Here is a 116,001-nt window from a genome sequence, read left to right as displayed (position 1 = left end):
AATCCCAGTACTCCTCCTTGGGGGTCTTATTGGAAACTGAACAGCTCTGTCCTTAAACATGAGGCGATGTCTAAAATGGTTCATTCATTAGTCCAACGCTTCTGGCATAAATCTTTGGTAGAAAGAACATTTTGTAACAAATGGGAACTCTTAAAATTTGAATTGTCAAAATCACCGAGGTAGAATCCTGCTAACCAAGGCTGAGGGACTCTCCCATCTTGCCAAACAAGACATCTCCCTTCAGAGAGGCTGACATGGGATTTAAAAATCTGCTGTAAAAAGGAATAAAGGCATAAAACCCATCAGCAAAATGTAGACAAAGTAAAAATTACCACCACTAATGAATGACTGAGTTTAGTTTCAGCTCTGGCGTTGAATCTGTTGAGCACATGACATCATGTTGAGCTGAAACTCGCACTGCCAGCTGTGTTACATCAGCACATCAATGTTAGTTTACCTTCTGGATTACCAACCAGTCGGCTGCAGCACAAACTCATGCAAGAGCAGCTCTCCACACAAACAATAAGTAAATCATGGTTAAAGTCTAATTTTTTTCCCACTCTACATGTGTCATTGATGGAGCCCAATCAAAAGTAATAAAGTAATCATAAAAATGTGTTTAATGTTACTTTTATTGATAAAAGCAAACACAGGGTAAATACATTTTGACAGATCATAAAACATTGCAGCACCCCAAAGTGCAAAGAATAAGGACAATACATATCAATGTTGTCAGGTTAGAATGTGGCTTGATGCAATCTGTAGCTAAACTAAAATGTGTACAAAAAAAACATTTCATATGGAAAAAGAGAAGCCAGAAGATCAGCAGCTGGTCAGACTCAAATGTTCCCACAAAAGAAAAAAAAGTTTTAACTTAATTCAAAGGAGGATAAAAAGGGAACCACATGTAGACCAAATATTCTTATGTGCACTGTAGAAGAATCCATATCCATCCCTACGCTCATTCACATTCATCTACATTTTCTGAAAACAAAAATCTCTTGCTGGATGCATTTTTATATGGAAATAAATAAATAAATAAATAAATGTAAAACTGAATTACAGAAGAGTGAATAGGATCAGTTTCATTATCCTCTCGTAGTGTCAGACGATCACATTGATGTAGATGGAGATAACTCAGAACAATATCTGTAACTGATTAACTTTAATACAGTGATCCCTTGTTTTTCACAGGGGTTGTGTTCTGAAAACAACCTGCGATAAGCGAAATCCACGAAGTAGAGTTACCTTTATGTTTTACAATTATTGCACAGCATAATTAAATACTCTACATTGAAACCAAAGAACAAAACCTGCTTTCAGATCAGTGGATGTGTGTGTGCATCAATTGGGCCTTGATGTGATCCGGAGTCATGTCATTAAAGCTTCTCCTCCAACCTGCCCCGCGAGATTCACAGCTGTATCCATGGCAGAGTGACGGATCTCGTCAAGCGAGCTTCCAGTCAGGTTTTACGCTGCCTCTGGCCACAGTTTTTTCCAGCAGGCATTCAAAGTTTTCAGCTTTCATCTCCTGAATGGCCAATCTGTATTACTTCTATTTAAATACTGCAATGTTATTGGCACACAGGTAGAGAAGAAGCTCGGAGACCGTTTAGCCAATCAGGACACAGAACACAATGCACTGAAAAAAACTGCCCCAAAAAAATCCGAGAAGCAGTGAGACCGCAAAAGGTGAGCCGCGTTATAGCAAGAGATCACTGATCACTCTGCAGTGAGGCGGACTTTGGCCTGCAGAACCACCAGCCATCTGCAGCGTCTGCACAGACTAATGCACTGCGTGGCGCAGTTTCACAAGAAAAAGCTGAACAGCACACAAATCCAAAAGTATATTGTGCACACTTCTAATCAGGATTACATACAAGTACTTGTTTCTTAACAGAGGGGCAAAAGGGTTGGGGGGAAGCGCAGTGGTGAATAATACTGATTTGTATAAAATAGTTGGTTCACAGCTTCACTGAGTCTGCAGAGCCTGGGCAATGTTCAGGCCAGAAGGGGGGCATAGCCCAGCCCCCCTCCTAGCCCTGGTGGTTCTGCAGCAGGGAGTACAGCTCCTTCAGGTGGCTCACTATATTGTCCTTTATATCTGGGATTGAAATCTGCAGGCGCACGCTGCTGCTGTCAAAAGAAAGGTTGTCATCTCCGGAAAACATCTCGCTTATCATCCGAGCCACCACAGGAATGACCTGAAAGGATGAAGAACAAGGAGTGTGAGAGGAAAACGGAGGACCGTCTAATGAGTCCAGTCTGCACGAGCAAAAGACAAATTTACCGTTACATTCATCATGATTTTTCGCTTTTGATTCATTCTGTACTTTTTTTTAAACCAATCAGCAGTGAGAAACTTTTAAAGGGGCAGTTTTATGCATCATCAACTTTTTTTTTTAGCTTTACATCATGTTATAATTCCTCCATTAAAAACACACCTGCAGTGTTTCCTTGATTATTTCATGCATGTCTGAGAAATCCTTTAATCTCCCATGGCAACCATTCAGCCGTGCAAAACGCCTGGAGCGCCGCCTTCAAGATGCAGCTCAGAGAGGGACAGTATTGCAGAAAAATGCTGCAAAATTTCGTAGTGTGACGTGTTGAAATTAGCCTACCGAGGTAGAATCCTGCTAACCAAGGCTGAGGGACTTGGTTAGCAGGTTACTTGGTTATGTGTGTGTGTGTGTGTGTGTGTGTATATATATATATATATATATATATATATATATATATATATATATATATATATATATATATATATATATATATAAACAGTAATTATGGATTCTTATGAAAAAGGTGGCCTCAACTTTTTAGACTTTGGCACCTTAAATAATACATTTAAAATAAATTGGCTAAAACAATTAATCAGGAATCCATTTTCAATTTGGAACTTCATACCAAACTTTGTCTTTTCTCAATTAGGAGGTCTAAATTTCCTTTTATTTTGCAAATACAGTGTTGAAAAGCTCCCCTCGAATCTATCCAGTTTTCACAAACAGATGCTTCTTGCCTGGTCATTGATTTACAAGCATAATTTCTCTCCACACAGGCATTACATTTGGAACAATAAAGACATTTTGCATACACACAAATCTTTATTTTACTCCAATTGGTTCACTCACAACATAGTTTTAGTTCATCAGTGGCTCAACTGTGATGGATCTTTAATGACTTATCAAGATTTTATTACAAAATATGGCACTATAATTCCTAGTAATGAATTTAATGCTGTAATAAATACAATCCCTGCTGGAGCAGTTGCCTTATTTAAAAGTTTAATGGGGAAAAAAAATCCCAACAGTTTCCTTTCGATCCAACCAAAGTTTAAATTGGTCAAATCTGTTTCTTCTCAGCTCGCAATAGCAAGCGACACATACGCTCATTATTTCAGAAAGATGCATAAACTCCATATGCAATATCTTATTGGAACACCGTAATTGATAACCTTAACTGGAAGAGGGTTTGGATTTTTACCAACTAAATATATGACAACTAAAAGTAAAAGAAGTATCCTTTTAAAATTATTCACAGAATTTATCCATCCAAAACATTTCTACAATATTTTAATCCCTGTGTCAGACATCTCAGTCCAGAAATGTGTCACCCACATTCCAGAATAAATTGTAATTCTGCATATTTGAGCCTGATTGGACCTGCTTCTCTGTACGCATGTTTCATGAGTGTGTTGGTTTGTAAGTAAGAGTGCTCAGAAACAGAGACAAAAGTCCTTTGTTATCAAATTATTTTTAAATGTTTGTCAGTTTTCAGTTTGTTTAACTTCATATTTTAGGAAACTGGCAGGAACAATGGTATTTTTCACTGCAAAGAAAAACAAACAGAAGGAGGCAAACCAGGCTGTTTCGTTTCCATCCTGAGAGATTCATGGTCCTGTTGCCTCTGTGATGCTAATGACTGAGTTTCAGGATGGGGGTGATGGAAAGCACTGAAGAGGAGACTGGGGGAAGATACTCAGGGAAACACAAAAGTGAGAAGGGAAAAACAAGGGCAGGTGGAAATAATTCTAACACTACAGAAACTCTAAGACTCATAATAAACTAGAAAGAGACTCCATGCAGAAAGACCCCAGCCTTGTTTCCGAACTGAGCAGAAACAAGGCTGATCTAATAACAACAAGGAGAAATCAGGAACCTTATGATGGAGGACTATGGTGAACTAATTGCCGTGGTAAAGAAACCAGTTAAGGATGATTTGCATTTTATGACATGATGAAATATTCTGCTGGAAGTGGTTATCAGAAGATGGGTACACAAGGGACAGAGATGGTGGGAAACAATACTCTGGCTGCTCAGAGGACCACAAACTTTTTCAACCCATGCCGTGATCTTCTGTGTCAAAAGCACCACTGAGATCCAGGAAAACAAAAACAGATTTATAATGGGAGTAAATATTTTGACCAGCAGCCCCTTTTAATGATCTTCACTAAATATGTCGGGTTAGGTATGGCCCAAAATAGATGCAGCAGATGGACCAAGAAGAATTTGTGAGCCTGTGTGTTCAGACCCCAGCAGGTGAAGTGCTAATTTAAGTGGAGTCTTCAATTTAATTTAGAAAAAGAGAAAAAGTTCGATGCATTCATCTGCTTTATGTGTGATGGGATCTGGATTCAATTGGGTGAATATTGACTAAACTGCATAAAAATGCGGCTAAATAGTCTATGTTACAGTGTTGTGTTCAAGACCACCTAACCCGAGACCGAGACAAGACCAAGACTTTTAGGGTCCGAGACCAAGTCAAGACCAAGACCGAGGGAAGTTGAGACCAAGTCAAGACCAAGACCAGAGGCCCGAGCTACATGACACAATAAAATGTAAAATATGATCAAAATTCCTTTTCAAAATAATCTGAAAGATCCATATTCCCATAAGAACACCTAGATATTAAATACTTAATACATTTTACCAATATTAAATATTCCATTTCTGTGCTACAATGTGTGATGGTCTCGTGCCAACCCTAAAAACATAACACCCTGGGCATTTGCCCATATTGCTCATGTAAGAAACCACCACTGTCTGCACCATTAAACATAGCAATTGAGGCAATGCCCTGATGGTAAATAACGCTCAACTATGAACACTGACCAAGGAGCAACAAGCAAGAAGTAACCAAGCAGAAGGCGCTCATCGTGACTGTTTTCACTCTCTATCCCAGTACATGAAGCCAGGCAGTCTGACACCATGGCAGACATTACAGCTGCCACTTTGAACAAAAACAATCAAAGAACAATGTGCATGCTCTGCGTGCTCTTTCATTCTTGTGTTTTAGTTATTTGTTAATTTAAATATCAACGTACATAATTAAATAAAATTGCAGTGTACACAGAGCATTACAAGAACAAAGAACCGGTGTTCTGTCAGGTCAGATCGTCATACGCTTAGCACGAACTCATGGTGTTCTGTCAGATCAGCATACGTTGTCAGATAGTCGTATGCTTAGCTTAGACATGCATACGCTGTCATTACCATATGATTTTATTTAATCAGCAACATAGAATCATGACGTAGATCATCATACACTTGGCTATTAACAGTTGTATGGCATCCAGCTGCAGCCAGACCTGCTTTAAATACACTTTGAAACCACGACAAAGCATGTATATCTACCTAGTTATCATATTATGTCATATTATAAACAATTTAATGACTTATTTTCGTCATAACTTGTTGCGTATGCTGAACTGACAACTCCACTGACCGTCGGACTTCTTAATGCGCATGCGCTGGCATGGTACTCACTGCATGTATGCTATTCTGACAGCGTATGGCTATCTGATAGAACACCGGCTATATCTGTCAGACACATCATTACCATAAGATTTCATTTAATCAGCAACATAGAATCATCACGTAGATCGTCATACACTTTGTTAACAGTTGTATGGCATCCTGACTTAGCGGTTAAGTGAGTTTTACATGGGTGTGTGTTGCAGCTGACTCCAGCTGCAGCCAGACCCTGCTTTAAATACACTTTGAAACCATGACAACACATGTATATCTATATAGTTATCATTGAAAACAATTTAATGACTTATTTTCGTCATAACTTGCTGTGTATGGTGAACTGACAACTCCTCTGACAGTCGGACTTCTTAATGCGCATGCGCAGGCATGGTACTCACTGCATGTTTGCTATTCTGACAGTGTATGGTAATCTGATAGAACAACGGCTCTCAGTGAGTGACACTCCAGTCCTATCTAATAAGTAAAGAGCCGTGGAGAAGAATCGACTGTTTCTGAATGTCACCTCACTATATTGCAGACTTTTGGACATAGCATTGTCCCATATATGCGACAAGTCAGTCAACATCTCTGCACAATAATTCAGGCAGTGAGTGACTTTTTTTCATCACAAATGCTTATGTGTCTCTGTACAGCTAGCTTTGCTAACATCACATCAACGGATCTTACCTTCTTTGAGCTACTTTTCTAAGTGACGAAAAAAGTTAGACGTTGTCCCCACCGTCTGTGAAAGCGAAGCGATGTTGAGTTAGCTGTGGCCATCGGATTTCTTACTATTTTTGCAGCGGTATTATATTACTGACATTAGACAAACATTTTCTGCTGCTGAGAGAAAACCACTGCGCATGTCCTGGAGTGGAAGGTGGGGAGGGGAGAGGGAGGGAGGAGTAACAGAAACGTAGTTGCTTGGATTTTAATTGGTGCGTTTTGCATCCACTGAAAACAAAGATGTTAACAAATAAACTGGACAGTATGCTGTACCTTTAGTGATATTTTCACAGTTGCTGTCTCGACTGGTCTTGAAATAAAATGCTGAGTCCTCAGAGCCCGACCGAGACAAGACCGAGACCAAATGAAGACCATCAAAAAATGGTCTTAAGACCGGTCTCGAGACCAAGACCAACTTAGAGTACCACAACACTGCTATGTTATATGATTATAATTTGACAGGTAAAAATAGTCCGGGTCGGACCAGACGGTGGCTCGGGCTTTTAATGAGTTTGCTTTTAATGAGTTTGCAGCACACAGAGAAAACCTAAAGAGAATGTGTGATCAAGTTGTGTTGATCTACTTATTGTAGTTTAAATAGAGGAATAGCAGCTGACTGTTGAGGGAGGAAAGAAATTAAAGTTCAGATTCGCTAGACAGAAACAAGCGCAGTGCGCTGGACAATAAATGCCCCACCGTTACGCTCCAATTAATCACACATGAGATGACAAACCCCAATATATAGTTACGCTGCTTACGCTAATGGTGTTTTAAAAACAAAACCAGTAAAAACTTAACTGAAGTAATATGTCAGATTCCCTCATCTCGATACTGAGAGCAGTCAGCTGGTTTCGTGTCCAGACTGTGATAAAGCGCAGCTGACCACTTGGTGCGCGGACAGTTTCAACTTTACGCACAGAGAACATCGTGGAGATCATTATTAATCATACTAAGAACAATATCTGCTGTCAGAGAATCATCTCTGATCAGGACGCTTTAACGGACCAGAGGCTTTGGAGCGTCTAGTGCAGCTGATCCGCTCCTGCGGGGTTTTTCTCCCGCAGGCCGAGGGAAGTGATGCAGGATCAGGAAACGATCAGAGTTCTGCCGTCTTCTAATCACGCCATTTCGTGAAATGTTACCTGATTTCAAAAACGGTCTCGCAGAGAAATACTAAATGTTTCATTTGATGACTACAAATTGGAAATAAAATGACTTCTTTTTCTTTGACGGAGAACGAAAAAGCTCTAGCGCAACCTCTGCTCCAAACTACGAACATTGTCGGCCCCCTTCGTTTTTTTTTTGTTTTTTTGTTTTTTTGCGGAGGATCAGTAAATAACTTATTGGTGTTTTAACATCACCACCAAGTATGAAGTGCTTTAGCCTTTGAGTTGCACCACAGCGCAGCACAATTGAAACATCCAGGAGATCAATATCAGCTCGTTTTTCAGAGTATTAGCATAATGGAGGCTGGTACTGGGCCTGATATAAATCTATTTATCATCACATGGACTTATGGATATTTTCTTTTCATATATTTATTATTGTTTTTCTTCTTTAGGTTGGCTTAGAATGATTCCAAATAATGTATAGGAATGACCAGGTGCTGTTACAGGTCAATCATCAGGAGGGGGCACCTGGGGGGCCAATCAGATGTCAGGGAGTGCACTGGCCCAGAATATTCATACCGTAAGACAAAATTAACTGAAATAAATGAAAAGAAAATCTGGTACCTTGAATGAAGGCTTGACTGAAACGGTCACCAGCAGATGTCAGCATACTGTCAGCTATGTTCTCCATTTCTCATCACCAGACATTTTTCTCCAGTAAATCTGGTCTTTTTTCACATGCATATAGATTGAGTAAACAGTGTCGTCAGTGGGTTGTGCAGCATGCACTCCTGTCACATCAGAGCCTGTGAGCAAAAGAAAGCCTTTATCTTTTTGCAAGATAACTGATGACCGATTAAATTAATAAGTAACACGCCTACTGAAATAATGCAGTAGCAGTGAAACGTAAGATAGTTGTACATTTGCAGGCATTTCACTTTCAGATGTTTGTGAGCTTCTGTTTTGTTTCAGGCTATAAATCAATCTTTATCTGACACAAACATCATAAAAATCACCCATCAGTGTATGTAATTATTGCCATAACACCTCTGGTGGTGAACAAGCTAAAAACAGTGCTGTAAGTTTATAAACAAATAACCATGATGTCTCAAATATTTGCATATTTTTTTGCTACACAGCCAGATATTTGATCTGATAAGTTCAAATTCTTTTTCTTATACTACCTGCAGAAATGTAAGAGTAAGCAGGGCAAGGTGCCTCGTTTAATAAACGAGCTTTCAGATTTTGTAGCGGTACTGGATCATGTTTATGATTGTAAAGTGTTTCTCTATTTTATGTATTTGTAGCTTCATCATATACTTAGTGTTGTACTTTACAACAACAGATGTACATGTTTTTTTTTTATAAGGATTTTATGTGATAAACCAACACAGAGTAGCACATATTTGTGTGGCTGAAAAATAAAGCTGCATATCAACCCAAACACAGTACTGCGAAACATGATAGTGGGACTATCATGCTGTGGTAATGCTTTTGTTCAACAGGGACAGGAACAGCTTGCTATAATAGGTGGGAAGAGAGCCGGAGCTAAACCCAAAATAATCTTTGGAGAAAACTTGAGACTGGTGTTGAGTTTTACCTTCCAACAGAGCAATTATCCTACATGTACAATCCAATGGTTTAAACCAAAGAATATTGATGGTCTAGTCAAAGCTCAGACCTAAATTCAATTTAGAATCTATGACAGGACTTAACTGGGTTTCCTTTGTGAAAACCATGGACCTATTCCCCTCAAAATGATGAATTACTTTGTGTTGAACACTTAAAACCCCTAATTATCAACACTTTTCTTTGAGAATCTGTGCCCCCCGCCCCCCCCAAAAAATATAATATATATATATTGACAGGCAAAACTGCATTTTTTCCTCAAAGATATTGTGCTTTATTCAAAGCATAAAAATTCAGAAATATGCAGCTAAAATCCACAGTGACAAACTACACTGGCAGGCTCTTAATAAAAATAATCAACTTTAAGCCAAACACTTTGCGGACAACCAAATTTATGTGAAGCAATAAATGACAAACTATTGAAAGACTATAGTCAGACTTCATGTGCAGGATAGTAGCCGCACAACACAGTGACAGCAAATGCAGGGAAACAGCTCTGCACCACATTGACCCTTGGAATAAAATGTGCAAAAGTAACACACTGTAGCTGAACCGCCACACAATCCTCTGTGCAATAAATTTGGTTTTATGGTTTCATTTCTATTTTTATCCTGCGTCTCATCATCATGGAATGCAAAAATATCTTATTTCCTTATTACATTTTTTACACTACAGCCTGTCGCAGGTTTTAATAAAACCCTGCTGGATCTTTGTATTAATCTCATGTACTATGAGCTTGTAATCTGTGGATAGACTTGAAAACTAATGCAAAAAATGTCCATCCAATCTGACTGAGCTTGAGCTATTTTCCAAAAAAGACAGACATGTGATAAAGGACTTAAGCTGTAAAAGGCAGTAAAAGGTTCATTTTACCAAGTATTAACAAGGAGATGTTCAATTTGAATGCATGCTGCACTTTTCAGTCCAGCTTTGCATAAAAATACCCACTTGTTTGTAGGCATACAGAGTCCAATCAAAGGGACTCTATGTAGCTTTTACAAAAATATGTTTTTTACATATTTGTTAAAAGTGTCACCATGTTGTGAGGCAGATAATCTCTGAAAATATCAAGCTCCTTCACTTCTTCCCTGAGCTATTTTTGCCGTCTGAAGAAATCCACCTTTCCGACCAAGAACAACCAATAAGAGTCAGAAGGAGGGTCTCAGCACTGCCAATCATCCCTGCGTACCTGCTACAAATGGCGAATAAACAGCTTACTGTTTATCCTCTTTCATCAGGGACTATGCTAGCTAGTTAGCACAGCAGGCTCTGTTGTGGTGAACCAGATATAGCATAGCAGAGCAAAAAGGGGAGGGTGTGAGCAGCAGGTACACAAGCATGATCGACAGTGGTAAGATTCTCCTTCTGGCTCTAACTGGTTGGTTGGTTCTGACAGAGCAGCATATTTGTTCAGATGACAGCAGGTCGATAAGGAGAAAGAAGAGGAACTCCATTTTTATCCCGGGTTATCTGTCCCATATTTTTCTGTCACAACATAGTGACAAGTTTAACAAATATGTAAAAAAAAAAAAAAAATAAATATATATATATAAAAAAAAATTTCCCCTCTCACCCTCCGTGGGTGGTCTCTTTCATCCTCTGAGCTCGGGTCCTCTACCAGAGGCCTGGGAGCTTGAGGGTTCTGCGCAGTATCTTGGCTGTGCCTAGAACTGCACATTTCTGGACTGAGATGTCTGATGTTGTTCCTGGGATCTGTTTGAGCCACTGCTCCAATTTGGGGGTGACTGCCCCGAGGGCCCCGATGACCACAGGCACCACTGTGGTCTTCACCTTCCAGGCCTTCTCCAGTTCCTCTCTGAGGCCCTGGTATTTCTCCAGTTTCTCATGCTCCTTTTTCCTGATGTTGTGGTCACTTGGTATTGCTACATCCACCACAACGGCTTTCCTCTGTTCTTTATCCACCACCACAATGTCCGGTTGGTTCGACATTACCATCTTGTCTGTCTGGATCTGGAAGTCCCACAGGATCTTAGCTCGGTCATTCTCCACCACCTTTGGGGGTGTCCCCCATTTTGACCTCGGGGCTTCCAGTCCATATTCTGCACAGATGTTCCTGTACACTATGCCCGCCACTTGGTTATGTCGTTCCATGTACGCTTTCCCTGCCAGCATCTTGCACCCTGCTGTTATGTGCTGGACTGTCTCAGAGGCCTCCTTGCACAACCTACACCTTGGGTCTTGTCTGGTGTGGTAGATCTGAGCTTCTATTGCTCTGGTGTTTAGGGCCTGTTCCTGGGCGGCCAGGATGAGGGCCTCCGTGCTGTCCTTGAGTCCAGCTTTCTCCAGCCATTGGTAGGATTTCCTGATATCAGCCACTTCAGTTATTTGTCGGTGGTACATCCCATGTAGGGGCTTGTCTTCCCATGATGGTTCCTCCATATATATATATATATATATATATATATATATATATATATATATATATATATATATATATATATATTATATATATATATATATATATATTTTTTATATATATAAAATATTTTATATTTTATATATATATATATATATTTTATAAAAGTTTTATAAAACTTATAAAAGTTTTATAAAAGTTTATAAAAGTTATACTGCAGCTTTAAATATTGTTGACATTGTGATACTCATATTCAGATTTGGTCTGAAAGTTGCTGTTTTATTACAACACTCCCATATTTAAATAAAATGTCATGAAATGTTTATTGACTTTGTCAAACTGCTTCAAAAGACTATGGGAAAATAATATGTGACATTTACAAAAAAAAAACCATCAAGAGGTAAAAGTCCAGTAGAGGAATCAGTAGAAACTAAAGTGCCCATGTCTTCTGCCCTGAAACCAGGCGCACTAACAATTCCTGCAGAGCATTACTTGCATTTTATTCCAAACAGCACAAATGATTCCCACGAAACATTGAGAAACTGGATGGACCAGTGGGGTTTGTCTGCGGGACAGCTATGTTCAGGTGCGACGGAGAAACTTGAAAGACAAACTGTGACTGTACAGACCAAAGAGGACTCCATGGATACTTGAACAAACCTTGCTGTTGTGTCATACAAAGCCTGGCATATGAGGACTTCACCACTCGTCCAGTTCTTAGAGTAAATATGCTCGAAAGCTGTTTACTTTATTATGTAATAAAATAACCAAACAGAATGAAAAATCATGTGGATATCCAGTCCTTGTAAAGACTGCACAAGTCACTGTTGTTTTCAGTTTTGTTTTTGTGGTACAGTCAAACTGTCATTTAAATCATTGTTCAGTTTTTAGTAATTTTTTAAATTATTGCTTTTAATAGTTTCAAGTTATTTCAGTGACCATTGTTTTTTTGTTTTTGAGGTGCCAACTATTTTGTCCATATGTCAACAAAACTACGAACATTTAAAAGCAAACCAGCAGAATAAATGAAACGGAGAAGAGCAGAAAATTGGTTGGATCGTTCTTGAAAATAATTGGTTTTGCTTCCTCAACTGTAACTCCTCGCCAGCACACTCAGATGTTTGGGAACAGTACAGTTATATCTTTCCAAACATTTTAACGCAACTTGTGTTTTAAACCATAACTGCTTAGAAACAATGGGATATGAATGCTGCTTTTCGGGGACTTCCTGGTTTCTAGTGGCTTTCTGAAATCGGCTGTGGGATCCCTCATGGCTCTCTACTGGGCCAGTTCTATCTTTGCTTTGCATAATCTCTGCATATCATATGTTCTTATCTGATTAGTGGTAATTTTATTGTGTTGGAACCAATGCTGTCAAGTCGTGCTAAAAAGGCAATTATTAAAATTTTTGTTGTTTATTCACATCTGCTACTTTTTGTACATCAAAATATTCCAACATTTCTTCCATCATTTTCCTTCTGTTTTGAATTGCCTTGTTGCTGAAAATGTGCTATATAAATAAAATTACCTTACCTTGCCTTACCTTACCTTCTGTTTTGAATGTATTTAGTTGTAGGTATTGGCAACAGCAAAGACCAAAAAAAAAAACAAAAAAAAAAAAAGCAAAACAAAACCACAACATTTATTTTTGTCACAAATTAAAAATGTTGCAAAAGAAAAACAAAGAAATTGAAAAGTAAACATTGTGTGTGTGATGTGTGGGTGACTTATATTCTGGACAGGGTTCTGGTTCGTCACAAAGCCAACACAGAGACGCCCACTCATGCTTGCCTGAGGTGAACTTTGTTCAGGTTTTGGTGGCATTATGTTGTGCGGTATGGGCGTGCTGCTCTTCAGCAGGGAGCTATAATACTGGAATAAAACCCGTTAGAGAGCGTAAATGTCTTCACTGTTGTGAAACTCGGCTTCAAACACAACTGTGAGCCCAAGCACACAGCCACAGCCATAACAGGATGGCTTGGAGTAAATGTGTGAATGGCCCAGTCAAAGTTCAGAAGTCAATCTAATTGAGAACCTGTGGCAAGGCTTAACCATGTAAGCTAACAGGCCCTGCCTTTGTAGTCTGACAGAGTTTGTGCAAATTTTTGCAAATATGTTTTATCAGATGCGAGAGATTGGTAGAATCCAGACGCCACACTTTTCAGATTCTTATTCACAACAAGCCAGCCGTTGTTGCTCCCCTGCAGCACTAATTAGTCTATGATATCAAATCTAAATAAAACGCAACGCAGGGCACAATAAGTAGGGCAAAAATGATAAACATCGCACCCATCAGTGAGCCTGAGTTATAAAGTTCAGTTGTTTACTTGACTGGAGTTACTTTACGACATGAATGGCAGTATTACTCTACACTCAAGATAAGAGTGAACGTTGCAGATCATTTCCTTCTATCTTGTTGAGAAGCAAAAACAAGTTCATATTTCAAGTTTTTATTTCAAGTCGAATGGTGTGCCGTTTCCGCGGACATACCTATGTGAGGTTAAATAAATCCACATTTCTCCTCCTGTCTGGTTCTGCCAGGCTCTGCTTTGAACTGAATATTTTTCACTGACTCACTTCGCCGCAATCAAAGCTGCGCAGCGCAACGGAGAGCGGCTTTAAAGCGGGCCATTCATTCCGCAGGTGAGGTTTGTGCTGGAATGCGGCTGAAAAGGAGAGCCAGGGCCTCACCTGTCGCTGCCTGGAAGGCTACAGAAACAGGGAGGCGCTCCGAAAAAGGGACAGGAGGCGGAGTTTGCTCCATTTTATCTGACTGTCCTGAAAAGTTTGCTAGAAACAGGCATACCTGAGGCAGAGTCATTCCTGCTGCACCTGCTGACAGCTTTGACTTTGCTTTAGCTCGGATTTACTTCAACATGACCAAGTGATCCCACCAGAGGGTTGGTTAAAAAAAACAACAAAAAAAAAACAGTTCTTTCTGCCTGCGCATTAAGTCAGTCGACGTCAACAATGAAGAAGGGGCTGCATTTTTTGGGTCGGAAGAACCAATCTCTTTATGACACCAACATTAAAATTCCGGACAGGGGTGAGTAAAAAAGGAAACAAGTTTAACTCTCATGATCCACTTACTGCAGGCTGAAACGACCCTTGGACTTGATGTTGACATGGAGCAGTTTCTGTTCACTAAAGTCACATTTTATAGCAGCTTATAAAAAGTCTTGAACGACAGCTGTCACTATTTTGTGTACAAATATTTTATCAGTAATTTTAAAGTTAAATTCATAAAATCAGGCTGAAATTGCTTTTCAGCTTCAAACCTGACCTCAGTTGTTTATCAGAATTCAATAATTCAAGATTATGGACCTCATGGCTCAAATGACTTTTATGTTTTTTTAAACAATTGTCATACATTTTGAAATAACAAAAGTGAAAGAAGTACTGAATTTCATAAGTTTGTTACTGTGGTTTAAATATCTACTGCTAAATACTTTGTCGGTGAACATAATTACAAAAACATACACCACAGATAAGTGTGTGCGTGTGTGTGCGCGTGTGTGTGTTGAACCCTATGAATCCAAAAGTGTCGTTTGTGATCCATTTTTATAAATCAGATTCATTTACCGCTATCTTTAAATAAGTACTTTCTAAAATAATAAATAAATACAATATTTTTATTGAAATAAGTTGCTGTATATGTTTTATCTTCGTTAATTCATGCAAAATAAATTAATGGAGGAAATTTTAAAATAGCTATAAAGATGGAGTAATGAATAATTTAAAACATGTCTTTTTTGCTAATTAACTTGACCACATCAACTAACATTATAACTGCGTTTCAGAAAATGTTGCATATACTTTTTGATAAAAATATGTTTCTAGTTTCCTTAACAAATATAGTTGCTTCAAGTGAATGTGTTGCTAAATTAGTTTTGCACATTCATTTATTAAACAAAATGCAAGTTCCATGGAAGAAATAACTAATCTATCTACCATCATACAGAAATTTGTAGACCTCTATCAAAGTTGGTAATTTTCTAAAAAAAATAAATAAATAAAGCTGTTTCAATTAAACATGTTACTAAATATGGAAAACCCAGAGGAAAATGTGTAACAGTTTTAAAAATGGTGAAACGTATTGAGAAAATCAGGTGATGTTTGAAAAAAAGAGTTCTGTTAAAAGAAATAAAGAAAAATCAAGTAAATTTTTTTGAAACCGAAGATCTCATTATTATTCCTATTATTACGTTTTCATTACAATGACCGTAAATGTAAATGTTAAAGAAAAAAAATGATAAAAATCTTTTGGATGACTTCTAATCATAAGCTCAATATCCCCCACTGACCGGACATACAATTAAATAACTGAAATCTCGACTGGGACATAACTCAGTTTATTTTTCCAGATTATCCCTGCCGCCCCATCAGTTCCCGACGCCCTGGGAAACTAGCCACAATCACTTACACAAAAAAGCGCTAATGCATCCTGTACTGGGTTGTAGCTTTGACATATTCTTTTAAAAGTTACCATAGATGAAATCTGTGGACGAAATAAGGACTTTTATCTGGAATAATAAACAGCAAAACAAATTTGTCAATATTAAATAGGCAGTAGTAAAATATTTCAGTGGATTTCCATCTCCAGTTTTCCTCATGCTTGCTTCTAACATTTGCTGACAATTAATTGAATCCATAAATGCCGCTGCCTTGTAAAATGTGTCCTTTGTTTCTGCCTGCAACCACCTCTTCCTTCCTTTGCATTGCGTAGCTAAAACTTAACATTTTCATGCTAAACATACCTGTGCTTGATGTAACTTAAGGGCTTACTTGTGACTCCTATAGCTTTTCTTCATTGTGTGTATTACTTAAGTGCAAACTTCCAAAATCTTAGGTAAGAATTACAGGGAAGGTTTTCGTCATAAATCTCTTGGATTAAAGTAACATCGGTGGAGGAGTGGTAGCTCAACACAATAGATGTTTCTTGACTCTTACTTCATGCCTTCTGGAGGCCTGGAGTGGTTATGATTTAACGTCTTCAACCAAGAAGTTTTATCGGAAACTTTGCTTGACCTTTCAAACTCACTTTGAAGTTTAATAAAATCTAATGTTTTCAGCCAACAGACACTTCCTGCCCTGTAACACAGCATAAGCCTGCATGAGGGTCAGTAGCTAATCTAGCTTTCAGAGATCACTGCTAAAATAAAAAATAAAAAATTAAACAATGATTTTTATTGAAACAATAAACTTGCTAAACTTGTCCTCAATAACTTTCAACCCACTTAAAAACTGGTTAAGCTACATTTGACCTTATGAACATCAGTTCTGCTAAGGATATGTTGAAACAGATGTTTAAAACTTTTGCATGAAACAAGGAAGATTTTAATTTGCGCCACTAACATCGCTAACTTGGACTTGAGCACGATCAATAATGAAATGAACAGTTTCTAAGAAAGACAACTGAGTACATGCTCACAGTTTCCTGCCAGCTGAAATCCAAGCCGGTGCGCATAAAATGTTGTTGGATCAAGTGTAAGTCTCTCAATTCAGCCTCTGAGAACAGGAAGCGCAGCATGAATTGCTATGCAAAAGGTGCAACACGAGCGAGAGAACATTTGTCTATTTAAATCAGGATGGGGCACAATAGGGAAACTAATCATTTGGTTAGACTGGTTTAACACTGCAGTGTTTTCATTCCACAGCCGTCCTCACATTCTTCTCTGACTTTATCATATTCTTTGGTCTGAAACAGAAGAAAAATCATCAGCATGTTGTGCTTATTGTGTCCCAGAGCAGAGAGGGAAATGTGAGAAGAGACGTGGTTCTTCTCTGTGCCTGTTATGTCTTTAGTTGGTCGTTGTTTGGTGAAAGTGTTCCAGCACAAAGAGCCGAAGGGACGTACAGACTAAATGCCTTTCAGTGACAAGGATCTGTCGTCGGTCACTTATTGGGCAAACAATGTGACAAGGAAACATTTCAGCGTTTTTGTCTGCAGCACACTCACTGTTTACATTTTATATTCTTGATGAATGCTCTGTGTGAGAACCAACACACCTGAAGACATTTTCTTTTTTGTTCTTGGTTTTACGTTTCGCCGCTGCCGTTGCTCAAACCCTAGCCAAAGTGCTGCAGTGTTTGCTGTGAAAACACTGGTGAGGTAACAGCACTTAAGCAAAACAACTTAGTGATGCAAATCAGCTTCTTTGACATCAGTTTTCCTCACGTCTGACCACAAGCTGTGTCCCTTTCCATACGTTGTTGCTGAACTTTCACTTAGCCATAGCGGCAACATGTAATTTAAAGCAACAATCGGAGCTTTTCCTGTGTGTCGCTTATTATGTTGTCATAGTCAAACGATACCTCAGATAGTCGAGTTGACTAATAGCCACTTATGGGTCACTTTGGTGCACGTTGTTTCTCCTCACCGTCACATGTGTGGTTCTTCTGCTACTCCCTCTTTCTCTTCTTTATGAGCAAATTATTTAGATTGAAGGTTTGAGCGATAGCAATTGTCATATGAACATTTCTTTGGATAGTTCCTAAAGTATAGCAATCTGACGCCCCCAAAAATCTGTGTATGTCTCATCAGACAGTGTTCAGCTGGTGCTGGAGGAGACGGAGTCTGCAATCTACGAATCTGGGACTGCCAACGTGAGGGCCAGACCCACCGTCAAGCATCATACTGTGAGTATTTAGGAAAGCTTCATTTCTTTGCATTGATGTTCTGTTTCTGAATCTAAAAAAGCCTCAAACATCTGGTCAGTGTTTAGGTACATTTAGCTGGCCTTTGGAAACTTTATGGCAAGACTGACAACAGTGGATTTGAATCATTTTGGCAGATTTGGCAAGTTTTTAAACATTTCTTTCATGATCCCATCAGTTTACCTTAAGATTTGTTCAGCGACGATTTTTCAGTGGAGCTGCAGACTGACTGTCCTTGTTGATAACTGCAAGTAGATGCGATAAGGATCACTCCTTATCTTACTATGGAAGACATTATTCAGAATTGGTACTGAAATACATTGCAGGTGGATGTTAAAGCTGCAATATTAAAGATACCAGTGGCATATTTTTATTCCACAAACAAATTTACACCGACAACAAAAACAGCTTGGTGCAAACTTTTGGATTCCACAAAATTTTTTGAAACTACACGAAGGAAAAAAAAAAAAAGACATGCTTACATGCTTATCTGTTTTGAGTAGATTTGAACTGATTACATCACAAGAGACTTAAGAGCTGCTCTGATTCAATGACATTAGGAAGTAAAATGTTAGTTTTGAGAGATATTGACAGTTTCTCTGTCGTTGGATCTGATTTGCAAAGATTTCAGCAGTAAATGTTCGAGTCTGACCGTAATAATCCTCAAGTCACGACGGACGACGAAGAAAGCGCCGAAGCTGAAGCAAACAGGAACTGAAGCAGACAAATGTAATTACATTCCTGTTTGCATGGTTCCATCTGGTTTAGTGTGTGCATATGTCACGTCGCAAGATGAGTAAATGTTTTTTTGATTCTGCTCACTTTCAATATTTGTGTGGTTTGCAAGATGTTGCACTGCTTCAACTTAGCAAAGCAACTTCTGTCTGTTTGACTGACAGGCTATTAGTGAGTCTATAAATACATTCATAGACATTAATTGGTTATTTTACACCTTGTGTGATGACAGGGGTATGTGGATGTTTGTCTTATCAAGGGAAGAGTTGCTCTCCATTAAATAATGACTACAGCAAAATAAACACAAAAACTGACAGTGACATTTTGTTCTGTTAGTAACAAAGTATATATTTGGCTGATTTAAGACCGACTAGTAGCTTCAATTATGATTTGGAATAAAATTAATATTTAATAATTGAGTTAAACAAAAAGGTAGATGAACTCATGAAATTTATTCAATTTGTCTCATATTCCGTTACATCGATATAAAGTTACTAATTGGTTGTCAGATTGTACCTTAAAACACTGAGTAGTTAATAACATTGTGCAATGCAAAAAACAAAAAGCTAAAGAGTTGTCTGACTTGGCAACAATATAACGTAACTACAGGATCTCTAAGGGTTTCTTTTGTTTATTGTTATCGTTTAACCATCCCATCATGTTGTAGCGCAGGTCCGGCCCACCACTTATGCACAAGAGTGCATATTTTTAGCAATCTTAGAGACGTTAATCTCAATTTATGTGTACGTTAGCACCGCGTACGACTGACCTGACGGGCCTCCTATTATCTCGTCATGGAGCAAATGAAGAGCTTGTCTGCACTCGGTTCACACACCTCGCCCTTTTGTTTGGGAGTGTTTCTCAGGCATGTGAACGCGGCACACCCTGCGGCGCAGGGGCAGGTCAGCTCTGAGCGCTGTGACAGCTGAAAGTGACTCATAGAGCACCGAGCGAGGAGACTAAATCAAACTGGATCGGACACACCCGCCGGTGACCAGGCACGCTTTATGCTCCCTAAAGATCGCCTGTGTGAGAGGGATTATTAGCAAAGGGAGAGTAATGCAGGGTGTGATATTAGGAAGATGCAAAACGTCTCTGACAGCATTGATAGATGGATTAATTTTCACATGCAGGGGACCAGACGGCTTGTGCACCAGTGAGCTGGTGCATAAAAACTGTATAAAATTGTCAACTTTTGGATTTTATTATGTTTAAAATAGAAAAGCAACAAATATTCCCACTAAAGCATAATTTAAAGTTGATTAATAATGTTATTTATTAAATGTATTTTAAAAAATACAGAACAAAAAAAATCTAAACTGAATTGTAATTTCAAAGCGCTTACTCTATAGAATAGGACACGTTTTTGCTCTTTCACTTTTCAAGACGAGTGAAACAAGCTGATATTAATCTGTTGCTTAATCTTTCTGCTCAGACTTCTAACAGACATGCTGCTTATAGCTTTTCAATTGTAAATGTAAAACACTCCTACCTTAGTGAGAGTAAGTAGCTCACTAATTTAGCGTTTTTAATGGATAAAAATGACAGACTGCTTTACAAAAAGAAAGCATGTGAGTCAAAATCTAATGAATAAGACAATTAAATGACACTGATAATCAAAAGCTAAGACAGTAATTCATAATAGGACTTTAAATAAAATATATCTGAATAAAAATGTCTAGTTACTTTTTAAATGTTTCGAGAGTCTCAAGGTAAAGACAAAGGGAAGCTCATTCCACAGCTGAGCTGCAATCGTCTGAAAGAAACGATCTCATCGAGTGTTGCTGCCGCTTCTGGGAACTAGGAGAAGATTTTTTTTACTTGAGGACCAGAGAGCTCAAGTTGGAGTATTTAACTTTAATGATTGTGTAATATACTGTAAAGACCAGCATCACTCATATCCCCCTGACATTACTGTCATAAACCTGTTTCTGACAGAAAATGAAGTGGGTGTCTCTCATAAAATAATAAAGCCATCTAAAAGATGTTTCAATTTTGAAAGATACGGCATGTCTTTTTTATTTACACTTCACTTAGCATGTAAAAAAATGTATAACCCTCTCAGTAATCAGGGAAAGCATGTATTTGCATTCCAGCAATCAAATCCATCTTGTATTTGCTGACCAGATTTTTGCATGTTTCCTCTGGTATTTTAATATTTTATCCTCCCGCTCCAAATGTTTGAGGTTGCAAGTTTTCCTTTCCATCACTTTAATCTTTAACTCTCAGATTCAAACTGGGACTCTTTTTAAGCCGATCTAAAGCCTGCAGTTTGAGGAAACATGTTGCGCAAATGAATAATAAAAAAAAATAAATACTTTGAACCTAAATCTGCCAGGTTTGGAAATAATTTTAGGTTTTACCCTAAGAAGGAGATGGACCATGAAAACGCCCTGAAAGTTAGAGAGGGCTTTAAAATATATTCTAAAATAAGTGGGGAGTCTATTCAAACACATTCAGATAGTAATTATGTCATCTGCTCGAGCTTTTGAGCTAATGAAAGAGCATTACAGTGATCAAGAAGAAAGAAAATTTAAGCTTGAATAACGACCTCAATTCCTGCTACGACATCAACCTTCTGGGTTGCATAATTTATTAATTTTTTTCAAATGAAAGAACATGTTTCGAACCAGTCTTCTTGAGTGAAACAGAGAAAAAAGTGTGTTCGCCCTCTTTCAGCCTGCTGAACAGCAGTCCACAGCAACAGGTGGGGCCGAGGGCAATCAGCATGTTACTCTTGTTTCACATTTAATGACATATTGATTATTATAGGTAGATTGTTGTTTTCCAACACTATTTGGAAAGCTGAATTTAGTGGCAGGACTTGGTATTTTAGGACGGACACTTAAGTGCTCATGTTTTTCCAATTGAAAAAAATGTCCAAAGCTCTAAATCTGTCATTCTTGTTTGTTAGGGAATTCTCATCATTCTTGTCATTCTTGTTTGTTGCCATATTTCAATCATCTGACAATGAAGCCGCAACATATGGGAGATTATTGTCAATGCAACTATCCATTTCTGTCTTTAAGCAGTTGAACAGTGTAAGAAAAAACAAAAAAATGTTTGCAGTTTTGAAACTTTAGCCGTTTAAGACCTCGGTATGATAACCAACCCAAACCTATTCACATATAATCCATACAAGCAAAACTTCATATAACATGTTTTAGCAACAAGAGACGATTTTGCAATCTGCAAAGAGATGACTTTCACCGAGAGACTCAGTAAAAAAAACAAAAAAAAAAGCATGCCAAGAGATGCTGGAGTGATTTGCAGCTTTAGATCTTGAGGATCTCTATTGTGTCAACACAGTCTGAGCTTGTTTTTGTTGTTTTTGGTTCCATGATGTGAGCATCGCCCCTCTCTGTGTCAGTTTTTTCACCTAACTCATAGAAACAGACACAAACAAACACACACGCATCTGTGAGTTTCCTAACTCAAGGCATTCTTTGACAACAGGCAGTGTTATGAATTATAGGTGGATCCTCTGATTCAGCCAAAGTTCCTCATAGGCAAAGAATGTGAAACTATGGCGTTCCACCTATGATTACATTATGACAATCCTGAAAGACAAGGCCATGCATTTTTGCACTTGGGAGTGCAGTATTCCACGCATAAAACGCAAAACAGAAATTTGTTGGATGCCATGCAATGTGTGAAAGCTCATAAAAAAATCACATGGTTGACAATTTTATGATGTTTATGCCAATAATGCATCGTACTTTCAATGTTGCAACACTCAGGCCACGTAATAGTTAAAAACTGGTTTGTTCACCTTTAACAATGAAGACTTGCCAACAAAACAAGTAAAGAAAAATTTGCCTGCAGCACAGAATGTACGGTTTCTACACTTATGACTTCGGTTCTTGTGCTGTGTCTGCTTCTTACAACAGGAAGTTCAATGATTTTATGATTTGATTTTCTGTTTTGCAGTTCTCGTTTGAAACCTTCCAAGGACTTGCTGTCCCAACTCCGAAAGTCCCTGAACTTCCCCCTGCCAATGGCCCAATAGTCAATGGGACAGGTGAGCATCTAAATAATACCTTCTATGTACTTAAGGTTTAAACTACCAAAGTAAATGGTGCCCTGTTTTAGTCATTGTTCTAGCAGGTCAATTTGTGGCCCCTCTAGACTCAGCTGACGGATCACAGGGATAAGAATAAAGGAAACATCCATGTCATGTAAATGTTTGTCCAGGCTGTTGCTCAATACCTCTCCTGAAAAAGTCCAAATGGCCATAAAAGATGGAGAGCAAATTTACACAAAGGGAGTGTTTTTCTACCTTTTAGATTACTTTCCGGTTTAGAAAGAAATGTTAATTAAAATTTACATTTGCAGCATGCCAATGTGAAATGTGTCTCAGATTTTCATATTTTTGCAAATATCCCATTTTTTTTCTTTTTAAACCTTACAAAGTTGTGCAAATCCACAAAAATAAATGTTTTATTGATAGACCAACATAAAGTAATTGTTTTACAAATAAATATCTGTCTCCAGCTCTCATTACTTCATAGGAACATTTATTTTATTTTATTTTTTGCAATTGAGATTCAGCTCTTTTTAGGTACGTCTGCCGGCCTTTCGGATCTAAAGACTAAAATCATTGTGAATTCTTTTGAAAAATAGTCTGACACATGGTCTAAACCATTTATTATAGTTTTGGCTGAATATTTAGGGTCATAATACTGCTGGATAGTCAACATTCACTGTAGTCTCAACCGTGCTTCTACAAGGTTTTCTTCCAGGATTGCCTTGTACTTAGTTCTATGCATTTCCCATCCCATAAAGAGCACTAATCAGATGACTTATGCCTTGGCAGGTTTGAAATTGTACTATGCAGTTCCCTTTTTTTAGTGGATTGACTGAACAGTGCTTGATTGTGTGTTCAAAGTTTAGGATATTGTTTTATACGTAGCCTCATTTTAAGTTTCATCTTCAAGGTGCTGATTGTTTATGTTTGTTAGCAAGCCTCTGAGACCTTCACAAAACAGCTATATTTATACCGAGATTAAATTAAACTATTTGTTGATTGAGATGATTTCTGAAGGCAACTGGTTTCATAGTATTTTACTTATGGGAATCAGAGTTAAGAATGCTAAATACAGATAAAAGTACATGTAAATCCATATTCTCATCAACAGACCTGGGTCCGTCCCACAGGGCTCAGAACTAGGCCCTGTTCTCTTCATGATCTAACAACTTAGAAATGTTGGCCTAATATGTAGCATTCTCCATGACCTCGTTCCTCCCTCTCTGTTGGACTTAGTTCATTTCAACGCAGCTGTGAACTCAATTAGATAGAGGAGACTGTATTTAGTCAAGACAGTTTTTCCATATTTTGAGGCTTCACATAAGTGAAATTTTACACCGCCATCTTTACCTACATACCTTCAAACACAATGGAAAGAAATTGCTTTGAGAATCAAAGCCTGCTAAATATTCTCCTTCCAGAGTTAATCGCTCTGTGTTCTTTGCTCTTCTTATCTCTTGTCTTTTACAGGTGCTGGAGATCATTCATCCAATGGATCTGTTGTATCCGTGCCAGGCCACATGGAAGAGAAGATCTTTGTTCCTCCTCCTCCTCCTTCAACGGCCCCTCCACCCCCTCCCGTGAATTTCATCCCTCCTCCACCAGACTTCATGGGTGACCTAAACAGCTTAGATCCTGTGGCCCTCCAGCCTCCATCCATGCCTGCTCCAAAACCACCGTCTATTGTGGAGGAGGATTTGTCCCTTTTGAAACCACCACCAATGGCGCCTCCAAAACCTCCGAATACCTGTCCTACTGGATCTGGGTCAGCAGCACCTGTCTCTGTTCCACCGCCAACCCAAGTGCCAGAACGTCCAAAATTTGCCCCTCCGCAACCGCCTGCTGAAAAGCAGCAGAAGAGTCATAAGGTCCCACCTCCAAAACCTATCAGATCGTCTTCGGTGTCCACTGCTGAGCCCCCAGCACAGCCTCCCCAAGTGCCCACCTCCACATTGTCCACCTTCAATTCCCAGAACAAAACAAAGGTTCATGATCCTCCAAAGCACACAGTGCTTTGGAACGGGTCAGCTCCTGCTGGGATGCAGATAGATGGAAAAGCCCCTCAAGCTGCTCAGCTACCTAAACCAGAGCCCAAACCTGTACAACCCAAAGGGGCTTTACAAATTAAACAACCTGAATTACCTAAAGTTCCTGAAGAACCTAAAACAGAGGCAAAGACAGAGATTAAAATAAAGTCTCCAATGGAGGCTAAAGCAGACACTGTTCTACCTCAGTCAGAGATAACTAAACCCCTCCAGCCTCCACCACTGCATAGAACGACTAATGTCCAGATCAATTCAGAGTCCAAGAGCACACTGGAAGTATCTCCAGGTCAAAGCCGCAGTTTCAGCCCTCTATTGGATCGCAAACTGGACAGCCTGAAGGCTAACGAACCCAAACACTCTTCAACATCGCCGTTCGCTCTCCTGAAGGCAGCTAAGGAAAGAGAGAAAAAGAAAAACACTCAATCTTTGTCCCGCGAAAGCAGCACCAAGAGAAATGAACCAACAAGTCCTAATTCCTTCACAGTCATACCAAGATCAACGTCTTCAGTTCTACCAAGTCAGAATAGACTACAGGAGAGTGCAACTCTTGGGCCTGCAGAAACTAAAACAACGATTCAGGCTCCAGAAACACCCAAGGGTTCGACTGCACTGGCCAAAGATCAGAAACTATCAACTGATCCAGTTTTAAGTAAATTTACAGCACTTTCCTCTCCAGCTGTAAGCAACCTGAGTGAGCAGAAGCAAAGAGCAGAAGAAAAGCAATTAAAATCTCATGATGTGCAGAATAATACTCCTAAACAGGATATGACTTTGCCATTGCTGCCCCCACCACCAGAGTTTGGTGACTTTGGTCAAATACCAGAGCAACCCCCCTCCATGCGTCCGCCCGATCCCCCCACAAAAAAAGCCCCAACACCACCTAAAGCTTCAGCTCAAACCCCAACTAAAGCTCCCGCCCCAACTCAAACCCCATCTCAGACCCCAGCTAAAGCTCCCGCCCCAACTCAAACCCCATCTCAGACCCCAGCTAAAGCTCCCGCCCCAACTCAAACCCCATCTCAGACCCCAGCTAAAGCTCCCGCCCCAACTCAAACCCCATCTCAGACCCCAGCTAAAGCTCCCGCCCCAACTCAAACCCCATCTCAGACCCCAGCTAAAGCTCCCGGCCCAACTCAAGCTCCAGCTCCAACACCAGCTAAAGCCCCAGTAAAAGCCCCAGTCAAAGCCCCAGCCAAAACTCAAGCTCAAGCTCCTTCACCGCCAAAGCTCCCACCTTCTGACATACAAGTCAAACCAAAGCCACCAGTCCAAACTAAAACCAATCCACCCTCTACTCAGGTACCATCCAATCTTTCACAAAACCAGGCCACCCTCCTTAGTATTTTACAGAAGAAGATGTTGGTAATGGACCAAAAAATGGCCCCCGTTAATGACTCGGAGCACAATTCTGATGACTGGAGTACTGGCTTTTCTGACGAAGACAACAAGGTACCAGCAGTGCCACAACCCAAACAGGGGACCAAAAACCCACCTGCCCCCGCCAACAAGACAGCATCTTTGGACATAAAAGAGTTGGAGACCAAAATTATCAACAAATACCAGAGTACACAAGAGAAGAGTCCCACCAAGTGAGTACATCAGGGCTACCTGGAGGGAGATCATATCTTTGTGAGCAACTCCAGCCTTTAATCACTGCAATCACTCATCATGTTTTCTTCTCCACAGAAACGGGATGCGTTCAAGACAAAAGTATGGGATGACTTTCACCATCAGGCCTGGAACTAAACAGCCCATAACTCTTGCAAGTAAAGAGGATTCCTAAAGGTCTTTGACTGTAGAACAAACCTGCTGCATATAAAATAGCATATGCCAAGGCCTTAACATGGATATTTTGTGAGATTTCTTCCTGTGTCTGCAACACCTGATACTACACAAACTGAGTTTTGGTGAAAATAAAAAAAAAAAAAATTAAAACTGACACCAAAGTCCCCTTTGAACATGGCCACCCTGACTTTTTGTGTCAGAAATTTCACCAACAATTGAGCAATTTCTCTGGGTTTTTGTACATCTGTTTTCATTAAACATGAAATATTGCTGGAAGAAGTTACAATTACCCTTAGTACTGCTTCAGCCATGCTCAGGATTTTCTTTTACATTTTAATGTTGTCCATCACCACCTATGGGTGCAGAATAGGTATTACACCTCTTTTGACTGGAATGAGGTGTCGGTTCAGATTTTTTTTTTTAGAAAAAAATATCCAGTGTCATGTATCTAGGGCCTAAATAATATGTGATTTTACTTTAGCAGTAATTTGTGCAATTTTTCAGTTAGCTATGAAGTTACAAGTGCTTTCTTTATTAATTAGGAAGTTCATGCTGTCAAGTGTCAAGATGATTGTTCCATTTTTAAAATGCAACGTGTTTTCTTTCTAAAAGTCTCACAGTAATATGGATATTTTAGATGTAATGTGTTTTTGTGTGTTTAATCCTATCTATGTTTTATTTAGAGATGCACAAATCAATCCGCCAATTTTCCTTAATTGGCTCTGATTGATTTCTAATAAACATTTTCCTGACCCTCTTAACTAAAAGACCAAAAACATTGGCTTTGACGCACTGCTCAAACTTAATACAGATCAGGTAAAGTTTGAGATAAACGGGTATGATATTGTAAATTTGGGTGATAATATTGGAAGATCAAAGAATCTGCAGTATATTCTTTTGTCTTTTATGTGTTATGATAAATCAGTCCAATTTAGACCCGACAAGTCAAAAAAGTGGCATCTGGCAGGAGAAGCCATGAACTGTGCATCTTTTTTCATGAAAATTTATATGGGTTATTGTCTTTATTTATGTAAATTATATGGATGATAAAAAATTATGTTGTTCTCTCAAATATTGGATGTAAAATATAATGTATAAAATAAGTGTATAAGCTGGAATTACACACACCGTCACCATTCTGTCCATCCTCTGTTACATGTACATAAGTCCACCAGAACAAAGCAGACTGTCAATTTAGGCAACCAGCTGCATGTAGTTTTTATATTTATTGATTTTAGAAATATTGTGCTCACTATAGTGACCCTATGATTAATTATTGATATGGTTACATTTACACTACTACCACTGTACATAGTAAGTTTAAAGTAGATGTTTTTGTGTAAATTATAAACATTTATGAACATTTCTTTGTTTTTATTGTTTTTGTTCTCTTTGGAAATATTTAACAATATAATCTATTGAATTGATACCTATTCCGGTAAATATTTTTCAATGTATTTATATATCAACTCATTTTGGATAAACGGCCCCTAATAGGTTTTTCGTTGCTTAAACTACAGATACAAACCTGAAAAGTTGTTAAAAGCAAAGAGAAGATCAAAACTAAGATGTTTTACCAGCTGTCAATAATGTTTAAAAAAACAAGCTATTGTCATTGCATTATGATTACGCAATGACTATTATGCAAGGAAACGCTAAGACCTTCTTCCTGGCTTTGATTAATTATTTCTGACAGAGATGAAGTTCTGCAGAGGGCTGCAGGATAACAGAGAGGAAGCAGGGAGCTCAGGTTTTTCACATATTATCTGTCTTATAGATAATATGTCACAACATAGTGAAAGTTTTAAGAAATATGTAAAAAAAAAAAAAATTTATAAAAGTTACAAACCTTCCGTTTGAACATTTCAACAAATAAAACAATTGTCATAACAGCTTTAGCTTTCCTTTAATGTAAAAGTCTATGGTGCAAATATGGAGATGCTTCACAACATGAACCAGAATGACCAGACAGAGAAGAAGAGCCTTACACAAAATAATGTGCACATGTCTGTGAGTTGGACATTTTAATTCACTTCTCCTAAATGAGATGTTATATTCAACCATCAATGAGTGTCCAGCTCCAGACCTCAAGATCTGGTGTCCTGCCAGGATGTCGAAGCTCTACAGAGGACTGCAGACGAGCCGTCTTTTGACTCGGCTGTGTTGAACCAGGGAAATAATAACAAAAACACGCAGGACACCAGCCCCCAAGGACTGACGTTGGACACCACTGATCTGGACACACTGTGATATGCCACATGTGACCATAAATGTGTCTAAGATGAGGACTCGGTATTTGGAGTGACGGTGTGGTGAAGCACGAGGTGATCCCAGCCTACAGTCGTGAGCCTGTTGGAATCACCATGAAGCCAACACACACCTTTAGCAAAGTCCTGGTGTCGCCGATCTCTGAATCTGTAGGGGAAAAAAAAAACGCGGTTTGTTTATTGTCTGGTGCAGAACACAAGAGTTACTAAGTGAACTGAAAAGACTCACATTTCTTGCAGTTCAGAGTTCATAACAGCAAGGGAGCAGTCGTCACTAACAGAGGCTAGCAAAGGGACACTAGGGTGGATAAAAAAAACCCCCCAAAAAAACTGTTGATTTATAAGGAGAAGAGGGGAAAGGAAACGGCAAAAAGTACATTTTGGCACATTAAATCTTCACCTATTTGTGGAGAAGGCCAGGCTGTTAACTCTCCGGCTGTGTATTTTTTTCACCCGTGCCGGTTCTGATCCCAGGAAATCTTTGACAGACACATTGCCCAGCTCATCGCCTGAAAGAAAACGAGAATGATAATGTGAAGAAGCAAGAAAAAAAAAAAAAAAAAACAAGGAGGGAAGGAGAACTGAGCTTCTGTCAGTTATCAATCTGCTGATGGACCTTACCAAAAGCAATAGTGCTTCTCTGGTGGGGGTGCCAAACAGCAGTAGTGGGAGAGCAACTGGGAAACTCGACATCTGCAACAAACCACAGAAGTAAAGAGCATCACCTTTCACTGCAAAGCCGAGGTGTCAAGAAGGTAGTCCAGTTTAAGACAACATGCTGCAGTAGCCTGCTTACCTATTCTTGAGGCTGGTTTATCTGGCTTCCTCCTGTCCCACATCAACACACGGCCATCCTGAGAAACGGGAAACGACACTGAAAACTCCTCAACTTGAAGGGTTTAGTTTTACAGTAGTTCATGTTGAATAAACAAAACTGCTCTTACTAATTAAAATAATTTGTTCCATCTAATTTTTCCCATATTTCTTCTGCATTTGAGGAGCATCTTTATCTAAGGAAACACCCTAGTAAACGGATTTTGAACAAAGAACTAACTTTTGATGAAAACCAAATTTTGTCAAACATAAAAACTTGAATAACTTAACCGTCAAGTTCGACTCCCGACTAAACTGGAATTGGCTTATTTATCACTGATCTGATCCAGGAATGGCAAGTCAGATATTAAGATTTTTTATTTCTAAATCAATCAATATTTGGCCAGTAAACCAACAACTAACAACGTATACGTTGATGCAGTTCAAACTAGAACAATCTATTAACCTTAAGGACATTTTTTTTCCTCCTTTGTGTGTCAGACTCTGCAGGTTGGCTTAAATAACTATGATTTCTCCTCGACACATTACTATAAATGAAACCACGACATTGAAAGGAATCCTACTTGGCCACAGGAGACGAAGAGAGACTCGTCTGAAGGACTGCAGGCAACACAATTAACAGGCTGCGTGTGAACTGCAAGGAGAAAAACAAAGAAGGTCTAGACATTCGTTGTATTCAAACTACATTCTAGATTAATTCACTTTTAAACAGTTGATGAAATTTACTACAACCGTGCCAACTTGTCTGAATAAAAACCAATTTGATTTCAACTTTGCATTGAGGTTTTTTTTTTGATAAAGTGGATTTTTAGATGTTCTCTTACCATTGTAGGTGGTGACGACTGTCTCCTGACTGAGGTCCCAGACTTTAATTCTGTTTAAAAGATACAGGAATAAAATGGGTGAATAGAAAACACAAAAAAGAGGAAAGGGAAAAAAAGTGAAGTTGATAAAAATGCAAATTAAAGTTTTGTTTTCTAATAATCGTTCTTTTTTTTTTTTTAAGTCAGTCAAATTTTAAATAAAAAATAAATAAAAATTTGTTGGGAAAGTAGTTCATGACTAACGTGGAGCCAAAAATGATAACTTGTATTTCAAATAAAAAATTTAAATCTCAGAAGTGCAGGTTGCTTCACCCTTTTATCTCACACCACTAAATAAAATTTAATATTTAATAAAAACAACAAAATTCCCCTTTAAAGTCACCTAATTTGTAAATAGTGTGTAATTTAATCTCAAGTCTAAATTCAGCTATGATTTTCATATCACATGATATGAAAATGGAAGTTCAGAAACACTCATCAAATATGACTGAGGTATTTTGGAAATATGAGCAGGCAAAAATACCATTTCTCTAGACGTACAAAACCAGTTGAGACACACTGCAAAACCTTCCAGCTGTCATGGCAGACAATAGTGGGTCTACAATGTGTTGATGAAGCTGAATACCAACAAGTCAAACATCAAATGCTTGATTTGTAATTGATAAAAACAAAACATCTAGATATTACTTCTACTTCAAAATTCTGCTGCACTTGGTATCGGTCTATGACGTAAAATCTGTTCAAGTTTGTGTTTTTAACGTGACAAAATGTTAGAAAGCTCATAAACATCTCTATATATTTATCTACGACACATGCTTCCCTGTAAACCTGTCGCTCTATGTGTGAACTACTCTCTAACCTGCAGTCCATGCTGCCAGTGACAGCACTGCTCTCTCCTGTGATGGGGCTCACAGTGGTGACAATGTGGTCATGCTCATATTTGGTGAAGCGATTCATCAACAGGCGCTCATCCTCTGCCAGCTCCCAGAGCTCCAGGGCACCTGCACAGAACAAATAACCAAAAAAAAAAAAACAAAAAAAAAAACCAGTTTCATCCCAGTCTGAAGTCACCGTGGTTCAGCCAGGTTCTGTGAAGTTGGGCCTTACCCGAATCTGAGGCTACAGCCACTCCCTTTTCAGCCACCCACTGGACATCTGTGACCCCAGCCTCAGTCTGCACACCAGCTTTGCAGAACCCCTCGCTGGGGGCTTGCTCCGGTTCGCTGTAGATCCAAACGGATCCTTGCCAGTTTCTGCCAGAGAGGCTGGAGGCTCCCAGCAGCAGCGTGCCGTCTGTAGAGAAGAGCAAACAACAAATATATTGAAAAAGATCTTTCCGTTCCACATTATGTGAGCACAGATGTTCTTGAAAACTGTCGGCACGTTGTAGTTAATCATAATTTATCATATGGATGTAGCAAAACTGCCGAACTGTAAACATGACGACCGAGCAAAACCACGTGTTTTTCCTCCAGTGATCCCGGCTAGCTGCTCCTTACCTGCTCGGTACTGAGCCGCGCACAGGTGCTTCTCCATACAGGCAGGGGCGTTAGGAGGTATCTTCCACGGGTTTTCCTTAATCATGTTGGTGTCCACTGTACTTTTCATCCAAACTGCAGCGCTGGAGTCTTTACTCTCTACAACTGAGATGCTTTTACTTCAAAGCAGCTTCTGCAGCAGCTAGCTAGCGCCGATATGAAGACACCGCTCCTTTTGTCTCTGGTCTGCTTAAGGCGCCTATATAAATCAGTTTGTTATAAAACGATAATAATGGCCCCGTTTTATAAAATATGGAGCTTAAAATTATCCTTTTCAAAATGAATGAAAAACTGGACAAACATAAAACCAGCGGACACAAACTTCTGCTTCCTCTACGTTTCTTCTTGTTAGATTCTTGGAACTATTTACGAGGTACTGCCATCTCCTGGTCGAATAAAATAAAATAAAATAAAATGTATGCATTTGGGAACTACTCTTAATTTAAATTGATCATTTAAAATAAAGCAAAGCAGAATAAAATAAAAATCAAGAGGGGAGATGAATAATTTCTGTATTTCTGGAAATCCACTCTTGATTTTATGCACCCAATTAAGAATTTGTTTTGCCTTAGAATTATTTCAGATTTATGAAACTTGACTTTTTTCTCTCAAAAACCTTAGATTCTAATGCCCAAAAGTAAAGATGTGAAGCAAAAGCTTTTCAATAAAACTTTAGAAACTTTTTTCTGACAGTAATAATCATCACCTTTGTACGTAACATTTTTAACCTTCAAGGAATGCTCCCTAAGGATACACTTGCATTTTTTAAATTTTAAAGTTCAATATACTTTCAAAGGACAAACCTATAACAATTTTTTTACCCCAAAACAATATTTGCAAAGTTATTGAAGAAGGCAAATGTTGGGTTTTTTGAGTCCTGGTTCTATGACATATTTTCATTTTGCGAGGCTTTAAAATAAAATAAAAAATATTCTTGCATAACCAAAAAACCTCTATGTGCATTCCTCACTGCTAAAGAATTTATGCAAACACCCTATTTCACAGATGGAAATATGACACAATTTAAACGCTTTGTATTTTTCTGTGGTTCATACATGATTTAATAGGAATAATAAATAAATGCTGTTTAATTCATATTGATGATCCTGAAGCAATTAAAACAAACATTTCTTTAATATTTAATGCACATGTTATATTATGTACTGTACTTGCAGAACTTTAATATAGTGAAGGAGGAGATTTTTATGCTAGTCATGGTAACATTCAGAAAGAGGGTAAACACTTTAAGAAACTATTATCCAAACAATAAAGGAACTGATAAATACAACTAAGGTGTGCTTTGACACACCAGCTATCGTGTATAATTAATTATTCAAAAGTGAGACAGGGAAAATGCAATTGTAAATTCTTACTAGAAATTATCTTATCACAATCAAGCACATGCTCATCTAACAAAATAATATTTATGAGATACATTTTACTCCTCTCAGTCTTATAACCTTCAAGGAATGCTGCCTAAGGATACACTTGCATTTTTTACATTTTAAACAATCTTTACAATCTTTTAAACACTTCACTCCACTGCACTTGATAATATTATACAGGTTTAACCCTTGTTGCCCATCAATCAGTGTTCAAGTACTGCTGAGACTATAGCCCAAAAGGAAGGATGGAGGTGTCGGAGTTTCTAAACAGGAAGCAATATTAGACGACTAAATATGGAGAAAAAGTAGTAAGAGAAATGTACTGCTCAGACAGGAGAATGTTTTAATAAGACAACTTCGATGCACCCCACAAGTACAAGATGGAAAAGAAGACAGTTCTTTTCTTTACAAAAAGTCACTGTGCTTTTGCTGCAAGTTATTAATGAGACAAACAACAAAGGCGCAGATAGATACAATCTATGTAAACCGAATAGATTTTAATGGCGATTTTAATGGCGTGATCGAAAAAGTTGAACTAACCGGAAGTCAGTTGAATATAGTGTTATCAGTAACGTGACAACTTATTTCATATTTTTTTTTATTTTCGACTTACCACAGATATGTTTTGTAATATATATGTAATTAAATCGTGTAGGACCTTTTAGACGTTCTTCAAGTGTAAGACGATAAATATTAGGATAAACCCTCATAATGTATTTGAATCGTTTTATTTTGAAAGTATGTCAACGGAAGCGAGAATAGAATAGCCGTTAGCTTCACGGGTCTCACTGCCCGTCTAAAATCGATAGGTGATTGGCTTTCGAGCAGTTTAGGACTCTGTGGGTCTTGCTACAGTGCCCACCTAAGGTAAGGACGCAGGCATGTCAGGGGGTTATGCGGAATGATTTTCCGCTACGTGTCGTCGATATCATCTAATGGCAGCTCTCTCTCTCTCTTTTTTTTTTTTTTTTAACTATTTAAAACGTTACTCGTTCCAACTGCAGCCTTTGTCTAAAGTGTTTGATATTTCAGGCCAGCCGTTGATTGTAGCTAACGTTAGCTGTCTGGAGGTCTGTACCTGTCCACGCTGAGTGACACTTGGCGGACAGCTGCTCCTGCTGTTGCTGCTCAGTGGGTTAGCTGTCTGCTGATGTGGGCACTCTGGACCACAGCCAGCTGCTACGTGACATTATAGGATGGAGGGGGGGCCGTTACCTGGAGACAGACCTCAGACATCACTGCTGTAGTCGGTCATTTAAGGTGAATTTAAACTGAATTTTAAATGGTGATAGTCTCACTTTTCTTTTGAAATTAAGGACAGAAGAGCTCATTAAGAATTACAGTAATATGTCTAATTGACATCGTATAACGTATTTTAACAAGCGTGTACATTTCTAGCCTGTATTGGGTAATGGTAGTTTTTACTAGATATAAATGTACTTTATGGCTTTGTGCATGTAATATTAATAGGCTGTTTGCAGATGCAGACAAAGGTGTCATCGACCCTGGGAAAGATGTGGGGGAAAAAAAAAAAAGCACAGCAGCATAATCTGACAGAGACAATTTTTGAAAAAGCCAAACTTTTTGAATACGGTACATTTATTGGTAAAAAAGTGTTTTTAACAAAATTTCCTTTGGCACAATTGTTGGTACCCCTTTGTCTTCACTTGCCCTAGCCAGTATGTAAGCACATAAAAAAATTGAGAACTGTGGAAAAAGCTCAATGTTTTTGTCGACCATTTCAAATAGATGTTTATATCTTATGTAGATTTATTAAAATAGAGTGATATATTTCATGCCTTTATTTCTTGTAATTTTGATGATTATGACTTGAAAACCCAAAATTCAGTGTCTCATAAAATGAGAATATTATGGGAAAAAAATCTATGTTTGCTCAGCAAGAAGGTCTTGGGTTCGAATCCCAGTCCAGGGTCTTTCTGCATGGAGTTTGCATGTTTTCCCTGTGCATATGTGAGTTTTCTTCAGGTGCTCTGGCTTCTTGCCACAGTACAAACACATGATAGTTCATCGGTCTCTCTAAATTATCTTCAGGTGTGAGTGTGTACGTGCTTGCTTGTTTGTCCTGTCTCTCTCCATGTTGCCCTGTGATGGATTGTTGACTTGTGCACCCCAACTCTTGCCCAAGAGAATGAACGAATGGATGGATGAAAAAGTTAAATATTGGACATATAGTGTCATATTCTAATCGGCTAATTAACTCAAAACTCCAGCAAAGGTTTCCTGATCATTGAGAGAGGTACAGAAGACATCTTCCTCAAGGAGGATGAGTCATAGAGAACGTTGCTAAAGAAGCTGGTTGTTCACATAGTGTTATATCCAAGCATATTCACAGAAAGTTTAGTGGAAAGAAATAGTGTGGTAGAAAAAATGTGTAACAAGGACAACCGCAACCTTGAGAAGATTGTCAAACAAAAGCCATTCTTTACTTTCATTTGAAATCAAGATCCCATTGTCTGGAGGAAGGATGGAGAGGTACAAAATCATCATTGGTTGAAGTGTAATCAGTCAGTCATGATTTGAGATGCAGTGTCATCTGCTGGTGTTAGTCCACTGTGTTTGCTGAAGTCCACAGTCAATGCAGCCATTGAAGAGAAAAGGTCGGAGCACTTCATGCATCCTTCTGCTGAGAAGCTAAATGAAGATGTTGATTTTATTTTCAAGAAGCACTTGGCAACGGTCTGCTCTGACAAAGGAACTAAATGTTGATACCACAACCATGGTGTTCCTGCATTTGATTGGGCAGGACACCGGCCAATCAAAACCCAACAGAGAATCCATGGAGTAGTATTGTTAAGAAGAAGATGAGAGACAGCAAAACAAGCGATGCAGATGACCATCAAAGCAACATGGACTTCTGTTTCACCTCAGCAGAATCACAGACTGATCACAGACATCCTGCATTGGATGTGATCTATGCACTCAATTATAGACTGCATAAAAAAATGCACATACTTTTCAGAAGGCTGACATTTCTGTTGAAAATCTCTCTCTTGCTTTACTGATCTTCTGTAGCATTCTAATTTTCAGAGATTGAATTTTGGGTTCCTATTGTCAGTAAGCCATAATCATCAAATTACAAGAAATAGTCTTTTTCGCTTTGTATTTAATGAATCAATAAAACAAAAGTTTAGCTTTATAAAAAACAAAACAATAAAAACAATAAAAAAGAATAACAAATATTTTACCTTTTCACAGTATTCAGACCTACTGAGTTGGTTTGAATATTGTCAAACTCTTCTTAAGTTTTGAACTAAAGCAGCATAATATATTGAATTGCAATCCTCATCGCAGTTTCCGAGTGTGTGCTGTTTTTAGTCAGATATTGCATTTCAAATGCCATGAATGTCCATAATAAGTTTGACTGATGGTGCAGACTTTCAAAGCCTTTGATGTCCACAACTGAAATTTTAATTGCCATAATACTAATTTACTAAATAACCATTGTGTTCTCCTCTGGATTCTTGTGATAAAAACGTTGGATGAGCTCACTCCTTTTCTTTTTAACTTCACTGTTGTGTCCAAAATCATCAAGTGATGTAGTTTTGATTTGGGCTGATTTGTTTCAATGAAATTTATTCTTGTGATTGTTTGTAATTTGATCTCAGGTTTTAAGATTTTGAGATCTGCAGAAAACGGTTACTGTCCACTCTGAATTTCTCATTCTTGTACACAGCTGAGTTATGGTTAATGTTTCTTTTTATTGTCACTGCAATATTTTTTTCAACTTCCACACACTTCCCATATAAAGAAACCAGATGTTGAGTTTTTTTTTTTTTTTTTGCTTGATGTTGTGGAACATGTACAAATGAATGTGGGAGCTCTTTTGCATGTATGCATCATCTTTCCTCTGGCTGTGCTTGTGAGCTTGCATCCATTGCATTTTCATAAAAAATGGTTTGAAGTTTCATTTCTAATAAAACATTTTCTACCACCAAAAGATCTTCTGCTTTCCTTTTTTAAGGGTCATTGTTACTGACTAATTGTTGCAGGTAACCCTGTTGCTTTCCAGCATATTCATTTTGAAAATATTCATCTCTTCAATCATAGCTTATGTTGCGTTTGAGAAAAAAAACTGTCTGCTGATTAATATGAAAAGGGTAACAAAGACTTTCCTGTGATTTTGTTTAAGGAGACTTAATGATTATTTCTCCCATTTTTTTTTCTTGCAGTCTTTCAAATGTTTTCTTTGGAGCCTTGTATGTTTGAGACTGGCAGTTTGTAACACAGTTCCTTGAGATCCAATTTAAATTGGCTCTTTGTTAAACAGTTTCCATATTTAGAAAGGACATAAAACCTTTATTACACATTGGACTGAAAATGAGTGGAAAAAGAAACCAAAGTAAAAAAGAAAACTTTGAAAGGCCTTTAAACAAGCCCCAAAAATGGTGTTTGAAACTTAAAGAAATTACTATTGACTTCTTGAAAGTGCATTTTAAAGAACATTTCTGTCTTTTATTCTGTGATTCTATAGGAGACCCCAGTGAATGAAAAAGTGGTGTGAAAAAGTATCTACCCTCTTATGGATTTTTTTCTGTTTATGCCTTTTTATCAAACCAAAATGTTTGAGATTTCCAAATAAACTTAAAGGTCAGACAAAGGTCATATGAGTAAACACAACCTACCATACATTGTTATAATAATGGATTAAGAAAAAAGCCACTTGACCCCGTGTGACAAAGTAGTTGTCCTTTAAGCCTAAAAACGTTGTCAATAGTTTGATTTCAGAGAGGATTTTGTGCCTATTTGTTACTTGACTGACCCTTGTGTTCTCAGGGGTTCGTCATGGCCTTGAAAAGGAGACGGGCGACGTCCCCTTCTAGCAGTGTGAGTGGAGGAGATTTTGACGATAGCCAGACTTCGTTAGTGTCTTCAATTGGGAGAAAGAGGAGAAGGACCTCAAACATTCCGACTGTGGATCCTGTAATTTTACACATTTCAGTCGCTGTTTTTCTTTGAACTTTGAAAATTGTTGTACAACACAGATTTAAGGAAGGAGGGTTATAATGGTGAAGGGTGCTGATAATTTTCAGTGTTTTAAATGTTGACTTTCCAGATTGCTGTGTGCCATGAGCTGTACAACACAATCAGAGATTACAAGGACGACCACGGCCGGATGCTGTGTGAGTTGTTCATCAGAGCACCCAAACGAAGGTGAGGACAAAGTTACCTGTTAAAACTTTTACAGTGTAATGTAGGTAAGAACACTGGATAGAGCTAATGTTACCTTTTTGACTCAGGAATCAGCCAGACTACTACCATGTGGTGTCTCAGCCCATTGACATGATGAAGATCCAGCAGAAATTAAAGATGGAGGAGTATGACGATGTCGATCAGCTAACCAGTGACTTCCAGCTTCTGTTCAACAATGCAAAGACTTATTATAAGGTGTGAACTCCCACAAAGCTACTATTACTAATAGTGGGCAGAACTGCGAAACTAAATTCTCTTTTAATGAAAACAGTCGGACAGTCCTGAGTACAGAGCAGCCTGCAAGCTGTGGGACGTCTACCTCCGGACGAAGAATGAGTTTATTCAAAGGGGGGAATATGACGATGACGATGACGATGGATACAATGCTCAAGAAAACCCCGGAGGTTCCACTGAAGATGAGGTGACACTTACGGATCTGATTATTACCATATATCTTTTTAAACAGGTGTATGTGCAACTCACTAATTATCAATATGGTCCTATGAGTGAGAAAAAACACGAGTGCCTTTTAGGTAAGTCATGCCACAGGAGGCAGAAAGCAGCCTGGGCATGAGACTCAAATACTTTCGCTTCATTGATCAGAAAGCAAGTCTTCACATCACGCAGTACTCCAAAAAAAAAAAAAAAAAAAATCATTAAAGCTTGTGTTTTTTGACATGACAAAATATGGAAATGTCAAAGTGGTAGTACTGTTTTGTCATCTATATGTTTCCTAACTGTATTTCGTTTTTAATTTCTGGGCTTAATTGTTGTAATCAGAGTGCGTCAGCTTGTTTGAAAGAAGTTTTGGAGCAGCTCCTCGACGCTGTTGTGTCCTACACTGAGCCAAGTGGTCGCCTGGTCAGTGAGCTCTTCCAGAAGCTTCCGTCCAAAATGGTATAAGAAAAAAAACAAACGTTTTTGACAGGAAGAAGGCATTGACATGTCTAAATTTGGTTTGATTTGCTGTTCTCTCTTTTCTATTTAGCAATATCCAGATTACTATGCTGTAATTAAAGAACCAATAGATCTGAAACTCATCGCTCAGAAAATCCAGGTACACTTATAGAGATCTAATAATTTCAGTGTTATGTGTTTTATTTGATGTCTTACTTTATTTATCAACTAACAACAACAAAATCATATCTAATATTTATCTTAGCTGGGCAATTATCAATGTGTCAGCGCCATGGCTAAAGATGTAGACCTGCTGGTGAAGAACGCCAAAACCTACAACGAGCCCGGTTCGCAGGTTTTCAAGGCAAGTCTTTAACCTGTAACGTGAACGTAGCATGTTGCTGCTGGCATTTGACATAACCAGCTGTAATCTGCTTTTGGGATGCAGGATGCTAACACTATTAAAAAGGTTTTTGCACAAAAGAAGTCCGAGATGGAACATGGAGAGCCAATCAAGTCCAGTATTCGCATCAGGTAGTAAAGTATCAACTCTTGAAATCATGTTGGTGTTACGTTCTTAATTGAGTTAATCGGTTTATTATTTTTTTTTCTTTCTTTGTTAGAAATAAAAGGTCCGTCCAGGGAGACCGGCTCTCAGCTATCACTATGGCTCTTCAGTATGAAAGTGATGAGGAGGGTATACTTTCTGGTATCTATTTATCTGATCAGATCGACGTGATGCTACTACACACTGGTGTTCAGTATTAAGCAGCGTGATAATCATTGTAATTGACATATATTTTGTTGTCTTCCTACATCTATCAGGGACTGTCCACTATGATGAGGGTGAATCTGAAGCAGAGAGTATGACATCGAACATTGACATGAGCAACCCCATCTTCCAGCTTTACGAAGCTGTTCGGGGAGCCAGGAACAGTCAGGGCCAGCTGATCTCTGAGCCCTTCCTGCAGCTGCCCTCTAGGAAAGACTACCCCGATTATTACCAGCAGATCAGTCAGCCGCTCTGCCTGCATCAGATCAAGTATGACAAAACTGATACCGATCTGTTTTCATGTCTGCGTGTCTGTACACGCATGTCACGGAAATGGGCTTGACACAGCCTGGAAAAGTCTTCAATTTGACCATCGTATTTCCTGGATCTGAATAAGTGTAGAGAAAGAAGATAAGACTGTAGAAAAATATTTATATACCTAGACGTTACCCTTCCCACTGTTTTGTAGTTTGTGCAACAAATATTTTGTCTTCTATATTTCTTTGTCACCACATACACTACAGTATTTCTTTGCCCATATGTCGGTGCCCATATTTCTTTTGCAGAAACAAGATGAAGAACAATGAATACGAGAGTGTTGAGCATATTGACTCCGATCTGACGCTGATGTTTGAGAATGCCAAACGCTACAACGTTCCCCACTCCTCCATCTACAAACGTGCGCTCAAGCTTCAGCACATCCAGCAGGTCAGTTCAGCTTTTGTTGCTCGTGGTTTTCATTCAGATGTGCTGGCTCAGCAGGAACATCGTCTCAAATGCTTTAGAATGATCTGCATTTTCAGATGTATTAGCTATGTTTTGTTTCAAAAAGGTTTTGTATCAAATGAATTCAATCAGTATAGCCTTAATATCCCTTGAACTTGTCCAGGGTTTCCCTAGAAAACGTGCTGAGGCCGGCAGCAGGAACGCTCGGACAGTCTTTCAGTGACCTTTTGCAATGTGTCTCGTCAAAAAAGTTGATTAGAAACATTATTGTTTTCCTTCCGCTTCACAAATACGTTGTCTGTCTTATCAAACACCAATAAATGGCAATGAAATTTGAGGTTGTAATGTGACAAAATGTGAAAAGGTTCAAAGAGCATGAGTATTTTTTTTTACAAGTCAGTATATCTCAATATGTTTCCTCACTAGATGAAGAGAAAGGAGCTTTTGCAGAGAACAGATGATGACGGCGACAGCATGCTCTCCTCGGCCACGTCCGACACCAGCAGCACGAAAAGAAAAAGGTACACTTTGGCTCTAAAACATTCAACCCTGCACCTATTTTTTGTGGAACTGACCTTTGTTCCTCACTGCTGCCTTTTTCGGTTTGCAGCCACAAGAAAAACACAAAGAAAAATCGAATGAAAGCCCTCCTAGCCTCTGTTACTGAAGCCAGAGAGGCCGGGACCGGCCGGAGACTCTGTGACCTCTTCATGGTGAAGCCGTCTAAGAAGGACTACCCTGATTACTACAAAGTTATCCTGGAACCAATGGACCTCAGGACCATTGACTACAACATCCGCTCAGACAAGTACATGACTGAGGATGCGATGGTGGAGGATATGAAGCTGATGTTCCGCAATGCCAGGCATTACAATGAAGAAGGCTCCCAGGTAACATTTAGCTTGTAACCATTGTTTCTCTTTCAGTAGTTCTAGTTCGTTCTTATTTTAAAAAATGCCAAAACACTGAGCTCATTTTTTTTCCTGTTCTCATCAGCATAACTAAAAAAATACCACTAAAGTGCAATCCACACCACAGACTCCTTTCTCTGTTGTTTGAGTAGGTCTACAATGACGCAGACATTCTTGAGAAGATCATGGAAGACAGACGCAGAGATCTTGGGCCAGCAACTGATGACGATGATGTTATGTCTCCAAAGTTAAAAATAAGTATGTCTTTCAGTCTTTTTGGTATGAAGTAATCCATTAATTTTACATTTGAATAAATATTCACACCCATCTGCTCTTTTTTTTTTTTTTTTTATTCCAGGAAAGAACAGCCTCTCTCTGAAAAAGTCCAAGTACCTGACACCCTTGCAGCAGAAACTGAATGAGCTTTATGAAGCCGTGAAGAACTACACGGATAAGCGAGGCCGTCGCCTCAGCACGATCTTCCTGCGGCTTCCATCTCGTGCCGAGCTGCCCGATTACTACATCGCCATCAAGAAGCCTGTAGACATGGAGAAGATCAAGAGCCACATGCTGGCTAACAAGTACCAGGACGTGGACGCCCTGGTCGAAGACCTGGTGCTCATGTTCAACAATGCGTGCACTTACAACGAGCCCGAGTCTTTGATTTACCGCGACGCTCTGCTGCTGCACAAGGTGCTGTTGGAGACGAGGCGGGAACTGGAAGGAGGAGAGGACAATCACGTTCCCGACGTGCCCCGCCTCATCCAGGAACTCATCCGGAGTCTCTTCGTATCTGTGCTCGGTCACCAAGACGACGAAGGGCGTTGCTACAGCGATTCTCTCGCAGAGATCCCTGCTGCAGATCCCACCAACCCAGAGAAGCCGGCGCTCAATTTCGATATTGTCAGGAAAAATGTGGAGAGGGGCCGCTACAAGAGGCTGGATGTGTTTCAGGACCACATGTTTGAAGTTCTGGAAAAGGCCAGACGATTAAATAGGTCAGGTATTGTTGCAAGTCCACTAATTTGTGTTTTAAATGAAAACCCAAAGCTAGTTTTATACCGTGCATTCATTACAGGACTGACTCAGAAATCTTTGAGGATGCAGTGGAGCTGCAGCAGTTTTTCATTCGCATCAGAGATGAGCTGTGTAAAAACGGAGAGATCCTAATGTCCCCTGCCCTCAGCTACACTTCGAAGCACTTGCACAGCGATGTGGAAAAGGAAAAGAAGGGAAAGCTTCCCAAAGAGATTGAGGAGGACAAAATTAAGAGAGAAGAGGAGAAAAGGGGTATGCACTGAAACATCATCCGGTTCTTCAGTATCACTATGAAAACTTTAAGGACGTTTTGCTGTTTTAATTAAAACTTTTTTTTTTCTTTTTCGCAGAGGCAGAGAAGAGAGAGGGCACTGTTGGAGGCTCGTGGCAGGTTCAGCGTACGTACAGTCAGGACTGCAGCTTCAAGGACAGCATGTACCACGTGGGAGACTATGTTTATGTGGAGCCTGCAGAGCCTAACCTCCAGCCTCATATCATTTACATTGAACGCCTTTGGGAAGATGATACAGGCAAGTCTCATCATATTATAAAACATAAAAGCTATCTTATCTGGGTTTGTTTTTGTTTTTCCCTTGCTTTTTCACTGTATTGTGAAAAGTATTGGCAATACGGTGTAAAATATTATTTTAAATTGCAATTATCATTGCAATATCAACCCTTGCAAAATCACAGTTACAAAAGACTGCCTGAATAAAATACTTGACATAGTGTAAAATTTCATGCATTGATTCAAACTCTGCTTGTTCTTAGGATTCCAGCTTGTTAAATTTGAAAAATATGTTCTCACTACTTAACATTTGTCTCTCGATCTTTAGGGATTCGTTAAAAAAAAAAAAGTGAAAGCAAATGTAAGCAAGAAAAGATTGATAAGCATATCACATGTTTTGGGGAATTTTTCAAATTTCCTGAAAATACACTTCTGAATTTCAAAAATTCCTCTAAACACATTTCTTACCATTGTGGAAAGCCTTCCCAGAAGAGTTGAAGCTGTACTGGCTGCGAAGTGTGGGAAATTTTGAGTGGAGTTTCTTTATCTTAATATCTTTGGCAATGTAGAGATGCACTGCATCTGAAATCCTTGTTTTAACATGTTTAAAGCTGATCCAGGCCTCTCTCTCCAACCTCTGAAACACACAGGGGAGAAGTGGCTGTACGGCTGCTGGTTCTACAGGCCAAACGAAACATTTCATCTAGCAACAAGAAAATTCTTGGAGAAAGAAGTCTTCAAGAGCGATTATTACAACAAAGCTCCTATCAGCAAAATTCTGGGGAAGTGCGTGGTCATGTTTGTGAAGGTATATGTTTGCTGTGTCAATCTGCATTTAATTAATGTTGTTGAGAATTTTTTTTGTCTTTTTGAGTTTTCACTGAACATGCTTGTGATTAAAGGAGTACTTCAAGCTTTCCCCAGAAGGATTCAGGCAGGAGGATGTCTACGTCTGCGAGTCTCGCTACTCGGCCAAGTCAAAGTCCTTTAAAAAGATCAAGATGTGGGCCATGCCCCTCAGCTCGGTTCGATTTGTTCCCAGAGACGTCCCCCTGCCGGTGGTCCGAGTCGCTTCTATGTTTGTCACCAAACAAGATGACAAGCCACCAGAGGTTGTAGATGAAAGCAAAACGACTGATGGTATTATAGACAAAGTAAGTAGCGGCTTTGTAGTTCAGGTGAAAACGATCGGTTTATTTTTTTTTTTACATCAGGACCATTTAATGTTCACAGGAGAGGGAGGATGTTCCACTGGATGTGACCAACGGAGAACCAGGCTGTCAGTACTACGAGCAACTCTGTTACAACAACCTGTGGCTGAAAGTGGGAGACTGTGTGTACATTGCTTCTCATGGGCTGGTGCGCCACCGAGTGGGCAGGTAGAGTAAAATAATTTGAAAATAAGGATGACATTTCTCTGTCGGCAAAGCCAGAGTACGCTTTATAGTTAAAAAGGTTCAGTTGTCGCTAATTGCTGAGAAGCACGGTGCCGCAAAAAAAGTTTTTGCTCTGTTAAAGGAAGGTAATCTTAGCAAATAGAAAATGCTGTTTTCATATATTTATAAAGAATAAAAGCTACCAAAAACAATCTGTCCCTTTGTGAAAATCTACTCGGTGTCCTTGGTATCAGGTATTGACAGCAATTAACCTGATTATTGCCCATACTTGTAGAATCAAAAAATGCTTTATAAAGAAGCCATCTGACAGAAAGGTCTCTGAAGGTCTCTTTTTTTTTTTTATTTCCAGAATTGAGAAAATGTGGATGCGAGATGAAGCAGGCTACTTCTTTGGCCCCATCTTTATCCATCCTGAAGAGACGGAGCACGAACCGACTAAGATGTTCTACAAGAAGGAAATGTTCTTAAGCAACTTGGAGGAGGCTTGTCCCATGACCTGCATCATAGGTACCCTTTTAATGTGCAAGGAATTCAAATCAGCATGTAATGTCCTACAGCCAATGAAGCAAAAATGATCAGAGCCGTTAAATAACTTTTGATTGCACAGGGAAGTGCGTTGTGGCATCATTCAAAGAATACTTGTCCTGTCGGCCCACTGAAGTGCCTGAAGAAAACGTTCTTCTCTGCGAGAGTCGCTACATCGAGAGTGAAAAGCAAATGAAGAAGTTCAAGGGTCTTAAGCGTTTTTCCCTCTCTGGGAAGGTGGTAGAAGATGAAATCTACTATTTCAGGTAAAGAGCTGCTATTAAGTATTTAAATTGATGTTTCAGGCAGGAAGAAGTGACAAGATGTTTACTTAATGACAAGTAAGTGTGAAACTCCTGTCCAGAACCGTTAGATCCAGCTTTACAACCAAGGTGGCACCAATTTTTCTTTATGTGTTTGGTGTTATTTGTCTTTATTCTCTTTTTTTATGAAGACAAAACTTGTAGATGTGTACTCTCATTTTTAAAAAAATGATAAGATTGAAAAGGGAAAAGTGATTTATGAAAGGTGTGTCAGAGTGATGAAGTGAGTTTTGTTCGTTTTCCGTTGTCAGGAAGCTGATAGTTCCCCAGAAAGAACCATCTCCTCTGCTGGACAGGAAAATTGAGGAACTTGAAGCTAAGTTTGCTGATATGACTGATGAAGAGCTGGAAGATCTTGGGGATGATGATGGGGAGCTGGGGGATCATTCCCTTCCTCAGATGCAATCCTCCATGAACAGTGACATGGACATGATGTCATACACCCCTCCACAGGTCAGGAAGACTGTATTTGATTGAATAGTGGTTGATTGCTTGTCTTTCAAAACGTGCACATTGTCAGATCTTGCATTTGCATGTCTGGTTACAGTCGACTCCTAAATCCATGAAGGGGCTTGCAAAGAAAGAAGCTTCGAAGCGGAAAATCAACATGAGTGGCTACATCCTGTTCAGTAGCGAGATGCGAGCGGTCATCAAAGCTCAGCACCCGGATTTCTCCTTTGGGGATTTGAGCCGTCTTGTTGGCACAGAGTGGAGGAACCTGGACAGCTCCAGGAAAGCAGAGTATGAAGGTAAGAAATCCTACTTTAGATTATTCATTTTGGGCATTTTGCAGATGCATTCATGGGCGTTAAACTTTTTCATATTTTGTCAAATTAGTACTGAAAACTTCAATGTATTGCTGTGAGTACTTTTGCAGGGTGCTGCACTCATTTTTTGCATTGACTTTGAACCGTTAACCTCTTTGTTCTGCAGAGCGAGCAGCTAAAGTCGCCGAACAACAGGAGCGCGAGAGGGGCCATCATCAGACGTCCCCACGAGCAGGTACCCCAGTAGGGGCCCTGATGGGGGTAGTGCCTGCCCCAACCCCCATGGGGATACTAAATCCCAGCATGATGCCTGTGTCAGGTAACCCCTCATGGATGCAGATGGATGCCCACTGTCCCCTAAAAGACGGGAATGAGAAGCTAAACTGCTAACGTCTCCTGCTTGTTTGTGACTTTACCACCTCATGTCAGTGCGTTGTGGTTTAATTTTACATTGGCTCCTGCATTATACCACTTCATTCATAGGAACCTACAAGTGGTAACATACATAATATTCATTATGTGTCAACCTGGCTTCATTGTAATGCATGTGCTTCACATAGTTTTCCTTTTCTGTTTGCACTTTGTTGTCATTACAGCTTGATCACCAAGTTGACAGCTTATCAGCTTGTTAATGCATGCTTGGTAGTGAGTGCATGTTTGACTGATGCATGTTGTTGTCTTGTGTTGGCACTGTCCCCTCCTGAGAAGGTGTGATGGGTGTATATAGGACAGCTAAGATGGACCATGTTGAAGGCATGGTTAGTTTGGCTGGTATACCGCCACACCACATGGGGATGCCTGTCTTTCCCCAACGTCTCCTGCCCGCTATGCCTGGGTTCCGTGGAATGCCGTTCTTCGGTAAGAGTGCCGTCATAGCCACCCCTCCATTTGCCACGCAGTTGCTTCCTGTCTACCAATCTGACTCGCTGGAGGGGCTACCTGTGTCACTAGGCTGAGATTCCCTCTTTGGTGACTTGTCGGCCTCATTTTGAGGTTGGGTCGTTATTCAGCATTTATTTATTTATTTTAGGTAAAAACAAACAGTTTTAGCTGGACAACCAAAATGTGCACCTGCCAAAGATCACTTCTTATGAGGTCAAGTTTATGTGTGTAGCACATTTCTGCAACAAGATGTTATATAATTATAATTCCTGTGTTTTAAGTCAAATCAAAACAATCGTAGTTCATTTATAATGTGTTTTGAATTGATATTGGAAATAATAGGCGTCCTCCAATGTGTGATCATGATTATGGTGTTGAATATCCTCACAGGTGTGAACGGCCTGGGAATTGGATCAGCGGCAGGAAACATGCATGGATCGCAGGTAATCGTTTTGGCTCTGTTGAAGCGATTGAAAACCAATAAAAAACTATTTTTTTAAAGCCTGTTGATCTGGTGTACATCTGCTTTTAATAGAGTATTGTGCATTTCATATTTTATGGCTTACAAAGATACTTTCATGTTTCATTTCATAAGTTGTTAGTGTCATGTATTTTTGATAGGTTCCACCCCTTTTATTACATCAGGAAAACATGTAGTTTCGAACCCGTGGCTGAATATTGCGATGACTGTATCACTTAAAATGAACAAACATCGTTTTGACTCATTTCTTCCGGTTTCTTCATTGCAAATTCCCCACTATATTCTGTGAACTTTAGCAACTTAGCCACTAAAATGTACATCAGAGGTAGTTACACAGTTACAGACCATCCAACTGGCCACATATAGTATAGGCATGCGCAATATGACTTGAAATATCCAACTAAATATAGCATCCAAGCAGTTCTTTACAAGAGTAATACTGCAAACCTAGAAGATTGTGAATCAATATGTTGTGCAGCTTTAATTTCCAGAATTTTATTTATAAGAAAATATTGAAAACCAAGTACTCCTTTGCTTCCACTTTATAATTATGTGTTTTTCTGTCTCATAAAAACCCAGTAAAATGCATTGAGGTTTGTGGTTGTAATGTAACAAAACGTATTATTCACATTCAAGGAATAAGAGTGTTTTTGGAAGGCACAGTGCGTATGCTTCATTTGTTTTCATTAGGTGGGTTTGGGCTCTGGACAGCAGGCTCCGCCTCCATACCCAGGACAAAGCCATCTGGGCCAACCAGCTCTCCACCAACCCTCCACTCCAGTGTTTGTATCTCCCCCTGCCAAATCTCAGCGGCTGCTGCACTCAGAGGCCTACCTCAAATACATCGAGGGTCTCAATGCAGAATCTTCCACTGTCAGCAAATGGGACCACGCTCTCACAGGTACTTTTTAAAAGATGTTGATGGTCGATGTTTAAAAATACATTTAGTAGTGATGGCGAAAGCCTTCATGTGATCCCTTCCTGTACACACTGCACACATATAAAAATTTGGATTTTGAATGTTTGACCTCTAATTGGATTAATATTTCTTTTTCATATTTTGTGATGGGTCAGTAAAGTAATTTCTGTTTTCCTCTTCCATGCTTTTCCTGTGTTTTAAGTAAAAAAACAAGACGTGCGCCTGACAAAAGAGCAAGAAAGCAGACTACCGTCCCACTGGTTGAAGAGCAAGGGGGCGCACAAGACCATGGCAGATGCACTTTGGCGGCTTCGTGACCTGATGATGCGCGACACCCTTAACATCCGTCAGATGCACAACCAGTAGCATGTGGATGTTGTGAGCCTCTGTTCCTAAAACTGTGTAACAGAAAGAGGTTTAAGCTCACTAAAGGTCTTTATGTTGTTATAAAAAAATGTAATGTTTGTGTTCATAACGTATGCCTTCTGTGTTGAAGCTGCTTTGTTGTTTTTCATTTTGTATTTCATTTCATTCAAAGTATATCATGAATACTGTTCATCTGTGATGAAGGTTATCATGTCATAATTTCACAATAAAATTGTGAGGAGTTCAGACTGGGTTTTAATTTACAACACTAGTAAATTAAATAATACAAGTACTATTATTTTTGCTGTGGCTTAACATAATTATCAGTATTGATGTCTGTGACCAAGTCAGCTTTATTTTCTATCTCTTTTACATGAATGATTTTTTTTTATGTGGATATTTTGTGTATTAGGGTAGTTTCAGGCTATAAAGGTCAAAATACTTTTTTTTACTGGGCTTACTGCATCACAACCTAGGTGTGATTAGACACTTTTAAATCATCAATTAATAAGCAGAACTGGGTACTATAAGGAAAGGACAGGAAAGTGCTGTCAAAGGCCTGTAAATTTCATTGAAGATTTACAAACACTGCCATGTTGTGGACTGAGGTAAACCACTAAATACAAAATCTTCATTCTAATTTAACCTTGCAAGAAACAGCACTATGCTAATACAAAATACATTATGTTTTCTAAACTAATTTTGTATTCTTTAAATGCTTTAAAGAATGTGATTCAGGCTTACTTATATTCTGTGCAATCCTGATTCAAAATTTCACATATTGTAAAATGAAATTAATGAAATGTATTCACATACAATGTTTTAGTGTAACTAACCAACATTATTTGAATGCATTTTTATAACTGAGCTATGCTGAATTTGTAGCGCTGGGAACATTAAGGGAAGAGCCGTTTAGGAGTTTAAAGAGCCGGATCTTGTCGATGATTCGAGCCAAATGACTCGGATCACAGAAAAGAGTCAAAATTTCCATTACTCTTGACTTCACGTTTGCGCTTGCGCGTCACTGGCCGCGCAGTTACGTTTGAAAGCTGCGAGCACGTCTAGACGGTCTGTGGTGGCTTTAGGTTCCATCCTTGCTTGGTAAAGTTCTGTAACGGTAAGATATCCCGGTATTTCACCAGCCCAAAAATATGTTAGGGTAAGGTTTCAGTGATTCGTCCTGGTCTTCCGAAGATGGCTGAGAAGTTAATATTTGCTGATGGAATTAGCTAACTTTATGGTTAGCAGCCTGTACATTAGCACGCTACAGCTAATATTAGCCGGGTGACTGGCAGCTGTAGGGGAGTCTGGTCACTGAAGTTTGGATTTCCACACCGGTTTATATGATAATGTTTTATTATACGCTTGCACTACGACCTTTAAAAGGTACACCATTAAGACACAATTGAACATTGCATTCGACCCTGTATTTGGGACACCCAGAAGGCCATGTGCTTATATTCAAACTCAGAACATTTAGCAGGTTAGCTAATATTTTAACACTGTATGAGCGGAACAGAAATTTTGTCAGATTGTCAGCTGTGGAAATAACACATAAAGGACCCGCAATGCAAGACGAGAATAACATCATTAAGCATCTGAACTCATTTTGAACGGGGAACTACATGTTTCAACTTTACACGCCGGTGCACATATCAGATTTGAGTTTGGTAAAAATAAACATTTCCAACTTCCCTCTCTTCCGCCGAAAAAGTAACGAATAAATATGGAATTCCAGAGCATCTTATCTGTTCTGTTCAATATTGACAGATTGATGAAGCAAACACTGCTCGCTTCATTTTGCACTATTTTAGTATTTGCATGCGTCAAACATTTGCAGACTGTTTTAGGTCCTGTGCACCCAGACGTCACACCATGCATATTTGTTCTGTCCATTCTATATGTTACCGAAATGAAAATACCATCTATATAACAATTAAGGTTGCAATAAACCAAATTCCTATTAAAATGACACATAAACATCTTACTTACAAACATGACAAAATATGATTTGAACTACCCTAGTATATTATGAAGCATTTAATAATCAATATGAGCCTTTACTTAAAAATTACATTAACAAAATATTTTAAGACTGGTTCCTCTGCTTATTTCCAGTAAATCCTTGCTTTTTTTTACATTTTTTTGTTTTGCTTTGTGTGTTTTCACACTACTACATTGGCAGTTGGTAAATATGCTGTTATATAGACTTGCCCTGTTTGTAATACTCCATCAACTAAGTGTTTACAGTGTTTCGCCTTAATAAAAAAAATGTACAGGAGAAATATTCAAGAAATGAGAAGCTTGTCTTCCATGTAAAAAAAAAACTGATTAAATTCACAATTCTCTGAATGAGCAAACAGGCTGATAACTTGAGATTTACATTCTCCTATTTTCATGTTATCTAGCATAAAAAAATAGTACAATAGTGAAAGCTGACTTCAAATGACCTTTCATCTACAGGCTGCATTGTAATGACAGTATTAGTCTAATGAAGTGCATGTTTTTAGTATGTATTTTAGTGTTTAAAATGTAGTGTGTTTTAGTTAGTATATGGTCTATCTTTATGTAATTCAAGTGTTTTTTGCTGTTAGCTGTAAGCATGGAGCTGAATGATGCTAACCTGCAAACCCTGACAGAGTTTTTGAGGAAAACATTGGACCCAGATCCAACAGTCAGGCGTCCAGGTAGGTCTTCTTTCACTGACCTTTGCCTTTGGTATTATAAAGTGATGTTGGAGGGAGTGGGGATACTCTTGTGAAGTATTTACTTGATGGATTTTATTTTATTTTTCTTGTATGAACCACAATAGAAATTGACGCAAGTGCTTTGTCATACCACCTGATTTTGTTTTTTTTTTTTTGCTATTTGTTTGTTCGTCTTCTCAGCTGAAAAGTTTCTCGAGTCGGTGGAAGGAAACCAGAACTACCCCTTGTTACTTCTCACTTTGCTGGAGAAATCTCAAGACAACGTGATCCGTGTCTGTGCTGCTGTTACCTTCAAGAACTACATAAAAAGAAACTGGAGAATTGTGAGTCAGCTCAGCCGCTTGAGTATTATAACAGCCCGTTTGTTGTTTCGTAACAGAACTTTCTAAAGCCATAACAGGGCTCTAGAGTGCTAATGTCTCTGGTGCCACAGAAACAATCTGAGGTCCCGTTGGTGTCAGCAGTCAGAGTAAAAATATAAGTCTCTGTGACGTGGAAAATCTCCATTTGAGTGGCGGGCAGCAGCATGTTTTCATTAGTTGTATAAGTTGTACATCGCCTGTGCAATAAAATTACAGAAAAGTTCAGTTTGTTGCCTGTATAATTATTTTTCCACCGCACGGTTTTATAGAATCTGTAAGCAATCTCAAAAATATACATACAGTCTTTTACCTACACCATTTAATACCCATTAAAACATGTAGTTCACAACATTTCTTTGCAGTTATTGGTGAATAAAATAATTCGATTTGTTTCTCCAAGGTTGAAGACGAACCAAACAAAATCTCAGACGCCGACCGAACAGCGATCAAAGCGAACATTGTAAATCTGATGCTGAGCAGCCCAGAGCAGATCCAGAAACAGGTAAAATGATCGCCTGTTGCCTTAACTTGACAATCTAATCTAATCCGAACATCTGCAGTGATTTGTGTTACCGTTGTTTTTGTGCTTGATGTACCGGATGCAGCTGAGTGACGCCATCAGCATCATAGGAAGAGAAGATTTTCCTCAGAAATGGCCGGACCTTCTGACAGAGATGGTGACCCGCTTCAGAAGCGGAGACTTCCACGTCATCAACGGCGTTCTCCGTACCGCACATTCCCTCTTCAAGAGGTAAGCCCTTCACTTCCTAAATATAAAGTTTCAAGTGGAGACGATTTCTGCTTGGAAAAGTAAAAAGAAACTGTTTTTGCTGTCAAGGTACCGCCACGAGTTTAAGTCCAACGAGCTTTGGACCGAGATCAAACTCGTACTGGACACGTTTGCCCTTCCTCTGACGGAGCTCTTCAAGGTTTGCAACCTCACTGCTTTTCTGATTCAACAGTCTTACAAACAGGCTGCTTCTGTTTTCCAAAGTTAAAATAAAATACTTTGCAGTCAGGAGTTCACAACCGCGTCTGTTTGATTGTTCCAGGCCACCATCGAGTTGTGTCAAACTCACGCCAACGATGCCAACGCCCTGAAGGTCCTCTTCTCGTCCCTAACACTCATTTCAAAGCTTTTCTACAGTCTTAACTTCCAGGTCAGTTTTATGTTTTTGTTTTTTTTTGTTTTTTCTTTTGCTTTGACTTGTTTAATAACTTTAGTGTTTTTCTAGAGCTATTTGTCTCTTAAACACAGAAAATGGCATTTCTGCCTTTAAAATTTCATGTTTTAAACATAAAATTAATTTCTTGTTCTTAAATAAAAATCTAGTGCCTCAACAGTCTTATTTTTTGCATTTTGCTATGTTCCAATCACATTTCAATGCAGTCTTATTGGGATTCTATGTGATGGACAAACAAAGTAGAAAGTAGGAGAACAAGAAATTGTAGTCAATATTTCATAGAACCAGTTTCAGCTGTCTGAAAATGTTCTCCATTCTTCTTTGCAAAAAAACATCAAAATCTGTCACTGGAGAGAGAACATCGGACTTTCTGCAATTTTCTAGTCTTGCCATAGAACCTAAATTGAATTTAGATTCTAGGCCTTTCTAAGACGTTAATACACTTTCATTTAAGCAAATTTATTATACGTCTAGCTGTGTGTTGAGTCGTCACTCTGTCTCGTCTCTTGTGACTGAATAGAAATGCCAAAAGTTTTGGATTAATAAATAAATACACTGTGTATCGCTTTACTTCACACTTACAATTTTGCACTACTTTGTGTCTATAATTTAAAATCCCAATAAGGAACAAAAGCATTACCTTGTTGCATGACAAAATGTGAGAAAATTTGAAATGGTGTGAATGTTTTTCCAAGCTACTGTAGTTTATTTCTATGCTTTCTTTAATTGTACGTAATGTGAAAATGACAGAGGTCCTCTGCATGCTATTAATGTCCTCCATGTTATTCTAACAGGACCTTCCAGAGTTCTTTGAGGACAACATGGAAACCTGGATGACCAATTTCCACGGCCTTCTGACTCTGGACAATAAGCTTTTACAAACAGATGTGTGTTGTCCTCTCTTTTATACAGCCGTAAACTTAAGTTTTTAAAAAGCTCTTTTTTTGTTAAACCTTCACATATTTATTTAATTTGCCTCCCAACACTTAGGATGAGGAGGAGGCCGGTCTCCTGGAGCTGCTGAAGTCTCAGATCTGTGACAACGCGGCTCTTTACGCTCAAAAGTACGACGAGGAATTTCAGCCGTACCTGCCACGCTTTGTTACTGCTATCTGGAACCTTCTGGTCTCCACCGGCCAGGAAGTCAAATATGACCTGGTGAGACTGCTGGGCTCTCTATTACACTACCTGACATGCATATGTGAATTTTTCACTCTCTGTTCGTGCACAAACAATAATATATGCAATTTCCTTGCAGCTTGTTAGCAATGCTATTCAGTTTTTAGCGTCCGTGTGTGAAAGGCCGCATTACAAGCATCTATTTGAGGACCAGAATACGCTCACCAGCATTTGTGAGAAGGTCATTGTGCCCAACATGGAGTTCAGAAGTAGGTGCTCAGATGACATCTGCTGCCTTGAATTCTGGCCTGGATCTGTGCTGATGTGGCGCTGACCAGACTGCCGTCTCCTGTCTGTCTTCAGGTGCAGATGAGGAGGCTTTTGAAGATAACTCAGAGGAATACATTCGGAGAGATCTTGAAGGATCTGGTAAAGATTAGGATGGTTTAAATCACATTTTTAAAATGAATTTTCTTAATGGAAATATAAACATACCGAACACTCTTATTCTGAGGTTCTCTTCATTAAAGTCATGTCTTTGTGTGACTGAAGGTGAGCAGTGGACCCTGGCCTTTTTTTTTTCCCCCAGAGAGTTGTCTGTTGTAGAGACAACAGAAAATGCAAATATCTATTGGGTGGCGTTTGCAAAGCAGCCAATCCAGGAGCAACTTTCGTTTACCTTGGCATTGATTGGTTGCATCCTAAGAGCAGAGATAAGGAAGATTGTGCATAATATCTTCCCTAGTAGTCTTAAGATGGATTATATTGTGGGTATTAATGTGTATTAACGTATATTTGGTGTATATATACGTATATATGCAGTTACAAGCATTTTGTCTTATTCAGGGGTCTGAAGTATTTCTTAACTTCAGCTGTTCATGGGGAGTTGTATCCCTGTGAATGTATCTGTACTGTTTGAGGCCAGCATGTGCTATCTTTACTAAACGTTGTTAAAACAGTTTGTTTTTATACTTTGATTTCTTTACGGAAATCTGCATTGTCACTTTTTTTCTCTCTCTCTCTCTCCCCCTCCCTCCCTCCCTCCCTCCTCAGACATCGACACCCGTCGCAGGGCTGCATGCGACTTGGTGAGGGGTCTCTGTAAGTTCTTCGAGGGGCCGGTCACGGCCATCTTCTCTGGCTATGTGAACTCGATGCTGTCAGAATATGCCAAGAACCCCGGACAGAACTGGAAGCACAAAGACGCAGCCATCTACCTGGTGACATCGCTGGCCTCCAAAGCCCAGACACAGAAGGTGGGTTCATGTCTAAAACCTGAAATGTGTTGGGGAACCCTTTATAGGTGTAAAGGGTGAATCATATTTTTATTTATTTGATTGATGTTTTGTTTTTTAACAGCATGGTATAACACAAGCCAACGAACTGGTGAATCTGACTGAATTCTTTGTGAACCATATTCTCCCAGATTTAAAATCATCCAATGGTAAGACTTTTCTTGGTTTGTATGCAGTTAATACTAATAATCTATTTCCTACGTATAGATGTGAAGTTGTAATAGACAGCCTAAAGTCCTTAAGGGAAATACTTGTTGGGGGAGGAAAGCACGTAAAATAAGAAAAGCTAATCCAGCAGGTTTATAGGAGCTTGTAAACTACAGAGAGTCTACAAAGTGTAACGTAGCATTACTGTAAAGTCAATCTGTTGCACTGCTTTGTTCTCATCTGACAACTTTCCACAAGAAAGCTTGACTGCATGCGTCCAGAGTTGCAGCATAGTGGCACTCTAGTAACAGAGACTCTTGTCTCACAAGTATTTTTCCACCATTGAGCTGAATGATGCGAACATCCCATCCTTAACTCGGACGACTTTGTAGTTTCTCTGAAGTTTCATGGCTGCAGAAACCAGTACTGACATAATCGAATCTGAAAACATAAAACAGAGCTGTTTGATCAACTGTTTTATGCTTATAATCTCATTATAGTTAACGAGTTCCCAGTGCTGAAAGCAGACGCGATCAAGTATGTTATGATTTTCAGAAGTAAGGTATGAAACCAGTTTTTGTTTTTTTTTCTCTCCTGAACTTGTTTAATGTTTGAAATTAAAAGTTAATTTCTCACTAACGGCTCGTCTTGTTTTTCTCTCTTCAGCTTCCTAAGGAGCAGTTACTGCAGGCAGTTCCTCTCCTCATAACGCATCTGCAGGCGGAGAGCACAGTCGAACACACTTACGCTGCTCACGCTTTGGAGAGGCTGTTCACAATGAGAGGCCCCAACAATGCAACACTGTGAGTGTCAGTCGAGGTTTATTCTGAAAACTTGTTTGTGTTTGTCAGGCTTTAGATGACTATGGTTTTCCTGCACAGACGTCTAAATATCCCAAAACTAATAAATTATGCTGCCTGGTTTCAGTGTGTTGTTTCCTGAAGCAGCTCTACTGAGAGATTTCTCCAGGAATTCAGTATTTATTCATGATCATCTGTTTTCAGCATCACTTCAGCAGAGATGGCGCCTTTTACTGAACAGCTGCTCACCAACCTGTTCAAAGCACTCACTCTTCCAGGTTCTGCAGAAAACGAGTACATCATGAAAGGTAATATTTGTTTTTATTTACCAATCTTTTAAGTTAAAAGTTAGTTGCAAATTGAGATTTTTCCCTTTACCCCCTAAGCCATCATGCGCAGCTTCTCCCTGCTGCAGGAGGCCATCGTTCCTTACATTCCCACTCTGATTGGCCAGCTCACTCACAAGTTGCTCTTAGTCAGCAAGGTAACTATTGTATTGATCTAGAATAGTCATAGTTCTCTTGCGAGGTATATTCATTCACATAGATGTTTTACTTTCTCCCAGAATCCCAGCAAGCCTCACTTTAACCACTACCTGTTCGAGTCTCTGTGCCTGTCTGTGCGGATCACCTGCAAGGCCAACCCGACCACCGTCAGCAGCTTCGAGGAAGCACTCTTCCCCGTCTTCACAGAAATCCTTCAGAACGACGTCCAAGGTACATTTTGGGTTCGGCTTCTGAGGGAAATTAAAAAAAAAAAAAAACCTACAAACCTCTTGACGTGTTCATGAAGCAAGTCGACGGACTGTGCTCTGTTTTGTTTTGCAGAGTTTCTTCCGTATGTGTTCCAGGTGATGTCTCTCCTCCTGGAGATCCACTCCAACTCTATTCCTGCTTCCTACATGGCTCTGTTCCCCCACCTGCTGCAGCCCGTCCTGTGGGAACGCACGGGGAACATCCCTCCTCTTGTGCGTCTGCTGCAAGCTTTTCTTGAGAAGGGAGGAGCCTCTATTGCTGCTTCTGCTGCTGATAAAATTGTAAGTCAATCAAATGTTTTTGTGATGTAATGAATACAGGAGCTTCCAGTTGCTCTTGCCGTCATGCTCGACTACAATGAAAGTGATGGATGCTGCTGCTATAATGTTTTATTTTTTAAAACGTGGATTATTTATTTCCCTTTCTCCATGTGTAAATACATTTATTCTCCTGTTTCTTTCCCTCCCAGCCCGGCTTGCTTGGAGTTTTCCAGAAGCTCATTGCTTCCAAAGCCAACGACCATCAAGGCTTTTACCTTCTCAACAGCATCATAGAGAACATGCCCCCGTGAGTTCTTCGCAGTTCCTTTAGCAGCTTTTAATCAATAAAGTATTGCCAAATTAATATCTATACTAAACTAAATGTTCTTTTTTGTGTTGCTTCACCAGCGAGTCGATTACTCAGTACAGGAAACAGATCTTCATTTTGCTCTTCCAGCGACTCCAGAGCTCTAAAACTACAAAGTTTATCAAAAGTTAGTACAATATTTTTATTAACAGTTTTTTTTAGCACTCTTTTGACTTTTTTTTGGTATTATTCACAATATAATAAGCATTGAAAAACGTTAATTTTTTTCAACTTGGCCAGGATTTGCTTTAAGTTATTATATTTTAAGATCATCCTTATTGTGCAGAGTGTAGTAGGGGAGATTTGTTGTTGATCTAAAATAATAGATGTGATTTCAGGGTTTCCCCCAGTGTATTATAAGCCTGGCGGGCCGCCATGCTTTACTAGCCCCGCCGCCAGGCTAAGCGTTGCTTGTTTACGTTTCTAGGAAAGGAGAAGAAAAAAAAAATAGTTTTTTTTTTTTTGTTGTTGTTTTTTAAAACCGGGCTTCAAGCGTCTCTTTTGCTCTTAGCATTTCACTAGCAGAGCAGATTTATCCTTAAGGATAGGTTTATAATAGATAGGTTTATAGTTTATGCATTTAAAAGCCGACAGCGCGCGGACCAATCACACAGCTGGCGCCTCTGCCCTTTCCCTCACACTGCCGCTGCTTTACCTCAGCGGGATCGCGCGCTGCTGCCTCCTTTCACTCAAAATGGACACAGGCTGACCTGTATGGATCTTTACATAAACCTACTGTGAGGAATTATGATCCTTTGGAGAACTCTAGGTAAGAGTTTGAAACCCGCCGCGTTAGCTCTGGCTGCGCAGCTCCATGTGAACCGCAGGAATAACTTGTAGCGAATTCAGAGGCGCGTTGTGGAGCGGTGAGAATGATTTATCTTTGTGAACGAACAATTATATGCGGCGTTTACATCTCAACGCGCTGCCCAGCGTGTGGCTCTGTGTCTGCCTTCCCTGTAAAGTTTATGTCTGTGGTCCCGGTTGGCCGGAGCGTTTGTGGATAACAAGCAGCGCTAACCTGATCATGCAGGTTCAGCCCGGTAAGAAGCTTTAACGCTCTCTCCTTGGAGTCACGCATCACGCTGATTTTATATTATTTTAGTATTATTTTTAGTATTATTTTTCCGGTTACACGATGCATCAAACCATATCAAATGCGTCGTCTACTTAGAGTTAATGCGCGCGGCCGCACGGAGATCTGAGAAACTCGTCCCATAAACTCGACCAACCAGAACAGTTTCTGTGACGCTTATTAAAACTCAACAGACACGAAATGAAAGAGCTACTAAAGCCACATTAGCAGCATTGAATTAAATCTCCTGTTTGTTGCGCATCTCTGCTTAGTGCAGCAGATTACCTCATCATGCAGGGCCGGTCAAAGGCTGTATGAGGCCTGGAGCAGAATCTGACTTAGGGGCCCCTTTTGTTCCTAAAATCATCAGCACCTCTAACAGCTTCTGTGTTAGATTTAGTGAAATATGGGAGAAGGGAGTAGTTTAATTGGCCAGCCTAAAAAGCAATAAGTTATAATCACAGTTTACTAAATTGTATTTGTAAATTCAGATTAAACTCACAGCATCAGATTGTTGCTATGGTAACAAAACAATCTAACTATAAATATTGTTCTTTGAAGTTTTACAAAGTAAACTTAAAATCTTGCATTTAAATGTTAAACAATTTAAAATCATTTAAGTTATGTATGTTGAAATTGAATCAAGTTTAACAGCATTGATAATCTCAATAAACAAGTGTTACATTTATGTATGTGTGGTCTGTTTTAAAATATTAGCATTTATGGGGCCCCTGAAGCTCTTGGGGGCCTGATGGAGCTGATGACTTAATTTGGATTAAACAGAAGTGCAAATTTGTTGTTTTTAGACTAGTTGTGGGTTTAAATAGCATTTCACTCGAGATCTTTTCCCGTAACATATAATTACACAGTAATACTTTTACATTTCCTGTCAACTTAACATCTTTTAAAACAAAACACGGTGGACCGCCTCGACGGCCCGACCACCGGGCTTAGCAAGTTTTCTGGGGGAAACCCTGGATTTGCAGGAGCAGCAGAGATTCATCACACGTTGTCCTTATAGAGCATTATTCTATAGTCATGCAAAATGCAAAGCAACGGAAAACGATTTCCATAGGTCTTGGTAGTTATATAAAGAGTGGCGCTACTTTATTGTCTTATTTGTTTTACAATTTTTTTTTTTTTTTTTTTTTTGTAGTTTTATGAGATGAACCGTTTTGGGATTTAAGGGTAAATAGTACATGTTTGTTTTACCAAACCAAAACACAAAATGCTACGGTTCACTGAAGAAATGGGGATGCTCATGACAACTACTGGTATAAAAACTGAAATATAAAGACAACTAAACTATATGCATAGGTCTGAAAACCTACATTTAACATTTCTGTCATACCTGTATAAGTGTAAGTGGATGAAGGTCAGTCTTGTAGCTAGATTTTAAATGCAGTTCATTTTTCCAATCAAAGATATTGACCCAAACTGCTTAAAAGTTCATGTTTTTCTTTTTTCTGTGTCAAAGGTTTCTTAGTGTTCGTCAACTTATATTGTGTCAAATACGGAGCGATTGCTCTTCAGGAGATTTTTGACAGCATCCAGCCAAAGTACGTACTCATCTTTTTGTTTGCATTTCTAAGAGTTTGTCACTTTACAGCTGAGCCAATATTTAATTACCCTCATACAATACATCAAAAAGCTTTTTGTGTCAGTATTAATTGGATAACTTTCACTTTGTCTTGATTATGTCATAGTAATATCTGCTGTCTATGAATCTCTTTTACTGTCTTTTACTAGTAAATGTTATGCTTTTTTTTTGGTCTACATGTTTTTACTGAGTCTCTCTGTTTTTGTGTCAAACTCTTAACCTGTTTGAACTGCAGGATGTTTGGGATGGTGTTGGAAAAAATCATTATTCCAGAGGTTCAGAAAGTGTCTGGAACTGTTGAGAAGAAGATCTGCGCCGTCGGCATCACAAAGATCCTCACAGAGTGTCCGGCCATGATGGACACAGAGTACACCAAGCTCTGGTAAGAACCAAAGAAACGCTGACGGGCTCAGCCTGTCCATAATGAACACCAGACATGATCACAGTTATAATTAGCTTCTAATGAACTTCCTGGTTCTGCATTAAAGGCAGATTCCAAGAAAAATAGCTCATTTGACTGTCAAAAAGATGAATTTGGAGTTGAAGCCGATTCTCTCCTCAGGACCCCACTGCTCCAGGCTCTGATTGGTCTGTTTGAGTTGCCAGAAGACGACAGCATCCCAGACGACGAGCATTTCATAGACATAGAAGACACGCCCGGCTACCAGACGGCCTTCTCGCAGCTGGCCTTTGCTGGGAGGAAGGAACACGACCCGATCGGAGACGCAGTCGGAAACCCCAAAATCCTGCTGGCCCAGTCGCTCCACAAGCTTTCTACTGCCTGTCCTGGAAGGGTAAGTTCAGATCCATCCAAAGTTTCTATATGAAAAGCATGTAGAAAATCTGGAATGAGAACGTAATGAATAGCTAATGTGTTCCAAAATTCTTCCAGAATGAAAATTGAGCAAATGTCGCCACCTTGTGTTCGTTTTTCCGCAGGTTCCCTCGATGCTGAACACTAGTCTGAATGCGGAGGCCCTGAAGTTCCTGCACGGATATTTGCAGGGAGCTTCTGTGCAGCTGGTTTGAAACCGAGGATATGGGGACGTCTCGGTCGGAGGCCACCGTTCACGGTGGCCCCAGAGTAACATGACTGATCGACTTCAGCTGAATAAATGACTATAGTTGTGATGGATTAACAGGAGGAAAATAACCTGCATTTTGCCTGAATAAAGGTCGTCTTCTGATAAAACGTTTTAAGTGTTTTTAAAGACATGACCAAATGCTGGCAAAGCAAAACTTATTCTCCTTGGTCATTCAAAAGAATTTGGATTGGTAGAGATACAGAACTGGAGGGATTTCTTTACCAGTTTGGTTTGTTTCAATTAGTTTTGGTCCTGGTGTCTTCAGTCTGTGGCTCGAGCATCAATAACTCACATTTCTGTTGCACGTTTCCCTCAAATTTGTCGTATTGTCCTTTTTTTTCCCCCCTGCACCGTTTCTTAATGTGAATAAAGACTTCTATACATCCGTCACTGCTGCTGTGTGTTACTTTGAAACTTTCAGTGTTGACCATTTAAATGCGCTAAAAGGCTAATTGCAGGTTGATGAATAAAATGACTGCATTGCATACATTTTGACTTGTACAGTGAGTGCACTTTACATTTATTCTGATTTTGGAGCATCATGGGGTTCAGGAGCTTTTAGCTTGTAATCATTTGGTTAATTTTTTTGCTACTAGGCCAGATAAGTACAAATATTTAACTTGCCACAATCTACTGTGAATAAAGTGGCAAGTAGTAAAAAGTATTTCCACTGCTCTTTGAACTGTAGCAAAAAATTTCTTGTTTCACACAATTTGGGCTGTTCCGATTTTGACACAGAGCCAAAACATGGCCAAAATGATTCAAGTGTTGCCCCTTCAGCAAAAAAGGATTTGCAAAGTATTAGGTGAATAACTGGCACCTGAAAATATTGGACTTTAAAAAAAAAAAAAGTCAGTGGGATAATGAGTTACTGCATTAAAAGTAGACTTTATTTTGAAACTTTATACAAATCTTTTTTTGGATACACCATTATGAAACAAAAGCCTTTGGCGTGTGCATCAGTACATTGAAAAACACTAGAAGACACTATTGGTAAAGTCTCAGGAAGCCTGGCTCTCTCCGCATGAGGTCTTCGTCTCGGCGTTCTTGATGAAGGGCAGCATGCACTTATCGCCTCCCATGAAGCGATACACCACAACGTTGGCCTCCCAAGGCAACAATCTGCAAAAACTTAAATCAGCATCCAACCCAAACAGTTGTGCTCACTGATTAAGGCTCATAGCTACTCACGCTCTTGCGATGAAGGGGACGTAAATAATGCGAGGAATGCAGATCATTTCCTGATCGGCCAGGATGGCCTTCATGGATCGCTGGACCGTATAGAGAGGCTCAAGTGGAGGAATCAGCTTCCGAATCTCTTTCCTGGGAAATGCGTACGAATGAAAGAAGCTGAAATTAAAAAGGTACATTTCTCCACTGCGATCGGTCAGATGCATTGAAGCTTCTCACCTGATCTCGCAGCCTGAAAACATCCCCGTGTCCACGATGTAGGGGCACACCAGCGTGGTTTTGATGCCGTCGTTGTTTTCTACTCGCAGCTCGTGTGCCAGAGACTCGTGGAAGCCAACAGCACCGAACTTACTGGCACAGTAATCCTGCAAGAGAGTGAAATCACTCAGGTCCATGATTGCCTTTACCGGTAAGGCTTCATTTTTTGTTTCTTTTTTACATCGAATCATGCAGCACACCTCCACACATGCTGTGGTGAACAGGCCAAGAGCACTAGCAACAGTGACAATATGGCCGTGGTTTCTGACTTTCATCTGAGGCAGGAAGGCTTTTGTAGTCTGGTGAAGAAGATGCGACAAAGGTTAACATTACAGTACAGAGAATATAAAGCCTGCCTTAATCTGAATCATTTTTACAGGGATTTGTTTCAATGTATGAAATTTACACAATGATCAAGAACCTAGTGACATGATTTAAAGCAGTCCATTGAGGGCTGATGTCCAAAACTAAGTTTTAGCCTGGTTTGTCCATTCCATGAGTTTTATAGGTCTTCTATCCACTTTTGTCATGCATCAGTAACACTAGCAGAGCAACGAGTCAACATGTTAGCAATTCCTTTCATTGGAAGGAAGTCCAACACCATTTAGTCCCTCTGCACCAAACTTTACGTTTTGCAAAGTGCAGGTACTGTTCTCCAGAGACTTTATTCTCAACACCAGATGACGCGTTTCGCTCTAAAGTTCAGTGCCAAATCGTTTTACGCCAATGCATTCGATCTTGTGAAGCCAATCAGCTTGCCATGTTAAATCGGAAGCTTAAGGAAAGGCAGAATCGCATGTTCAAGGTGCTTTTCTTTCCCTTATAGGATGACTAAATCATCTCTTCAATTATATGCGTTCTTTATAAAAAGAGTCAGAACTTAATTAACTGGACTTTCTTTTACGACCAGGACATGCTGTGCGATCCCCCGCGGTACAGGCTGATCCGATCCCTTTCACGCTCCGCTGCACAAACGCCTAACCCCAGCCTCCGGGTCAGCGAGTGTCTGTTACATAATCCACATCAGGCGGTGTTCGCTCTGAATGAAGTTTCGCGGAGTTGCGCGGGTGTTTGCGTAAAAGACGCAAGACCGCTTACCCAAAACAGCGCATGGCAGTTCACCAGCAGAGTCCTCTCCAGAAGCTCGTCCGGACACTCCAGCAGCCTCCGTCCGGCCACCACACCGGCGTTGTTGACCAGGATGGAGACATCCCCGACCTCCGCTCTCACCTTCTCCGCAGCGTCATAGACGCTCTGGCGCTTGGACAGGTCCACCGTGTAGGCGCGCACTTCCACGCCCTGCTTCCGAGCCATTTGCGCGGTCCGCTCGTTGGCAACCGTGTCGCAGTCCCACAGGACGAGGCGCGCCCCCTCTTTGGCGAACTCCAGGGCGAAGAGGCGACCCAGAACCCCCCCGGCTCCCGTGATCAGACACAGCTCTCCGTCGACGGACTTCGGCCTGGGATGGAAGAAGATGCGCACCACGGCGCGCAGGATGTAGTAGGTGACATCGATGAGCATCAGCAGCAGTTCCACGATGAGGAGCATGATGCTGCAGTTCAGTCGGCTCCCACAGCAGGAGTTAATAACCCCACAAAAAAGCCTAAATGGAGTTTAGCAGGTTTTCTGCGTGACGTGGGTTAGGATGGCCACTTTATATAACGTGGGCGCGCAGGATTAGAAGAGTGACTGATGAAGGGCTTTTAGTCTGACGGCCCGACTGTGAGCACATTCATAACTCCACCATGGGCTGCGAGGCTGAAACAGATTAAGAAGGTCAATCAAAGCAAACATCTAGAAAAAAAATACTTCAAAAGTTAAATAACTCAGTTCAGTTGACTTAAAACAGAAACAGTCACTGTTCAAGAAATAAAGAACCACGTACAATTTTATTGTATCCCACAATAAATTTTACCGTCTTGCAGAAGTGTCCATACTCCTTGAACTTGTGTTTTTTCAAGCTACAGTTTGAAACTTCTTTGCATTTTATTGCGATTTTGACGTGAAAGAGCAACAAAGTGGGAAAGGTAAAAGACCATGAGCTGAAGAAAAAACTAAAAACTATGGCATAAGTTCTTTAGTTCAACCATTTTCTGTCGTTACTGCAAGAGTTGGCCTCAGCCACACGGTAAAGTCAGCCACATACTCACCTCATTAGTTTTGCTATGCAGTTAGACATGCATTCAAGGGATGCAATTCATTCATTTCTCCTCTTAAGTCTAACAAAGATATGATGAAGCACACATTTTTTTTCAAATATTTAATTATAATTATTATTATTTTTTTTGTTACCTGGTTTGGGGAGTTGCTTGCTGTCCAGATTAAAGGTGTGGCCAAGGCCAGAGGGCTTTCAAAGCACAGGACCAACCATGTGTGTGTCAGAAAGGGGGTGTTTTAGGTTTAATTAGAATATTTGCTCCTCAGTTAGCATTGATGTTTACTTTTGTTTCCCCAAGGCACACTGCCCTGCATGTTTTAGGTAGTCCCTTCCTTCAGCCCAGCTGATTTCAATCGACTGATTAACAGGCCTTTTTTTTCGTTGAACTGCAATCAGCTGAATCAATCAGGCACATTGAAGCAGGGAAACCTATAAAACATGTAGGACTGTGGGCCTTGAGGACCAGGGTTGGGGAAACACTGATATAAGTTGCCCTTCTGTTGTTTTGCGGGGTTAGTTTTGGGAGATGAGGTGTGAATACTTTGTTTGCTCAGTTAGTAGAGTCATTTCTTTCTGAGAACAGCTATGCTTAGTTGACATTTTTAATTTGCCCATTTACTGTATTTTGAACTTTGAAGACATTTTTTCCTGTGTCCTCTGTGCCTCACAAGCTTTTCTCAGGAATGTTCCAGCTCTCCACATCTTGCTGATATAGTCAAAGTCCAGTCAGACTGGAGGGAATGTGTGCATAATCTTCAAATGTCACAGATTCTCAGTTGGATTGATGTCTGGACTTTGACTGGACCATTCAAACACATGGATATGTTTTGGTTTAAGCCACTTTTGGTAGTTGTACTGTTGGGAGGTCAGTATCCTCCCTCATCTCAGTTTTTTGCAGCCTCTAACTGACTTTCTTATATTGCTGCCCTGTCTTTAGCCGCATACACCTTCCCATCAGCTCTGTCCGATTTTCTGTCTCCTTTGAAAGAACTCAGGACTTTCTCGCTGCAAGATCTTCCTCACATCTTACATTGTTCAGATAAAATACCAATAAGAACCATTAATGTTTGCGTTTATAGCTTTTACAGAGTTGTAGGTTATGTGTCAGCGATACACGACCTTCAGACATTCAATTTATCCGGATCTGAAAGTTATTCCTGATCTCCGATGTCGATTATCCCACTCTGAGCAAAATGTTAAATGTCTAAGCTGCTCAACATCTGAGCACAAATCTGTCTTAGCAAATTTTTAAAGCACATTTTAACAATCACTCCTTCACTTCTGTGGACTTGGCATCTAATACTTCATCACATTTCTTTTTTACATTGTCTTTATATTGTTGCACAACATTTTCACTGTTACTCCTCGATATATTGTTTGCATCTCATTAGAAAAAGTCAAAAGTCTTATGTTTAATTGAATAAAAACACAGCAAAGCTGCATACAAAGATGAATAATCGTTTGGCACTACAAAGAAATAGTAGTTTACTGTCAGCAACTTCAGAGACTTTATTAATAATATCTAAAGGGAAATATTTTTTGTAATTTTATCACACAAGGGATTATTGATACATTTCACACAATTTTTCAGCTTCATAAATTGATTAAACAGTTGATTTAGCTCTTTATGGAAAATCCCTCTGGAGCAGGCTTGTGAACCTGTATGTCATTCACACATTTTTAAAATTACTTAACTTTAAAAAAACTACTGACATGGATGTTTAAGACTTACAGATTAAGAAAAAAAAAATCCCACTGTAATGCATAGATCTATGACTTAATAAAACTGAATGTAACATAAACACAGTTAACAATCATGTTCTCACATTTTAAGGAATTACTTGCACACTACATATTTAAAAAATACATTTAATAAGTTATTAACACATTTAAATATCTAATGTCTTTTTAAGGCAACCTATGACTGCAGTAATTAGGTTAAATCAATGATGCAAAGCTTTAAACATATGACAAATGTACATTTTAATTACTTATTTCCAAATTCAATGTACATACTCTACTTAATACGTATTTTTTACTTTTGTATTGCGTTGATATTTTTCAACTGTCACATCAATATAGAATATTTTTCACAGCCTAGCTTTTTGTGAAATTACGTGCCACTTGTGTGGCACTCTTTCCCGTATTGAGTGGCAAATTTTATAAATATTTAAAATCAACCACCAGAGGTCGCTGTCGGGTAAGATTCCCATAAACTCGGATCTGTTTGGCCCGCAGCAGCTGGCGCTCTGCGTGTCATCATTAGACGTGAGACATTTCTGTGGAAACAACGAGACTCCACGGCTAGTTTATCGTCTTTTATTAAGCATCAGTCGGTAAAAGAAGAAATAGGCTTGAAAATCGTTTTCCTACAGCTTTTCTGATGATATTTACATGTACTTTGTGTCATATAGCGCTACATGTGTTGAGGAAAACAGGGAAAGCAAAAGAACAAAAACAAAAAACATATTCTTCTACAAACTCAACAAGTACAAAGTCTGAAACTTTTACAAAACATTTTCTCTCAACCACATCATGAGGGCAGCACACAGAGAACCACGTACCTTCAAGAAGACTGATTGTTTCCCTGAAGGAGCGGGATGATTCAAGAATAATTTGTCTGTTTTTTAATGTGACAACCTGGTTCTTTGAAGTCTTTTGTGTGTGTGTGTGTGTGTGTGTGTGTGTGTGTGTGTTGTTAGACAGTAGTTGAACCCAAAATGTGTTCTATATTTCAATTAATACAAGACAACAGAGGACTTCCTTCAGACAATCCAACAAAGTGCAATTCAGAAAATACAAAAAGCTATGAGGAAAATATTTACCATTCATCCAACACAGAAAGGAGCCGCATCTGCTAAATTTACTATGGCTTATTTTGCAAGAGATTCGGCGACAATTAGAGGCTCATTTTTAGGGATTTGCCATTTACTGCATGTCTGACTGTGATGAATGCTAATGAACCCTGATCCTTCAGCGTGTTGCACACCCTCCCCGTTTTCTATCTGCTCCTCTCTTCTGTCTCCAACACCTCTCTTGTAGAGAAGGTCATACAACCATTTGTCAGTTTGACATTTTTATTCCATTACCATGCATTGCTAAAGGCTGGACTGACAAAGGAAAAAAAAAAAAAGCCCACACACCAGTGACTCCGCAGTTCCCAATAAGCTCCACTGTTTTGTGTTTTTTTTCTCCATCCGTTTCTGGAGTATTTTGTTACAAAATGTGTTCTTCTGAAATGCATGACAACGCTGCTGTAACCAAGCCCTTCCTGTAGGACCAAACCCTGTGCGTAGCCAGGGGGATATTTATAGAATTAGAGATGCGAACTCATCCTCAAAAGGATGCTGCAGCCTGCCTTTGCGCCGTCATGAGGGGAAAACAAAACAAAACAGAACTAGGACTCGCACACACAGACCCATGAGAGCCTTGCTCGTGTCCTGGCTCTGACGGAGCTCAATTTTTTTGTTTTTAAGATTGCATCGTTGTCAAGCACGAGCAGAGCTCAGTAGAAGTTAGTGCACCTTGCAATTTTAAAGAAGTCACAACCCTTAAAACTTTTACACAGTTTGTCACATTACAGCCACAAACCTAAATGTATTCCCCACAGAAAATGGTGCATAAATGTGAAGTGGAGGGAAAATGACATATGGATTAAAAAAATGCTTTAGATGCTTTTAGAAGAGCCATTTCACTGCAGTTAAAGTTGCAAGCTGAAGCCTGATGACACTGGGTGGAGAACATCTGTGAAGATCCGTTTTCAGATTCTCATTTGAATTTGACAGAACTGGGCTATTCTAACACATGAATATAGTTTGATATAAACAATCACACTTTATCTCTGGCTGGACTTTTTCGTGCTAGAAGGTGAACCTCCATCTCATTGTCAAATCTTTTGCTTCCTTCAAACAGGCTTTTCTGTCGATGTGCAAAGTTAGTCCTCTGAAACAAATACTGCTCTGTTTGAGTTTTGGATTATTAGAGAAACGTCTTCCAGATGTTTGCTGTGGCCTCAACATGGGTGAGATTTTAAATGGAACTTCTTATGGTTTTATTCCAGCAAGACTTTGATCCGAGTTCCTACGGTCCGCTTGGCTGCTTGTCTCTTTACGTCATTCGCTCAGGTGGAAGGACATATCTCCATACATCTGGATTGAACAGAGGTCTGTGTGATGTTTGAAGCTCAGGATATTGCTTTAACCTAACTATGGCTTAAACCATTTCACCATCAATTTTGTTTTGGTCATCATTATGCTGTTTGTTCACTTTTTTTCTTTTCTTTAACAAACCTCTGAGGCCTTCACATAATATATGCAGTTTATACGAGGATTACATTACATACAGGTGGACTTAATTTACTGATTAGGTGAATTTGTAGGTTAGTTGTTGCACTGTATTTTATTTAGGGAGTAATGATGAAAGCTAAACACGGACAAAAGCTTTAAAAATGCACATCTTGCTGTCGACTTCACACTTATGCGCTTTAAGATTCACATAGAATCCCAGTATGTTTGTGTTTGTCATGAGACAAAAGGTGAAAAGTTGAAGCGATGGTGAGTCCTTTTCAAAGCAGAAGTTACCCATGACTTTGGGAAGCAGAGCGCTCCAGCCGTCATTCAGGATGTCAGTTTAAATCAAGCTGATAACTCTGGAGCTCGGTCCGTCTGTTGCACACTCCTTGTTCCCGCTCTGTTCACATTTCACACTCCCTCCCTCCCTTCAGGAACAAGGTGGCTGAAGTCTTCATCAACATCCATCCCTGAAGCAGCGGGTCACACCCAGGTCCGTGTGGCCACGCTCCGTCTGCTCTTTTGTGATTTGCGGAGACGGGTGCATGTTTCCGCGAAAGCAACCGAGTGACATAAACGCGACGATGTGGACAGTCTGACTGAAAGACCCACAATCCAGTTTTCTGCTTCTTCCCCTGAACTGAAGACACAACTGAGATGAATAAAGGAACTGATTAAGATCAAGTCCGTAACCGTCCTCGAGTAAATTAGGCTACATGTGTGCATCAAATGTGAGCCATCCAGTCATCTCAGCCCCTCACCATGGAAACCGTTCAGTCTGCCGAGAGTGAGCCTGCACCTGCTCGTATTTCTGGACTTTTTCCATCCAAATGTTTGGTGCATGAGAGAGAGAGACATTAGAGTTTAAAAAAAGAAACAAACATAAAAGCTCCACAGGATGAGTACTCTGTCCTTTTTGTGTTTATTTGCTCGTTATTCAGACTCCATTAGGGCATATTCAGAATGCAGGGTGTTATGAAAAGCAAAGGCACAGAAATATCTAACTCATACCACAGTGCCAGACATATTTGTTGGGACTCCTGGTGAAGATGTTAAAAAAAGCCTGAGAATAAATTCATATTTTATCCCTGCAGCAAAATCTCACACTGACAATTTTGGAAGAATTGAACCGTGGCTGGTTGTTCAGGTCATAAAGCAGAATTTGATTTGGCGGCCCTCTTCGTGTTAAGAACATTACCGCCGCTGCCAGCGTTGCAATAAAAGTGTGGAAGAATCTGGGAGAGGAGATCAAGTTTCATTTGCTGAACTTTGAAGCAACAGGACAAATTGGTTGTTATTTCCAGAGATGTATTTATGAAGAAACCAAGCTCAAACACAAGGAAAAGAACAAACCTCTCGTATCAGATCACAATTAGATATAGTTTTTCTTTGCTTAAAATGTAAAAGTATTGTCATCCTTAACAAGTGTAGGAATTTTAGATCAGTGTTAAAGTTAGAGCATTTACGGAAGCCGTCCCCCACATGGCCTCGGCGGCAGGTTCACTTCCTCTTTTCTGCAGCTGCTGTTGTCCTGCACACACATTAAAACCTTTCACCGCTGCAAAAACTGAATCTGAATCACTTCAGATCCGCTGTTTTCAGTGGTTCTGTCTCACCAGGGAGATTTTCTCTGCCAGAAAAACTGAAAATAGGTTGCAACTGGCTCCTTCAGTGTGATAGTGAGTCAAAACATGTGATTAGATTAACACAAAAATAGTTAAAGAAATAGAAAAAAAACAACATTCCAGAGAGCATAAGAGAGGCTAGATGGATGTTTTAAAAAAATACTCTGCAAATTCTCCCAGATCTTAAAATATTACAGAAAAAGAAAAAGTGAAAAAGAGGGTTTTACAGTAGGTGATGTTTTTCTGTACTGGATAAATGCCCGCAAATTAAAGCTGTTTTCATTTGTGCGATATGTTACTGCAATTGTAACTGAACATTAGTGGCTTTTACACATCTTTACCAGGTTTTCCAATGAACACGGCTGGCACTTGTATCTCTAATGAAAACCATCTACATTAAATAGGTCCACTATAATGTATGTTTCCTGCAAAAAGTTGCTTTGATTCATGCTTGCAAGACATATATCATAAGGTTTGTATGTTTTAAATTAAGTTAGTGTGAGAGCACCAGGTTTGGTGTCATCAGGTGCATTAAGAAAAGAGCAAAATGCAGAACATTTGGTGTCTAAGTGCAGAGGCAATACACACCCTTTTATCTTTTGAAAGCGATTAACCTGCCAAGAAACATAACATGAAACTTATTTTTCAAAGTTGTTTTGTTAGAACCCCAGAATATCCTCCTCCTGCTTATATGTTTGCCCCGCATGAGCAAATACGGCTCCCTGAAATGACTCCGATTACGTTTTTTTTTTTTTTTTTAAAGGAATGCTCCAACATTTTGAGATAAAACATCAGGATGCACAGCCATCTGTACATGTCATCAGAAAGAACAATTCTTTGGTTCTTTACATTGCACAAAAAGACTGCAACAAGCGCGTACAGAGAGACGGTAGCAAATATAAATCTATGTGCTGCAGAATGTTGTCTAACAGTAGCAACTCCTTCCACGAGATGCAGCACATACGGTGCTTTCAGATGCATAACTATGAGGTTACCACAACATGTCAGTTGTTTTAGAAAATATCTTAAAAATATAAATTACTTTTTAAAATTTTGTACAGGTGATGCGTAATGTCGTCGTAGAGTCTGGCTTCGCACGGATGCATGTACAATATTTACACTCATACAAAACAGATTTTTTTTTTCTCTGCTGTCTCCTGTCGCTTAATGCAAAGTTCACCTCATCCGCTACAACTGCTTGAAGCTTAAATAATAAATAAAAAAACGACTGATGGAAAAATGTAACCCAAACTTGAAGACACACTCAGACATCTAGAATAAAGGTTATAATCAGTGGCGGTTCCTGGGGAGCTGCTCCTTCTGTCTCCCTGCTGACAGCCAATCACACTCCCATTCCTCTGAGTGGAAGAAATGCATCAGGTCACCAAGGTCATCATTTAGTAAAAAAAAAACAGACCATCTGCAATCAATTTAACATAAACTACTACATGTTTGACAAGATTTTATGCTTATTTTAGCTTAATGTGATCCTAATTCTAAAAAGCATTAAAAGTATCTTTCATGTTTTTTTTTTTTTACAAAAACAAAATAGTAGCTATAAGTGCATCATAAATCTTAAAATGTATGTGTAGAAATTTGTTGAGCGAAGAATAATCCACATAAGGGTAAAAAGGCGGTTCAGAATTTTGAGCTAAGACTCAGACACCAACTTTAGCATCATAATGATGTACAACAATATTTTATTACAATGCCTGCACTCTGCACACCGCAGGGAGCCACTGGTTCCCAAATGAAACCTGTTTTCACCACAGACAAGTAACTTTTCAGCTTTTGCTCCTCTATGGCGCCCCCTGGTGAGGCATCATTCTGGGTAGAAAGCCGTATTTCCCATATCCAGAACCGCCACTGATCATAACAAGAAAAACAAGAGTGCAACATTTCCAAAACGATGTTTTCTCTCTCGCCACCAATGAATGACGAGGATGGACGTGACCTCACAGTTTAATCTGTGCAGTAAAAATGCCAACCCAGGAGAGACGCTGAGCTGTTTGAAAGAAACAGACCGAAACACTTCACTCTGCCGAAGATCTGACGTAAGATGAAAGACGACTATTGCTACATAATAAATATAAGTGAAAGGTAGTTATTGCACACACACACACACACGCACACACACACACACACACTCACACAGAGATACTTATGTGCTATCGTTCAGCCTGCCTCAGGCTTTCCTCCTCAACATCAAAACGTAAAACACAGGACAACATGAACTAAGGCCAGTTTTAAAGGAAGTTGTAGGAAGAAAGAACATGTTCTCCACCCCCCGCCTTTGAAACATACAATGTATATAAATATACACTGTAGGGAGAGAAGATGTATGTCTTCCTTTCATACTGCAATTGAGGATTTTAAAATATCTCCTCTTATTGTGCCTTGTTTTGATGCCCTTTATGTTTCACTAAGATTTGACAGCTTTGGCTGCAGTGGCTTTAACATTTTATCCAGGGTTCTCAGAAAACAGGTTATAAAAATTATAGACTAGACTCCTGCAGCTAGTCTAATGATGGCATTATAACCTGGGCTCGTATAAATAGCAAAAAAAAAAAAAAAAACTCCTTTTCTTCCACTCTGAGGGCGTGTCTGATTGTTTTCATCAGGAACATTTTAGAGAAGATAACAACACTATTTCCAGTGATCCACAGGTGTTGTAATGTTGTAGGAAAAGCCTTTTTGTCCTTTCAGTTTTCCTGCAAATTGTTCCCAGACAAGTCTCTGAGTTTTTCATCTGCAATCCCTTATATCTTCCTCTTCTTTGTATTCTCTGTGCAAGCCGTTCCTTTTAATCAACTCTAAGAGTTATACTGACGCTTCTCCCCCTGAAGCGGCCGCAGCTCTGGTGAAATGTGGTTTTCCTGTCCTTCCAGCGGCAGGGTGCTGTTCCCCAGCTTCTTGGCGAGGCCCTCCATGTGGTTGGGACCCTGTTGAAAGCCAGAGAGCTGAGCAAAGCTGGGGCTGGGTCTCTCCAAAAGTCTTTGGGTCACGTTGGCTGTCGAACTGTCGTGCAGGTGCTCCTCCTCATCCGTGTCGGCGTCGATGAACTTGCTGACAGACGAGTCGTGGAATGTGAAGATGCTTGGCCGTAAGTTCTCGGGGCTCTTGCTGGGCGTCCTGCTGCTGGCAGTGGTGTAGACAGATGTCTCTGGGGTTTGGATCGATGAGCTGTCAGAGAGACCTCCTTTCCCTGAGTCCTTCCCGCCTCTGACTCTAACTTTAAGTGAACGCCCCTTCATTGGGTTGTTTAGTGACTGAGCTCTTGGGTTGTCGTTGTTGAGCTTGGTGCTTTTGTCTGACTGGGGGCTGGTGGCACCATGCGATCCCTCATGCTCATTCTCCAGGGTGGGCTCCAGGCTGGGGTTGGTGCTGACCCTTCCAGGCATGTTGCTCCCGGAGCTGTGTGAAAATCTGGAGCTCTCAGGAAAGTCAGGTCCGCAGCTGATGAAGCTGTCGATGCTGGAGATGCTCTTCATGTCTGTCACTCCCTCCGCTGTGCCAGTCACGGCCTCGGGGCGGATGCTTCCCATCTCAAACTCAGCTTTCTGCCTGGCTGACTTCGAATGTGACGCTTTTTCCTTGCTGTTGACGTTTGATTGTGACTGTGCTTTTGTCATGTTGTTATATATTTCCTCAAGTTTCTGTGCGCTGAGATGCTGAGGACTGCTGGCTGGTTTTTCCTTTTCTTGGAAGCTGGACTCAGCAGTCTTACTGGGACTACTGGGGTTCAGCGGTGACTTGATCCTGGGTGTTCCTCTGTGTGGTGACACGTGATTGTCATGGAGCTTCTCCTTCCTCTCGTCGGTTTTTTCCACCATGACGTCCATGAGTTCCACGCTACGGCCAAAGGCATCCTTAATGTTCATTGAGACAATGCTACCATTTCTCTTCGCCCTCTCCAGAGCCTCTCTCCTTTTGATGGCTTTCTCCTGCCTCTTCTGTTCTTTGTAAAACTCAGAGAAGTTATTTACAATAATAGGAATAGGTAAGGCGATCACCAAGACCCCTGCAATGCAGCACAAACCTCCGACTATCTTTCCCAGCAGGGTTTTTGGGTAAATGTCTCCATAACCTACTGTGGTCATAGTAATGGTAGCCCACCAGAAGGAGGCAGGGATGCTTTTAAACTTGGTGTCCTCTTCATCCTTCTCAGCAAAGAACACCAGACTTGAGAAGATCATGATGCCCATGGCAAGAAAGAGGATAAGCAGGCCCAGCTCATTGTAGCTCCTCCTGAGAGTGAAGCCCAAAGACTGAAGACCTGTGGAGTGACGGGCCAGCTTCAGGATTCGCAAGATCCGCATGATCCGGAATATCTGAACCACACGGCGGACGTTCTGAAACTGCAGCACGCTCTTGTTGGACTCTGTCAGGAAGATGGTGACGTAGTAGGGCAGGATGGCCAGCAGGTCGATGATGTTGAGGGGACCTTTGAAGAACTTCCATTTGTTTGGAGAGGAGAGGAAGCGGAGCAGGTACTCCATGGTGAACCAGGCAATACAAACAGCTTCCACATGAGCCAGCTGCGGGTTGTCCGTGGGCTGGCCAAACTCATCGGTGTCCTGCAGCTCTGGGAGGGTGTTCAGAGACAAGGCAATGGTGGACAGCACAATGAAGAGGATGGAGATGATCGCAAGGATCTGAGAAAAAAGAGGAGAAATTAATTAGAGAGTTCTGAAAACAGATGACACGTTTTTCAAGAGATATTTTACACTATTCTTGCTTGGATTCCATTGAACTTCAAATTTAAGAAGGAAGGAAATAGTCAACAGTGCCAAGGAATACAGGTTTTACAATCGTTTAGGGAGAATCATTAGTCTGGTGGTGCGTCATACTTTGTTGTATTGGTGTCACAGATTGGAGTTGGGAATGAAAAATACTTACATTTTTGAGTAAATATTTTCCAATTTAGTTGGAAAATATTTTTGTAGCACTATTTTTAGCAAGTGAAAATAATATCAATGCAATAAAATCCAAAAGGGACAAATTATAGATATTTCACATGCACTTCATGTACAAACATTTTGAAGAGGAATTACTTTTTTTGCAGCTTTTCTCTTATTCACACAGACTAAAAATATACATGCAGACTTGAATATAGACATCCCACTGATATTTAGTAAATATGCCTCAGCTTTTATAGCTATCAATTTTAGTCATAATTCTGGCTGGATATTTGATCACTTCTCTTGCACAGCTGGTAGTAACTAGTGTATTTTTCAGACTATAAGCCGCTACTTTTTTCCTTCACTTTGAACCATGCGCTTAAACCCTGGTGCGGCTTTTCTGTGGATTTTTCTTCAACCACCGGGGGGCGCTTTAGCAGGAAGTGAATCATTGGAAGTCAAAATTGGAAATCAAAGAAGAAAGTGCTAACAAGCATATGCTAGCAGCAGGCACGACGGAGAAATGCTTTCAAACTCATATGATGCAGGTTTTAAGTTGAAGGTTATCAATCTGGCTGTAGAGCTGCTGTACGAAACCACGGCTCGGCTTTGGAGGCCTGCGTCATTAATAGCAGATTTATTAGGACTCTCCCTCTGCTGCCCTCTGCTGGGTCTTTATGGAAAACCGAGAGCGACGGAGATACCAGCGGCTTATAGCTCAGTACGGCTTATATATGTACGTTTCCAGGTTTTTTTGTTTTGTTTTTTTTTTAAATGTATAGCTGCGGCTTATAGTAAGGTGCACTCTGGGAAAATACAGTAACTTAAACTGGTTGGCATCCAAGCGCTGGTCCAGCTTGTGAGCATTGTATACAAATTTTCAGGAAGGCTGGTCATGCCAAAAGCTTAATGTTGACCTGCTTGATTCATCTCAGAACCAGCTCTGGTGTGTGTTTTCGATCATTGTCTGGTCTTGATCAGCCCAGAAACAATCATGGAGAAATCCTCAAGTGTCCTCAAGTGTCACTGTACACACAGAAGCCAGATTTACATCACAATGGACCGAGAAGAAAGAAGACTGAAATTTAGCGTTGTGTATGTGGACATGGAGACACAAACTGACTTATTTTCACAATTACAATCAATATATTTAAAGGGATTAAAGTGACGCTTTGAAACCTAAGAACACTGCACCGAGTCTTTCACACAAACTGTGAAAGATCCTTTTAAATCTTCCTGAGCATCCACTCAAATCAACCTCCAGACGGTGGAAATCAGGACAAATAACCAGGAAAAACATTCATATATTGAGGCTACCATCCTGATCAAGTGAAGAAGCAAACTAAAAGGGAATAAGACTTCAAGAAGGCACTGGATGTTGGATATTGTTGTGTGGCTCATTCTTCATTTGTTATTTTTGGAGCAACATTTATTTTTTTCAGGCCCGTAGATCAATACTGGGTATTCAATGTCTGAAATACAAATCAGACTGAATCATTAACTGTATTATTTAGCATCTTTACAGTTTTTTTAGATTTGGCACACAAGGCAGCGACTAAATATGACAAACGAAAACTAAAATTAGCTCTGCCCCTGAACTACATGCTGAAAGTCATATACTGTACCTCCACAAAGTCATGTATATGGTGCTTCTTCAGGGTCAAAGGAAGGTTGCTCTCCTGAGAAACTCTGCTTCAAAGTGAAAAAGTGGTCCAGCTCCTTCTGCTGGAATATCCCTACCAGAGATGTGTTTTTTAACGTTATACTGACCCATTTAACTTTCTGACCTTCCCATCAGCATTTCAAAGGAATCACAGTCAGAGCTATTATGAGTTTGTGGCCGGGTGTTTTATCTTCTCTCTGTAATAATGTGAGAAAGTTTCTGACAGAAAAGTTTTCCACTTTGTCTTTTCACTTTTAACGTCTATCCCCGAGAGCTGGAAGTTACAAAAATCCCCAGAAAGCTGTATGAAGCCAGAGAGTCCGGCTGAGACTCTGACGAGGTACCCTGGACATTTCAGTGACCTGCTAATGATCTAATCTGCTGAGTACAACCGGGTCTGGTCGCAGTGCCAGGGATTAGCACGGCTGCACATAGTTGTGGCTGTACAGCTGTGCCACACCTATTATTTCTGTCCCACGATCGGCGTGAAATCCAGCACAAGGTCACTATGGAGGCTGTGTCCCAGGCGACTGGTGTGAGTAGGATTATTCTCTGGTACCGGTCAACCTTCGTAAGCTTTAATTAATGCTGACAGGTGACTGCTTGAACACCAACCTTGGCCTTTGAAGAGATGGAGGGGGACTAAGTGCAAAGAAACATTGCAATGGAGAGGATGAAAGAGGAAAGCGAGAATAGTTCACTTAAGAGATCCATAAAGACTGAAATCTATCGAAACCAACAAAGCACTTTCTGAATTGCTCTAGAAAGACATATCTGTTTGCAGTGAAGGATAAAGCATAGTTTCGGTGCTTTTTATGAATTCAAGATCTATTAGTTGGTTAAAACAAAAGGTCTGGAGAGGTAGGATAACAGATTATGTGCACCAGTTGAAAGGAAACAAGCCCCGGTTCTGAACTGCACTGTCCAGTGGAAAGTACACTGATCAGATGAAGGCTTATCTCTGTTCAGGCTGCAGTGCAGTTAATGAATCCTGCTGAATGCAACAGACAGCGCTGAAACCAAACTGTAAAGGCAATACACACAGGATGATTACCTTCTCCTGGTCACTTTTTCCACCTCTATTACACCAGTCAGATAACCGAGGTCAGCCAAGGCCGGATATTAAAGAGAAGCGATCTGACTAAAGATGAACACTCAGGCAAAAAAGGGAAATTTAACAGAGACACACAGTTCAGTGGCGTGTCTGGGAGAGAAACAGCCTAATCTGAGGTTTTTAGCAAAGATATTCGAACATTTTCAGATGCCAGTCGGATGTTCAGTGACTGCTGTTTTTTTTCTGTCTCAGGTAATAGGTCTGCAAAGTCTTGGAGGTGTTGTGGATTTGCTTTCTAACTCAATGTCAAACTTATTCTTACTTATTCAAATGTGTGATATTACTATTAATATTTAGATAAATACTCCTCAGCAAGTTGTAGAAAAACTATACTGATTGTTTGGGCACTCTTCTTATTAGACGTTTTACAGCTAACATAAATCTGGGTTTAGATCAGGAATCTTTATAATCCAAAGAGCCACTTTTACAAAGAGTCCTGCTAAATATATTTAGTGCAGCAAATGTATGTATATATATGTATATATATATATATATATATATATATATATGTATATATATATATATATATATATATATATATATATATATATATATATATATATATATATATATATATATATATATATATATATATATATATATATATATATATATATATATATATATATAGATAGATATATCTATATATCTATAGATATATAGATATATATATGGAAGATATATATATCTTCCATATATATATGGAAGATATATATATCTATATATATATATATATATATATATATATATATATATATATATATATATATATATATACATATATATATATATATATATATATATATATAGATATATATATCTTCCATATATATATGGAAGATATATATATCTTCCATATATATATCTATATATCTATAGATATATAGATATATCTATCTATATATATATATATATATATATATATATATATATATATATATATATATATATATATATATATATATATATATATATATATATATATATAGATAGATAGATAGATAGATAGATAGATAGATAGATAGATAGATATGTATATTATATTATATATATTTATAACATTCATCGAGAAGGATAAAATATTCTGTTTTGAACCAAAGGAGGATTTAAGCGATTTAAGTGCTCTGGTTGTGTTCACACAGAGTTAAACCTGGATTTAATGTTGTCTTCTGTCAAAATGTAATGCTGGCAAACTATTCATGTTCTTGTGTCAGTACTGGAGTTTATGCAGACAAATAAATCTCACTTAATGTTAATAAGTGACTGTTTATGACCACAAACTATTAAGTGTGATCCTTCCTTTCTGAATCTATCGGTTTTTTGCTGAACGACTGCACAGCAGTCAAGATATGTTGCATCTATTTCTTCATTTGTTGCTCGTTACGTAATCAAGTGACTCATGGGAGGTGCAAGCAAAACCCATTCCAATTGGCTTACTTGCAAACAATAAAAATAGGATTGTCAAACGCCCAACAGAACATTATTAGTGGTGGCTGATGGGCTTAACTTAAAGTTAGGCTCTGTTATCAAATTCTGCTTTGGCCCCTGTTCAATCTGTGAGGAAGAATTACAGGAAGTGAGTCTCTGTTTAACCGGCAACGTTAAAAAACTAAGGTTCTGTGTTGTTTATGGTTTGTGTTTCCTCATCAGCTCTTAATGGCGGGCTCAGTCAACCACCCATTTGCAAAAACTAGAGATACTTCCTCTGCACGGTCCTGAAACACATTTCATCTCCACCAAACACAAACACCCATGCATAACACACTTACATATGCACTCCCACCTCAGTAATTAGCTCCAGGCATCTCTTCCATACAAGCCCAGGGAGGAAGGAGACTGAATATTTAATATCATGCTGAAGAGTGAACTATCCCAGTGTTTGGAGGTGGGGCGGGGGTGCGGGGGGGTATTAGCGGATCTACACTGAGCCATTAGAGACTGCAGAGTCAGAGCTGTAGCCTAGTTTCCACAGTTTTCCCTACACATGGTTACCTCAGCTGTCTGATCAAATTAAGGATGAACAGGGAGGTTTCCCTTGACACAATCACTGTCCATTCGAAATGAGGAGACGGTTCTGCTCCATTTCCAGAGCTTTCAGAAAACACGTCATGATTTTTACGGCGGTTTTTCCAAAATGGTAATTTAATCCTACTCTGCAGAATCTGGTTTACATAATTCTGTGAAAAGACATTTCTTTATTTTTTCTTTTTGTCAAATTTAAAAGTTTGGAGTCATCAAAAAAAATATTTATATCACACAAAGATAACCTGAGAAAAGAGTTATCTGAATAATGTCTTGCTCTAGTCCTCAAGTGACATTAGATGCATCTCTGGTCCAACACACCTGAATCTAGCTTCCCGACATATAATCAAGTTCTGCAGAATCCCGATAATGACCCAATGCTTTGACTTTGGTGTTGGAAAAAAAGTTGCAACATGCCAACTTTATTGTTTATTCTCAACTCTTCGGCTAATTTGCCTAATAATCACCTTCTATCACCCGCTAAACTTAAATTAGCAATTGTTATTTTATTTAGAATATGCTTTACTTTAGTTGTAAATAAACTCAGCTGCTCAATGTGACAAAGAAGCAGAAACAGGAGAAATCTGTAAGAGGGGGAAATACTTTTTTTTTTTCAGTGCTGGACTTGAAAAGAGAGAAGAATGAGAGCAACCAGGACAAAGATTCAAATAAAAATCGTAGAGGTGTGACAAAACAAGTCACGACCAGATCGTCCTGTAGCAGACTTATGGGTTTTCCCTTGTGTCACGCTGCGTGAAGCGCTGATTCACCTTTGTCTCATATCATCCTAACTGGATTTGCTTTTTCTCACCACATGAGATGAATAAATAAAGGGATTGTCACTCAGTGACTCACTCATTTCATGCTTTTGTCGACAAGCTGAGTCCAAGATGGGCATCTCTAATCCTCTCACAACGCTGCTCCCGTATATTCCCTGGGCCTGTGCACTGAAAGCCGCCTATTTTCCTACGGAGCGGTCCCTCTGCAGGATAATGGGTCATTTGTTTTGGTTTTCCATTAGAGGCCTCAGCGGAAAAGACAGATGAAATTACACAGGCGGTAAAAAAAGGGGAGAATCCTCTTCTCACCAGGGAAGACAGGAGAGGCCTGCTGCAGCTGCAAACACATCCTCCCAGGGTTTCAGTCACCTTCTCGGAAACTTCCACCTTAGGACCGCGCTGCAGCTGCTCCCCACATTTAAGCCACTTAATTTACCGTTCTTCCCTTTTTTATTTTATTTCACCCGCACTGTGTCTAAATAAGCTGTCTTTCATCTTGTTTGTAAAAACCGACGGGGTCGAGCTGAGGAAATACCCATCACAAACGGATTACAAAGAAACATCTGATTGTTGTTTATTAAATCTGTTTCAGCTGTATGTTTATCGCTTCGGTGTGGAGTGAGTAGCTTGCAGAGTAGATAACTTTTCATTTAGTGCAGCTAAAGTGACTCAAAGAGCAACGGAGAAGTAATCAGGCCTGAGCGATTAGTCCAACACCTGCTGATAGTACGTTTCTGGTTTTGGTGTTTTTATGAAGTCTACTGAGTGTCACATGTTACGTGACAAGGTTTCTCATTATTTCCCCACATGAAAATATAATAATGTGAAAAACGTATAGTCTGATTTTCTAGAGTTATAAATTACTTCAGAATAGGCTTCGATCTGACCAGCAACAACATTAACATCCTGCTTCCTTCGAAACGCAGATCATGATCTATGAACACACTCACTGGCCATTTTATTAGGAACACAACGCAAGAACTGGGTCGGACCACGTTTTCTCTTCAGAACTGTGTTCACTCTCTGTGTCACAGATTCAACAACATGTCAAAAACATTTATCAGAGATTTTGGCTCATGCGGACTTGATAGCGTAATGCAGTTGTTGGAGAATTTCGAGATGTGCATCCGAGATGGAAAGCTGTTCCGGCACATGCCAGAGAAGCTCTACTGAATTGAGAGGTGGCGACTCTGTGGAGGCCATTGGAGTTCAACGAACTCGCTGCAATGTTCAGGAGGTTTGGTTCAAGATGAATGGCGCTTTGTGACGTGGTGCTTTATCCTGTTTGAAGTTGCCAACAATTTGGTCTTAAAGAGATGAGCAGTAACAATAACTGGGTGAGATGTAATGTTTAAACAATGGTCAATTGTTCCTCATTCATTACACCACCACCACCGGTCAGAAGCCTTAATAAAAGGCAGGTTATTAATGCTTTTTGTGCTGTTTGTGCAAAAGTATGACAATACCTTCTGGAAAATTTGGTGGACCATGCAATGCCTTTTTTTCAATCTGTTGTTGCCCAATTTTGTTGTGTCTCTGTGTTGAGAGTTTAAAGATGATATCCTCCATAATCCTGCAGGCAGCTTCTTTACTCCAAAAAAGCCCAGTCGTATGTAGTGAAAAACTTCAACTAATGAATTTTTAATTTCTAATTACAGTCTAAATGTTCTCGTGTGTTCCTGAAGCAGAAAAAAACCAAAAACTGGTTCAAAGCAATTTCGACTTCGCTCCAAAGAGCCACACAGATGTTTTGTTCCTCTCATTTGCCAAATTTCACCTTGCCCGACAGTTTTCTCTCTCCCACCTCAAAACCGGGAGCAGAAGCCTTTGCCTCTCCACTTCTGTCGAGTGAGGAGAAGTCAGGGAGATGGATTGCCAAGCTTGAGGCGACTCACAGGATGTGTCCTTTAAAAAGTGTGAAGGTGGTGCTAAAACGATGAGCAACAAAGGCACAGAGCATGAAATGCTTTGCATACATTGGTGGTTTCCAGTGTTCTTTATTAAGCTGTGAATGCAACATGCGGAGCTAAAATTTGCTTTATTTATAGGAGTAGTTATATTTAGTTTAATCAAATTAAAGTTTACTTGAAATGATGAACATCATGTATTAATGTTTGTAATATATATATTTATTTATATATATTTCTGAATAAATATAATCTAACAATGCTTTCTGAAATTCCCAAAAGTCTGTATATGTGCACAGACTGAGGTCTTTAAAAGTCGGTGCTCTTAAGGGGACTGAAACATTTTTTTTTTCACCACAGTGACAGGATGAGAAAAGGAATAAAGGTGACATTGTGAAAAATGAGGACATGGGAGAGAAATAAATTGAGTGTGTTTCTTGTGGACGTCTAATAACAACCAGAACCTAACAGCCTAACAGCCCTGGTCCCCTGTTAGGATCAGAACCCTCCATAAAGCTCGTACCGTCCCCCACAGGCCGTTTGTCTTAGAAACACTCAGTATTGTGTGTCAAAGGTTCACATATAATTGGGAGGCGTGTATTTTGACAGTAATGAGTCCCTTTTAAGACATGTTGTCTGAAAATACATCTATGTAAATTACATGTATTTGAGACACTGAACTTTCTCTAAAAACAGTAAAACGTTATCTCAATTTCTGTTTCTATCTGCAGGTGATTTACTGAGAATGACTAAAAGCATTTGAAAGCCTTAATTATTTGCCAAAGAGCTGATTTGCTCTGAGAAATTCTGCAAATCAATTTCTAGGTAGTTTCTCATACAAGTAACTATAACAAAAATAATTTACATTCCCTTTTGGCAATTTGAAATCAGCAATAAATGTGAGACAATCTTGACTTGAGAATATTTGCGGAAAAGAGTCACCTTTGTGTGTAATCACAGGAAAGTATCATATGAGGTGAAGTGGGCCAAACTCTTGGTGAACCATGTGTTGTCTGTACACTGCTGAGACCTAAAGACACCCAGGCCATATAAACAGCTGAGTAAAGCTGTGGTAAACCTCAGTGTGTGTGTGTGTGTGTGTGTGCGCGTGTGTGTGTGTGTGTGTGTGGGGGTGTGTGTGCGTGTGTGTGTGTGTGTGCAGCCTTCCTTCTAGTCTAGAGAAGCAGAAAAACACACAAACAACCTGCATGGCTGAGCTCCACTAATGGAATAAGTGCAGCCTCCTATGAGACCTCCCCTACTTATCAGAGGTGTACAGTATTTTTTAAAAGTTTGAAAAGCAGTGATGGATCACTACACACATGACACACTTTTACTAAAATTACACTTATTGGGATCTTTGTCCTCAATACTTTTATTCTTGTTTGCTGATTTCTATACCACAACAAAATATCTGTATTCATTTCTTCCTTCAGCATGAGAGCAACGTTACTTTTGTAGTGATTTTTTTCTTTTTCTGTTTGTCTGAGGCTTAATGTTAATTGTGAATGTTACAGCATCTCCAAATGTGTAGAAAAGTAATGCAAACCACATTTGCAAGCATTAAGACATGTGGTTTTAGACTGCAACATCAGTATTTGAACATATTTATAATGAATAGGCTAAAACAGTATGTGGCACGATGACAAATTTTAGCACAGAAAATGATAATTTATAAAATATGGTGTCACTTATGACACATCTTGCTTCATAATAAGTAAAGTTCAGTCAGAGGTTCATATGGGGGGAAACAGCAAACTCCTGCTGCAGACACGGTTTGACTGAAGCAACAACAGACCAATATCCTTATACCATTTTTTTGTTGCAGAGTAATGTTTTTTTTCCATGTCCTTTTATTAATTTTCTCCCTATCTTAATGATGTGCGAAGCTTCATCATGCGGCCGCATCCAGACCGAATGCCTGAAATGACAAAACTGCATACGGCGGTGTCTGCTGACACATAATTAGCATTCAACAATGTTCCTGTCTGTGGTGGTGTAGCAGCCCAGCGAGGTCAGCGTTTACCACAAAGAGCAGATGTCGCCGGTTTCCTGTGACACGATTGGGTGTCAGCATTGAGCGGAGAGAGTTACCTCGGCAGCTTACAGTGAAACAGGAGGCGCCCGTTCAAACCCTCAGCTCCACTGAGTAAATTAAAGAAAGATAAGCTCAGGACTCAGGTGTAATTAAATTAAGAAGTTCTGTAAGTTAGATAAGGAGTATTGCAGCTACTTTATCTAAAGCTGACTTTAAATTAAACATAAAGCTGTAAAGTTACTCCATGTAAAATCACCTGTAGTTTGCATCATTTGAAAGTAAATCCTGAAGAAACTTCAGTGAATGCTTAATAAGTATTTCTTCAAACCTGTTTTGTCTGGCAAAGGTAATAAACAAAAAATGGCTTAAGCAATTTCTGTTTTTTCAGACAGAAACATGAGACTTTCTTCCGTTTTAAACCTTATTGCTATAACGTATCACAGTACAAATAAAGTTTAAAAAAGCAAAATATGACAAACTTTTGATCTGCTGTGTTTTTTTTACATTGCCTGTGTCTATATGTAACATTTAAAGTCTAGGGTCATACAGGCCATGCTGTTGGAGCCATTTTAAGCATTCAGCAAGCTGGAGTGATTACATTTTCAACAGTGCAGACTGAGTGTCTGCATAGCATAGAATGAGATGAAATAATGTTATAATTTGTACATGCAAAAAGTCCAAATAAATGCTCAGTGTTTGTGGCATCTCTAAATTACAGAAATCATTCTGACATTTTTTGACATGTACAAAAAATTAGTGGCAGTCAGTGTTTGGTAAAAACCAGCCCCTTGTTCTACGCTTTGCTTCGTACAGAAACGATTGGAAGCAATCGTTTCTCAGTCGTTATTGAGAAACGATTGCTTCCAGAAGGCGTGGACTCTGTTAAGTTTAAAATTTTACCCAATCGCTAATGTTTGGCTGTGACATACGTAATGCGTCAGTTAAATACTATAAAGTTTAGCAGAAATTGCCTGCGCTGTAAACTACCATCCTCCAGAAGTACAGAGCTGAATAAGGCCGCTATCAATGTTAATTTAGTCCTTGCTGGATGTTAATTCAAATAGTCATTGTTCACAACTCCTCCTTCTGTTTGCTAATTGGCTGTGTTGAAATTCAACCAGAGAAATCCAGCTCAATGGAAGAAATCCTAGACGGACCATTAAATGTAGATGAGAATCAGTGGAGTTGCGTAGATAGGCAGTGGCCTGGTTAGGTTAGTTGGAAATCAAATTATGTTAATACTGGATACAAACAGCATATACTTGTATCCAACATTACTGAAACACACGCCAGATATGCAATAGTGTAAAGGTGGAATAATAAAATATGACAGATTGTGTCTTTGATATTAGCAGAATATGCTTGTCTTGATTACCTGTAATTTAAGAAATGAAGCCTGAGTCTTTGATTAATGTTGCCACATTAAATGATGCCTTTTGCTTCCACTTCTTTCTCCATGCAGGCTCACTGGTCTCACCTTTCTGTATGTACCCGCAAAAGTACTCATGCATCAATTCTAAAATTATCTTAACTGGTCCCATTGTGAAAGGCCTTCCTTTCAGTGTAGTCATGACAACAAATTCACCAGGCAGCAATTATAGAAAGGGCTGCGCCACTGGATGCCTGTCAGAAACTATTTCCTTCTGTACCATTTCCTTTTTTTCCTTTCGACTGTTACCTTACATCTATCCGTCTCAGTCCACCGTGGTTCCGATTCTGCGAGGTATTTCTGTTTAAGTAATAGGTGATGATCAAAACGGCTAGCCGGAAAGCCAGATGGCACATGTGCTGTGCTGTATTTCCAAACTGTCAGTTCCATGATAAAAAAAATATGTGATGAGGAAACAGATTTCACACAATCTGAAAATAAAATGTGCTGAGCTTCGGATTAGAAGTAACTGCCATCCGTCTGACGCGCCAGTAAATGTCGCAAAATGATGGACCTGCATCGCAGGTTCACTGCAGTTTTAAAATGAAGGGATCTTTAGCATAACTGGTGTGCAGCATATAAAAATCCCACTGCAATTAGAACCATCTATATTTCATTCTCTGTATATGAAACACCTGGTGTTTTTCTTGAATGATTCAGTAGGAGTGGGTGGGCAAGGAGACAGGAAAAGCTCCTGCCTGGCCACCGAAAGCCGAACTGGACGCGCTCACACACGTCTGCTCATGCAGAATGTCTCCAGCAGCAAAAGAGTCGAAAATTCCTCTCAGTGTTTCCCAGACTCAAATCTTTTCTGTCCAGCTGCTTTGCACTCTGCAGGCCGCCCTGCTCTACGACACCCACTCACCCCGAGCGGTAAAATAAGGTGAGAAATACATAATGCAGAAAGAAGGCAGAGGAAAGGAGATGTTTGAAGTGCAGAGTATGGTGTGTATAATGTATTCATCCGTGATGTACGGGTACTGAGAAGCCCAAAGGCAACAGGCAGAAAAGAAACTTTAGGAGTGACCTATTTTTCTTAAACACCTCAGTGAAATGTTAAGAAAAGAAAGAAAGACGGAAACAAATAACAAATGAAAGAAAGGAAAGAAAGAAAGAGGGAAAGAAAAAATGTGACATTTACAATGGGAGCAGTTAAAGGGGATGTAACCTTTAAAATGAACATTCATTCAGAGCTTAAATGTCCACAAAACCAAAATAAAACTCTCATTAGAAGTGAGTCCATTGATGCAGAAGGAGAGCACATGATACTTACATGCACAGCTGTGATTTGGATTCTGTGCATGCACTTACAGTGGAATATGAGAGCCGAGCAAAGAATGCAAAGAGATCGTGAAGCACAATCAGCAAAGAGAGCAAACAACAGCAGCATGTGCGGCGAACTGGACCCTGACCTTAAAAATTAAAATATCTACCAAAGCAAACTTTGTATATAATGGGACCACGGTCATCTCCGCTCTCTTAATCCTCCTTGCATTCGTTCGCTGAGTTACATGTAAACACAGACGCACCGCGACAGAAAGCAGCAGTGATTACACAAATCTCCTGATGGGAAAACTGCAGCATCCTCAACGTACTGACAGTTTCCATGGTTACGTGAGGCTTTTCCCATATTTGCATAACAGAGGCATTCACAAAAAAAAAAAAAAAAAACACACAAGACAGGAGAAAATACGTGCCAGGAGACACATGTTCATCCACTGGGGGATATATACAAATCTCCATCAGTGCTCCTCAGCGACTGTCAGATGAGCAGCAACAAAGCAGAGAGTTCGGGTAACTTCAAGGAGCCGGCTCTTATGATTTATGGAAGAAATCTGTGTAAGCAATATTAGTCAGCTGTGATTTTGACAGGCTGCTTGCTGAGACATCTCTGAACACCACATCCAGTCCCACCTACATCCCACAGATTTGATTACAGAGAAACACCAGCTTATCAGTGTCCAATGCAGGAAGTGAGAGTCCAAAATTTCTACATAAGACGTTGCTGAAATAGCTGGTTTAATTAGTCAGAAAAAATGGTTAACCGTGTCACTTTGCAGGTAAAATGTTTGACTTTGTAGCATGACTTCTGATCTAGAACATGAGATGTGGTTACATTTGAAATTTCTTTCATGCTTTCTTTTACTTAGTAATTATTCAGTAACAAAAAACCCAATGCAGCCTCAATGCGTCCTCTACGCTAATCCCTAATTTTCAAGTTTCTCTAATCTACAAAAAAATGTAAAGGATTCAAATAGCAGAAAGGTGATTTTTTTTTTTGCCCAGCCTCTACTGATTACCAAAGTACTTAGCTGTTCTATGTCACTGTGTACTGGTACTTTTGATTAAATATGGACAAAACTAGTGATGCACAGTTCTAATCTCGATGTTTATTTTAACCACAACAACATTATAAACCTTGCAGATTATAAAAAAATCACTTTAAAAGATTGAATGTTGACACACCTTTGACTTTACCAGAACAATGGATACTGTAAATCATTTACTGGGGTCGAGCGTCGTTTATGGTGTAGCTTTTAATTTTCACTTTCTGCTACTAAACTGCATTAACACTCCATATCGGAATGCCTCCAACAATTACAAAAACAAAGAAACACCTTTGCTTCCAGTATAATTAAAAAAAATATATACAAAACCCAAATTTCTTGATGTGCATCATAATCTATTCACACAAAACTTTCCTCTGTGAAAATACAATCCAAAACCATTTCTGTCAGAGCATCTCTGTGATTTAGAGGCTTTATATGTTATTTATATGGTAACATTTGAGGAAAGAAAATGGAGAACAGAGATTATTTCCAGCAGACACAAACAAATGGTTAAAGTTTATTTAAGCTAGATGCAAGCTTCAATTACAGCAGGGCTTCACTGTTATTGCATAACTGACAAGAATAATTTATCACTGAAAAAATAACACAAAAAACCCCAAATAGATAAAAAAAAACTCAAGTTTTCACAAAGTATTTTGCTCTTAACAAATAAATAAGATGCGTGCGCGTTCATTAAAGCACAGACAAGTTATTATGCTTTTGATTATGATCATAGTCTGTATGTTAGAATAAATCACAGAACATAAAGCAATAATCGTTTTGTTTGTGACTGTTAGTGACGAAACGTCGGCTCGCTGCTTTCACTCAGAGCTGTCTTTGGTAGCACTAACATTACAATGAGAAACACTCGCGCTGGCTCCAGACCAATGCCGATTTCCATTCTGCTGCTGTCCTCCCCAACTATCCCTGCTGCGTAGAGTGGAAATGACAGAGAAAATGATTTGCAATAGGAACAAAACCCTTAATAATAGAAGGATGTGTCTATGAGAGTTGCAGCGTCGGGGACGTTAGTTAAAGCCGGCATGTTCGTCAGTAAGAGAAACCGCGAGCCTGTAGGATAAGAGTAGCTGTTGTCTAACCATGACAGAAAGTCAAAATAATAATAATAATTAAAAAAAAACATAATATCATCTCATAAATACAAGTGTTGACTTTAGTTTCCCAGACAAAAGCCTGAAGCGTAGAGCAACTCGCACCGACTAAAAGCCTAAACAGATGTCAGACTGGTGGATGACGCTCCACACGCTGCCTATATCCATCCAGACTGCTGTAAACTGGCCGACAGTCAAGCATGCTGGCTCAGCCAATCACTGCCATACATGGACACGCCGACCCTGCATTACAACACGTGGAGAAAGGCAACTTCTGCCTTTCCTGACCCCTGCTGTGGTCAAGCCTGTGCTTCTGAGGAGGAAGTAACGGCCATTGCCACCTATTTAAACTGATTCTCATTAATCTCATCATTTATCGCCTCAATTTTCCTGCCTTAGCGACCGATGTGCCTCTGATCAAGCCTCACTGCAGACTGAGTAAGCAGCACTTTATTGCTTGTCCAATGGGCAGCTACAGTGCTTCACTTTATGAAAGAAATCAATCAGGGAGCAGTTTTAATTTGCAGCTGTTATCCTTCCCACTACTAATCTGCTTTTTCTCCTGCTGCTGCAGCTGGTGCCTACAAGCTACTGTAATGTACTAAAGGAAAGCCGCAGGGTGCGAGCCCATTCTTCCCTCTGCTTTAAACGTTTGAATGAAGCTGTGTACCCACTGCAGTTGTGGTACCCTTTGTAACAACGGTGTTGTGAAAGAGTAAGAAGGGCTTATCGCTGAAAGACTGATTTGTTACTAAAAAAAAAACAACAAAAAAAACCAATTTGTAATAGAATTGTATGTCAGTATAAATGATGCCATCCAACACGTGTTAGTAAACATCTAGGAAAACTACACAGGATTAAAATCCCGACCTTTATGTCTGCCCACTTACATAAACACAAGGAAAAGCTGGGACTCAAAACAGAAAAACATGCATAATTTCTAAAACTAAAGTAAATAAATTAATACTGTCATAAAGCTTTCAGAAAATGTTCTTTGATGACTTTCAATAGATGGAAAAATATTCAGGACTTAAGTAAATTTTTATACATTTGCTAAAAGGTACTTCAGCAAAATGTGAGCTTTGGGGGATTTAAAGGGTTTAATTCTTCATGAAAGCTTTTTGTCAAAATTAATCTTTTAGTTCAATTTCAAATTACAAATAAAAACAATTTAAGAATTTCTTTAGAATTTTTTCTTTGTGTTCGCTAAAATTTTGAGTCATAATTATGATTTTTACAAGAAGCAGGCAAACTGATAGTTTTCTAATTAGCTGACAGCTAGGTGTGTTTTATAGCTTGCAGCCATTTGGCACATTATTTTGTTTTTGTCATCTCTGTTCCCAGACCTCAGCTGCTAAATGTTTTAACTCGTGCATTTTAAAATCAAATCATCCGCTTTTATCTTGCAAACTTTTAAAAAGTCCTTCATGACCATTTTATCATTTTAAATATAATCATTAATATCCATAAATCACACTCTTCTTTGTGACAAAATTGGATGGGTCTGCTGCTTCCTTTTGTACCACAGTAGGATTTCCAAATATCTCCTCAATCACTTTTAGGTATTACACATAGAAAGTAAAATATCCCACTGAGATTAGAAAGCAAATCCTCACAGATTTGGCAGCAGAGTTGTTGGCATTATTCAATGAAGCAGGGTTGCCATGGGAAAACGCTGGGGATTTCTGACTAATACTTATTTTAAACTAGGGAGAAGCTTGATTAACAGTCTCTAATAAGCAGTCCTCTTTTTTTTTTTTTATCAAAGAAGTGCTTGGCTTAAAACCCACAGAACTGACCTCATGAGGAACAGAGTTGCATAACGCCATTGTAAAAAAAAAAAAAAAAAAGATTTAGATGTGCTGTTTTCATCACCTCCTTGGTTTATAGAAAAACAAAACAGAACGGCGTCTGTTCTGGCCTGACTTATAACACAAAGTAGCTTATTGGTTTTTTTGGCAGCGCACAAAAGGCATCCATGTAACAAACCAGATCATCTTCATTTCCATATCCAGTGTGCAATGTGCTGAGCAAAACGAGCATTTAAAAATAGAGTGGATGGAGATGGGCTGACACATGTTCTAATGGTCTTAGCAAAACAAAATAATTCAGGGCAATCAGAACCTCCCAGAACTCTTGGCACTGATTAACCCTCAGTCCACACTTTGAATAACCTCAAACTCTTTCTGCCCAGCTGCTGCAGTCACCTGGTTCTCAGGCTCTGTCCACATTCACTTTGTATATCAATGCATGGCTTTAAGCACACAAAGTCCAGTTTGCAATGGTTCTGCAACGTTCGCTACAAAGTTTTCCCAGAACAGCACCAGTGTCATTTTAAAGGCTATACAGAGTGTGAGCCTCCACTTAAATCTCAGAGTTAATTGTGGGTCTTTCATTATATTGAAACAGAATTAATTGCTGTTACGAAGTGCCTGTTTCGGTGTTAACTCACTGGGGAACAGTTGTCAGCCATGAAACCTCAGGCAGGTTTTAAACATTCCTGGCTGCAGTAAAGACTAGCTGTGGACGACTGGGACTAAAAACAATGTGGCTCAATCAAAGTGTTGGAAATAAATAAACGTCTCGGAGCACCAGCCTATTTGTTACTTACAATCCCTCGGGTCTTTATGATTGCACATTAGCATGTAAACTCCCTTGTAAAAGTATTTCCCCCATTGAACTACTTTATGTTACAAGAACAAACTTTGATGTATTTAATCGGGATTTTATGTGACATAGCAGAGCCGCTGAGCCGCACTGCTGCACAGCTCCCAGTTATGAAGCATCAAGCAGACTTTAATTATCTGCTGTTTATTATTATTGTGCTAATAATAAAAAGGGCAAGAGGGAAATAAAATGCCAAAATATCCAAATTTGAAGCATCACCTGATAGAATGAAGCTTGAATCCCAAATAAATGACAATAAAAACAGAGGAATTTTATACATTGTTGAGAGTTTGTTCATATCCACAGATATCTCATTTATGACCAGTCCAGTGAATATATTTTTTTCAAGTTTTGCCTTAGTTGCTCTGTTGGATTAGGTCTGGGCTTTGACTGGGCCGTTCTAACGCGTCTATTGGCTCTGTTGTTGCTCTATCAATGTAATGTTTACGGTGAACAGGACTTTGTTTAGTTTGCTTCCCCCACTTCCCAATCACCTCTGATAGTTTCCCTGTCCTTGTTAAGGAAGAGCATTCCCACAGCACTGGACTGCCACCACCATGTTTTAACATAGGGAAAATGTGTTGAGAACAATGTGAAGAGAGTTCAATCTCACTGTTTCTAATATAGATCTGAGGCCTTCACTAAACAGCTCTATTTAAAACACTGACATAAATTTACACACTGGTAGAGTAATTAATTGAGGCAATGCATTTCACCAGAATATCAAAATGCGGGTGACAAACAAATGTATGCAACACTTTAAAGATTTTTATTTGTAAAGTATAGAATATTAAAAAGGAAAAAGTCTCATTTTCTTCCACCTTTCAATTGTACTTTGTGTTACTCAGTGTGATAGCATGTGAAGCAGGTAAAGGACTGTGGATATTATTGCAGCATTGATCATTTCCACAGGTGAACACATCACAATATTCAGGATCTAAGACCGTGAACAGGAGAAAACCCAATTCTGCAATCAGCCTTCTTGCTGCGAAGCAGTTATAACTAACTAATCAACCATAGGTGTTTTGTAGGTGGACTTTTGTAAATTAACCAATATTGTTTTGGCAGTTTAATAGATTTTTATGATCCTATGCAAGTTTCAGCGTAATGGGATCATTAGACTTCCCAATCACTTCCAGTCTGAGCCACTGAAACACCAACTGTCTTAATAAAACAACAATGGAGTCGAGCCATTCATGCATTAAATTTAATTCACAGACATCAGTTCACAGAGCCTAAAACCTATCAGCACTAGCTGCTGCCACTGAACGTCTTACTCATTGTGATATGTAGACTTTGAATCAGAAGAAACAGCAAGATCAGTTTTTGTTGTTTTTGCTATTTGCATTTTCAGTTTCAATAAAAAAAGAGTCAAATCAAAGAATTTTCTTAACACCCTTCATAAAATAAATAAAATGTTAAAAACGAGCCCTTTGTAAAGCTGTTTTTTTTTTTTTTTGACGAATGTTAAACTTCAGTCAAGTGCCAAAAGGGATGAAAGTTTTAGAGGAAATGGCAAACTAAAATGAAAATAAACTATAATTGTTTAGAACAGAAATAGCAGGCATGCTCTCAATCTTTGCTCTTTTTGTGTGTGTTTTATTGCCATTAATGGTAATATTATCAACACCTACTGTTGCGCTATCGATATTGCATCTGTTCATTAAAAATATATTGCATAGTGGGGATCTTATCAGCCCACTTCAGACCGATGTGCAGCCCGAATGTCTCTGTGACCCACATTTCACAGCAGATCGAGGAAAGGTGGCGTCCCTCTGACTAGTGTCTGGTAGAAACACGAAAGAGCAAGAAAAATTAGAGCAGCAAGCAAACTCATACTGTGGCAGCAGGCTGAATAAAACACGGACTCCTGGGACTTGATATTACAGAGATAGTGGCTGAAACCTACTGCTACTCTTGCACCTATTCTCAGGTTCATTGGGTCCTTGTTTCAATTACATTTGGAGCATTTAAACTCAGGCGGCTGAAGGGATCTCTAGTGGATGCTTTCCATGTGACACGCCTGCATGTCACTCGTCATTGAGCTGAAGAGGCACGAGGACTCTTTGGAGCTTCAGGAAAAAAAGTAAAAGACTTTTTTGTTTGCTCTGATGTCACATTGATAAACAGGCATGTTGCACCTCTGAGAGTCATACTGCTTGGCTTTAAAGCTACTCTTTAAATGTAATTACAGCAAATGAACACTTTTTTATTCAGTCATCAAAGTATGAAACAATTATGTGAATGGTGCATATTTTAAATGCACTTTTTCTCTCTCATCACTGCAGTGTGACAGACAGTGCCGCTGCCGCTGTTGCTGCAGCACGTCTTCCTGTTTGCCTCCCTGAATGACAGCTGAACCTTAAGAGCTGCAGGACAAAATACGCACTTGAATGGCAGCAAACACACTTCCAGACAAGAAACTTTATCTTTCTGTTGCGTTTTAAATAGAACAACAAAAAAAAAACAACTTATGCTGACCCAGAAAAAGATTTCTTTCTCACCTATCAAGTGTTTTGCTAACACTTAACCTTGCTGAAGCCTAAATTTAACATTAACCTAATAGAATTTGGCTAGTTATTTTTACAGTTTTTTATTGCTCTTATTTAATTCTTACCTTACAGATCAGTGGCTGCCTCCGTAGGTTCATAGCATCATCTCAATTCCAGCTTTTTAGTACTGCAGCGAGATTTTTTTTTTGTTTAAAAAAAATGCTTCAAGGCAACAGATGCTTAAGAGCCATCAACATGCAGATTAAACTAAACTAAGACACTAATTACAGCAGCCATTATGCCACAAATAATCACCTGTATATTTAAAGAGACGGGCTAGACATCACTGGAATAAAACTAAGATGATGCACTTTCTCATTTTCTTGTGAAAATCGAGCACCAATGGAGTTTGAACACCCAGCCACAAAATATACTCAAACCAGCATCAACCTGGACTGTTTATGAATTGTTTATAGCTTCCTGCTTGGTTGTTGCTCTTTGAAAATAAAATATAAGCTCATCCCACTGATTCATGTCCCTCGTCCTCAGAAAATCTCACACCCAGACCCACATTTTGGGGAATGATAGGAAACAAAATAAACCCGGAGTGAGTGAGGAATTTAAGGACGGCATTCATTCTCTTTACCTGTTAACTGTTAAAACTTTTTTTTTTGTGTGTGTTGAAAAATTCAAACTAATAATAAAAAAAACAAGACATTTCTTGTGTCTTTCTTTGGTTGCATTCACCGAACAGGTGCAGTGCGTTTCTAACTGAGCATCCGTCTCCATTGTGGCGAACAGAGTGCTGAGTGTTTCCACCTCCTGACCACTTTCCGTCCTCTACACACCCCGCGCTATCACACCAATCATTTGAGTGGCAGTCTATCTAACACCGGATCCGTCTTTCTCTTTCGCCCTCTCCCACTCCATCTATGTCTCTCCCTCCGCCTGACAGAGAACCTCGGCTGCACCTTGTACTGATTTAGAAACAAAACACACACACGAACCCGACAGTCTGCTAATAAGAAATTAGATGACTGCCTTACAGGTTGATATAGTCCACTGAAAAGGTTCTAATCTGTCACGAGCAATCACCCGAATGACAGCATCGGTGTGTCTATTTAAGCATTTATCTGTGTGTGGACAGATGACATGCTGGAAAAAGAAAGAGATAGACAAGACGAGCAGATTAGGTGCATGCGTGTGTGTGCACATTTATCACAGCGTATTTATTTATGGAAGTCACTTGGGAGTGGAGCGCCACTACTGTGCAAAGGAGGGGAATACGCTGGGGTTGTGCTGGATGTCACACTGAGGTGGTTTCATCACTCCATGCATGCTGTACCTCATTAGCTTGAGCAACACCCCAGATAATATTAACAGCTGCTTCTCCTCTGCATTGTCCATCTAAATGTCAGTATGCAAATAGCAGGCCTTCTCTGCTGAAACAGCCCCGCCACTGATGCCTGTGCAAACATCCACAGCTTCTCCTGCTCCTCACACAAAGACCGTCCGTGTCTATCGACCGGCAGAGTTTAAATGAAGTATTCTTTACCCAAACAAACTGGAGACGGTGGGAAGATGCATCAATCCAGGGATCGAATTGACCTCCTCCTGACTGTTTTTGTCTTTTTCTTCATGCGGCAGCTGCTACTTTGAAGTCCACCTAGGTAAGCAGTGAGGTGAGTAAATCGGCTAAGGCTACACTGAAGTCATCATTAGAGGTGGGACCGCTGGGAGAACCTCTCACCTCGCTCCCACTCCATTCAACCAGACTAAAGAGCCGAATTATCCCCACAAATCTCACAGACTCAGACTTTGCTTTAAGATCACTGAAAACACACTGTGCGGTGTGACGAGCTCACACACTCGAGAGGATCTCAAATGCATGATCATTCATTTCAGACTGATCACTCAGACTGTTCTGAAGTTTTGAGGCTGATGCATTAGCGAATCCTCAGAGAATGAGTTGGAAAATGAATGTTTGCGCTTCGTTCTCCTTCTGTTTGCAGGAGACAAGAATCTACTGAGTGACTCTGCAAAGCATTTAATGTGATAGCATAATGAAAATGAAGCTCTGTTTACTGTGCTTTTTGTGCCTAAGTGTGTCACTGGCACCTGTCTAAAATGACGTAAGGTGATAAGATCTACACCGGCTCTGTAACCCAACACTTTCCTTAATTTTGCCAGTTGAGTGAGGCAGAGGTGACGGCCTGCACTGAGAAACCAAGAGGTGTGCTTTTGCTAATTGAACCTTTTGTTTCGATCTGTAAGGTGTTGGGTTCTGTACGAGATTCAAGTAATTACTGTTCAACAAATAACCACATTTTAATTCAAAGAAATGTGCTGCTCTTTCAATCTCTGCAAACAGTTCTTGTAAATAAAAGAAAAATTAAAGAGCCCACTGCACTGAACCCCATTGAAAACCTCCTGGTTTTTCCACCAAATGTTGATTTCTGAACTCTTCCTGAGTTAAAATATTTGTATTATTGTTTCTAAATGAATATGAACTTGTTTCCTTTGCATTATTTGAAGTCTGAAATTACTGCATCTTTTTTTTATTTTGATTATTTCCCATTTTCTGCAAATAAATACTATATTTTTGCTTGGAATTTCAGAGACATGTTGCCAATAGTTCATAGAATAAAATAACAATGTTGCTTTTACTCAAACATTTACATATAAAAAGTACAATCAGAGAAATTGATCATTTCGAGTGGTCTCTTAATTTTTTTCCAGAGCTGTATATTCACTGTCAAACATCACATTTAGTCATGCTTTTATTTTTTTTGTGATTTCTTGCATCTAATATCTCCTTTGTTCCCCCTCCAGAAATTCAAGTTCAACCGTTTCCTGAATGAAGATGGATCAGTAAAATGATGAGTAAAATTACACAACAGCTGTTTGGATGGTTGTTGTCTCGTTATTTTCAAAAAAGCTCTAAACTCAGACGTAATTTTGACTAAATCACAAAATAAAGATTCACCAGATAAGGTGGGCAGGACAGCAGAGAGTGCTTGAAAGTAAGGGGTTAAATGTAAGTGGAGTGCCTCACTGCACAAATATCCATACGAGTCTGACATGAGCACGTTAGACGTCGTTCTTTTTAACAAGGCACATCCTGTAACGAGTGAAGTGCATGGTGATAAGCTAATGGAGAGGGAAGAAACTCATTTGAATGTGCTTGCTGAACCTCATCTTCATCTGGATATCATATGACCTGCCCCTTCTTCCATACGATGAGGCGTGGAGGCAGCCATTTCTGCTCTCTGCTCATTAGCGAACCATTACAGTAGCATGGCAACTGGTGTGTTTTTCTGTTTATTCTTAATTCTCCTCGTGAACAAACTGTGGACGGGTGCTGGAAAACAGCTTTCTGTTTAGAGATCGGAAGAAAATTTAGACTCAACCACCTCCAGACACAATTTCCCTCTCAACCACATCAAATAAAAAAGAGGACCGCATGCATGAGAAGCAACGACTCGAGAGGAGACAGAAGGATAATGTTAAGGAAAATCAGAGAAGCGGAACAAAGAGTCACGGCTCTGAACTTCCTCAGTTATATTATCATCACATCACTTTTTTTTCCTGCAGTGACACGGAATAAAAAAGGCTGATTCTTCGGGAATGACTAAATGAACAAAGTTCCAGCTTATCTGCTGCAGGTTCGATGGTCAATAATGATCTTACATCCATCCGTTGTCTGTACCTGCTTATCCTCCTGGATGCACGGCGAGAAAATCAGAAAAGCCCAGGCTGGGATTCAAACCCGACACCTTCTTACTAGCCACTGCCCCACCATGCAGCCGTCCTACACCGAATAAAAATCAGAATGAACTGCAAATATATGAGCACCTTTTACCTGTACATAAATCCTTGAATTTTAGTTGATTTTTCTTATTTGATTCTTGGAAACTCAAACTATCTGGTTCAACTAGAAAGCAACCATGACACTGAGAGGAAAAGGTAAAGCTTACTAAGCGTAAAAAAAAAAAAAATCCAACAAGCTATTGAAAAAATAAAGTGCCATTTCAAAGTAATTAAACTTTAGAACTAAATATCCGAGCTTTCTTGCGCATGGTGTCATTGTGTTGTGTTTTTTTTTTTTTTTTCTTCCATGAGAGTGTTTGCTTATGTTTGCAGGAGGTGACTTTTTCCTCCATTCTGGTGCTGCCAGGGCTTGACAAGGAGAGTACAGCCCTGGCAGCACTTGTGTCATGTAGACACGACTGTGAGGGCTTGGAGATGGACTGCATCCAGCAAGTATACTCCCTGTCAACAACATTCCAATCCATTATTCAGCCATGCAGCTGGGAGCCGACCTTTTCCATCACCGCCTGCTTGGTGAGCGGCGAAAAGCGTCGCACTCTGAGAAGAGGCTCAAGAGGAAGCGAGCGACAGCTTTAAGTTTCTGATGTCGACCTCTCCGGAAAGTTCTGCTTTCCTCTGGTGGTGACCACGAAGCCCCGAGCCGCTCTGCGTCTTCTTGAGTGGATGTTCTTTCGCTGACAAGCCCGTCTGAATAATGAATGAAGCAATGCAGCAAAGTAGTTGTGTCTCTGTCCTCTTACTATTGACCTCTCACCTTCTTAATGTCAGTGTCAGCCAGGAGCGCCGCATTGCTCGCTGCGTCGGTGAGCGACGGAGAGGGACAGATAAGAAACGTTGCTGAAAAGCGAGGCATGGATTTTATAGGTCTGTCAAAAAGGAGATACTGTGTGGTGGGGATGTGCACTCAGCGCGTCGCCTCAGCTGGCTTGTGTGATAAGCTAATGTAGCGTGCTAGATCACCTCTCTCTGCGGAAACTGGCAGCGAAAAGTCTCAGAAGGCATCAGTCACCTACTTCTTTTTTTTCCCAAGAAGCTATATGAGCCAATCTGGAACAGACAGAGACATCCTGTCTTTATAACTCTGTTATGAACTACTCTTATTTCATACTGTAAGCAGGTGAGTGTACCGGGAAAGTAAAACAAAAATAATCTTGCAAGACTTTGTTTTTTCTGTGCTTTATGTAAAGTATTCTGTGATTTGACCACACAGTATGACGTTCATCTAGAACTTTCCATTTGCGGTTCACTGCTTGCACTTTCCTTCTCCCTCTTGCAGTCCAAACTCATAAAGCACATGTTTGATTAGTTAGTGTAAAATGTGCGTAGGTGTTAATTTGAATCTGTGTCTGTGACTAAAGTTCAGCCCGCCTTATATTAAATATGAGCTGGTAAATCTCATCACGTCTCTCTGTAGGATAAAGCAACGGATTATAATTATTATTGCTTTCGGTCTCGTAGCCGATGTTGCACCATTTACAGCATTAAGCCTAAATCTCTTTATGATTACAAGATTCACTGTTTACAAAGTATAAGCTGAAATCTAGAGAGTGAAATGTAAAGACGGCGTGGCATGGAGGCCCATTTCGCTGTTCAAAATGGGAAAGACAGGAGAATTTGCCTTTCAAGGAACACAGACGTTGGTTGATCATCATGAATGAGGAAGTGGCTGCAAGGAGAGTTGACCACGTTTAGAGTCAGAGCAGTTGTTAGCAAAACAAGTGGAGTTGTTGCAAGAAAAGGCTGGACAAAAAGTTTAAACTTAGCAAAGATTTAAGGCTCGTCAGCGTCCATCTGATTCCATTTACATGTCAAATGATGACTGAGTCGTGACAGTAGAGAAGAAACATTTATTATTTATGAAATATCTGGAGATAAACAACTTAAGCTTTACCTGGAGGTGTGTGATGTGGTCAGGTAAGTTTTAGAGCAACAAACACTTCAGGTGGGATTGATTCGAAACAAAGGATGAATATGTGAAAACCCCTCATGCCTGGTAAGTATGGTGGAGGACCTATGATGCTGAGGGTTTCTGACTCATCCAAATTCATTGAAAGTGACAAGAGTCATTTTAAATAAGAATCCGGTTTCCTCTACCTCCCAACCAAATGTTGTGTTGTCGTCGGGTCTTTCAGCAGGTTGATGATCTAAAACACTAAATAAATCAATTCAACATATTTGCCAAACCTAAAATGATCTTTCTTTCACGGCCGTCTCTGTCCCTAGAGCCAAATCCTACAGAAAACCTGCGAAGTAAACTGAAGAGAAGCAAACAAAGAAGAAAGAGGTCAGAGATCACCCCGCTCTACGCTCCAGTCTTTTACAGAAGAAACCTAACCAACACTGATGGCAGGGTTTTCAATAAACCTACGATTTTGCTACAAAAAGTATTTCCAATTTAGAGTTTTCACCCCCTGACACAACGGCATGTTCGACATCGTTTAGATTACTGTAAAAGGATTTGGAGCTAAGTTGTTAAACGTTTAAAGTTTTGAGGAAAAAAGACATGCTTTTTCACTCACGCTCAACAAACAGCAGCTTTCTGCTCGTCTGATGAACACACATTTTATTCACTCTCTCCTTTCTAAAGTCTCGTCAGAGAAACATTTATCTTTTCAGCTACTTAAGGCCCTGCCATGTTCAGTGATTTCTGTTTTTAGCACAAAGCTTGTATTACGCTCCGGAGTTGTTACATCTAAGAGACGAGGATGTTGCTGCTGTCGCCGATGCTGATCGAGTGAAGATGGCAAATCACTTATATACTTTGGAATTCATATAGTTGGATGGTCCAATAATTTAGGATACTAAAAAATAATAATTAGTGTAAACTAAGTATGAAAGTGATGAAAGAGAGTGTGAAAATCTTATTATATTCAGAGCAGCTGCAGTTCTGCTGTGTCCAATATTATATTTCCAGATAAAGCAACCTTTGCTTTCATACAGTGCTCTACATGTTCATGTATTTGAAACATATTTCTTTGCCCTTGATGTCGTTTTCATTGTTTAGTATGGGCATCTGTCTGATGTGAGCTATGAATATATGAGCCAAACCCAATGCCACATGTAGGTAAATGAAATAACAGCCAGGCTGTGCGTTGGGTCGTTTGTGCAGCGGTGTAATCATTCAAACATGAAACAGGCCTACAGATTGAACACAGATGCTTGGAGGCAAATTGTCCACATTGGTAACGCAACACTTCCATCAACAAAGAAAGTGATTTATACGCCACAGGAGTAGGAAGCTGTGCTCCACTTACTGACCATCATGACATCTATTCTCAGCTTAGTCTGACGTTTCCTGAACAAGTTTCAGCTAAAATTGAGCTTTTATAGCAGCTGGAGCTGCAGCAGAAGAAGTACCTTGCAAAAGTTTTCGTACTGCTTCATCTTTTCACAGTTTTTAAAGAGCCTAAGCACAATTAAATTATTGACCTCAGAGCTTATGCATCTGTTAGCCCCAATGTAAATGTAATTGAGAATCTGAGGCGAAATTTGAAAGTTGATCTCTGCAAAATGCTCTCCATTCAGTCTACACTGTGGCTGTGAAGCAACGCGACATAATGTGGGGAGAGTCCTGAAAGTACACATACTCTTGCCAGACACTTTAAGACCTCGAGGTTCTTGGAAAGTCACACAGACGCTCAACACAAACAGTTTAATCTTCGTCTCCGCTGCTCACAGATGGACAGATCTTCTCCTCAGATTAGCTGCCACTCGGCTCTGATGGGATGCTGCTTCTGTTCTTTGGTTTCCAAAAGCTGATCGAAGCCCCATGTCAAATCAATAATGCTAATTCCGCCCCCCACACGTTTAGAAAGCTTCATTAGAAATGTGTAATTGCTGCAGTTTTATATTAGAGAGCTGAGAAAGCTGGGGGGAAACAAACTTACTAGGAATTCATCAGAGCCTTAAAGATGTCATCAAGATGAATAAAGCTGAATTATTCAACATCTATTTAGACTTCCCACAATAATTCCCGTGTATGTGAATTCTGGGAAGAGGCGACCCAGCAGAAGAAATGTGAACCGTGCAGGAGATGATGATGAGGAAAAACAACAGACTCCTTAATCTCTCTGTCAATGAGCCAGGCTCTCCTTGCGACTCGACGCTGGCCCACATGGCGATATATGGCTCTGTAATCAGTCTGGCAGCTGGGAAACTGCGTGCCCTAAATTTATGGCTACCTGAGCGCGGCGAACGAGATGCCGTTACCCGGCAACAAATCGCGAAAACAACGTAATATGCCCTGCATAATTCCGAGCAAGATTGTTAGAGCGACCGGAGGGAGCGAGAGGAAGGTGAAGAGAAACGGAGGAAATGATGAGCTCTGGCCTCTCATAGTTTCCCCTTATGTCACTCGCTAACACACCGACTGCACAGCTTCAGAAAGTCCCTCCGAAAGCCTGATAACTCTGCATCCAACATGTCCCCAAACAGGTTTTCTTCATTTCCGCTGGCGAGTAGCTCGAACGCTAAAGACTTAAGAGAAACCACTGGACTGTTGCATCCCAACGCCGCTCTGAGCCACGGCCTGGGCGCACAGTCATCCTCTGCTAACAACAAGGCAAAGTGCTTACAGTGAAGTCAATCGGAAATATTTGATGTGTGGTAAGAAGTGCAGCTAAGTGCCCTCTGGTCATGGCTGCCTGTGTCTCACTGGGACGAGGAGTTTCTGTGCAATTAGCTCACACAGCCTCGGCCAGAGAAGCAGAGTTTGTACATGCCATCAGAGCTGCTCTGTTCACTGACAGCAGGGCTTAAAACCAAATTCATGACTGATATTCAATGTAGGCTGGTATTACGAGCATTTGGATGGACTTTACGTTACATGAAACATACAATAAAGAGTGTTTTTAACCCTTTCATGAATGAATTATGATCCTTTGTGTCAGGATTTCTTTCCAATTTTTTTTATTTTTTTAAGGCATAAAAAAAGTAGGAAAGGCAGGATTTTATTTACATTTTTTTAGGTGACCAATTGTAATTTTCTCCAAATACAAAGTTATTTGAGAAACACATCAGTAGTATTGATCTTTAGGAGTTATCTGATGTCACAATATTTATTTTTTTTACCTGCAAGAGTCGTCTTGAAGGAGGGACCTGGTCGGTTGGCATGCTTTTTTTTTTTTTGTCTGTCGGCCATATTGAATTTAGCAAAAATAATTTCTTGCATTTGCAGCTGATGGCCAGTAGTTGATAGTGTATTTTATGATGCATTAGTGTCCACTTCAGTGGTCTGTGTGCATTTATAACATAAAAATCCACAGGAAGCACAAGGAAATGGCTTTTAGACAGCTGTCCACTGTAGTGACCACTGTGCATGAAAGGGTTAAAACAATCTAGCACGAATGAGATGAAATGTCTTACTTTTTCCAGAGTAAAATTTTTTGGTCATTTTTTTTTAGCTCGCTTCAAAGTTTTCTGAGTTTAAATTTGGAGTCAGCAGAAAGCCACTACAAAAGAAAACTGGGTTTTTTTAGGATTTGTTTCATTAAAAATCTCACCGCTGATTTACGCTTTTGCAAAAGTGAAAGCATAAAATTACTAAAGTTTTGCTCGTTAGCACTTTATCTGTTTTGATAAGCAGGCTGGCTGCAATTTATTCTCTTGTAGAAAGACCTAAGTTGGTGTGACTCTCCCAGACTTTGCCCTTCACCGCTCCTTTGAAAGACGGAGCGCCTTGGACTGCAGCCTAAGAGCCTCACAAGGAAATCAGGGTGTTGTAGATGTTTCATTTACGCTCCTTTCCTTTAGGTTGGAGTCAAGCGTTATTGTGGCACAATCAAAAATTTAGCGCCACTGAAATATGAATGAGACGCAATCTGTGTTTGGGAAGAAACAATTTCACGGAGACAATTTTTCAACAAAGTGTGACGAGCAAACTCTGTCTTAATGTGACATTTTTACCGTCTCACACTATAGAATAAAATATTGGAGGAAAAAAGAGCAGGCTTCTTTTTTGAAGCTTGTAAAAAATGATTAAAGTTTATAAAACTGGTTTAAAATCCTCTATTCACAGGCTCTGTGATGAATGAATAAACTAAAAAAGCATTTTGGATCATCAGGTAAAGACACCAACTTTCATGCTCTAAACGGCTAAAAACTTTTTTTTAATTTATTTATTTATTTATTTATTTTTTACATTGACCAAAGAATACAATCAATCAAAATCCTTTACTCTTCGTTTGTTTTTATACACTTCAGGGCATTTTTGATACCCATCACTATATAACTCCAGCATATTGTCAAAGAGGAAAAACATCATGGAATATTTCCAGCACAGTTCAATAATATAGTTAAACCTAATGGCACAGCCACGCTAGAGAGCAGAAATGAGCCGATGGTAAAATGCAGACTAATGAATGCGGTAAACCAAGGGGCATTTAATCAGGCTGAAATTTAGCTTGCAGAGGAGGATAAATTCTTCCAAAAATTCAGCATAAATGTAAAATGAAGCGGAAGTTTTCACCATAATTGCACTGTTTTTAATTTTAGAGCTGATATTCACTTTAAAACTCATCAATTCAGCTCAATAGATAGGATTGTTTTTGTTTTTTTCTCACAATTTCTAGTCTGATCCATAAGAAGGACAATGTTGCAGATTGTGTTGCAGTGCTGGCAATTCCAGATATAAATACTTATAGAAATGCATTGTAAGCATGACGTAGAAATGCTTATAATGCATTTAGCAAGCTATCCATCCAGTATATTGTTCGAAGTTTGATCCTTTTGAGTGAAAATATTATAGTTTTTATAAAATTTTAGTATTAACTCAACATTTAGATCGGTATAAATAAAACAATTAAATCTATTCAAAATAGAAAAGAACAAATGTTTCTACTGCTTCTAAAATAATGAAACATGTCAAAGAACAATCTAGGAGATGTGTGCTACATTTAGCAGCACTTAGCAACATGTACATAGTAGTTGTTGCTATGCATAAGAATAACCAGCTGATTTTAGCTGGTTAATTAATCACGCTATCTGTTCAGGTATCTTGCAGATGACACAACGTAAGAGTGACGATGCCCCTTTAGCTTCCACACCATGATTATCAATGTTTTTCCACGACCAGGAATGTTCCCAAACAGCCAAATTTATTTTCCTGTAACCAGGGAAACAAGGACAGGGGCCTTCTTTCAGCCACTGGCTCAGGAGTACACAGCAACAGGTTGGGGAGGGGGAGCACTGTGCTTCACAAATCTCCATTCAGCTGGAGAAACCTCAGGACACATTTCCTGGCATCTCAATGAATGAGATCGAATCCTGTTTTAGACGTTTGAGTTGCTCTTTATGAGAATTAATCCCAGTTAGTGAAAGTGATAACTTACCATAAAAGCAGAGAGATGATCTGAACCTCGTTTATTGGGGCGTTATCCATGCGGACACGGTCATAGTGGGCTGTTTGAGTTTCTGCCCGCTTGTTAAGCTAACGTTCCTGCTCCTCTGCTGCCAAAGATCAGGCCCTGAAGTGTTTACTATAATGCTGCATGACTTCAAGCAACGTGGCCGAATGTTGGAGGAAAAAATGATTGCCAGTCTCTGCAACACAAGGTCAGAGATGGATCAGAGTCTTTAAATAGACGAGTAACATTAATTATGTAGCAACTCCTGTTCAAAGAGGTGTTTGAAACTTCCTCGAGTAACGATTTGACCATCACAGCTTAAAATACGTGCCTTGCCTTTTCCACACAGGAGGTCTTTTTAATGCGTCTCTCAGACTGACCCCGTCTCCCGGGGGGGTCTATGCAGAGAAAATCTAAAAAATGAATGAAATCTGGACAGAATTTCTACACTTTTTCTTGTTTTTTTTTTCATTTCTGTTTTATCAGTACTTGATCCAGACATACTTTAACGATGCAGATTTTTTCCTTTAACGATCTCCATCAAACCTGCGATGCCTTTGCAGAGCAGCTGGGATTAAGTTACACACTGCTGATTTCTCAATGGAGTCTGTTTGACTCCTTAATTCAGGCGTCATTAATCCCCAAACAAACGTGCTGCTAATGAACAGGTAGCGATCCACGCGCAGGGAACAACGACCAGGTTGGATCTTTAACCGCTTTCTCCATTTAGACGTGTTGTTAACATGGCAGCCCTCATTGATCCGGCAACGTGACGTTCTTTTCTTCCTGGACTGTGAGTTATGAGCCTCTTAATGAGTCGGATGATTGAATACTGAGCTGGAAATGAGACAGAGGTGGCAAATGAAGCCAAGAGGGCTGAATGTGAGGAAAAGGGAGTGGGTGGGTGGGTGTGATGCGAAGGGCTAAAAATACATATTTTGCACAGGAAGGTTCTCTAACAGCAAGTGACAAGACTCCTTCCTGTTCTGTTTGCTGTGGCCCGGAAAACAAATACTCATTAATTATCTCCTGTTATCTACACGCCAACAGCAGCGGAGTGGTTATTGTGCGACTGAAACCAATAAAGGGAAACAAAGACGGGTGTCATGTTTTTCAAGTAACAAAAACCCACCAAGAACAAAACAACAAATCAGTAGTGCTCCAGGAAGACATCAGCACGGAGCAGCTCTTTGAAGACTGCATACAGTTAATTTTATGTCATCGATTAACAGAGAAACAAATGAACCTCTGGAGTGCTGCTGTTCGATACCAGCCGGCGAGTAGACTATGTATGCCTTTTAATTTGCAGACGGCTTTAATATTCACTTTTTCTTCTCCCTAAATTACGTCTACTGATAGGAAAAGATTTAAAGCAGCAGCTTAGGTCAAAGAGAAGCCCAGAAGAGAGGCTTGGGTGTTAAAGATCTCTGCTGTTTGTCCTCTAAATTTAAAAACATTCAGTCAAGACCTAAAAATGGAGAAGTCATTCATTCAGTCCTTCTGTGTCTTGCAAAAAGTGTTCATGTCTCTTGAGCCATTATAAATTTAGCTATATTGTATTTTGGGGGGGATTTTATGAGTTTTACCAACATGAGAAAGAGCAAATTTGTGTATCTGGAAAAAGAAGTATGACATTGTTTTAATTTCTTTTTTTTTTTTTTTTGACAAATAAAATCCTTGGAAATGTGGGGCACATTTGTAGTCACCCCCTCTACTCTGACACCCATAAATAAAAACCCAGAGGAGTTCAGAACTGATAACATAGATTCACAGAAGGATTTAACTGGGACGTTCTAACACATGAACGTGATCTAAGGCATTCATCCCACTGGTCCAACTGACTCTTTACTTTACTCCCATGCCTGTCTGCAGAAACAAAACTCTAGACTAGAAAAACAAACAAAAAATTATAAAGAAAAAGGTTTGTCCCTTCAGCTGTCATTGCATTGAACAAACGCCTGTGAAGATCAACTCCTCTGTGTGTCTCATGCTGTGTTCAAGGAGACATATAAGAGGAGGAAGGGAAAGGGAAGGAAGGCTGTATTTCTATCTATCTATCTATCTATCTATCTATCTATCTATCTATCTATCTATCTATCTATCTATCTATCTATCTATCTATCTATCTATCTATCTATCTATCTATCTATCTATCTATCAGATCACCTTCTTCTACATGTTTGGAAATGACTTTTTGTCTTTCATTCTTCTGTATTGGTAACACTTGTAGAGCGACTAATAGTTGTCCCGTTGATAGTTCCTCCAAATCTGAGATTTACATCCCTGCAGCTCCTCAGACGTCACCACAATCTGACGTCGTGCCAAACTTTATGTTTCCAAATGATGTATTGAAAATTGGAAGGTGAGACGTCCAAAACTTGGAATATTGTGCTTTGAACTCATAGACAACTTGATTAACTCGTGCTATTTACCAAAACAGCTGCTTTTACACTGATAGATCCTGGAGGTATGTTAGTTGCATTTTATTTTATTTAGTAGAGTCAGAGTAAGAGGGGTTGGAGTTGACTGAATTACAAAACTGTACCTCATTTTCCCTTAATTTTATGAGTCTGTCCCTTGTGTTGCTCATCAAAAAAAAAAATAAATAAATAAATAAATAAATAACGTAGAAATTAGGAGGCGTTGAATACTTTTGCACAGCAACAAAAGCCTTAGTTTACCTTAGCAGCAAACGATGAGCTGGGCTTCTCCAACAGGTCCCAGAGCTTCTTCCTCTTCTCGGAGCAGCATGTGGTGGTGAACTCCTCTCCCTCCCGCTCCCTCATGTTCTCGGCCTCCCTCTTCAGCTCCTCGTTCATCTGCTCCTTCTTCTGGTGATACCGGGCCTGGCAGCAGGACTCCAGGTAGATCTCGTCGATGCCCCAGAAGTCCAGCTCCTGGCTGAAGGAGAGGGCGCACATCTCCTCCATCATGTGCAGCTTCCCGGTGCGGTAGAAGTTCAGGATGGAGGTGAAGGCGCCGGGGTGCCGGTCGAAAAAATACTCGTTGTTGTCCAGGCTGTAGTCGTCACATATCTCCATGATGGACTCGTGCGTGTTGCAGTCCCGCAGCTTGCCAAGCCGTGTGCGGGGCAGCCTGTCCAGGGTCCTCCAGAGGACTTCGTGGAGAAGCCCCCCGACGTTGAGCCTCACCCGGCGGGAGTGTGTCTTGGTCCGGATGATGTCTATGGTGTCCGGAGGCAGCGTGGTGGTCAACCGGGAGCCGGTTTTGATCATCTTCGCTCAGCTCAGTTGGACACTTGGAGAGCCTGGAAGACGCAGTCCGGAAGATTAAGAAGACATGATCCTGGAGATGACCGCATCAGGACCCCGCTTCGTTTCTTGTGCTTAAAAACAAACAAACAAACAAACAAAAAAAAAACAAGAGGAAGAAATTTTAAAATTTTCAACGCCTGCTGAGCGGACACCGCCGGTGTCCTACAGCAGCAATGTCAGGTGGTTTATCCACTCATCAGAGAACCAGATATTTTAATCAGCTTTAAGAGGCACAGCCGATTTTCTTGCTGACACTGGAGGTGGACAGCCGGGCCAATGATAAACTGGACTCAGAGTGGAATCGCTGTCCAGTGCTGAACATCTACCCCCCCCCCCCCCAATCTGCCACCCCCGCCGGTTGGGTGCTGCTGTCCGAGGTGCTGAAAGGTGTCAGTCCGGGTGGAAAAGCGTCCGGTTCCGCTCTAAGCTCGTCATAACATGAAGCTGTTATGTGAATACAGAGCTGAGCTGTTCTCGTATTAAGCCGAGCTAATACTGACACCGATTATCAACTTTGATTAAGAGCCCATAACACGCCGGGTTATCCCCTAAGTAGCCCCAGATGGACCTTGGGTAGATATCACACTTTTTTCCACCACGCTTATCCAAGCTTACTTTGCTTCTTGTAAACATTGCGAGGGGAACAATAAACTTTTATGAGCGCGATAAGAAAAAAAAATCAGCTCCAACGCCCCCTATTTTAAACAAACTAATAACGAAATATCTTAAAACGTAGTCAATAAATAAGCATCATACTTACGCGTCTGCTTTATGCGACGATTCACCTCATGAAGCGAAATCAGCATCGTTTCGTTTGTAAGTGCGCTACAACTTCCCAGCCAGCATGCATAGGTGGGCCCCACTTGGGTTTGATGTGGGCTACATGGGTTATGAGTGGGCATGGGTTTTATCTGGGCTAACTGTATGGGACCGATATGGTAACCTAAAATGGGACCCACTTGGGCTGGCCCATTAGGGCTAAACATATGGGCCCCATTCAGCATTAATGTGGGCTAACTGTGAATGGGGCAGAAGTGGGCAACACTATGTGGGGCCCATGTAGTTTCAGTATCATGGGCCCAACATGGGAAGCCCATGTGGGCTGACCACATTGAACCCACATGTGATAAGTATGGGCTGACCGTACATGGGTTGGACCTGGGCATGCGTATGTAGGCCCCATTCCTTTTTTATGTGGGCTAACTGGGGATGGGGCAGAAGTGGGCAACACTATGTGGGGCCCATGTAGTTTCAGTATCATGGGCCCAACATCGGAAACCCATGTGGGTTGACCACATTGAACCCACATGAGATAAGTATGGGCTGACCGTACATGGGTTGGACCTGGGCATGCATATGTAGGCCCCATTCCTTTTTCATGTGGGCTAACTGGGGATGGGGCAGAAGTGGGCAACACTATGTGGGGCCCATCTAGTTTCAGTATCATGGGCCCAACATGGGAAACCCATGTGGGCTGACCACATTGAACCCACATGAGATAAATATGGGCTGACTGTACATGGGTTGGACCTGGGCATGCGTATGTAGGCCCCATACCTTTTTTATGTGGGCTAACTGGGGATGGGGCAGAAGTGGGCAACACTATGTGGGGCCCATGTAGTTCCAGTATCACGGGCCCAACATGGGAAGCCCATGTGGGCTGACCACATTGAACCCACATGTGATAAGTATTGGCTGACCGTACATGGGTTGGACCTGGGCATGCATATGTAGGCCCCATTCCTTTTTCATGTGGGCTAACTGGGGATGGGGCAGAAGTGGGCAACACTATGTGGGGCCCATCTAGTTTCAGTATCATGGGCCCAACATGGGAAACCCATGTGGGCTGACCACATTGAACCCACATGAGATAAATATGGGCTGACTGTACATGGGTTGGACCTGGGCATGCGTATGTAGGCCCCATACCTTTTTTATGTGGGCTAACTGGGGATGGGGCAGAAGTGGGCAACACTATGTGGGGCCCATGTAGTTCCAGTATCACGGGCCCAACATGGGAAGCCCATGTGGGCTGACCACATTGAACCCACATGTGATAAGTATTGGCTGACCGTACATGGGTTGGACCTGGGCATGCGTATGTAGGCCCCATTCCTTTTTTATGTGGGCTAACTGGGGATGGGGAAGAAGTGGGCAACACTATGTGGGGCCCATGTAGTTCCAGTATCACGGGCCCAACATGGGAAGCCCATGTGGGCTGACCACATTGAACCCACATGTGATAAGTATGGGCTGACCGTACATGGGTTGGACCTGGGCATGCGTATGTAGGCCCCATTCCTTTTTTATGTGGGCTAACTGGGGATGGGGAAGAAGTGGGCAACACTATGTGGGGCCCATGTAGTTTCAGTATCATGGGCCCAACATGGGAAACCTATGTGGGTTGACCACATTGAACCCACATGAGATAAGTATGGGCTGACCGTACATGGGTTGGACCTGGGCATGCGTATGTAGGCCCCATTCCTTTTTCATGTGGGCTAACTGGGGATGGGGCAGAAGTGGGCAACAATATGTGGGGCCCATCTAGTTTCAGTATCACGGGCCCAACATGGGAAACCCATGTGGGTTGACCACATTGAACCCACATGAGATAAGTATGGGCTGACCGTACATGGGTTGGACCTGGGCATGCGTATGTAGGCCCCATTCCTTTTTCATGTGGGCTAACTGGGGATGGGGAAGAAGTGGGCAACACTATGTGGGGCCCATGTAGTTCCAGTATCACGGGCCCAACATGGGAAGCCCATGTGGGCTGACCACATTGAACCCACATGTGATAAGTATGGGCTGACCGTACATGGGTTGGACCTGGGCATGCGTATGTAGGCCCCATTCCTTTTTTATGTGGGCTAACTGGGGATGGGGAAGAAGTGGGCAACACTATGTGGGGCCCATGTAGTTTCAGTATCATGGGCCCAACATGGGAAACCTATGTGGGTTGACCACATTGAACCCACATGAGATAAGTATGGGCTGACCGTACATGGGTTGGACCTGGGCATGCGTATGTAGGCCCCATTCCTTTTTCATGTGGGCTAACTGGGGATGGGGCAGAAGTGGGCAACAATATGTGGGGCCTATGTAGTTCCAGTATCACGGGCCCAACATGGGAAGCCTATGTTGGTTGACCGCATAGAACCCAGATAAGCATGGGCTTGACCGTACATGGGTTGGACCTGGGCAGGAAAATGTAGACCCTAATCCTTTTTTTATGTGGGCTAACTGGGGATTGGGCAGAAATGGGCAACACTATGTGGGACCCACATGGGCTGACTGCATTGAACCCACATGACATAAGCACGGGCTGACTGTACATGGGTTGGGCCTGGGCATACATATGTAGGCCCCATTCCATTTTTATGTGGGCTAACTGGGGATGGGGCAAAAATGGGCAACACTATGTCGTGCCCATGTAGTTCCAGTATCACGGGCCCAACATGGGAAGCCCATGTGGGCTGACCACATTGAACCCACATGTGATAAGTATTGGCTGACCGTACATGGGTTGGACCTGGGCATGCGTATGTAGGCCCCATTCCTTTTTTATGTGGGCTAACTGGGGATGGGGAAGAAGTGGGCAACACTATGTGGGGCCCATGTAGTTCCAGTATCACGGGCCCAACATGGGAAGCCCATGTGGGCTGACCACATTGAACCCACATGTGATAAGTATGGGCTGACCGTACATGGGTTGGACCTGGGCATGCGTATGTAGGCCCCATTCCTTTTTTATGTGGGCTAACTGGGGATGGGGAAGAAGTGGGCAACACTATGTGGGGCCCATGTAGTTTCAGTATCATGGGCCCAACATGGGAAACCTATGTGGGTTGACCACATTGAACCCACATGAGATAAGTATGGGCTGACCGTACATGGGTTGGACCTGGGCATGCGTATGTAGGCCCCATTCCTTTTTCATGTGGGCTAACTGGGGATGGGGCAGAAGTGGGCAACAATATGTGGGGCCCATCTAGTTTCAGTATCACGGGCCCAACATGGGAAACCCATGTGGGTTGACCACATTGAACCCACATGAGATAAGTATGGGCTGACCGTACATGGGTTGGACCTGGGCATGCGTATGTAGGCCCCATTCCTTTTTCATGTGGGCTAACTGGGGATGGGGAAGAAGTGGGCAACACTATGTGGGGCCCATGTAGTTCCAGTATCACGGGCCCAACATGGGAAGCCCATGTGGGCTGACCACATTGAACCCACATGTGATAAGTATGGGCTGACCGTACATGGGTTGGACCTGGGCATGCGTATGTAGGCCCCATTCCTTTTTTATGTGGGCTAACTGGGGATGGGGAAGAAGTGGGCAACACTATGTGGGGCCCATGTAGTTTCAGTATCATGGGCCCAACATGGGAAACCTATGTGGGTTGACCACATTGAACCCACATGAGATAAGTATGGGCTGACCGTACATGGGTTGGACCTGGGCATGCGTATGTAGGCCCCATTCCTTTTTCATGTGGGCTAACTGGGGATGGGGCAGAAGTGGGCAACAATATGTGGGGCCTATGTAGTTCCAGTATCACGGGCCCAACATGGGAAGCCTATGTTGGTTGACCGCATAGAACCCAGATAAGCATGGGCTTGACCGTACATGGGTTGGACCTGGGCAGGAAAATGTAGACCCTAATCCTTTTTTTATGTGGGCTAACTGGGGATTGGGCAGAAATGGGCAACACTATGTGGGACCCACATGGGCTGACTGCATTGAACCCACATGACATAAGCACGGGCTGACTGTACATGGGTTGGGCCTGGGCATACATATGTAGGCCCCATTCCATTTTTATGTGGGCTAACTGGGGATGGGGCAAAAATGGGCAACACTATGTCGTGCCCATGTAGTTTCAGTATCATGGGCCCAACATGGGAAGCCCATGTGGGCTGACCACATTGAACCCACATGAGATAAGTATGGGCTGACCGTACATGGGTTGGACCTGGGCATGTGTATGTAGGCCCCATTCCTTTTTATGTGGGCTAACTGGGGATGGGGCAAAAATGGGCAACACTATGTGGGGCCCACATGGGCTGACTGCATTGAACCCACATGACATAAGCACGGGCTGACTGTACATGGGTTGGGCCTGGGCATACATATGTAGGCCCCATTCCATTTTTATGTGGGCTAACTGGGGATGGGGCAAAAATGGGCAACACTATGTCGTGCCCATGTAGTTTCAGTATCATGGGCCCAACATGGGAAGCCCATGTGGGCTGACCACATTGAACCCACATGACATAAGCATGGGCTGACCATACTTGGGTTAGACCTGGGTAGGAAAATGTAGACCTTAATCCTTTTTCATGTGGGGTAATGGGAAAATTTAAAAAAAAATCTGATTAGACAATGTGGTTACCCTGTCA

General features: G+C 40.2%; 6 protein-coding genes across 13 annotated transcripts; 3 read left to right on the top strand and 3 right to left on the bottom strand.

The window, feature by feature from the left end:
* Positions 1-14,187: 14,187 nt before the first annotated feature.
* On the top strand, positions 14,188-28,203 carry LOC106931058 (uncharacterized). Its single transcript, XM_015008990.2, has 5 exons — positions 14,188-14,637; positions 18,136-18,230; positions 22,914-23,004; positions 24,481-26,644; positions 26,742-28,203. Exons 1-5 carry the CDS (start codon positions 14,562-14,564, stop codon positions 26,836-26,838), a joined length of 2,523 nt encoding a protein of 840 aa, XP_014864476.2. The 5' UTR covers positions 14,188-14,561; the 3' UTR covers positions 26,839-28,203.
* A 524-nt stretch (positions 28,204-28,727) lies between these two features.
* wdr77 (WD repeat domain 77) lies at positions 28,728-32,671 on the bottom strand. The gene is made up of 10 exons (XM_015008992.2): positions 32,265-32,671; positions 31,873-32,058; positions 31,625-31,766; positions 30,766-30,815; positions 30,505-30,575; positions 29,904-29,961; positions 29,729-29,800; positions 29,508-29,616; positions 29,337-29,405; positions 28,728-29,255 (listed from the first exon to the last, which is right to left on the bottom strand). Exons 1-10 carry the CDS (start codon positions 32,371-32,373, stop codon positions 29,117-29,119), a joined length of 1,005 nt encoding a protein of 334 aa, XP_014864478.1. The 5' UTR covers positions 32,374-32,671; the 3' UTR covers positions 28,728-29,116.
* A 1,538-nt stretch (positions 32,672-34,209) lies between these two features.
* LOC106931057 (protein polybromo-1-like) lies at positions 34,210-49,657 on the top strand. Of its 7 annotated transcripts, none has more exons than XM_015008985.2 (30): positions 34,212-34,555; positions 38,483-38,629; positions 38,763-38,860; positions 38,947-39,094; positions 39,171-39,320; positions 39,680-39,796; positions 39,888-39,956; positions 40,062-40,160; positions 40,245-40,330; positions 40,420-40,505; positions 40,622-40,838; positions 41,135-41,276; positions 41,721-41,815; positions 41,905-42,184; positions 42,358-42,463; positions 42,564-43,203; positions 43,284-43,495; positions 43,594-43,773; positions 44,402-44,559; positions 44,654-44,905; positions 44,985-45,130; positions 45,498-45,655; positions 45,756-45,939; positions 46,248-46,449; positions 46,544-46,745; positions 46,930-46,998; positions 47,472-47,621; positions 48,036-48,088; positions 48,817-49,027; positions 49,248-49,657. In XM_015008985.2, the coding sequence occupies exons 2-30, from the start codon at positions 38,492-38,494 to the stop codon at positions 49,409-49,411; spliced, it is 4,812 nt and encodes a 1,603-aa protein (XP_014864471.2). In that variant the 5' UTR covers positions 34,212-34,555; positions 38,483-38,491; the 3' UTR covers positions 49,412-49,657. The 7 variants fall into 7 exon arrangements, with proteins under 7 accessions (XP_087861722.1, XP_014864471.2, XP_014864469.2 ...); XM_015008983.2 differs by having other exon boundaries at positions 46,930-47,082; XM_088005594.1 differs by having other exon boundaries at positions 34,212-34,948; positions 46,930-47,082.
* A 758-nt stretch (positions 49,658-50,415) lies between these two features.
* Positions 50,416-62,558, top strand: cse1l (CSE1 chromosome segregation 1-like (yeast)). The gene is made up of 25 exons (XM_015008977.2): positions 50,416-50,528; positions 52,006-52,098; positions 52,300-52,442; positions 52,882-52,983; positions 53,087-53,232; positions 53,320-53,410; positions 53,534-53,641; positions 54,460-54,552; positions 54,656-54,823; positions 54,924-55,053; positions 55,148-55,213; positions 55,838-56,040; positions 56,144-56,228; positions 56,727-56,788; positions 56,893-57,029; positions 57,231-57,334; positions 57,413-57,510; positions 57,592-57,742; positions 57,854-58,062; positions 58,251-58,348; positions 58,450-58,535; positions 60,961-61,042; positions 61,319-61,465; positions 61,646-61,877; positions 62,023-62,558. Exons 2-25 carry the CDS (start codon positions 52,014-52,016, stop codon positions 62,110-62,112), a joined length of 2,916 nt encoding a protein of 971 aa, XP_014864463.1. The 5' UTR covers positions 50,416-50,528; positions 52,006-52,013; the 3' UTR covers positions 62,113-62,558.
* Positions 62,559-63,036: 478 nt separating this feature from the next.
* rdh20 (retinol dehydrogenase 20) lies at positions 63,037-66,019 on the bottom strand. 2 transcript variants are annotated; one of them, XM_015008980.2, is made up of 7 exons: positions 65,910-65,929; positions 65,768-65,836; positions 64,716-65,375; positions 63,818-63,916; positions 63,579-63,724; positions 63,360-63,491; positions 63,037-63,290 (listed from the first exon to the last, which is right to left on the bottom strand). In XM_015008980.2, the coding sequence occupies exons 3-7, from the start codon at positions 65,163-65,165 to the stop codon at positions 63,170-63,172; spliced, it is 948 nt and encodes a 315-aa protein (XP_014864466.2). In that variant the 5' UTR covers positions 65,166-65,375; positions 65,768-65,836; positions 65,910-65,929; the 3' UTR covers positions 63,037-63,169. The 2 variants fall into 2 exon arrangements, with proteins under 2 accessions (XP_014864466.2, XP_014864465.2); XM_015008979.2 differs by lacking the exon at positions 65,768-65,836 and having other exon boundaries at positions 65,910-66,019.
* A 7,804-nt stretch (positions 66,020-73,823) lies between these two features.
* Positions 73,824-111,426, bottom strand: LOC106931054 (potassium voltage-gated channel subfamily B member 1). The gene is made up of 3 exons (XM_015008978.2): positions 111,353-111,426; positions 109,999-110,663; positions 73,824-76,344 (listed from the first exon to the last, which is right to left on the bottom strand). The coding sequence occupies exons 2-3, from the start codon at positions 110,551-110,553 to the stop codon at positions 74,503-74,505; spliced, it is 2,397 nt and encodes a 798-aa protein (XP_014864464.2). The 5' UTR covers positions 110,554-110,663; positions 111,353-111,426; the 3' UTR covers positions 73,824-74,502.
* Positions 111,427-116,001: the final 4,575 nt, after the last annotated feature.

This window comes from Poecilia mexicana, unplaced genomic scaffold (genome assembly GCF_051168715.1).
Source record: "Poecilia mexicana isolate PSO_F unplaced genomic scaffold, ASM5116871v1 scaffold_5, whole genome shotgun sequence".
Lineage (NCBI taxonomy): Eukaryota > Metazoa > Chordata > Actinopteri > Cyprinodontiformes > Poeciliidae > Poecilia > Poecilia mexicana.
Note: the sequence above shows the minus strand (reverse complement) of the source record. Positions and strands in the feature narration are given on the sequence as shown.

Bases quoted from the DNA above. Each gene is read 5' to 3' on its own strand.
- LOC106931058 (XM_015008990.2), top strand. From the start codon at position 14,562: ATGAAGAAGGGGCTGCATTTTTTGGGTCGGAAGAACCAATCTCTTTAT. The intron at 23,005-24,480 runs GTGAGCATCTAA...TGTCTTTTACAG, and splicing joins CCCAATAGTCAATGGGACAG to GTGCTGGAGATCATTCATCC. The intron at 26,645-26,741 runs GTGAGTACATCA...TCTTCTCCACAG, and splicing joins CAAGAGAAGAGTCCCACCAA to AAACGGGATGCGTTCAAGAC.
- wdr77 (XM_015008992.2), bottom strand. From the start codon at position 32,373: ATGAAAAGTACAGTGGACACCAACATGATTAAGGAAAACCCGTGGAAG. The intron at 29,962-30,504 runs GTAGGATTCCTT...CCCGTTTCTCAG, and splicing joins TCTTCGTCTCCTGTGGCCAA to GATGGCCGTGTGTTGATGTG. The intron at 29,256-29,336 runs GTGAGTCTTTTC...TTTCCCCTACAG, and splicing joins AACTCTGAACTGCAAGAAAT to ATTCAGAGATCGGCGACACC.
- LOC106931057 (XM_015008983.2), top strand. From the start codon at position 38,492: ATGGCCTTGAAAAGGAGACGGGCGACGTCCCCTTCTAGCAGTGTGAGT. The intron at 39,095-39,170 runs GTGTGAACTCCC...TAATGAAAACAG, and splicing joins ATGCAAAGACTTATTATAAG to TCGGACAGTCCTGAGTACAG. The intron at 40,839-41,134 runs GTATGACAAAAC...TTTCTTTTGCAG, and splicing joins CTCTGCCTGCATCAGATCAA to AAACAAGATGAAGAACAATG.
- cse1l (XM_015008977.2), top strand. From the start codon at position 52,014: ATGGAGCTGAATGATGCTAACCTGCAAACCCTGACAGAGTTTTTGAGG. The intron at 57,335-57,412 runs GTAATATTTGTT...TTACCCCCTAAG, and splicing joins AAACGAGTACATCATGAAAG to CCATCATGCGCAGCTTCTCC. The intron at 61,466-61,645 runs GTAAGAACCAAA...TTCTCTCCTCAG, and splicing joins ACAGAGTACACCAAGCTCTG to GACCCCACTGCTCCAGGCTC.
- rdh20 (XM_015008979.2), bottom strand. From the start codon at position 65,165: ATGCTCCTCATCGTGGAACTGCTGCTGATGCTCATCGATGTCACCTAC. The intron at 63,725-63,817 runs GTGTGCTGCATG...ACTCTCTTGCAG, and splicing joins TCACCACAGCATGTGTGGAG to GATTACTGTGCCAGTAAGTT. The intron at 63,492-63,578 runs GTGAGAAGCTTC...CGCATTTCCCAG, and splicing joins TTTTCAGGCTGCGAGATCAG to GAAAGAGATTCGGAAGCTGA.
- LOC106931054 (XM_015008978.2), bottom strand. From the start codon at position 110,553: ATGATCAAAACCGGCTCCCGGTTGACCACCACGCTGCCTCCGGACACC. The intron at 76,345-109,998 runs GTAAACTAAGGC...CTTTTTTCTCAG, and splicing joins GCTCATCGTTTGCTGCTAAG to ATCCTTGCGATCATCTCCAT.